The 144,179-nt window shown below is 41.4% G+C and overlaps 5 protein-coding genes and 3 long non-coding RNA genes across 10 annotated transcripts; 5 read left to right on the top strand and 3 right to left on the bottom strand.

Moving 5' to 3' along the window:
* The first annotated feature begins 40,200 nt into the window (after positions 1-40,200).
* LOC143365456 (tRNA (guanine(37)-N(1))-methyltransferase) lies at positions 40,201-42,607 on the top strand. Its single transcript, XM_076805639.1, has 2 exons — positions 40,201-42,334; positions 42,468-42,607. The coding sequence occupies exon 1, from the start codon at positions 40,846-40,848 to the stop codon at positions 42,283-42,285; it is 1,440 nt and encodes a 479-aa protein (XP_076661754.1). The 5' UTR covers positions 40,201-40,845; the 3' UTR covers positions 42,286-42,334; positions 42,468-42,607.
* Positions 42,608-42,675: 68 nt separating this feature from the next.
* On the top strand, positions 42,676-46,359 carry LOC143365457 (FAD synthase). Its single transcript, XM_076805640.1, has 5 exons — positions 42,676-43,209; positions 43,826-44,072; positions 44,464-44,899; positions 44,983-45,124; positions 45,223-46,359. The coding sequence occupies exons 1-5, from the start codon at positions 43,066-43,068 to the stop codon at positions 45,646-45,648; spliced, it is 1,395 nt and encodes a 464-aa protein (XP_076661755.1). The 5' UTR covers positions 42,676-43,065; the 3' UTR covers positions 45,649-46,359.
* A 629-nt stretch (positions 46,360-46,988) lies between these two features.
* Positions 46,989-51,095, top strand: Uvop (ultraviolet-sensitive opsin). The gene is made up of 5 exons (XM_076805641.1): positions 46,989-47,260; positions 47,702-47,917; positions 48,674-49,055; positions 49,569-49,753; positions 50,853-51,095. Exons 1-5 carry the CDS (start codon positions 47,037-47,039, stop codon positions 50,959-50,961), a joined length of 1,116 nt encoding a protein of 371 aa, XP_076661756.1. The 5' UTR covers positions 46,989-47,036; the 3' UTR covers positions 50,962-51,095.
* A 6,345-nt stretch (positions 51,096-57,440) lies between these two features.
* On the bottom strand, positions 57,441-58,617 carry LOC143365460 (uncharacterized). The gene is made up of 2 exons (XR_013084545.1): positions 58,152-58,617; positions 57,441-58,112 (listed from the first exon to the last, which is right to left on the bottom strand). It is a non-coding gene; the product is annotated as an uncharacterized LOC143365460 (long non-coding RNA).
* Positions 58,618-59,646: 1,029 nt separating this feature from the next.
* On the bottom strand, positions 59,647-133,097 carry Shab (Shaker cognate b). 2 transcript variants are annotated; one of them, XM_076805637.1, is made up of 9 exons: positions 131,883-133,097; positions 117,781-118,627; positions 101,979-102,283; positions 84,260-84,343; positions 75,264-75,518; positions 72,713-72,946; positions 65,509-65,719; positions 62,847-63,242; positions 59,647-61,798 (listed from the first exon to the last, which is right to left on the bottom strand). In XM_076805637.1, the coding sequence occupies exons 1-9, from the start codon at positions 132,966-132,968 to the stop codon at positions 61,545-61,547; spliced, it is 3,672 nt and encodes a 1,223-aa protein (XP_076661752.1). In that variant the 5' UTR covers positions 132,969-133,097; the 3' UTR covers positions 59,647-61,544. The 2 variants fall into 2 exon arrangements, with proteins under 2 accessions (XP_076661752.1, XP_076661753.1); XM_076805638.1 differs by lacking the exon at positions 84,260-84,343.
* On the top strand, positions 102,290-106,235 carry LOC143365461 (uncharacterized). 2 transcript variants are annotated; one of them, XR_013084546.1, is made up of 3 exons: positions 102,290-102,464; positions 102,505-102,782; positions 104,483-106,235. It is a non-coding gene; the product is annotated as an uncharacterized LOC143365461 (long non-coding RNA). The 2 variants fall into 2 exon arrangements; XR_013084547.1 differs by lacking the exon at positions 104,483-106,235 and adding an exon at positions 103,973-104,089.
* Positions 108,273-110,472, bottom strand: LOC143365459 (uncharacterized). Its single transcript, XM_076805643.1, has 2 exons — positions 110,210-110,472; positions 108,273-110,117 (listed from the first exon to the last, which is right to left on the bottom strand). Exon 2 carries the CDS (start codon positions 108,630-108,632, stop codon positions 108,297-108,299), a length of 336 nt encoding a protein of 111 aa, XP_076661758.1. The 5' UTR covers positions 108,633-110,117; positions 110,210-110,472; the 3' UTR covers positions 108,273-108,296.
* LOC143365462 (uncharacterized) lies at positions 123,803-130,437 on the top strand. Its single transcript, XR_013084548.1, has 2 exons — positions 123,803-126,688; positions 126,987-130,437. It is a non-coding gene; the product is annotated as an uncharacterized LOC143365462 (long non-coding RNA).
* Positions 133,098-144,179: the final 11,082 nt, after the last annotated feature.

Here is a 144,179-nt window from a genome sequence, read left to right as displayed (position 1 = left end):
GCACACAACAGCCAATGTGTCTGACGCCATGCATCGATCGCGTGGACGACAATAGTCTTCCATTCTAACTTTTCCAATGAAATTACTAATACTCATAGAACATTGTCCAGGTATTTACGACGATTACAAATGGAAGATTAATTCCAGTAATTTTAAGCCTTTTCTTATTTTTTTTTTTTTTTTTTCGTTCTTATTTAGTCAATTATCATTAATTCGAGTAAGTTCAAATCTATTCTTCTTTTTTAAACTAAAGAACCTACATATAAAGACGTGTAGCTTAGTCTAATGTTGAACCATTGTGTGTGTGTGTGTTGAGTGTTTTGCAATATTATTGTATTAATTGATTAAGAATAGACTGCGGATCTTTATGCAAAATAAAAACTTTCTACCTGAATTGCGACAAACTGAAATATTTAATTTCCTGCTTCATATGTTTAATAGGTCGAAAATAATATAATAGTATGTTTAAATCCTTCAAATGCTTTTACCGTCTTAAATTAGACCATAGTTTTCATCATAAATACATAAAATCCGCAGTCTAATTATGAAGTATGCTTTTATTCGTCTAGATATTTTGATGGAAACAATATTTACGTTTAACATTACTGAAGAACCAACTACTGCAACGCATCGTTCCAAATTTGGTTAATTTTGTATCAACAACGTGCAGCGCAAGTGGCACGATGATCATTACAATTTTGTACGACATGGGGATAATAGTGATCGTCAGTGGAAAACCGCAGGGTGTGGCGGTCCCGAAAGAAAACCAGGAAGCTTCTTAAAGAGGGTGGAAGCGATCACCGCGAGATACAATCTAATCCCATTCTCCTCGCGATTAAGGAAACTCAGGACGAGGACTCTTGTCGGATATACACGGGACTGGTACACGGGTATCGGTAACAAATGCGAGGCGATATAAAATAATAAGCCTATTAGTCACGGTTCACGGGGATCCGGCATTGTGGGGTGAACACGGAGCACGTGTGTCCGCCTTGAATCCATCATTGTGCTTGAATATTTATGGCGCTTGTTTCCATGAATCACCGCGAGTGAATCTTCCTCTAAACGATCCACGAACGATCGGATTTTCGAGCCTACAACCATTCCAAAATAAACACAGCCTGCCCGTGCTTCGCCCGACCCCTTGTCCTGTAATGTCGTGTCGGACGCGTTATGAAGATGTCGGACAGAATTTACTGAATTTTTTGTGAAGAATCTACTACGATCTTCTATTCAGTGAATCGACATCAAATTTGGACATACGGTGTAAATAACATGGGCACACGACGGATACAGATTTTTGTTTTTTCGCGAGAAATTATTGACGGTAAAATTCAATGGGTAAGAAAGAAATTATAGAAAAAAAAAGAAATTAAATATAGCTCAATTTTTAGCCGGAGATATTTTCTGGCGCGCGCTACTCTCGATTTCATCCAGAAAACTCATCCGATGGCGTAAAAATGCTTGGATTCCACGGCACGCGCATCGTCAAAAAATTTTTGACCTACTTCTAACGCTTATATTACCAAATGTGTGCATGATCTCGGCAGCTCATGACCGGCGCGCGATAGATTGAACATTCCTCTTTCGAACGAGCCCTTTACCAGCGTCAAAATATTCTCATATAAGGACGAAAAGTTGAGGCGCGTGAAACCATTTTTCGCCAATTTTTGTCGGTAACGTGGTCACTCTACCTTATCGCGAATCTACGGATCAATTAAACAATCACCAATAAGTGTGTTAATATCCTGCGAGTTGAAATAAAAAAGTTTCAGTGCATCAACTGTCCACGATCAATTAATTCGTTTAGTTTTATAACGAATGATACGATTGGGGGTTTATGTATCAGTCAAAATGATGAATATTGAGCTTAAAAATGAGAGATGGCTAAGAAACAATGTGTTCCTTCGGGTCGAACTGCTAGAAGATTTCTCTGAATTTATTCCCGATCTAAGAATAGTCCGAGTTCTGTCTCGTCACCGAGTTATAAATTCGAAAGCAATTAAGGAGCCAGTCCGGTCCTGATTAAAAAAGGAGGTCGAAGGTGTAGCCCGGTTCCGTTTCACGAATTCCATCCCTTCGATTATCGTTCCATTGTTTGTCATTCCGTTACACGCTCGATCCGGGAGGATTTAATCCCAGCGCATTAATAAACGGTTTCCATCCCCCTCCCCCCCCTCTCTCTCTCTCTCTTTCTCGTTCTTTCTCCGGTGATCTCGCGGGGCCAGGTCCGCGTGTGCGTTGTGTGGCTGCGTGCACGAGGAACCTTACGCCGGTCCCACAGTATTCACGCGGGGATTTATGGCGCGTCCACTCATTCATAAAAATATTATTCAAATTTAGAATGTCTAGACGGCGGCGATGAGGGACGAGGTGGAGGGAAGGGGTGGGGAGGGTGGGGAGGGGGTTTGGCCGGAGAGATCCTCGCCACTCCGAGGCCGTGTCTCCAACGGTTCATCGACGATCCTTATCTCGTTCATTGATAACTCCGAGATCCCTCTCGGCCACCGTCCCACTTGTACTTTTTATTCCCCGGGACAGGATCAAGCCCCGAGAGGTGGCCGAAGGTGTGGCGTACGCGGACACTGGAATGCTGTCGATTCGATCCCCGCTCTCCGCCTTCTTTTTCTGCCCCCTTTTCCCTCTCGTTTCACAACCCTTTCACTCGAGATTCCTCCCGACACCGGGCGAAATTTGTTCCACCGCTCGGACAATCGAAATTGAAAATTGCGTGTCCAGCCGAAATGTGAAACAAGCACATACAGGAAGTTGAAAAGTACACGCGCGGCCTTTCATCCCCCCTCCCCTCTTTTCCTTCTCGTTTGGCGACCCTTTTACTCGGGATTCCTCTCGACACCGGGCGAAATTTGTTCCACTCCCCGGAGAATCGAAATTTAACCATACTCATCCAAAATATAAAATAAAAAGTACTGTAAGCTTAAAAGTGCACGCGTAGCCTTCCCTTTCGCCATAAAAGCCATAACCCTTTCACTCGAGATTTCCAATTTTCCAAATTTGTTCCATCACCCAATGAATCTACATAGACAATTGCATATCCTTCCCAAAATTAACTTTCAATTTTTATCGTACTTTTCATTTTAATCGTTTTAATCATTTTCAGGCACAGTCCTTTGTGCCTGCTTTTCCATCTCGTTCACTAATCCTTAGGCACGGAGATTCCTCTGGAAACTCTGGAAGCCTCGGAGAGGTCATAGGTCGCGTTATTGGCGTCCGCATGCTGACGTCAACAAGGTACCCTCCTATTCTCGGCCACGCTATATCTCGCAGTTCGATAATTTATGCATCGGCGTGATGCGCGTGATTATTTCGCGAGATAAGAGCGTGGGACGTGAAAATTATGAACTGCTCCGCCGGTTACAACGAACCCGTCTCGTACGAACGGCGCCAGGAATATATCCGTATTACCCTAACCGCCTTCTCCCTTCGGACGAGTCTGATAAATATTCTTTTCCATCCGAAAATTCTCCGCTAAACGCCGATGAGATCCTCTCGAATTTCACATCCATACTGCATATTTTTCATCCGCTATTAAACAAATATTTCGTAACAATAATTTAGTCCATATAAGTTCACCGTCAGGAATGTTCAATCCCTTGGCTTGTAATCTCGAGTCAGACTCACAGCGAATTTTAACATGAACAAATCTTAAATACTTCAAAGCGAAACAATGTGTTAAAATTATGATTACTTAATTTCCAAAATCCATGGAACGACGAAGGCCTTCGTCGAACAAATAAATCAATAAGTGTCTATCTCTTGGCCAATTCACAACAATTTTTAAGGTAATATTAGGTATACAAATTAATTCGTGGTCCTTGCATCAGTGGTACCTTTATTTTAGATCCAGGTCTTTTATCCACCAAATTGAAGATCTAGTAATTACAAGATGGGGTGGATGCAGAAAAAAATGGTGGAGATTATTTTTGACAGTACAATGTACCTAGCTTGATTGTAGATAACCAACAAATTTAAGAAGAAAGGGCTACGAATAATTTTAACTTTTCTCTGGAAGCTGGATATTTCGGTACATACGAACTTTTCTATTTATCAATATAAAATCGAGTGCATTTACTGGTACCACGCTGAAACTACCAACAATTTATTAAACACGAAGACATTCAGCAATGTAGAAACCGTTTCAAATTACAGTGCAGTAATTTTTATCGGTACCTCAGATGGGGCAGTCGAGTGCAAAGGGTTAATAGCTATTCAAAGAGGAAATATAATTACTCGCTGGAACAAAGAAATTTGAAAAAGCCCCGATCCTTTAACAAATACCGCATCACAATTTCGACCTCTTCGAAATGGATCGTGAATCTAGAGATTCCCGTAAACACCCTGAATCCCATTATTGCCAGTGCGAAGTTGCTTTGCGGGGATAAAATGGCACATTCGGTTCGCCATTGTTGGATCGTTGACGTATTCAAGAGAGAAATACTCGACGTCCGTTCGGGACGGTCGGACCGCGTTTATCGGCGTTTATGGCGACGGTCTTTTAGCAGGTTTGCCAGGGCGGACGTATAAAAAGGCACGAGCTCGGTCTCTCTCTCTCTCTCGGGAAGGGACCATTTTTTCGCTTGGTTTCGAGCGACGGTGTCTCGTCGTGTCGCCCACGCTTACATCTTGATTCGCGGGTCCTCGCGCTGTAAATAATGCGCCTCGCCTCGCTCCTTTTTTCTCGCTGAATTTTATGATCGGCCCGCGTATTATGTGGGGCGAAAATTTAATGGCCTAGGCACCGCGTACCTTCCACGGGAAGTAATGGCTGGCCCCTCGAGACAGAACGACCCGAGAGACGAGTCCGTGCTCGAGCCCGATGGAATTTCGAGAATTCGGAGAAATCGGAACAACGAATTACAAATTAAAAATGTCTTCGCCGGCGAACTCACTACTATTCGAAATTTCTCAATTTTAATTCTTTGTTTTTCGATGTATATCATCGCGATTGAAAAGACTGTATATACTCAACCAAGACTCCGTAGATTCGCGATAAGGTAGAGTGACCACGTTACCGACAAAAACAGGCGAAAAATGGTTTCACGCGCCTCAACTTTTCGTCCTTATGTGAGAATATCTTTCGCTGGGAAAGGGCTCGTTCGAAAGAGGAAGGTTCAATCTAGCGCGCGCTAGTCATGAACTGACGAGATTATGCAGATATTTGGTAATATAAGCGTTAGAAGTAGGCCAAAAATTGACGATGCGTCGGATGACTCATTGGATGAGTTTTCTGGATGAAATCGAGAGTAGCGCGCGGTAGAAAATATCTCCGGCTACAAATTGAGCTATATTTTGTCTTGATTCTCTGCGAAATAAAGCCAAAAACTTGAAGCACGTTTCTGGCGTCAGAATTCATGATATCGATTATACAGAGTAAAAAAGTGACAAGTTCAATCACAGACGTCGCATCAAGACCAAGACGGATCCTAAGTCAGTGGCTGAAGGCTGTGAACGGAAATTATACAGCAGTTAGCGACCTGCTGGCTCACGTGACTACCCTTGGCTCTTAATTTTATGCTGTCTAGTAAACATATGCACGGTAAATATATAAAACAATTTTTTGATCGTAGGCAGTCTACCATGCTCTAATTTTTGCTAGCGGAGATTGTTGCACCTAGCGAGCCTGGTTGACGACGAAATGGTAGCGACATCGAGGGAGAGAGGTCGTGCAGCAAGGGTTGAAATCGAGCCGGCAGGAGCAACGTGACGCGATCAAAGCGAATCGAAATCGTGTTATCGCGAGACGTTTGAATGGAGGAGAAATTCGGCGGAAGAGAGGGAGCCCGGAAAGAAGAATGGGAGGGACGAGACAGGGCCCTGGATGGGATCATGGTGAGCGGGCGTGTGCGATCTCTTCTGTAAAACCCCACGGGTCACTAACTAAACCAATGAGACCGTGCTGGGATTAAATAATTCATGCTGGGAGTGTAATCCGCAAATTTGTTTGGGATTACGAGTGGTCCGCGTTTGCGCCGCGTGCGGTCAAACAATGGCTATCTTTCACCCGGGACTCCGCTCTACTGTCCTTTCCTTCTTTTTAAATCTCTCAATTAAAAAACTCCGTTTGCACAACTTCCACGGCCGGGACTAGCTTTCACTTTCCTCTAACTTCCTCGACGCGCCCTTCGTTATATGAAATTAAACGTAACTTCAAGTTTGCGGAAAGATAAATTGGAGCCTGGCCAGGAAGAGAGTCCTTTAACATGTTGAACGCTGGAATTTGGCGAGACTCGAGGAAGCGGAATGGCGAAATTTGTCTCTGTAATTGCTCTTTCGAGTTTGTTAATCTCGCATATTTTATAGATGTTAGTTTCAGATATTTGTTTTACAAAAGTTGGTTAAGCTGGTGCTTGAAGTGTTAAAAACAGGATGAGATAATACGTAACGTTATGCTAGAGTGTAACTAGAAATCTGTGATTTACGTTCTGTGACAGATGTAATTTTAGTGTGTTCACGGTGTACTTAAATGTACTCAAATATGAATATAATATAGTCAGGAGACTAGTGGTGGGGATAACTCCGCGGCATTTATCACTCAGGTTTTGGCGACATATATAGAGAAATCAATGTATACGAAGATACCGGTTGTACTAGTTTCTGCATCTCACATAAAAACATGAGAAAGAGGATGCAACTCAGTTTCGATAAAAATAAGAAGCGTAAACTGTGCATTTCAATAAAATCTATTTAAGTCCACCAGGAGCTTCAGCAAATTTGAACACAGATGAAGAAAACCAGGCTCCTACAGTCATCCCATACAGTTCTTCTTACCATCGATTGAGTCCTCAAAATCATTCGACATAAAGTCCCACAATCCTTCTCCACACGATCCATCATCGAATACCGGAAACGACCGGTCCACCTAAAAATCACGTGACCAAAAATGGCAAGTTCATAGCAGCTCAACGATCAAGTACCGAAGTCCAGTCACCCAGAAGTGGACCAACAGAGACGCAGCCTTGTTTCCAAACCGTCGAACGACCCTGTAACCCCGAGCAAAGCGAGTTAGGCTGGCGTGGTGTTGTTTCGATCGGCTTGGCTGGCCTCTAGATCGCCGGCACGCGATAGCTACTTATGTTCGCTTATGCGAGCGGGTCCGTCGATTCGACGACGAGCGCCAGAATCGTCGAACGAGGGAGAAAGTAACGGAGAAAGAAAGAGAGTGAGAGGGGGGAACAGGAAAGGGGGTCGGGGGGTGAACGAGGGAATCGAGCACGTGGGGGGTACACCGGACGACATACGGAGAACACCGTGTCCCACATACTCTCTGTGCGTCCTATTGCACAGTGCCCGACACCGGGTGCCCCCATTGGTTCTCCGAGCCGTATAAAGGCGAGATGGGGGGTCCTCCGGGCTCCCTTACTTTATTCCAGGCCGCGCTAGGGGGCGCCGTGGACTCTGGGCGGAAACACGAGTGCTAAACGCGTAATGATCGCTAAACGAAACCTCTCCGACTCCCTAAGCCCACGATCCTCGAGACGTAGAGCCGAGCCTCTGGCCGACGCTGCCGCCGCTTTATAGACTAACCCCTAATTAATCGACTGCCGGGCGAGGGTGGAGCGAGACCGACTCCCATGACTCCCATCGGGGAGGACCGCCATCTTGTCGGCGAGCATTGGAGAACGTTCGCGGCCGCAAAACTGCTCGCGAATCTGATCTCTAGGCGGTGATCCTGTTACGGAAGATGGTCTAGATCCTGAAGAGAATTTTCTAGTACTGCAGGAGTGGTCGTTGAAGTTGGAAATTGAGAAATACTAAGAGTACGAGTGACACAATTCATGTTAGTTTGAAGTGTTTGGAGACCAAGGGGACTGATGTTAGAATACATAGTGGTTGACATAATTCTCTTAGAATAATTCTTCTCGGATTCTAGGAAGACCAGGCAGATTTATAATAATTTCTGCAGATTTCAGAGCAAGTTCTTCAAGTTGTAATGCTAGGAACAGTTCTGTTTGGTCGGGGAGGATTCTCAGTTCTTTCGGAATGCTTCGCGATCTGGGTTAGGCTAGTTAAGTTAGTTAGTCTCGACTAATAAGTACTCGACTCTATTCCTTCCTATAAGAATAATTCTTCTCGGATTCTAGGAAGACTAGGCCGATTTAAAATCATTTCTGCAGATTTCAGAGCAAATTCTTCAAGTTGTAATGATAGGAACAGTTCTGTTTGGTCGCGGAGGATTCCCGGTTCTTTCGGAATGCTTCGCGGTCTGGGTTAGGTTAGTTAAGTTAGTTAGTTCGTCTCGACTAATGAGACTCTTCTCCTCTGGACTAATAAGTACTCTCCGACTCTTTTGCTTCCAGCTGACGCAGTTCAGAGGTCCACAGACATTTTCAACGGACCATCAAAAACCGTTTTGGGATCGGAGGTTGGCGCGGTAGCAGGAACGGGAGGAAAATTCGTTGACATTTGGCTGGCGACAGCGCGGCTGGACCTACTCTGGGTGGCTGGCAGCTAGAGACCAAGAAACGCCAAGAGATTTTCTGTTCGATCGGCTTAGAACAACCAGGTGGCCCCGGCCGGCAGTTGTTTGCGAGCAACGGTGCCCGATTGCAGAGCTCGCAAAAAAGGGGGGAAAAAAGAAGTGAAATAAAAAAAACACAGAGAGAGAGAGAGAGCGAGAGCACGAGAAAGAGAGAGAGAGAGAAAGAGAGCAAGAGAGAACGAAGCGCGGAGAGACGAAATCATCGACTCGGCTGTTAAAATTATAGAGCGAAAACGGGCGTCGCGGTGCCTCCCAGGGCGACAGGGCATTCAATCGCGAGGAACCCCCGCGAGGAACCGCGACAATGGCGCCCGCCACGAGCCCCCCGTCCTCCTCCACGGCCACCGTGTACCCCCTTCGCGGGGGGTCTCTCTGTCTGCTACTGGTCATTTGATTGACGCGGCCTTTCCCTATGGATTTATGCGTTCCGCACGGTTTTTTAGCCGCGGTGCTCAAACCTCCACCAAAACCGTTCATCGAACCACCAACGAATCGAACTCGATTCCATAAATTAATCCCGCAAGCACGATCCTGAAAAACGTTTCAATGCACGCGATCTCTTCCAGCGATCAACGTCAGCTCTTCTGCCACCGCGAGGTAGCGCCTCGAGCACGAGCCAAGTTTTGGTGTGGCGACAGAGTCGACTAAAAATATAATTCAATAAGAAGGGTTAATACTTTTGTACGGAGAATCGATATAGAAGAATAGAGAATAGGTATGTAAGAGAATGTACATTTGAAAAATCAAAGTTGACCTTCAAAAGTCCTTGACGCGTCCATTTACAAAAAAGAAGAAAAGAAAATTAATACCATCAGTATGTGCATCTCTCGAAACCATTTAATTTAAATCAAAACATTTCTCGCTGCGAATAATAATAATAATAACAATAATAATAAGACGTAAATCAAGGTGGTAATATCTGGCGAGACACCCTGTATTCGGACAAGATTCAATCTTCCAGAAAAACTGTTGTTGCTCACCGTTTTTGGTGCTAGTTGGTGAAAGCAGGATTTTGTACGGGAGCAATTGACTGCGCGAATATGTTAAGGTGTAATTCTACGGAAGGTAGTCGAAGGTGGAAATCAGGAATGATAATCATAGAGACGCATGAATTACGGAGCATGTTGAAGAGGCGAACAGAGCTGGGATTCCCGTTTCGGCTGGAGCTCCTGGAACGAGAGCGGGTCTCGATGCCACCCTTTTCCGGATCGCCGACGAAATTACAGGGAACAGAGAGAGGCGCGCTCGAGACGACGACCGGGCAGACGCATTGAACGCAGCGCAACGGCGCGAACCCCCGTAAGCAACCGCGACAATGAACGCCCATTCGCGGGGGGTCCCTTCTGTACGTCGCTGCGATTCACTTGGCGTCGGCACACGCATACGTGCGAAATCCGACTTGGTGTGCCCGCTCGACGCGCGTGCCACCCCGAAAAACGTCGCATGCGATAAACCCAACGGTGTCCGCGATCATGTTCGATCGTTCCCCGATCCGGCGTGCTCGGAGAACCGTTCCAGGCGTTGACGTCGAGATGTCCTGACGCGTGCTCGGTCCCCGTATCCGCCGTGGAATTTATTTATCAACCGTAACGATTTTTCGCGACATTTTTATGCCGCCTGTTCATTTATCTAGGATTCGAAAGCGAATTCGCTAATTTTATAAGATTGCCTATTTTATAATGTGCCTTTGGCCTTGTACTTCTCGCACAATTTTTGTGCGGATTCTCAAACGAGATTTCTCAAACGAAGTTCAGTAACGTTGAGTTTTCTTTGTTGTAGAGTGAAAACAGAATGTGCTTAGGTGAACGCTCTTTTCGATTGTCTATTTTGTAATGTGCCCTTGGCCTTGTACTTCTCGCACAATTTTTGTGCGGATTCTCAAGCGAGATTTCTCAAACGAAGTTCAGTAACATTGAATTTTCTTTGTTATACAATGAAAAGAGAATGTGTTAAGGTGAACGTTCATCTTGTACTTTTGGCACAATTTTTATGCGGATTCTCAAACAAAATTCAGTAACATTGAATTTTCTTCGTTGTAGAGTGAAAAGAGAATGTGTTAAGGTAAACATTTCCATAAGTTAATAAAGTAATGTAATCTAGTAATGTATAGACTAGTAATGCATATATAGACTAGTAAATAAGAAAAAATTGTCGGAGTAATAAGTTCATTTACAGTAGTCCCAGTAGCCTTATCCGAAGCCATTGCTTCTTTCGACTGTATTGCATAAACCTATAAGATGAAGGACAGACTAAAGTCGCTTCTCCTTCAATATCAATCAGTCCTTTTTAATTATTGTTTGAGTTTAAACTATTTAGAGATGAACAAACAGAATACAGTGAATTCTCGATATATGTCAACAACGCGGGATTTGCCAGCGTCGTGCATCGTCCAGGAGACATACGTAGTGGGGATAATTCCGCGTCGTTTATCATCCAAGGCTTGGTGACATATATAGAGAAATCACTGTATACGCATTCAAAACAAAGAAGAAATAAATATGAACAACCTACATTTAAGTCACCAGACAAATGGGAAACGATCATAGAACAAAACGGCGCGTGCGTCACAGATTACATAAGTTTTGCAAAAGGTGATACATGTGTAGCAACAATTTTGTAAAGAAAAGCGAACGGACTTATTCCTGAACCTAATACGTCGGAAAAAAGGAAGGAGCGTTTATTAGGTATCTTGAAGCCGGTGAAACGTCAGGGAGCGCACGCTAGAGAGGAGTCGAACAACGGCAGCTTTCCTCTTGCGATTCGGCTGGCTCGCTCGCGAGCGTGGTCGGCCCACCGCGCCGAGGAAAGCTCAAAAGCGCGTAAACGCTTTATTTCGACGGCTCGCTCTTGTCGAGTGGCACTTCGCTCGAGTTTCCACTCGACTCTGGCTTCGAGTGCGAGGCCAGATGTTTCCGAGTGCCCGGGCACTCTCCTTGACGCGCGCGCGTACAGCACGCGCTGACTCGCGCGTGCAGCCCCGGCGTAAAACGCTTAAACGCCTGGTAAACTGGCGACAACACGGTGCGTGTCGCGAGAAACCCTTCAGAACACGGCCGCCTATCGACACGCGTTTCGCTACCTGGAATTTCTGCGACACACACACTGTCACGCGTATTGTTACCGGCCGCCGATGGAAAACGGAGTTCGTCAAACCCCGGAGGACATGCAATAATCTATATAGTATAATAAACTTTCCGGCATGCAAGCAGTCCGTAAATTATTTGTGATTTGGCACAATTTTTACACCCCAAGAGGAGAACCACCCTTGCCGAACCAACCCTTTATTTCCGTGCCGACAACTTGTGACTTATAAGTAGACTGCGGATCTTTGTGCAAACGAAAAAATGTTTGCATCGATTGCAAAACACGGGAGGGAAATAAAAATTTATTTCTTGTCTTAATTATTTTATTCAGTTGAAACCAACACGCTGATATCCTTAAATCTTTTTAATATGTCCACTACTTTAAATTGTACTTACCCATTTTTGTCATAAATGCATAAAATCCGCAATCTATTTATAACTATAATGCAGACTTTATGATTTTTATTATTTTATAAAAGAACTAGTATCGATATGCTACTTCCGCACTGCTGCGTTATTGAACAAAGAAGGAAAGTCATGAATGGTCCTTGAATCTTTTTAATATGTCCACTGCTTTAAATTGTGGTTACCCATTTTTGTCATAAACGCATAAAATCCGCGGTCTAATTGTAAGATACATTGTGTTCTCCCTTTCACAGAGATTTCTCTTCTCCCCGGCCGATTTTCTCGGACTCCTTTGAGTCCTCGAAATCCCGAATTCGATTATCCACCTCGCCCGCCATTTTCCCGACCGATTCTTCCAGTTTCTCGTATTGACGAGTCACGATAAGGCACCCAGAACACCCATCCCGTTCCCGGGGCAAGCTCACCATTCGTTTTTCTATTGAACCGATCGATGCCCGGGCCGATCGAAAGGGGAATCATCCTGGTGCACGAGCATCTAGCCCCGAATCGATCGTGGCCGGCCCATTTCGGCCCGGCCCGGCCCGGCCCCGGGCCCACAATGACTAAAAGCATCTTCGAGCGAAACTCATCTGCTCCCTCGACGGGCAACAATGACCCGATACAATTGATACGCTCCCTCTCCGGCTCGCGAGTTCTTCCTTTTTCATCGCGAGGCCATCGGGACGGTGTTCCCCCGCTAATGAGGATCACAAACGGCGCCGCCCATTCAACCGTTCGACTATCGATATTCGATTGCAGCACCGTCGGCCCCGGGATTGATTTCACGAAAAAACGTGATCGTTCAATGCCACGTCAATCCTTCCACGACCGCCGAAAATCGAGGAGCAATTCAACTCGAGATTACGTATTGTACCGCCAAGTCCTTCCGACTCTAACTCAACGATTTTGCAACCACCATTTTTTCGTAGGGGAGTCATGATCATTCTAATCGGAGGTTTGAGGCTTTCGCGGCCCGGTAACGTTCTCACTGTGAACACTGATACGGTATCACTGTGTGTCTTCGGTCGCCTGATGAAGCTATAGGTGGGGTATACCTCGCGGTAGTGGGGGTAATTCAGCGACGTTTATCATTCAAGCCTTGGCGACGTACAGTGTGAACATAAGATAGTCAATATGAAATTTTCATTCGAAGAACAATTAGAGGTGCTTCTAATTTATCGAGAAAGTAAGAGAAACGCAATTGTGGCTCGAAATTTGTACGGTGAAAAAGATATCCAAACCGCGTATGCCCTTCACACAAGATTTTGGGAAGATTGCGTGAAAAATTAAAAGAAACTGAAAGTCTCGCTGTTCGTAAGATGAATCGTGAAAAGCTTGTATGTAGTGATGAAGATAATGAAATTAATGTTGTTGCAATGGTACGTCATAATTCTCGTATCAGTGTACGTCAGATTCAGCGCGAATCTGAAGTCAGCAAAAGTAGTGCATCGCGAATTCTCACTCGTCGCAAATATCATCCGTACCGCATTAGCCTTCACCAGAAATTACATGACATGGATTATGTAAATCGTGTTAGATTTAGTGGATTGGCTCAAGAGCAGTTGCAAATCAATCCACTTTTTTTTCTCTTTAATACTATTTACCGATGAGGTTACTTTTACCAGCACTGGGCATGTTAATTTGCATAACACGCATTGTTGGTCAGTACAAAATCCTCACTGGCTACGAGAAATTGATCATCAAAGACGCTGGTCCATTAATGTGTGGTGTGGAATCATAGGGCAACAAATAATTGGGCTTTATTTCATTGACGGCACTTTTACTGGTAAAAGATATGATAGGTTCTTAAAAAATGCATTGCCAAATTTATTAGAAAACGTGCCATTAAGCGTTCGTCAGAGAATGTGGTATCAGCACGATGGATGTCCGACATACTACGCTCGAAGGGTGAGAAGTATACTTAATGAAATATTCCGAAATCGATGGATAGGACGCGGTGGCACTATTTGCTGGCCTGGATTTTGTCTTGTGGGGAACATTGAAAAATATTGTGTATCAAGATGCACCAACAACTCCGGCAGATATGAAGCAACGAATTATCGCAGCATGTGCTACAATAGATGCTCCAACAATAAAACGTGTAAGAGACGCAACAGTTCAAAAACTAAAACGTTGGATCGCTGCAGATGGCCGACATTTCGAATATTCTTCATGAAAACATTTTCTCGTATTGTTTGAAATCACGAAGATATTCAAGTGGACAGTGCTCGTGGGACACACTGTACATAGAGAAATCACTGTAACTAGAAATTGTGTGACTCTTCGTGTTTATTTAGGGCAAAGTACCGCGGATTCCAGTTAATTGGGACATATCGGGATAATTTTCTCTAATTAAACAGTTTGCTGTCCCAATAATGTCGTACCCTAGCTTTCGTTTCCTTTCTTCAGTATCTGTCCCAAATTAGCGGCTATCCCGATTAACCAGCGTCCTAATTAAACGGAATCCACTGTACTAAAAACAGAACCCGAAGAGTTCCGCCTAATCGAGTTCTGCACTTACCAAGAAATATTTTAAGAGACCGTAGCCTAAATAAATAATTTGATTATAATGTCCAACATTTTGTAAGCAACGGGCTTGAGGAGACTCACCAGTCGTTCCCAGATTAAAGAATGATACAACCAAACCGAGGATTAAGAGTTATATACGGCGTGCAACGTGGCAATCTCTTATTTACTGCGTCTTACGTCCACCATTATTGTTGCAGATGAGATACTGCGGCCTAGGCTCGATGATAATTTACTATTTTGCCTCCTTCCTCCCACGTGTGTCTCACCGTGGAGGAAACGCGGTCGGGAGGCAATAAAGAGGACCGTAAATTCTTGGTTATGTTTCGTGGATACGGAGCAAAGGCTCGAATACTTCGAAGACCTATTCGTCATACCTCGAACATTAAATGGAACGATAAAACCCAATCATAATTAAAAAATTTCGACCTGACGTGCACCGTGAAGTCGTAATACTTGGCAATCCACCGAATCATCGATATTCCAAGTCGTTCCTTCAGAGTTTTGTAGGTTAGACACGATCTTAGATTCCTTATTTTATATTTAGACAAGTGGACACGAGCAGCCATACTCGATGGAGGGCAGTAAACATAACCCAATCCTAATTTGGACTCCTTCAAATTCCGGTTTTGAAATATGTGTAAAAATCTATTTTTTAGGGGTACTCGTAATGTTGTCTCTTCTTCAGATTGGATAAACATTTTTATCTGGTCTATGTTCTAATTAAATTTATTGACACGGAGCGCGTTTATTGTGAAATTAATTTGTACCGACTGTCAAATAACATGAGATTTTATGAGGACGGAACAGTGACACTACTTGTGGGCACATCTAATAATTTGTAATTTTTAACTCTTCACACTACGTCAGTATGTATACGTGATAGTTGTAGATGATATTTCAGAGTAGAAAGTTCATACTCCGTTATTAATCCCACAGTTTTCCAATTAAATTTGCCCCTTGGTGTCACAAGCAGACACAACGATAAAAACTTAATGCAATATCAAAATAAATAATCAACTCTGCAAGGTTCTTCTTTGAAAAACTAAAACGAGGTAAAATAAGTGTGAAATAACATTCCTGTCGTCAACGACTCACAAAACGACGCCCAAACCCCACGGTTTCTTCAGAATCACAAAAACCAAAATCAAAATGATACGAGAGACGACCGAACCTCAACATTTGATAAATAATAATCATCCACATCAATCTACATTCCCAAGAAAAATCTCGCCTGTTCGTTTGGTACCTTGACAACGGTACATCGCCTCGTTTCGAATCGGTGGTAGTGCCTAAAAACTCGCGAGTCCCACGAAAAATGATCGAGGATCACAGTGACCGACCTACTTCCCTCGGGGCCCGGGTAGTTTCGAAGAATCCTCCTTAGAGATCACAAAAACCAAAATCAAAATGATACGAGAGACAAACGTACCTCAACATTTGATAAATAACAATCGTCCACATCAATCTACATTCCCAAGAAAAATCTGGCCAGTTCGTTTGGTACCTTGACAACGGTACATCGCCTCGTTTCGAATCGGTGGTAGGGCCCAAAAACTCGAAAGTACCACGAAAAATGATCCAGGATCGCGGGGAACCGGCCCACTTTCGTCGCGGGACCGGTGTTTTTTGGTCGCGTATCAAAGTCACCGACCTGTTACGCAACGGGGTCCGTCACGGGGCCGGATCGGACGTTTCGTCGTCGCGTCGGGCCGCCGTTTCGCCGGGGCCTGTCGGCGGGTCCGCATTAAAGACCCGGGGCCCGCGTCCTCGCCGCGCCAAGTCACGCCTCCCGTGGCGCTTGTTGTCATTGTCGGTACCCGCAATCACGCAATGATCACGCACACGCGAGCAACGAACGAGCGGGTCTCCTTGTCGCCGATCGATCCTTTTCGGGGCCCGCGGGCCCGGCTATCAAAGGGGCCGAAAAGTGGACCGACGGACCCGGCGAAATCGTCGCGACGAATCGGGGCCCCGTCGATGACGCAGCCCCTTCCCAACGGTCCCAATATCCCTCTCTCCCTCTCTCCCTCCCCCCTCTCTCACCACCTCGTTTCTCCTCCATTTCTTTTTCCCTATATCGTTGACAGTTTGGTTCCGCGGCTGGGTGTCCCGTGGGTCGTTAGCCAGCTCTCACAGATTTCGAACGCTTCTCAATCGAATCCCATTATTTGCCTCTGGGAATCGAACACGGTTTTCGGACAGTTCGTCGACAAGCTTCCTTTCGAGCCTTAATTCCCGTCGCTTATTAACCAACGACCCCCACTGCGAACCGTCCCGATAGCTGAGAACCCTGGCTCGTGGAAACCCTGTACCAGGTGGTCCGCACTTTCTAATTGCTTTCCACCTCGCTCTAATTGTCGCTTTGATATTTTCAGCCCGGGATTAGTTCGGCTCCAAGGTGCACCGGCTTCCCACCGAATTTTTCACATAAGTGTAACGATTATTTAACCCTGTTTAACACTAAACTTACCACGGTCACAGTGACCGGTTGTGTATTTTACAATTATTGGAACTATAAAAATTCATTTATGGAAAATAGTAGAATAAATTTGCTTGTCCAAGCATTTATTATATAGAAAATTAGGGATCTTGTTAAATTTAGGATTGCCATTTTTATAAGGAAATATTTACTAGATACTGTTAATGCTTGGTAGGTTTAGTGTTAATTGCTCTGGTCCTCGTTTTACTCTTCTTTTTTCAGTTTACGTTTCAGGGAAGGGTAGGAAAATTGTTCCCAATATACTTCTTCTTTCTAATAGTGTCTCCACTGTGTAATTCTCTTCAAGTACTGCGTAAGCAACACTGCATAGTTGTACAATGATATCCTATTTTTTCAAACCACGAAGTACCAATGCAGGATCTTTCTAACATAAAATCAATTATATTATAGAATCTGCAATATATTATAGATCTGTTATAGAACTCAAATATCAGAAAGAAGCTGAAGAAATTTTATAATTACCCTTTAGTACAGTAACAAAAATTAGTGTGTAGAAAAATTTGCTGGGACCACAATTAACGTTGGGTTACCATTTCAGAGTCATTCTCTTCAACGTAAAAAAGCGTCACGCATCAGTTACTGTTGAGTCCAATTCCTAATTTCTAACAAATGAATTAAAGTTAAACGAATTAAATAAACAGTACTGTCTAAATATTGTGGTCATATTATCGTCGCTTTTACCCTCCTTAGGCAACAAGAAAATGTCAGCCAAGTGGGTTTAAAAAATATAGAAATGAATGTGAATATATTTACGGGCCATTTACTTTTTCTTATTTTTTTTTTTTTTTAGGTGAAATTAAGTTAACTTTTTGAGAAGAGTTTGAGAAAAACGCGAAGGTCCCGCGCTCGCGCGGAATGTATAGACGCGGGATCCAGTTAGCTCATCCTTATAGTGATCCTTGTGGCACGGGTGAAAGAGCACGAGACCGTAAAAGTCGATTGTCGAGTTCCCGCCCAGCGGCGCGCCAGCCAATCAGAAGCCCAGCTGCTCCCAGTCGCTTCCTTTTTTCCTCTTTAACGGTCGTTACACCGAGTAGTTTTCTTGTCTCAACGCCATCTTAGCCGGCCGGACATTATCGTCCGCTCTCATTGATTATCCTTCAGCGCGACCCACCGAACCTTAGCCCCCTCTTTCTTCACGCTTCCGTCCGTTCTTTGAAAAATCAATCAATTCCTGAAAATTTCCGTCCTCGATACGAACAATCTCTCTTTGCATCTTCAATTGTTCTTTGAACCCTCTACTAAATCGACTGGTAACAGTGTCCTCGAAATAGACGATCCACTACGACGATCTATCCTTGGATCCATCTATCCTTCGACCTATCCCTATGGTGGATCTATCCTTGATCTACAAATATGAACCTGTGCCAGATCTAACTAGAAAATTGTCACCGCAGAAAATGCTCTTTCTCACGGCGTTGTCTATTCTTTATACTCCCCATTATAATTTAATTGATAAAAGTTAGAGTCGTCGAAATGAATGGTCCTTCACCGGGATTTTTCATCGACGAATACAAGCTTGCCACACCCACTTCATTAGAGAATATTCGCCAAAAGAAATTCTTTTGTGAAAACGCAGATACGTCGAGTTTATAGCCGGGTAACTATACTCTCGAGCAGCTGCTTTGCCAAGCCTCAATAGAGATTGGTCTAACAGGGTCTTAGGACAATGGAGCAGAAAGAAACGGAGTCGTGCCCGTGCGACAGTGCCGAGTAAATACTTCACCGTGAACGATTGCTCCTTCCTCGAGATCGTATCGGATACTTTATAATATCCGAGGAATGTCGGAGCAACACGAGATATCTTCATGAACCTCGCGGAGGCCACAGGTGGAGACGAGCGAGTTTATGGCTACTGTTTTACACCTGTAGCCTCTTCCCTCTCGTACCTGCGTCCTGGGAAAAGTTGCTGTAACACCTAGCCCCCGAGTCCTTGACACTTCCCAAACTCTTTGTCTCAATGAAACATCTGCAGAAACCCCCTAAATATAAATCTCACAAAAGCAATGCAAGATCAAATGACATCGGTACTGTAATCTGTGATTTTCCAGGTCCTATCGAAATCTTTCAGTTCCAATATTTATTAGAAGCTTATCAAACACCTAATTCCTTACCTAGTTCTACCAGAGCAGAAATGAATTTTTTTCTTCTTTCAACGTTCTTTTAACTCCATTGAATTTTAGAAAACTAAAATTCCATGCACTCGACACACGATGGCAAAAATTCAAGCTGTAACAAAATAATTAAAATCCAACTGCATTGTATTTTACAAATTCCGGAATGCGCTCCACTCGGAGCAATATTGCAAAAATTAATTTTCAAGTCCGAAGGAACTTCCACAATTTCAATGCAGTCCACAAATTTCAAAGCTATGTCCACACTGGAACAACATTGAGCAATTTTTGTGGTTTTATTAGGCAAAGCAAGAAGAAAGCAACACCTTCAGTGTGGACATAGCTTAACCTACCGAGGCTTAGAAGTAACAAATATATGTTGTCTTATAGAATTGACGAAATTGAATTTAATTGGAATTTGTGCGGTTTATAATCATTTAACCATTTTCCACGAGAGGATCTTTATAATACCAGTAATTGTAAAATAAAAAATCTGGAAACGGTCAGGATACAATTTTTGAGCGCAAAACTACTTCTGGCACGAAACGAATACTTTTTACAGTGAATTGCAAGATCGAACTGATCGTAGATAGGCAGCCTGGCCGCTATTAATTCCGCGATCAAGGATCCAGAGCAGCCTCGGCCGGCTGACGCCGGGTGATCAAGCGATCAGTCCGTCACCTAGATCCTCGGCAAAAACCGAGCCTCGGGGCTGTCTTAATTCCGGCCTAATGGGCCCGGTTGATTCCGTTCACGTGCATCGGTCGGTTTCTTCGTTTCCCAACGGCCGCGGCATGGCAGCGTGGCGAGGAGAATCGTTCGATCTCCAACGGTCCCGTCGCCAACGGCTGACGCTGATTGTCGTCGCGATGATTGTCCAACAACGTATGTATGCTCGCGTTCACAACGGAACGCACGTCTTTCCCCCATTGATCCGCGAGAGTTCTTTCTCTTTCCGGGCCCGACGACAAACGAGGCCCGCGTCGCTGTCCCGCGGCGTCTCTCGATCGTGAGAAAAATCTTCCAGTCGTGATCGTGGCCGTCGCCGTCATCGTCGTCGTCGCGGGGACCTATAATTTGCACTTCCGTTCTCATAGGATCGGTTCACAATGGCCCGCTCGTGGACCACTGGCGGCCGACGGCGAGCACATGAGTGAAACAGAGAGAGTGAGAGGGGGTCCGGTGTGGCTTTGCGTGCCCCCCAGCGAACATATTTCTCAGGTGTTCGACTTTTGGGCCCGGGGACGCGCAAAAAGGGGAGTAATTCGATGCCGGGCGCAGGTGCCTCCTCCGTTGTGCTCTCGAGGAACAATCGAGGGAAAGAGCTTTTAAGAGTCGCGGAACGGGGCACCGCGGGCTGCCGACTTCCACGGAAACGTTGCATTGATGAGGAGACGGGGGCCGAGCCTGTGTCGACAAGTCCTTTTTCGCTCGCTTTCTTTCTTTCTTTGATCCACGGGCCGTCTCTTTCGTCAGCTCGGTCCGTGTTTAGCCAAAGAGAACGACGACTCCTTTGCACCTCCGGTCTCAACGACTGTTTTCGGCTCTCCAACGTACTTCTGCTAGCACGTGCTCGCCTCGCTTAGAACGCTCTCGAGGACACTTCCCTTCTACGCGCGCGAGCCCAAACAGAAGAAACACGCCAGCAGGAATGCCCCGCGAAGGCTGACTTTTTGCGAGGACAAGATCGAGCCGATGTCGGAGTGAGTCATTACGAGTCAAGACTCCGCAGATTCGCGATAAGGTAGAGTGACCAAGTTGCCGACAAAAATAGGCGAAAAATGGTTTTACGCGCCTCAACTTTTCTTATATGAGAATATTTTTCGCTGGGAAAGGGCTCGTTTGAAAGAGGCAGATTCAATTTAGCGCGCGCTGGTCATGAGCTGACTAGATTATTCAGATATTTGGTAATATAAGCGTTAGAAGTGGGCCAAAAATTGGCGTGCCGTGGAATCCAAGCATTTTTATGTCATTGGATGAGTTTTCTGGATGAAATCGAGAGTAGCTCGCGCCAGAAAATATCTCCAGCTACAAGTTGAGGTATATTTTTTCTTGATTCTCTGCGAAATAAAGCCAAAAAGTTGCAGCACGTTTCTGGCGTCAGAATTCATGATATCGATAATACAGAGCAAAAAATGTAACAAGTCTAGTCACAGACTTAGGACCCGTCGGATTAAGATCAAGACGGATCTTACGTCAGTGGCTGAAGCCTGTGAAAGGAAATTATGCAGCAGTTACCGACCTGCTTACTCTGCAAATGTCGCGTGACTACGCTCTTAAGACGTTTGTGAATCAGTGCCGAGTATTTTTCAAAGAATTGGCAATTTTGATCCTGAACGGACAAGTTATCTCCGAGTTCTTTTTTAATATTAGAGCAGTCGCTGAAAATCGTGCTAATAGGAAAGGGAATGCGTCAAGGGAGTCATTTTTTGAGGACAATCTATAAATTACAGTGATTTCTGTATATGTGTCGTCAAGACCTGCATGACAAACGTCGCGGAATTATCCCCACTAACGCGGGCAGAAGAGCGCGGCAGCCACGTCAACAAAACAACCTATCAGGTGCCAGAAGTATTTTTCCAAGTCTTCTTCTAAGACAATGTTGCCTTTTCCCAGAATTAGTTCACATAAAAATGTGAATAGTTAATAATTTGTTGTGATATTTATAGTAAGTGTAGGTAAGTTTAATGCATATTGCTGATTATTCGAAGTAACACTAAACCTACCACGGTCAAAATGACCACTTTTCTATTTCACAATTATTGACATCATAAAAACGTTTTCGTAGGGAATTACTGAATTGACTTCTTCATTCAAGCACATACTACAATGAAAATCGTACAAAGTTTAAGTACATTCAATCACTGTTTCTGCCGAGGGCCTCGCGGGGCACCTTCTACAATTTTAAATGAAAATTGATTAAGATTGCGAGGATGCATTAAAGAGAAATTATTCAGTAAATCTAGGTTGTTGCATATGTGAAATGACCGATTCATGACAGTAACTTTAAACAATCATAACTTTTCTCGAAATAAAAATTATTGGTTAGAGTAAGCTAGATCTTTCATTTTAAGTTAGATATCTAATCTTACTTTTAAATAGATTTTATTCCAACGCTAATTGTCACGCCAACTGGTGCGTGAGTTTCGTGTGTTTCGCACTACTCTTAACTATTTTATTCGTACAAACGACCAGAGTTATTAACAATTATTATTTGGCAATGAATTTTACAACCTTACTCTACAATTTAGTTCATTTCAAGCCCGACTCAAATTAATACTACGTGACAAGTATAAGGGTCATGATGAGGTAAGACTAAATCTCTTCGTCCACGGTGAAAACCACGTCAAAACGCTTGTAAAACTGTATAAAACTCATAACGTGTAGGAAAATTAAAACGGTACGCTTACGGGAGCCGAATGATTGTGTGAGAAGCTGTTAACCTAATTAATGCTATTAACCTAATTGCGTCCAATGAATTCTTATTTCTATTTATAAAATGCCGTCTTAAATCGAGAAATCTCTGTAAATTAGAGATCGTCCACGTTCGAAATTAGGGTCCAGGACCCCTAACAACGCGGTCCCCGGCGCAGCCACCGTAAATACCGAAACGATAACATTGTCCCCGGTGTACAAAGCGCGGAACCATCGCGCAACCCCTCCCCATCTCGAGAAGAATTCGACTGGCAAAGCCATTGTCAGCGGTCCGCGTATTCCATCTCCGACGAGACTAGCTTTTTGGACCAGGCCCGGCTATATTAAATTCCACGATATACTTGTCAAGGCGTGGTGTTGGCCCACCGTGCTGAAAACTCTTCGGGGACACCGCTGCCGCACACTATGGGACACCGTAACCCTCCCCTCCCCAACCCTCTTCCTGTTCCCTTCAGCTTCCCCCGTGTACACCTCCCCTCCCCCCGCTACCTTCGCGCTCCTGTTGGCTTACGGGGTGCAAAACACACGACCGTGACGCGTACAGCCTAATAACGTCGTATTACCTTTTGTCGGCGAAGCCGCTTTCAAAGACAGCCAGCATAACGGACCTTCCGGGACGCTTTTTGCGAGCTTATGACAGCGTTTCGCGCTCGCGTATGGTTAATTAAACCGTCCCGCGACGGCATCGATTCGAATTTCCTGACATGATGCTGCGCGAGAAGTCTCTGTTCTTCCTAGAAATCCACCTCCAGCGACTTCGATCTTTACGCACAGTGGATCCAAAAAGTGTTTAAACACATTTCTGATTCTCGAAGAATTGTCGATGCTCAAACCGTGATAACTTTGTAAAAACAAAAGAAACTTCTACTTTCGCAAAGCAGTGTTTATTTTCCCTCGAGTTATTTTTACACGATGTAGCAGGTGGTAAACCGAAGATCCATTTTTCCTCGAAAATGCTGCAAATTCAATCGTTTCTGAAAACTTTCAAAAATTTTTCTCGAGAATGAAACTACCATAGATTTGAAGACTGATGCTTCCTCTTTACAACGACTCTGTAAAAATTGACGTACGATTTTTTTTCACTGTTTTATGGAACACAAACGAGGGACCAGTTCGATCGAGTAAAGCCCTCATGGTGTAGCTTGTACTACTGTGAAATTGGCGGGATACCTCTCATTTAAAGCTTGATAAAACGACTAGAAAACTCGTACGTCAATTTTTACGGTGTCGTCGTAAAGGGGAAGCTTCAATCTTTAAGTCTGTGGTGGTTTCAGTCGCGGAAAAAATTTTTCAATCTTTCCACAGTGGTTTGAATGTACAGCATTGATCAAATAGAAGCTTGTGTTTGGTGTCCAAATACTCCTCGGATCCACTGTACGTTAAACTCACCCTCGACTTTAGAAGCCTTAGGGGCCGCTCTAAAAACTACTGCTTAAATCTCTTCTTCCAGTCTCAATTCCGAGGGTTTGAAAATAATCCTGAAATTTTTTCAGAATTTTTTAAAGTCCCACTGAAAAATACATCCTTACAAAACCACCCTGGTTTACCCGGTTTCGGGTTGCCAAAAGAAGTAAGGGTTACAGAGTAAGGGTTAATTTGCGCATCGGATACTTTGCGTACTCGCTGACCATTGTATCCGCACAAATGTCTGCTTATTACAAGGCTGTGACTCGCAGGGGCGTGCACCGTTCCAGCCCTGAAGAGGCCCGACGAACGGGTTAATTACCTCATAGCACCGTGACGCGTCACAAACCTCGCAAGCCTACAATCGATCTGCGACTTTCGTTTACGAGTCCCAGGAGCCCGTCGCGAAAGAGATCACCACCCTCTCGAGGTCTTCGAGAATCGTGGGTCAGCTCGCGGGCGTGGTCCCCAGCATCGGGGGCCCCGTTTCCCTATGCAACCCACCTGACCCGTTCACTCGAGAGACACCGCGGCAACAATCGATGCAATTTGCTCGTCCACGATACTCGATTGTCCACGAACGGAAGAATTTGTCATCGACCGCCGGTGCGGTGGCCCGGGACGAAGCGCGGGGGCGTGGCCGAGATTCTTCCTCCTTCGGCTGTTTCCACCCGTTTTGCATACGATGAAAAATTGCGAGCTCGCCCGGGGACCCAGCAACAGGTAGCCCAACTGTCGATGCTGCCTCTCCTCAGCCTCGGCTCGCCTCGGCGCCCGGCGGCCTTGCGCGAACCGGTGATTTATGGATCGCGCCGATGCAGATTTCCTTCGGCGAAACTTTGTTTCGATCGTGGCCGCTCTTCCACGCTCTTCCGCAGGACTTCCACCACGATGATGCACCGTTTTCCCCGTGTATCACCGTTTGTCTCTTCATGGCCGATCCTGCGGGAATTCGCTCCTCGCCGCTGCCTTTCTGGGAACGATGATGCTAACAAGTGACCTCCCGAGACCGTCGTTCACCTAACTCGAACAGAAAAAAATGTTAGAGGAAAACATTAGTTGGTTCTGAGGGGTAAATGTTATGATAGGCAAAAACATTTGTTCAAGGTTATATTTTTTGAGATTTCAAAGTCATCGAAGTTGTTTTAAATGGAATGATATGTTTTTATTATTGCTGTACGATAGCCGAGGTAGGACCTGCAATATTATGACCTTCGCGTGATCTTGAGTACGAGAAATTCATAAAAGTAGGACACTTGATGTAAATAGTGAAATTAACGATGACATGATCCCCCTAGGGTTTGAAGAAATGCTCTTGAACCTTGATTAATGACTGTAAACACGCTCTCTGAATTGTTCTCTGCAATTTTTTCTATCATAAAAAACAAGCGAGATATTTTAGATGCTCGAGTTAGGTGAAACACTCTGTATAATTACGACAAAAATGAGAAACATAAAATAGGAGACACGTCGGATGAGTTTAATATGTATTACTGCTACACTATTTACAATCTGTCAAAATTATGAACACTAAACCTACCAAGCATTAACAGTACCTGGTAAATATTGTCTTATAAAAATGGCAACCCTATTAAAAGATTGTCCATAATTTTCATTATAATAAATGCTTGGACAAAGAAATTTATTCCACTATTTTCCATAAATGAATTTTTATAGTTTCAATAATTGTAAAATATGAAACCGGTCATTTTGACCGTTTGGTGTTACGAGAAGAAATCAATTTGTACAACACTCCCTTTTCTCGTAATTGATGCAGACAATTTTTATATCGCACAAAGATCCGCAGTCTAATGATTAGCAACGACGACGAAATCCAAGGTCCAAGGTCTTCAGGTTCCCGGACGAATGATCCAAAATGCATCCGCCTCCCCTGTACCGTCGCACGCTCCATCACGCAAGCTATGAGGATGACCTGCAACGAGGACGTCGCTTCCAGTGCTGATCAGGAGGGTAGAATGCAAGGACGGTGCTCTTCAGGGTCCCTCTCGGACGATCCGAAACAGAAACTATTTGTTGTAGCTAAACTGAAAGGAACGAGTCCAAATACACCCCGCAGGAGCCACGGTCCCTCCCCCGCCCCCGGAATGACCATTCATCCAGGCTCGAAAACCATGCCACCCCCTAAGCACGGGGTACCAGGGCCCGCTTCTCGTCCCGTGGCCCTCTTCGCACCCAGGGCCGAAGCAACCGAGTGGTCGGAACGAGCGCAACAAAACCAAGAACCGGTAAGATATGTGAGTAATAAAAGTGGACAATGGAGGGGCAAATTAATATTAAGGTGAAACCGGGTGCTCGAGGGCGCCGGGACACTACGGAGGGAACACAGCGAACACACGGATCAAGAGGAGCTGCTACGAAGAGGGGGCCACGGGTAGGGACAGCAATTTATCAAGACCAGATAAGAATCTCTACGGTCGCGTGTGCCGAACGGGTAAAAGTATCGTCCAACACGACCGTCTTCGTGATTGCGAATTCCTTGAAGAATCCTCCAATTTCCTGATCCGACGATCGTAAGTATTTTTGAACGATTCGTCTCAAGGTGATACGATCTGTTTCAGGTGGAAACGAGAGGACCATGTTCGAAGGCAAGTTATGAGAGAGTCCGGTGTTTTATTGGGGGATCGGGGAACAGGACAACTGTTTCGCTGGCGATCATGCTGCTCACCAAAAATGCCAGACATACCAGACGCTGCGCCTGGAAAAATAATGGGAGATCCGGAGGGAGGAAACGCTGGATTGAGGGAGTAAGGGGTTGAAAGTCTGCGTTGATTGTACACTCGATTCCCCCCGTTGCTTTGGGAATTCTTTTTTCTCTGATTTGTCAATGGCCCGAGTCCAGAAACCGGACAACTCCTGATTTTGAAAGTTGTTTAACCCTTTGACTGCGAAAGGCGTATATATACACCCTCACAAATTTATCAACATACACGAAAGACGTACATATACGCTCTCTACATTTTTCTTACTGTAACACCTTTCCTGTGTTACCAATTGTTTCAACACGGAATTTATCGTTATATAAAATAACAACTGAATATCGGCAATTGTTTCAATATTGTGTAGTCAATTGTCCTCATATTGTTCAGTTCAAATCTCCGGGTACCGTCTCTGTCAGTACAGTGATTTCTCTATATATGTCGCCAATACCTGGATGATAAATGTCGCGGAATTATCCTTACTACCGCGGGATATACCCCGTGAGGGGCCGCGAAACTCGAGAGTCTCCTGGACGATACATGACGTTGGCAAGACCTGTGTTGTTGACAGATATCGAGTATTCACTGTAGTCAGTTAACCAATCTATTGATGGTTCTCTCCCAGAGTGCAACGCTGTCAAAGTGTTAACACTGAACCTACCAATCACAAAACATATAAAAGTGAAATGTCTTATAGAAGGGAGAAGATTAAATTTACTTAAAGTTTGCACGATTTTCATTATAATATGTACTTAAATGAAGAAGTCAATTCAACAATTTCCTATGAAAACGTTTTTTTAATTTCAATAATTCAATAAAGTGGTCAGACCGTGGTAGGTTTAGTGTTACTTCGAATAATTGTCAATATACATTAAAATATGTGTAAGCTATATTAACCTCCTACACTTACTATAAATATCACAACAGATTATTAACTATTCACATTTTTACGTGAACTAATTCTGGGAAAAGGCAACTTTGTCTTAGAAGAAGACTTGGAAAACTATTTCTGGCACCTGAAAGGTTGTTTTGTTGACGTGGCTGCCACGCTCTTCTGCCCGCATTAGTGGGGATAATTCCGCGACGTTTGTCATGCAGGTCTTGACGACATATATAGAGAAATCACTGTAATTTATAGATTGTCCTCAAAAAATGACTCCCTTGACGCATTTACTTTCCTATTAGCACGATTTTCAGCGACTGCTCTAATATTAAAAAAGAACATGAAGATAGCTTGTCGATTCAGGACCAAAATTGCCAATTCTTTGAAAAATACTCGGCACTGATTCACAAACGTCTTAAGATCGTAGTGACGTGACTTTTGCAGAGTAAGCAGGTCGGTAACTGCTGCAAAATTTCCTTTCACAGGCTTCAGCCACTGACTTAAGATCCGTCTTGGTCTTGATCCGACGGGTCCTAAGTCTGTGACTAGACTTGTCACATTTTTTGCTCTGTATTATCGATATCATGAATTCTGACGCCAGAAACGTGCTTCAAGTTTTTGGCTTTATTTCGCAGAGAATCAAGACAAAATATAGCTCAATTTGTAGCCGGAGATATTTTCTAGCGCGCGCTACTCTCGATTTCATCCAGAAAACTCATCCAATGGCATAAAAATGCTTGGATTCCACGGCACGCGCAAAGTCAATTTTTGGCCTACTTCTAACGCTTATATTACCAAATATCTGCATAATTTCGTCAGCTGATGACCAGCGCGCGCTAGATTGAACCTTCCTCTTTCGAACGAATCCTTTCCCAGCGAAAAATATTCTCATATAGGGACGAAAAGTTGAGGCACGTAAAACCATTTTTCGCCTATTTTTGTCGGTAACGTAGTCACTCTACCTTATCGTGAATTACGGAGTCTTGGCTGAAATTTTCAGCAAATGCTACTTAAATGGCATACAACAGGATTGCACATAATCAATCTTTAGTAAAGCATGATTTCATGTCTAAAAAAAGTTTGAATTTACTATATTTTTGCACCGTGTAAATATGAACGAAACGGTCGCAGTAGAAATCAATTTTTGAAGAGGGCCGAAGAATAACAACGTGCGTCAATGAAGAACGACGTGCAATTCGATGCATCGAGGTTCAGCCATAACTATAAAAAATGCTTGTTCCGTTAACGGAACCCAGTTAGCCCATGGTCAGTTAACGACCGTGACAATCCACGGTGGCCAGCGAATTCCGCGACGAAACCGAAGACGCTTCAGTCGGACCGGAAGCTGGCGTCAGCCGGGGGTCCGGAGCCGTAAAAGTAATTTCTGGAAAGCCAGTAGGAGAGAAAGAGAGAGAGAGAGAGAGAGAGAGAGAGCGGGAGAGAGAAAGAGAGAAAGGGAGATGGGCGAGGGGTTGCGAGAGGTAGAAACGTAGCTAGAGTTCGACCCCCGGTGCTCGCGGTGGGACGCCATCTTATTTATTGTTTTAATTATATCAGAATATATCGTTAGAGGCCGTCACGGCGTGCCACGCAGCCGAATACGTGAGATTTATACGATCGAACCGACCGCCACCCCCGTCCCCGGGACTCTCTCTCTCTCCTTTCAGCTTCCTCTGCCTCCGACCGGCGTCCTCTGTGTTGACGCGCGTAATTTGTTGGTCTGCGCGTTGAATGAATTATAAATTTATTAGCGGCGCAGAATCGCGGGCCCCGTGGTACACTTTCGGGGAACCGGGGTTCGTCCACGGCCCCGGTGACTGCTCGGTTTTTCCTTTTTCTGCGACGCGTTCCATTTTTAATCCCCTACTGCCTCGATACTCGACGTTTCTTCGATTCGACGCGCGAGGAACAGGCTCTCGGCTACATCGATCGTCCCTGCTTCGAAAATATACATTTTGGGACTTATGTGGTCACGCCTCTAATCTTCTTGTATGCGGTTCCAATTCTGCTGCGGTTCTTTATCAATTTATATTTACGCCAAATAATCAACTCTAATGCGGTCCGAAGTGTAATTGTTAAGAATGTATGTATTAAGAGATCTCATTTGAATGAGAAAGACTCGCGCGCTTCTTCGTAATTATGATAAGAGGGGATGCGTTGCGCCTATTGGCTCGAGCGATTCGCGAGGAACCGTCCGCACCTTCAGTCCGGTATGAACACGTGTCCAACGCAGTCGCTTTATCAATGTACTTCTCCTTTTTGATTTTTCATCTGTATTTATCTGCTTTCTTATATTAAACCTTTTTTTGATACTCTGTGCTGCAAAACTCTTCACCAAAAAACCTCAACAGTAATTCAATTACATTATATAGTTTTGCTAACCTGTGTAAAATAGCTGATAAATAATACAGTTGTTGTTATACAATATCACAAAATGGCATTATTGGCGAATGTATAGTGAACCAGTCAGATAAGTGGATGTAAATTATCGGTCCAGTAATTGGTGCAAAAGTTAATATCGAGTCTGGCTCTAATACGAATATTGGGGGTGGACATAAGGCTCTCCGTTCGAGGGTTAAAATCATCTAAGAGGTGTAAATGCAATTAGATGAAAAATTCATATACTGTTTGTGTACACTATTCAGATTTTATGTATTTTCAGCATTGTTGGTCTCCCGAAGTTCAGCACCAAAATAAAATTTCCTTCTTTCGTTATCAACATTTAAGCGTCAAGGTTAAAGGAGTTCAATATTTTTTGTTTCAGCTTCCTTGAAATATTTTTACATCAGTCCACGAAAGTCTATCTTAAATTTAATTCTCAAAAACGTATTATAATTATGTTGAAAAATGCTCCAAAATAGTCGCAGGCTTGAACCAAAGATTAGGTCAATGCAAAAATAATTAATATCAACTACAAAATCCTAAAACCCAGCAGAAACTTAAAAATTATTTTAAGAGGGACAGAATTCTTACGACATAATCTTGAAAAATGTTAATCTCTTCAGCTCATAATCGACAGAACAGTCCGGATCGCAGGGATCTAATTGGAGGTATGATGAACTGCTTTCGTCAGCGGCGTCTTGAGATCAGCATAAGCATCCGGGTAATTTTCCTCTCGAAGATGGGTAGAATGATGACGAAGACGGCGGAATGTCGGAGTAACATAGTTTAGAGAGGGTTCGTAGCCGCGGACAGGGGCGATTCGACGCTCGAGTTTCGGGTTTCCTGATAATTTACGGGTCGGGGGCTCTCACGACCAGTTTCGCGGGCCAGAAGAAGCGTGACCGAGGGCGGGGCGAGGCTTAATTACTGCTTAAACGGGAGTCCACTCCGCCTACTAAAGTATAACCCATCATAATCCTCGAGGGCTCCTTCGCTGCCGACCCATTACCCTCCGAGGTATTATAGTTACGGAGGTTGGCCCCCTGGTAAAGCAGGTTAGCCACTGGTAAATTACACGTTTGTTTTAAGGCTGACCCCTTGCCTCGCACCCGTGCATCGATACGCTCTTAATTTATCGTTCGACCGCATCCACTTTGCGGTAAACGAGCCCCGGGAACCTGACTGTTGCCCTGAAATTATGCCACTTTCGAATTCCTGACGTCGTTGTCCTACCTTCCGCAACTCCGCAACCGTTACGTTGTAATCCTGTCAATCCCTCTGTTACATATAGTTATTTTAATTCAAAGTCCGAAGACAATACCATTTTTTCTTTACATTTTTAATCAACAAATTGTGTTTCATTCATAATATCATATTTGAAAGAAACGTGTCTTGAATGCAGAAGAAAGTAATAATAATAATTTAATAATTTACTTTATTGTAAATTATTAATATTATATAATATTTACTTTATTTAATAATTTAATCATTTTTTTGCCTTTTTAGAAACACTTACATACTATATTATGCTCAAGTTTCCATATCACTGCTAATAACCTTAATTTTAATACATATTCCTTCTATGCTTATTACTAGACTGCGGATCTTTATGCAAAATAAAAGTTTTCTACCTGAATTGCAACAGATTGAAATATAATAAGTTGAAAAAATAATGTAAGAGCATTTTAAAACTTTTCTAATGTTTTTACTGTTTTAAAGTACGCCTTTCCATTTTTGTCATAAATGCATAAAATCCGCAGTCTACTTATTACACAAATTGTTTAATAATAACGTCACTATTGCACACAGTGGAGCAAGATGTTTGCTATGAGAAAATATCTTGATGAACAACTAAAAAAAAAAACATGGTAAATGAACTGTATGTTATGAAGTACGAATAGCGTGAAGAAATCATATAAATTAACTGGGGAAAAAACATGAAATAAATACTGGAACGAATGTTACATTAAAGCCGCAGGTAATCGCCCACAGAGGATTTCAGTCTTCTTATTTTTCCATCGCTGGAACATTTAATCTTATCGAAGGAATTATTGGTGCTCGACGATCGTCTCCTCGATTTTCCCCAAGAATAACGATCGCCTAACGAGACTCCGTGAATTGCAGACGATTCGTTCGTCTAGCCGAGCTCTCCCGGTCCTCGTTTTCACCGTGGAATCGCCGTGATTTCTTCTTCGGGGCAATTTTCCGCTCCGCCATTTCACGGAGAAACGAGGAGACGCCGTTTCGCCTCGTTTGCCTCCATTGTTTTTCCATGACGCGGCCGAACCCACGCTCTTCTCACGGTAATCAGCCGTCTCTTCTCACGTTTGCGAAACATTCCGTGTCCAATCCGGTTACACGTTCCTCGGAACGCTCCGAGGACACCATGGAAAAATTCAGAAAACTTTTCGTACCTTCCGAATCGTTAAAAACGCTTTCGCAACCGTCAGCTTGGTTCTTCGACTAAAAATTCTCCAGTTTCCTCTCTGAATCATTACAATTGTTAACCCTTTTACCTTCCTCCACCATTCTCTGGCTCAAAATACTGTAAATTGTTTCGTTCCCTAGTGTTCGCGTCGCAAAATGCATTTCTCGAAAGTGTTAAATTATGAAGGGGACAGAACTCATTGAGTTGAAACGTAAAACCAAAATTGGACGTGTACTTATTACCCTAGAATCTGTTGCAATTATTTTGAAACTGTTGAAATTATTTTGACGGTTATGAAAATCTGACTTTGATTTCTTCATCTGGAATTTCGTGTAACATTGCAATTGTCAGCCAGAGAATTGGTTCTTCGTAATAAGGAAATTTATTCAATTTCAACTTCAAGTTACAGAGGTACGAATAATCGTCATCGTAGCGTAAAAATGAATAATTTATTGCTCGCCGAAGCACCGTTTCGTCCAGACAATTTCTACCCCTATAAACGAACGACAGCCCTCGAGACGAGTGTTCGGTTTTCGTTTGGAGAAAAAAAAAGAGAAACGAGTTGAATAATTTATGAGCGCAGATAATTCTGTGTTTCCAAAACAGACGTTTCTCTCTCGGCGAATTCATGGGTCCCGTGGATGCGGGCTCCTTCGTCCCCTATATGCGCCTGGCGGATTCACCCTCCCCTCCACCTATTAAACGAAAAGCACGGGGCTGGGATGAAGTGATCGCGCGGCAATTCACTAGTAATCGAGTATATGCCCCCGGCAAACTCGATCATCCCGGATAACAGCCTTATCTCGATGTCGGGAATTAGGTGTATTGTAACGAAACTCGTTACGCCGACCATTGAGGTCGAAACAATTAACCCTGGCGCTGGCGCGCGCGCGCGCGCACGCGGGAGTGCCGCCATTAGATAAAATCGAATTGCGAGCACCATCTCCTGTCGGCCAATTGACGCTTCGAAGGAGGCTCTGTCTTTCTCCAAACTCCGCTTGACGACTCAATCTATTAGACGTACAAATTAACTCGTAGCCCCACGCCCGCGAACTTTTCCTATTATTTATGGACAATCGAAATGATATTCTACTGTCGACAATCATTTGCATCACTCTCTACGAATTTACACCATCTTATAAACGATTCCCAGACTGTGGACTTTATGCATTTGTCAAATACAAAACTTCCGCACTCGTTTCAGATCACTATCATTCTAACATTGTTAGAAATGGTTATTGATTGTGGGAAAAAATTCGAGTAAATTCTTCACGCGTTGATTGATAAGCAGGCGAAGTTTGAAATTCTAATGCTCCGTACCGTTTTCGAAAAAAATGTCTAAAAGTAGAGAACGCAGCGACGCTCGGAGTGTCGTCAAAGGAAGGGGAAGGGTGGGGAGGGGGTGGGGGTCGTCCGACGATAAAAAGCGGGGCTCGCTTTAATTACGAACTTATTACCGCGCGGGCCCCGCGCGTACCGCCGCGGAACAAACAGCGACGGTTTATTAATTTATCGTCGGAAGGAAAGATGCTACTTTTAATTATTCGTTAATTAAAAGTTCGCCGTACCGTGCCGGGTGCCCGAGTATTCCACGGGATTAAACATTGTCCTCCCTGTCCCGCTTGTGGACGTCGTCGCCTCTTTTGTCGGGGGCCGCTCTCTCTCTCTCTCTCTTTCTCTTTGACTGTCTCTTTGTGTGGACACTTCATTTCGCACCGCGCAAAATTTTGTTAATCGGGTTAAGAGGCTCCCGAGGGATAAACCGAATTATATGTCGATGGTTCGGAGCATCTGTGCCGAGGACCGGCCGCGCCGGTGTTTCCGGCGAATTCTGCGACGCCGATCGCCCAAAGGGTTCCTCCGGCTAATCACAAGCTGGTTTCGTGACAATGACGAACAGCGAAGTGTGGAAAACGGATTCCGGAACGATCGGGGGCTCGATGTTTGTTGTGAATAGCTCTTAAAACGAGTCTCGGCTCTGCGACACCCCTAATCACTTCGAAGTGCTATGCGGAAGGTCCTCAGCCCTCGTACATCCCACCGGGACAATTGCACCAGAAGATCTTAGAATAAACTCATTTTTGTTCTGCACTGTCAGCAATTCTTCACCGACAGTGTCACAATTTGTTTAAGAGGCTATCCCTGATTCCGCATTGGGTATATTAAGAGAAAACGAAGCGAACTTTTAGCACAACTCAATACAACTATTAAGTCGAGTAAGAGTTTCAGTCTGAAGCCTAAACAGTAAAGTTAACCAATATTTTATTTATTCACAATAACACAGGATTTATTTCAGAATTTCATTTCTTCAGTTCTGAATAATTCCGGAGGGATTTGTCTCGTTGACAATAAATTTGTCAACGTTTTGCAAAGGTTAGGGTAGAAATAATTCATCAAGGAACGGAAGGATTTATTTCAAAATTCCATTTCTTCACTTCTGAATAATTCCGGAGGGATTTATCTCGTTGACAATGAATTTGTCAACTTTTTGCAAAGGTTAGGGTAGAAATAATTGATCGATGAACGGAAGCTCGATCGCCGGGGGATTAAAATCTGTGTCCAGGCACCGTTCGAGATCACTCTGGAGGATCCCCTAATCGAGGATCCCCGATCGAAAGGGCTGGAGCTTGACTCGCTACTGCATAAAAAGAAAGGTGACACGCTATTTGTATCAAATATTCGTCGAAAATTCATCGGGACGCAAGATTGAAAGGGAAGATACGCACGTGGACGCAGCGAACTGCACCCCGGGTCCGTGGCTGGATGCGCGCGAGACTAAATCCGGATTAGACGGATCACACAGCGGGTGCCTAAACATCGGCATAATCGTTGGATCGTTTCTGCCCTCGGTAGCAGCCTCGTCGATATCCGGACTGCGTCCTCCACCCATTAGATCTTGTAAAAATATTATAATTCGCCGGTGGACTCGAGATCTCGGCCGCGAAGGAGATTCTTAGCAACGATGCCTCCAAAGTACTATAGTAATCTCACCTGTTGAACAGTCCTAATTACTATTCGGCAATTTGTTTCTACGGTGGTGTGGAAAACTGGGTGCCCAGATAACCATTTCTACATTTTCTTTGGAAATTCCTACGAAAATATCGCGGAATTGCAGAAAGTTTGCTATTCTTTATACCCTATTACGTCAAATTCGGATTTTTGGAAAATATAAACCTGCGCAAACCAGTGTAATTACTGAAACTTCGAAATCATTTTCACAATTTTGCTTGCTACACAAGACTCGCTTCCATTTTTATTGCAACTATTGGCGCTCGAAGCCAGTTTAATATTTAGAATGCCTTGAAGTATATTAAATAGTAATTTGGTAACCTGAAAATGGTTACAAATTATAGTATGACCATTTTTAGCGACCGCAAAGTCGCCATTTGAACACAGAAATTTAACATGCGAGCCTTTTAATGCAAAAGTGACATAAGTCGATACTTGTCTGTTTGGTTTAATACAACATCCTAAGGGTTAGTCGCCCTTAAATAAAATGATTGTAATATAATTTTCACTCAATTCCTCATTATTTAATGATTAAATTCCGCGTTCTAATTTACAGGTTAAACGCACGACGGGAACGATTTTCGTCCCGTACGTGTCTCTTCATTTTTATTGTTCTCTACAGTGTGCAGTTTCCTTCGGATTTCTAATCTAAATATTTTCCGCAGATCTAAGTACAGTCCGCAAAGACGCGTTCGCGTTCAATTAGGCCGAGTATGGCGCTGCGAAAAGGGATCGGGAGGATCGTCGAGGGTAGAAAGCTCCCGGCTGACCAATTAGGCGAGATATTTATCCGTGCGCGATAGCGAACCGCCGGGACGACTCAATTACGCGAGTCCTCTATCGTCGACGCGAATATAACTGCAATTTCATTGCATCTAACAGCTGTATTTCTTGCGGCCCGTACCGATAAACAGCTCCCTGTCGCTACCCCGAAGCGACAGGGGGATGAAACCCGGCGACACGTAGAAAATTCTACCGCGCCGTGTAGTACTAACACGATTTAATTAACAATTGTACGGTCTGCCGAAAGAAACGTAACTTAGATCGCACCGTGCGCACTCAACCTTTGAGTTTAAACGGACAACCAGGCTCCCCTGCGTCTTTCTTCATGGTCAAGTCGCCAACCTCGTCATCTGTTTATTTAACCCCTTGAATTAAAGGAAGTTCGATGCGAAAAAGTGTTTATTTATTAATTTACGATTTTTCTAAAGACGTCTTCATCGTTTAAGAAATGTTTCAGGGTTTCCAGAATTTTTTTCTTGCCTGATCATTCCTTCATAGTTGCGACATCCTTTTAAGAGTTTTATTGGTGTTTCAATATTGCATCCTTTGCAATTCCAATCGACAATATAATATATAGGACAATCCAAGAAGACATATTAACCCTTAACACTCGAATGGTGACTGTAAGGCACCACTAAAAATTGCTGTATCCTTATTCAAAATATTTTTAAAATTATTAAATTTGTTTTTACGTAACAAATTACTAAACATTTCAGTATTGTAGGAGTAAATTGCACCATTTTCGTATGTATAACATGAAAAATATATATATAGAAAGGAAATATTCTAGGGCGGAAGAAATGTTTCGTTTCGGGGTTAAAATAGCTTCGAGTGCAAAGGGTTAAATTAAATATTGACGTGTTCATTTAGTATAGCCTGTTTTTACTCTGACTAACAGAGATGGCTGTCGAAGCAGAAGATTTTGTCTCCCTGTTTCATGCAATCTAGTATGCTAAGTGTTTATCCACTTTTGGTTCTATTTGACTACTATTTAAATTGTTTTTGAGTGTCCCCTACGTACATGTTATCATCCAAAAATTCGTTAACTTCTTCCTTCGAACGTAATGTGCCCGATCAAACCGTAAGTGGTTACAGAAAGAATTAATATCGGCAGGGGTTTTTCCCCGCGAAGCTCGTCCCCTTATTATGACATAAATTGCGCGGGTGTTTTCCTCTCTCTCTTTTTTGCGAAAAGCATTTTGAAAAACGGCGACCGACTGTCGACGCGAACTCGTTAAAAGACGCGCGGCTAGGGGGCGGGGTTCGGGGGCGCGAGGAGCGGGGATTATAAATTCAAGTTGAAACTTATAATCGTGTTTGTTTTAATTAGAACCGCAGCGTGCGGCTGGTTCATTTAAGACTCGGAGTTTGCGGGGCCCCTGTTTCACTCGGTTCGTCGCCCCTGCCCCCCAAAAGCCGCAGGCCCACAGCTCCAGGAAGCCTGGGGAAAGAGAGAGAGAGGAGGAGAGAGGAGGAGAGAGAGCCAGCTCGAGCCTCGACTCCCGTTAATTTCACGTGAGGCATTAGTACGTTAATAAACCGTTATTTATTGGCACGCTCCTTAAGAACATTTATTTCTCGGTTCCGACGCATTTTCCGCCGCGCCTTTACTGCACACTAAATCAACCACCGATCTCGCTTCGGGGAAGCGGCCGAGCCCGCACGAATAAATCTGCGTACCTTCTTCTTCTTGTTTCCGCGCGTTTCCTCGCAGAGTTTTTGGATACCGCGCGCGGGTATTTCTTTTTCTCCCCGCAACCATTTCTCGAACGGTGCGAGTCTCTTCTTTTTCTCATCTAGACTTCGATCCTGCTCGATCTTTATCGCTCGGACATCTTGTCCGAGAAATCGGTCGCCGATACAAGGAGTTCATAATTTCGCAGACTTCTGCGCGAGGGTTGTAACGATTTTAAATAACCAGTTAATAAGTGGCAGCTGGCACAAGCAAATTTCCCCTCGAAGCCCCTTATGGTTGGCGGAACATCACCGGTGTAGCCTACTTGAATAATAGCTCTTTGTTAATGCTCCTGAAAGAACGATTGTCTTCCTATTTAACAAAAGCGTGGTGTAAAAATTATCTAACTCTGTCGTTCACGATACTATATTGTTATTTATCTGTGTAAAACAAAGCTGGTTTACCTAGTTTTCCTAACCGTCGGACGCTGCTCAGAAATGGTTGTAAAGATTCTAGATAATACTCTTGTCCAAATTATGCTTTCAGCTCCAAGTCGAAAAATTGACAAGAAATAAAAGATTTTTATCTGGAAGCAGAGAATGGACAACTCAATTAGGTTCAAAGTAAGCCAAAAAAGTAGAGCAAGGGTTTTATAGAGTTGGTTGTCGTACCAGCTGTAATTATACAAGATGGCTTCCTGCGCCACGCAAAGCAGTCAAGTATGTTTAAACCGATCCGCGTCTCTTCACAGCGAAAATGACGTGAGACGTTCATCTAGATCGGGGATTTTACGCGGATAAGTTTCGAATCGCGACAAATCCGATCTCTCGCATCGCTCGTCCTGAGATTTCGGTCCATTATCCTGGCCCACGGAAGACTCCGCGTACGAGTCTGCGATGAAAGGAACCCTTTATGCCACCACCCTAGGCCGTCAGGTCGGATAGGAAGGCAAAACGGTGTGTAATCACAATCACCGTCCCCAGATTACAGTGATACTGTTTTTTCGAAGAATGACACCGGCCCTGCACGAGTCCTGCCCCCTTTTTTACACATTCTGCAGGATTTAAAAGACTCGGAGCGACATTGATACGTTCCGCTTTGGTTATTTCCGGCTGAAATCCGATTGAAATATAAAGAGGAGCCTTGAGATGCTGGATTAGGGGATTGGAAGTCGGTGGAAGAAAACTGCTACAATTATAATAATGTCAGGCGAAACCATTTATACATATTCACTATACTGGGCCATTCAATCTTCAGCTTTGTTCTTTCGCAATTAGTGAAACTATAAATGTCTCCTTGAGAAATAATGCAATAGTATTTATAAATTCATGAAATGTTTTTACTGTTTTGAATTCGACCTACACATTTTTGCCATAAATGCATCAAAACCAGTAGTACCTATACAAATCGCATGACATGTGAATAAATTCGGTTCTGTTATTATTATAAAGAAATATATCTCAGTTATATTTAGGGCTCGGTGATTCTAGAGTTAGTAAAGGGCTGTATTAATACTGAAATAAAAATTACTATTTGTTTACCGGTACTTTTGTTTTATATTCTGATATAAACGTAGGATATTAATCAAAATAGTTATTACTGATTTAATTTAATTTTTATTTTGAATTTTACGGTTCGAATCGGTGTAAATCTTCATTACTTTTTTTAAATTAACTTTAGAGCATAGTGGGACATCTGGTGGTAGTTAAGAAAGGCCCTCAACGAAACTGCAGACAAGGTATAAGGTATACCTACATATACCTTGTCTGTGATAATACCACGGATATTACAGAGTGCAGTTGTACCGTCGGTGCTTAAAGCATTGTGTCGTCGGTAAAGTAGAAAACTAGTAACATTGATTACATATGAATCTACATTATCGACATCTGCTACAATTCCTTAGTGCGTTTTTGAACATTTAAATTATATTATATTTTTCGTAAGACAGTGTTAAAGCATAATTTTAGAAAAATCAATTTCTACTTCAAATTTCATATGATTTCACCTTATTATACTGTTTCGTGTCACACGATATGAGTGTCTTGTATACTTCGAATTTATTGTCTCTGCTTGTTTAACGATTATAAGAATTCCTCTTACCAATGATGCTGTCGAATACCCTCTTGGCTATCTTACCACCTAATCTTTTTAGTAAAAATTGCTAATAGTACCTATCCTCTCTGCCCGTAAGTTTGATTGCGTTATACTGTGGCTTAATGTACTTCCCGCCATATTTCTTTCCCACCGCTCGTGGTGCCATCAGTGGTAAGTTACTCAAACTGGAACGCGATTATTATCGACAGATAAGAAAATACGGCAGGTTTCTGTGAAAAGTATTTCCACAGACAAGGTATACAGACACAGACGGTAACTGTGCTGCAAGCAACATTCTTTTGCATCGGCAAGGCAGTCTATTGGACTAGGAAATCCTAGAAGATGTTGTATCTGTTCTTATATCTTATCTGTGGTAAAATAATCTTCCTTAAAAAGACAAACGCATGTATATAGTTGACCACCTCCACTGACCTCCACGCAGCGTTCGTACCTTATGGAGTTTGTAACATAACCTATACGAATATTGTCATTCTAACGTGGAATTGATAACCTGAATTAAAAACCTCAATAAAAACTAAAGGTAAATAACAGTTATTTTCCTCTAGCATCATTATTAATATTCTTTATGAAGAATATTTCATTCCAATTCATTCTTTCTCATAAATTTACACAATATGAATGTTTTTAATCTAGCTTTATGTACACATATACTGAATAAAAAAATTCAAATTTAATAGGTTTAAAAAATGGATGTCTAAATATATGAAATGCACAGTTGACTAGATAAATATATGTTAATGGGAAAAGTTAAATTCAAGCTTTTGTAAATTCCACATGGAATAGAAAATTATATAGGAAAATTTATAATATATACTATACCAAGAAAATATTTTGATCGAAATGGAATAATTAGGAATTCTTTGTAGGGTCTTATATTATATTCATGGGTATAACAAGACGCTTTAAAACATTAATCAATCAATGTTTTTGGGCACGATATCATTCTTGTGACATTAAAATGACTTCTTTGCTGGTTCCTCCTGAATCAGTGCGAGGAATGACATGTCTGGACCGTGCAGCATTCGCATCTCCTACAGAGTTACCATATCTAAAATTTGGTGATATTAAAATATCAAAATTGAAACCAATTGTGAAAAAATATTTACTCAAACTAAGAAAGTTCAAAGCAATTCAAAATGTAGATGACAAAACTATTGCATATTTGAACCCCAGCTTAGTAAAAAAGTTTGAAGACTTGTCGGAAAATGATAGAGAACAACTTTCAGGATTATATGAAGAATTTGGCAAAACAGAAATAATCATAAACTATGATAATTGGCAGACAAATGATATATTAAAAGCTGTTTTGCCCAAAGGAACTGAAGTTCCAACTTCATACAGCTTGGTAGGCCACATTGTGCACTTAAATTTGCGTGATATGCATTTACCATACAAAACGATTATTGGTCAGGTTTTCCTTGATACTATACCAGTTGCTAGAACAGTAGTAAACAAGATAAATACAATTGATACAACATTTAGACATTTCACAATGGAGATACTTGCTGGTGATAAAGATACTATTACAATAGCGAAAGAAAATGGTTTTGCGTACGAGTTTGACTTTTCTCAAGTATACTGGAATCCTCGTTTATCTACGGAACATTCAAATTTGATAAAAATGATGAAACCTAATGATGTGTTGTATGATGTATTTGCTGGGGTTGGACCATTTGCTGTTCCTGCTGCTCGTAAGGGGATTAAAGTAATTGCAAATGATTTAAATCCTGAATCGTACAAGTGGCTTAAAAAGAATGCTGAAACTAATAAAGTAAAATCTAATATCAAATCTTTTAATATGGATGGTAGAGAATTTTTAAGGACTGTTGTAAAAGAAGATATTTTAAACAGACGAATTAGTAAGAAAGATGGTTCGGAACATATAGTAATGAATTTACCAAGCATCGCTGTTGAATTTTTGGACGTATTTTATGAATGTTTCAATGAAGATGAAATAGTAAAGATGAATTCTCAACCTCCCATAGTACATCTGTATTGCTTTGTAAAGGCAAATAAAGGAGAAGATGCTTGTAAAATTGCACAATTATTAGTGGAAGAAAAACTTGGTTGTACATTGCAAGAGTCTTTAGTTAATTTACACAATGTTAGAAATGTTTCTCCATACAAAGAAATGATCCGTGTCTCGTTTCTATTAAACAAAAGAATTTTGAAAGGCGAGGAGCCAGCAATGAAGAAATTGAAAATGGAAAATATTTCTGAAATATCTGTAAGCGATAATATTACAGAAAACAATGGGAAAGAACAAGGGACCGCAAAAGAATCAAAAGAACAAGAATGTGTTCCAAGTGTCTACAGTTCGTAGCATTAAACTGAAAGCCAAAGCACAGAAGGTGGTGTCTAATTTAAAAAACGTAAGTGAATTCTCACAAACAATTAAATAAAAACTAACGAATAATTATAAATATGAGCTTGGTTCTCATATCAGTATTATCTATTATCTGGATTCAATAAACATAAGATCATTGCAATTCTTTATTTTAATAGTTGGATTTGAAAGGAAACAAAGCCATTAAAAAGAGTAAGGATAGAACAGCACAGATAGATCAACAACTTCAGGAATTACGTAAAGAAATACATAAGTCCGAACCTAAAATGAAGGTAAAGAATACCAAACATGAAGGAAAGAAGAAAATGCCCAATAGGACACCAGTGCAGACAGATGTAACAACATCATTAGTTGAACAAATGCAAATTTAACGAATACTTTCATTTAGATAATCTGTTACCACTGTTACCATTTATTAATGAAAATGTATGGATACTATCAATTTATTTTGTATAACATCATTCATATTTTGTGGAAATCTTCATCGGACAAATCTTGTTACATAAAATAAACGTAATCAATAATGAAAGTGTTTCACAGAGTTTATTCTTATCACCTAATTTTTATCTGAAGCGGTTATCTAAGCATAGTTAAATATTCTACATGTTATATTTACACAATGATAGCTACAGCATCGCTCTTAATGACTATTACTCATTTCAAAGTGAAGAACTCATAAGGTGCTATAGCAAATAAATTTTCTTTCATTATTATTCACATAAATTAATTTTATTTTACATAGGAAAATCGTTCGTCATGGAGGTTCATACTGCAGGCTTGATTGTAATAGGAGATGAAATTTTACGTGGACAAATAGTTGACACGAATACGTCATATCTCGCAAAAAGTCTACGTGCTTCTGGGATTAAACTTCAAAGAGTAACAGTGATACCTGATATTGTGCGTATTAATTTATTATCTTTATAGAAAACAATCAAATTAAGACCGTTTCCAAGTATAGATTTTAAATAAAATACTCAACAATTATATACTGAATTTATTATATATGTAGTTTAGTGTTCGAAAAAATTATTTAAATGTATTTTTACATATATGATTTCTTATATTTTATTTAAAATATCTTTTATATTTGAAATTTCACTACGTGTAATGTAGCCTTTGAGAACAGCGTATTAGCTGAGAGAACATAAGAGTAAGAGATACTGATGATCAAAGTTTCGGTGCTTCCAGTACAGTGCTGCACCAAGCGGAATTTTAATACTAAATCGGTGAATATTTTCTCAGCTGACCGTTGTCCATGACAAAAAGGTGCTTTAAAAAATATCTAATTTCCAAATCTATACTCCTGACAACTTATATGTCGTCTGTGCTAAATGGGTTCTGTCCATGCTAACATTGAACTAATTGGGTTCTAATTTATGCTAACGTTTAGTGGATTATATCATTGGCCGCTTGGTGCAGCACTGTTGCTAGAGCAGCAGTTTGGGGCACCGTAATCCAGGAGTGAACACTCGCATCTGAGTCTCACATCGTCATATCTGGTTTTTGAAATTAGGTAGATGATATTGCAAAGACTGTATGCGATGCTTCCAAAAAGTATTCTGTTGTCTTTACATCTGGCGGTGTCGGACCTACCCATGATGATATAACGTATGAAGCTGTGGCTAAAGGTTTGGAATTGAAACTTGAGCCACACCAAGAATTGGTTGACCTGTATGCAAAAATATTTCTCAACCAGAAAGAATTTCGCCGATTTACCATCGTACCAAGACCCTGTGAACTCGTTTACGTCCAGTCGCAAAGTACGTGAATTACTGATAAAATGTTTAAAAACCCTTGATTTCGGCAAAAAATCATCGGTTTTACATTATTACGTTAATTCCTTGTACTAGGTACAATATAGAGTTAGACTCGTGATGAAAACTTCGAACAGAATCTGCCAAATATGTATGTTGTAAATTTCGTTTCAATTGAAATGAAATTATATTTTATTATAGTCAATATGTAACTATTGGAGAATACGTGGGTGTACAATAAATATAAATTTTCTTTCTTTTCTAGTAAATTATGAACGTTAAAGAAGTTTTAATCATTGTACATAATCGCAAAGTAAATCATAGTGCAAGGGGTTAACTATATTGAAGAAAGAAACTTGAAAACAATTTCATAACTTATAAATTGAATAATTTCTAGAAAAGTATGCAGTTATAAAAGCGAAGAATGTATATGTATTACCTGGATCTCCAAAATATTTTGAACCTGCTGTTGACACAATAGTACCACAATTGAAGAGGGGTACTCCTTTATATCTTGAGTTCATAGATGTTAATTTAAACGAATTGTCTATTGTGAACATTTTGGATGAGCATGCTAATCGTTGGAAAAATAAAGTCAATATTGGTAGTTATCCGCAAACAATACCCGACAATTATACAAGAATCACATTGGAGGGAGAAAAGAAGCTTGTTTTAGAAGTGAAAGGGGAACTTTTGAGTTCTTTGCCAGTACAAAAAATACGAAATCTGGAAAATGGATTTACCGATTACCAAGCAAGAATTGTTTTTGAAGATGCTAATAATGAGCCCCACTTGAAATGCGCCTTAGATATTTTACAAGAATGTTATGATAAGTAAGTTTACTAAGTCACAATTAATTGAATCGATATAGAAGAAAACAAATTTATAAACACTGTCTTTTACTGTATATTTTTAGGTATCGACAAGAAGATACTTTTGTAAGTTTCAATGGTGGGAAAGATTGCACAGTGGTTTTACATTTAGCTGCCACTATTGCAAAATTACGGAATTATTCGCCCTTGTTGTGTTTATACGTAACAGCTGAACCCTTCCCAGAGGTAAAATCAGATTGAAAGTAGTCGAAATTATTTTAAATAATTCTAAATATTTTTTATACAAAAAGAGAGAGTAATAATTTTTTTTCATTTGTTTGTAGGTAGATTCCTTCGTGGAAAAGGCTACACAATACTATAATTTGCAGTTGATAAGAAAAGAACGTCCTATAAAAATGGCATTAAGTTCGCTATTGAAAGAACGAAAAAATTTAAAGGCGAGCCTGATGGGAATGCGGATGGGTGATCCTGGTTCAGAGAACATGAAACCTTTCACACCAACTGATCCAAGTTGGCCGGCTATGGTTCGCGTGAATCCTATTCTGAACTGGACATACGACCAAGTATGGAGTTTCCTATTGAAGTATAATGTGCCATATTGCCCGTTATACGATCAAGGCTATACAAGTTTAGGAACGAAGTCATCTACGGTACCAAATCCGCGATTAAAGGATCCTAATAATCCTTCGTCCTACTTGCCAGCGTATACTTTAATTGACGAGTCTGCCGAGAGGCAAGGCAGAGTATAGTGAAATTTATTTATATGCAATTTATAAAATGATGCACATTTTAATAGTGCTTACTGCTAATTAACTTGTCAATATTTTCTACAAAAATGCAAGAAAACTGTTTCGTATGTTATACGACATAAAATTGTATAATGCACGGCTATAGAGTATTACTGTAACATATTTTGACTAATATGTAAGCACAGAACATTAATGAAGTATTAATAAAATAGCATCATTACATTAATTATTTAGTCTCAACAAAGTCAGAAATAGTACATTGTTGCCGTTAACTGCTTACAAAATGTTCGGCGAATAAAATATTTTGCAACAATAACTTCCGTTTCATTCGAAACAAGAAAAGATTAAATTCACATAAACGTAAAACGTTCTTGCATAATTCCTAATGGAAATTCGTCGATGGTTACGAAATTATTTCTGATTTCTCAATAAATACCTGCAGGTACATTATTGATCTCGTGAAATCAAGTTTGTAAAAGACGACATCGGTACGAATGATGCGTCATCAAGCTCGATACTGATCGTTCTATATATTTTTAAGTATCAAAGTATTTACTGCGTGAATAATTAGAGTGAATTTATTTTTCTGCACAGCACAGTGTGTTCACAAAAGTATTAAAGTAATAAGAGACCGTTGATATTATCTTTGAAATTGCTTCGAAATACTGCTTGTTTTTTCTGCAAAAAATAAAACGCAAATTGTTACCGAAACTGGAAATTTTCTTATTTATTATACCCAAGTAAACGCGATCAGCGGCGTCTAGGGTGCTAAACCGACCGTTTTCACGGGGAATGCATCAACAATTTTCCAATATTTTTTCAACAATTGCTCAATATTTTCGTGGCCTTCGTTTCTCGTCGAATTGAGGTCCCTAGATGTTACGAAACAGCCTAGCAGTTCGTCCCAGTTGCGTCACCCTGGTTAATAAGGGTACAGTCGCGCGGCGAAACAACAGAATGTTCCAATTAAGGGTTGGAAATGGCTATGATACCATAACTCCGGTTCTCGGAGCGGTTACCAGAACCGAAATTCCTCGTAACTGGCAGTTCGCCCGTAACCGATCGGGGTGTTTATGTAACGGTTGCTTTTGGATCGAACCCCAGGTCCGATCCCACGAAATCAAGGGTGTCCCGCGCTCGGCAGAGGTTCCTCCAGTCTTTCCAGCCCCGGAACCTCGACTGATGATCCCCGTGACCGCTTCGCATGACTTTGACGCACGTTCTTGCTGACCAAGAGCAACCAGCGGATGATCCGCGGCTGATCCGCCGTGGGAAGCCAGCTAAATCACGGGGATTAGGGTTTCGTCGTTTTAAGGGGGTAGAACGGTATAAAACAGCCGGCTGATCGGCGGTATCAAGGAGAGGGGCTGGCGGACGGTGTGGCCAACATGTCCAACGACAGTATCCACTGGGAGGCGAGATACGGGCCAGCAGGACCACCCCGGCTGCTCGGATGGAACGTTCCACCGGAGGAAATCATTCACATACCGGAGCATTGGCTGGTCTACCCCGAGCCGAACCCCTCCCTTCACTATTTATTAGCCCTTCTGTACATTCTTTTCACGTTTCTCGCATTGCTTGGAAACGGCTTGGTGATATGGATCTTTTGCGCGTAAGTCTTGTCCGATCTCTGCAGCATTACTTCCTCCCCTATTAGCGCGTCGCGTCCGCGTAAGAACAAACCAGTTCGTCTCTTCCGACGTTAGCCAGTGAACGTGATCAGTTTTTTACTAATCAATTGTGTTCTCCAACTTTCGCGTGACTTGCATTGATTCTTGCCTAGTACTTTAGTGTCCGAAGAGCGCGGGACGCTTGGGGACGGTAAAACATCTTGCGTTGTGAAAGTGAACGGCGCTGTCAATTGCCAAGTAATGTTAAAAGTGATTGTGCGAAATGATGAAACGTAATATTGATTTATTCCTCGGGTACGAATCGCGTGAAATGAGTTTTCCTTGCCTTAGAAAGATTTAAAGAAGATGGTATCTTATACGATATCCGAATAATCGTTTACATAAATATTGATAACTGTTCGTTGTATGCTTCGTGTTTCCAGCGCCAAGTCACTGAGAACACCCTCGAACATGTTCGTGGTGAACCTCGCGGTATGCGACTTCTTCATGATGATCAAGACTCCTATCTTTATATACAATTCCTTTAACACCGGGTTCGCCACGGGCCACTTAGGATGTCAGATCTTCGCGGTCATCGGTTCTCTGACCGGAATCGGTGCAGCCATGACGAACGCGGCAATATCTTACGACAGATACAGGTACGATATTCATATCATTAAAACAATTTAAAAAGTACTACGAAATTTATGAAAAGAACGCTAATCGTACCCTTCTCGCGAGCGACGAGCTTCGACGCCATTTTGTCCGCGACCGAACTTTCTAGGCTGATGACTCTCGCATTTCATTCGCGAACTGTACGCAAAATAAAATGTTCTAGGTGCAATTCAATTGAAAAATTTATTTAGTGATATTAAGCTTCGTCGAACTTTATATTTTATAGCTTTTTTTTTTACATTTCTTACGTGAGAGCAGTAAAATCCGGAGTAGTCTCATTAACGTTACCATTATTAAATTTTTGTTGTGAAAACGATTAGATGATTGCAAAGTTCGTGCTAACTTTGAAAATGAAACACAAGCCGTTGCATTTTAAAATTAACGTCCTTTGAGGACGAGGATTTTTTAAAATACCGCAAATATTTTACTCAGAGAACTAGATTATCAAAGTCTTAAATATTGGGAAAGATTAACACAATGTATGTATTGATCTCTTTTTAAACTTATTAAACTTGCAACTTCACATGTCGACATTCGTCTGCAAAGGGTTAATTATATAGTCACCACCATTTTGTACAACTGTCTCCCAATACTTTACTTTAAGCAACCATACCTCGGCCATGACATACCTGATTGCCTTTAGCAATCGTTCAGGAATTTAATATCTGGTTGACCTTGAAATATCTGGTTCACGCTGAAGTGTTCGTTTAAAAGTAGTTAGGGGTTGCTTTCTTTTTCAGCACCATCGCAAGACCTCTGGACGGCAAGTTGTCGCGCGGCCAGGTGTTGCTTTTCATCATCCTGATCTGGACGTACACTATACCGTGGGCCCTGATGCCCGCGATGGGCGTTTGGGGCCGTTTCGTGCCCGAGGGTTTCCTCACCAGCTGCAGCTTCGACTACCTCACCGACTCGAACGAGATACGGATCTTCGTTGCAACCATATTCACCTTCTCCTACGCGATTCCGATGACGCTTATCATATACTATTACAGCCAGATCGTCAGCCATGTCGTGAACCACGAGAAAGCTCTCCGAGAACAGGCGAAGAAGATGAACGTGGACAGCCTGAGGAGTAACGCGGGCACGAACGCTCAGAGTGCCGAGGTTCGCATAGCCAAGGTATGTACTTTTCAACTAGACTTCATCAACATCTTCATCAACGTCTTCATCAACATCGAGTTTCGCCGATACTAAAGTCTTCAGAATCATGTTTACTCTCGATTAGTTTCATTCTCGCACACCTGTCTAGGACTCTCAGATCCGTACCGCAATTCTATGGAAAAGATCAATTTAAATAAATAAACTTTGTTGTCCACTGGTCAGTTTTTGCAAAAATTAATACCTGTCGCAGCGCCTTAAAACATTAAAATATATCCGGTCATTCGGTCTTGCATCTCATGTAAACTATCAATGAAGAACGGAATTTTTAACATTTTAGTCTTAAGTATGAAATATTTAGAAACGCCCGGCTTGAGGATACAGAAACTCGATTAATTCCGGAAAGGTCAGTCGATCTGTGTCGGTAATTCCAGCTCGATCGTTAGTTTCGTAATTGTTTTCTTGATGAGGAAGGTTTGTTCAGTGTTTCCATGTTGATCGGATATGTTGTTAATATTGTGATCGTGTTCGAAGGCTGCCATCACCATCTGCTTCCTGTACATCTGCTCGTGGACACCGTACGGCGTAATGGCGATGATCGGAGCGTTTGGCAACAAAGCTCTGCTGACACCCGGCGTCACGATGATACCAGCATGTACGTGCAAAGCTGTTGCTTGCTTGGACCCATACGTCTACGCTATCAGTCATCCGAGATACAGGTAAAATTTACCAAACGCTTCGGGACGTTCACTGGCAACAGAAAGTTCCCGATTTCGTCTGCTCTCCTTAAAGACACAGCGAGTTCTCGATATATGTCAACAACACGGGTCTTGCCAGTGTCGTGTATCGTCTAGGAGACATACCCGTTATGTTTACACACCTTTCGAGCTTCGTGGCCCCTCACTACACCCCGCGGTAGTGGGGACAATTTCGCGACGTTTATCATGCAGACCTTGGCGACAAATATAGAGAAATCACTGTGTACAGCTCGACAAAGCAGCATTGTACTGTCAAATGAATTGTGGTGTGTCATAAGTAGACTGTGGATCTTTATGCCACATAAAAATCGTTTGCATTCATTGCAAGGCGTAGAAGCCACGTAGTAATTTATTCCTCTTTCCAATAGTTTTATTAAGTTGTAAGAAATGTATTGACACTCTTAAATTCCTGTAATCTTTTTACTGTTTGAAATAACACCCACCCATTTTTGCTATAAATGCATATAATCCGCAGTCTAGTCATAACGTATTAGAAAATTATTAAATTAACCAATTTATTCATACATTTGCTACAACGAAAGCATCAGGAACTATATGTCTAAAATGTTTTATAAGAAACTGAAAATGCGTCATTTTGACTGCTTGGTAATTCGCAATCGAATTAATTGTGACGACAGAGAGGAAATCAGAGTGCTCACGCTCGGGGTTTTAGTGTCCCCACTATTCCTGCATCGTCTTTTTAGCCTGGAACAGAACCTGCATCACCTTTTTGCCTGTATTAGAACCTGCACCATCTTTTAGGCTGGATCAGAGCCTACATAGAAGAGCCTCTTTTAACATAGAAGTAGCATCCACTCTGGCATTATTTGGAATCCGCTGCTAATGATGCAGGTTCTGGTCCAGGCTAAAAAAATGATACAGGTTCTGGTCCATGCTAAAAATGAGCACTCTCATTTCCTCCCTGGTGACGATTGACCAGAGGAAATTAATTAATTATTCTCGGTCACGTGCTGGATTGTCCTCGTTGAGAGATTATATGAATTGAGATCCTGTGTTCTCCGTAGCACTAGAATAAAGTGGGATCTCTTGCTTGCGGCAGGTTAGAACTGCAAAAACGACTACCGTGGCTCGAACTGCAAGAGAAGCCGATATCAGACGCGCAGAGCACCACCACCGAAACTGTGGCACAGCCTCCGGCCTCAAGTTAAATCTTCACCGGGACATTCGTTTTCGGCAAACGAATGTTTGGTATTGGCACTCGCGCGACTCTATGTTTTCACTCCGTTCAATATACACGATCCTTGTATAGCGAAAGCAACTGCAATAAAGCAATTTCCTGGCACGTCTGCAACCTGCTTTCCTCCCTCGACATCTACGTAGATCGATGTGCGAAGTACAAGAGATAATCTAAAAAAAAAAAAAAGAAAGAACAAGCCGAAAAGTTAGACGATCGTAAATTTTGGAACAGGAAAGATTAATTCTTATCAGATTGTTGCACACGAAACGATTTTTTTACAGTCTTGTTGAATAAGCTTAAAATACAAACAAACTCGTGGATCAAAGTAAGCATCATTCTAAGCAGAAATTAAATTTTTTGGTCGTTCTTCGTTTACAAGATCGTCACCACCATTTTGTAATTTTTTTTACCATCAACCAGTGTGTTTATGAATCTGTAAATATTGACTAAACGTCATATACGTCAGGGGGTGACTCTACATGTAAAAATAAATAAGGAAAAAGGAATAATTGATGTGGAAGTAAACTTTATTTGAAAGTAAAATTGGATATCCAAATAAAACGATGTACAACAAATCTATGGATTATAAAAGTGTTCTTGATCGAAACGCTTTAGAACATTTGCATTCTAAAATCGAACTCGAATTGTTTACCACGGGCATGACGATATAAAAGAAAAAACCATAGACACAAAAATATTGAATTTTAGATCGCAGTTGGGAGGGATGCGTGACGAATGAAGAAACTGTTGTGAGGAACAAAAACTGGCAAATTACAACTTTATTCGCTTATGCACACTACTCGCCTTATAGCTACGATTCTAGGCCTTAGAAATCCGAGAGAATCAACGGAAACGTGTGTGATCGACGAAATTCTGAGATCAGCTAGCGCTTGAAACGTTTTGATATCATGGCAGAAGAACCGTTTCTAAGTGTGACTCGAATCGTGTAATCGAGAATTGACTGTGTGTGTGTGCTTGTGCCTGAAATTAAACGAATACAATTCACCGGGTCATTCCGTACGCATCTCTGTGTTAATTGTGGTGTAAAATGAATAGCTACGGTTAACTATAATCACTTGTGTGCCAATACTCCCTTTCCACAATTATAATTCTCTTAATTTTTGAATTCTTCAAAAAGAGACCGAACCTAAAAAGCACCTAAGTTTTAAGTACCTAAAAAAAATGAAGTCAATATTACATATGGAATGACCTGATGCATCGGGCTAATGCATATGAAACCGCCGTTTGCAAAAGAAAACACGTTCAAATAACATTTTTTTTTTCAAATTTGACTAGAGTACATTTCGTCGAACCGATTTCTTTTCGAACTTCGAAATTAATTTGTACCTTGAAATATTTTTTTGAATGAAGGAAACGTGACTGGCGGTTTCGCATGGACCAATCAAACAGTTTCAAAGGCGTAAATCGATGTCGATGAGCAAGGTGTACTCTCGTGATTGTAGAGACGAGAAGGGGCGATCGATTTGCATATAAATCGCTTTCCGATAACATTATATGCGTTAGAAAATTATTTTGCGCTTTTCAGTATCCTTTTGTGCTTTACCGATCGACACGTTGACTGCCACGGTGGTCACCGGCGTCCAGCACCATTGAATCGCTCGAAGAAACGTTCGATTCGTGGACAGTGACGTTTGCAACCTCGTGAATACACAAAACTGGCGACAGAACAACGATGCAAATAATGCGCGTACAAGTCAACTGGTAAACATTCATATTCTTAACAGTAAAAACAACCGAAACAGGCGTATCCTTATCACAATATCGCGTTGGTGGTGCACGTTTGGGCAGCCAACATGCTAATTGGGCCGTTCTGGTCTCACCTGGTGTAAATCTGGTTTTCGAATTCCACTTTAATTTCCAGAAATTATTTGTCCAGATGTAAAAATTAATTTTCTATGCAGCGTACCTTTAGTTATAAAGCACATGTCAACTTTTGATCTGATCAACACTAGATTTACGGAGCACTAAAAATTTCTATTTCATATTATTTTAGAAGAATAACAAGGATGTATCTATCCAAATTTTTTACCCTTCTCGAATAGAAAAACCCAAGGAAATAAATTTGTTGAATACTTCCTCATGGATGCATCTTGACAATCTCGATAATAGTAAATTAAAAATATTAGAACCCGCCATTTTGACGGGTCCCGTAAACCTAGTGTTAAATAAATTACTTAAATTTAGAAGTGACTTTGAAATTCGCAAAATTTTTTAGTTTAGCTTAGTTTAGTTTAGCACCGGTTGGGAATCGGACGGCCCAATTGTCGGATAATTATCGTCGTTACGCCTGGGACCGGTAACAACGAATCAACAAATCTCGAAACGGTATAGTCGGCGTCGAGAAGAGAAAGGGAACATGTCTTTTTGTTTTCGTGTCGTTTCGCCTCCGCGGACTATATTTTCAGTTTTCCCGAACCGCCGTATCATGCTTACTCATTGGCCGACTCCCGCCACGGTCTACCTACGGTCGTGGCTCGCATTTTTGTACTATGGTCACCGCTAAACTGTGCTAAATGTACAATTACGATAATAAACAATAAATCACGTTCTGTACAATTTCTCTAGGAACTTTCTACTTCCGACTATGTTAATTCACAGAAGACATTGATTTACTCCGGAGCGACTCCAAGCGATTACCGAGATACCGAGATCCAGCTTCTCTGCCAGAGTTGGGCAAATTGATCGGCACGCTCTGCGATCGTAAATCATAATCGGCGCGGTGACGTACTAGGACCTTTCTAAAATTCTGTGGACATTTTCTCAGACATTTTTCCGTGTATAATTCAAGACAGAATGATCCAAATGTTCCGAAGAGGTCAAGGAAACGTGATTCAGCAGCGAAAGTTGGTGTACAGAAATTTTGTTGTATTTTAAACAATTGAATTTTCAACCCTCGGTCGAACGCAGTAAGAAAAGTCAGCTTCAAGTGAAACAGATAAATTAAAAGTAAAACAGAAATCTGTACGTTTGGATGTGAAAATAATTTAGAATTAATTGAAGAATTAATGTAGAATTAATGGTAAATAAATTAGAAAAGTGTTCACTGCATCTATCTCGTGATGAATAATTAACAAGTCGATCGTACCTAGTGGCCATATTCGTTTTGATTATTTCTCTCGCTTCTTTTCACTCGTTTCTTTTGATCATTATGCGGATTATGTTTTGCCCAACTCTGTTTCTTATGATACGTACGAAAAAACTTCGGCTACAATGACCGTGTGGGTTTCCCGCGAATAATAAATACAACGCCGTAACAATTAGAAACAATCAATGTTATTTCGTACGCGAGGACCATTCTGAAAGTTTTCTCGCTGGACGATCAAAATTGGTTTCACCATATAATAACATAGCGGAAATTGTGAAACACTTTTACGAAATCGCACATCAGAAACATACTCTGCCGTTCAACGTTTAATATTAATATCACTCAAATAGATTGATCGAAAGCAAATGGCTGATCATCGTATTAACACATGGGAAGCGTTAGATTGTAATTCTGTAATGGTTTTCATAGACATATTTTCATTTGGTGCGCTGCTTGGTAAATATAATAGAAACTTCAATGCTGTTCACGATATAAAAACAATGGAAGAAACGCAACACTGTTCTCTGGTTATACCATGGAGAGCACTTTCATAGAATTATCTTAAACCGTCGTTCATTTTCCATTAGCCTAATGTAGTGACTAGCATTATTATTGAATGACGTTACTAATGACTTATTTAATAATACTATTGAATATTATTACTTAGATATCTGATAAGAGGATATTGATAACAATATTGATAATATTAGTAACTAATCAGCAGCGTCAATAAATGTCAATGGGTTCTCGCGAACTTAGGTTTCGTTGGGAAGTGATCTACGTTCAATAATTACTTTTCAAAATTTAGATTTTCCATTATTTGTTACGAACACAAAACGTCGTGGTAATAATAACAAAATGATCACATAAAGGGTGTAGCCGGATATGGAGGTCAAAAGTGCCACCATAGCAAATTGAATTTACAATAGGCTATTCGATAGTCTATCCAAAGAAAATACTATGTGCCAATTTTCAACCCTACATGTTGACATGGGGGTAGTAATGGGGTGGCAAAGGAAATTAGGTTTTTCCGCAATTCCTCTTATTTTCTTCAATTAAAAATTCTGAAAAATATCATGCATATTTTAGCCATCAGAATGCACATCAATGAATTTTTTCAGAATTTTTAGCTTCAAAACCAAATTTAAAAAAATAAAAAGAATCTTGAAATACCCATTTCTTGTAGAAGTTATGAGAAACTAAGTTTATGTTTTTTAATTAGCATCTCGTTGTGGTTGTTAACATATAATTTTTTCAGGTTTTTCAAAGTAGAGGCACGTCGTTTTTTATTTTCTGTTTATTTTTTAAAATTCAGTTTCGAAGCTAAAAATTCTGAAAAAATTCATAGATGTGCAATCTAATAGCTAAAATGTGCCTCACTTTTTTCATAATTTTCAATTGAAGAGGGTAAGAGAAATTTCGAAAAAACCTGATTTTCTTCGTCACCCCATTACTACACCCCATGTCGACATACAGGGTTAAAAATTGGCACAGAGTATTTTCTTTGGACAAGCTATCGAACGACCCATTGCAAATTCACTTTGGTTTGGGTACACTTTTGACCCCCTTATCCGGCGACACCCTTTACAAGGTTACTCTATGTACAGCCGCTTTAGCTTATTTCGATTAATACTATGTCGTTACGCTGTAAATTATTCTGTTGCTTTAGAAACGGTAAATCTAAGATATGTACACGTTATTACGTTTATTAATATACTATTCGATAAATTAATATTCCCGTGTAGCTAATCGTAGAAACGAAAATACATTCTCAGACTAATGTCATTGCTTTTGGAACGTTCTCACAAAACTCTCGACGAAATTGAACATTGTGCTCCGACGAACAGTGGGCGAAAACGCGATTTCGGCGCTCGAAAATGGAAAATTTTTTTTGTTTGTAAATAAATGAGTGATTGGGATATTTTAAAAACATTCCAAAGGAAGCAAATCCGAAAAAACATTTTTTTATCCCCCCACCACGACCCACCCGAGTTGGGTTTAGACAATACGAAAGCTTACATCTTCTAGGATTCAAACGATTTTGAAAGAAGTAATTGTTATTAATAACAATAATATTAGAATTTGAACTATAAACATGCACATCTCAGCCGGAACCTAATAGAACCTTGCACCGACTATACTGTGATAAACTATGATTAGTTGACCAAACAATGCAAAAAAATTCATTTGCGACAACTTGCAACAAATCTACCAGAAATTACAGAGTTACTTCAGGAATATTAATGCAGAAGAACAGGTATATTAATTCCACTTATTCTATAATTTGTTGAAAACCTGTGTAATTAATAAACACCGTGTAAATTCAAATTGGTTTTTGTTGCAATTTAAAGCTATAAATGTTACCCTTTTACCTATTAAATTTCATTCAATTGTCTCTAATAGTTTAGAAGTTATTATTTTAGAGCGCCAAAATGGCATTTTCGCCCAGTCTGCGACGTACTAGAAATACATAACACGGCGATCGGGCTGCGAATTTCTGTGCACGCGTCGGTGTCCGCTGATATGCAGCGAAAATTTCGAAATTCGAAGAGGGAACAAAATTTTTCTAAAACCTTATCGTACACTTCTCGCTATACGGAATGTCAGATAATCCCGGAACGCTGTGAACGCGCGAAATCCGCAGCACGACAGCGACGCGATCGTTACAAAAGTAAAGTCGACGCTGGAACGTTCGATTTTCAGAATAGTCCTCCCCGCGGCTCGTATACGATGTCGAAAACAACGTTAAACATGTTAAAAAATACTCGAGGCGTGAACATCCGACCACCAGCATAACAATGATCCCCGAACAGCCGCAACCGCGCGGAGAATAAGGTATCAACTCATTTTTCTTTCTTTCCCTCCTCTTCGTATGCTTTAGACTTTTTTTGTTCGTTAAACCCGGCGACTGTACAGTTATTCGATTCCCTAGGTCTACCATAACGATGAATAGAAATGCCGTTTAGAGATATGTATTTCACTGATGACTCGTCGAAAAATATCGGAGAGACCCGTTAGCCGTGAACTTAGACGATCGATCTGCGGCGAGGCTCGAAAGGGGAAACGAAAAAGCGTTCGTTCTTCTCGCACAAAATCATGCGAAAAATCTGTCTCCTCGACAGAGGAGAAGGGGCCCCGCGACTCTTCGGGAACGGGGGAAAAGAAACCGAGGGGAATTTAGTTGAGCACGCGACAAGATCTGTATCCGTCCTAAATGACGCGCGTTAACACTAGAACCACCGAGCAGTCAACCACCTCTTCAACATCTTCTAAACGTTCTACGAGAACGCGTTTCTTTTCCGAGAGACCTGCGACACGCGCGAATAAATCGATTTATTTGCTAGTTTTTCTTTTGTTTTGTTTTTTTTTTTTTATTTGTTTGTTATGTGTCTTGTTCCGCGATGGTGTTGTCGTCTGCAACCCTTGTAGAAGTAGGCGTGCATACGTTGAACGTCGATATTTCCAGTGTTAAAATTCACCTTCTCGCGAGATCGTGTCGGCGAAGAGCAACGAGCCGACAAATTTCTCCTGTCGTTTTTCTCGTCGTTAAAACAGCGGTGTAAAATCTCCTCATGTGGAAAACATGATCGTTGCCTGCGGTTAGAATATAACAAGGGGTTCGCGCGCTCGCGATCACCGCATTGTCTCTGCGCGAAGCTTGCACAGGATTTTTTCTCGGTTGCGGAACGCAGACTGCAAACTCCACGCATTTGTACAACGTACGAACTTTCGAATAATGCAGCTTTTATTTTCATTAACATTTCATTCGGCAAGTTTCTAACAGTCTTTTTTGAACCACGGATCAACAGTTGTGAATTTGGAGATAAATTGTTCAAGAGCGGCAGCGATTTCGTTCATGGTTCGACAAATTTTTCGAATTAATAACAGGCGGACAAATTCGTTCGTGACCCCCACGATTAATCAAATATAACTTTATTATTCTAAACTGCGGATCTTTATGCAAAATAAAAAATTTTTGCATTGATTGCAAGACACAGAAGCGAGACAAAAATTGTCTTCCTCTTTTAATTACTTTATTAAGCTGAAACCAATACGCTGATGTCCTTAAATCTTTTTAGTACGCCCACTGCATTAAATTTACCTTACCCATTTTACAAATTCAAATCTTGTATCCGCCATGTTGGGTTTCATTAATCACTTGTGAGATGAAGCAAATATATAGAAAGTGGCAGAGATTATTTTTTTAAAATATTTTTCTTGTTTGTACGTAATCAATAAATTCACTACGAATGATATTAGATGTACAAATACATTGTAATGTATATATGTATAAAATATTAGGTGTACAAATACGTTATAATTTAACAACTTCTCAAATCATTGTTGAAAAGAAAGTTATTGAGATTCATTTACTTCCGGTAGATAAATTGTTAAGCAATTAATTTTGTTTCAGTGTCCAATAAATCCACGAATATAGTTTACTAAAAATTTATGTGAACTGTATCTGAACTAAAAATGCATTTATGTTATAAATACGTAAACGTTGCCATTGCATAGATTGTTTATGGATTAAATTTTCGAAAATAGAAAGTGGAGATCGGCTGTTTCGATAAACGTTCATTTTTGTCAGGAATGCATGAATTTTGCAGTTTGCTTGTTATGAACAACCGGCACGAACTGTGTGTTCGTGCGTGCGACCGGACTTCCGGTTCTAGAAGAGCAGTCGCGCTACAATATAACTTCCGCTCCGAACTGCGTTTTGCGTGGAGAAACGTGACCAGGTGGATACAACTCTCTGGAATTGATGGCTGGTGTTAATTAAATGAAATTCGAGATAATGTTACGTTAATCGCAACGTGGAAGAAACTCTGTTAATCCGGGAAGAAACGGATGAGTATTAAATGGAACCGGTAGAATATTCAACTGGAATTATTTTTCAGCTAACTTGCAAGGAACATTCCTCAAAAGTTGTCGATCATGATCGGACATGCGTGTCAAAAAATATTTAACATGTATTTTTTTTATAGCTGCTGGTTCTCATACTCGCGAAAACAATTTATAAAGTTGGGAATGGGAAGATTTACTATGTTAATAACCAACGAAAAAAAGTGTTACATACAAAAAAAGTTGCTTAAAAACGATTATTATAAAATAATTTTCCTATCTCTGACTTGGCGGTTTATTTTCAACCCGATTAACAAAATACGTGTTGAATATTTCAATGCCCCTTGTTGGTACAAAGGATGTTTCAAAGGTATCGGTGCAAATGAAATTACAAAATAGATATTAGCAAAACGATTGTTCGCCAGATATTCAATTTTCAATATTCCAAGTGTCCTCCCGTCAACGTTAATATTTGCTATTCTCGAAATAATTCGAAACAAATCGTCCGCTCGATAGATTCCATATTCTACATATGTACATAGAAAAATCATTACAAAACCATGAGTTGCGCATGCTTCTCTAATTTCACGAATTTATTACACGCCTTTGAAACACCCGACACGGTTAAAGTACAACTACAGTTTAATCGCTACCTTGTGTACTCGCTGATGAGTAAAGACTGAGCAGAGAAATGATTAATGTAACAAGGAATACCGCGAGCTATATATACAATGTAAAAAATGATTCTTGCCGCGCGGACCGTACGAAACCCAGTGTCTACCGGCAAGAATTGATTAGAGTAGCGTCCACGAGTCCGAGTTTAATGAAACTTTGCAAGTTCGTAACGGGGAAGAGACCAAAGGGGCTTAGAAGCGATATCGCGTCAACGAAATAGAACGAATCGTTACACTTATTTTAAAAATATATATTTACAATCCTTCCGTTTGAAAATTATAAATCGTGAGATCTACTTACTGAGATCTACGCTAGGACAGAGATCGATTCCTCTAGTCGAAGGGGCCGTATGCTATTTGTTTGACACGTAAGGAAGCGTACTCTACTTGTCCGGCCAAGAAGAGGCTATTCTACTCGCGATATCCACGTCGAATGTTAGGCTACTGTCTGACCCGAACCTACCCTAATCCTCTTATCTATTGGAAAACACTTCGAACTGTTCTAATCGGTGATACGTCGGTCCATTTAACTCCGATCTCGCATGATCGTCCGATCAGAGACTACCATCATCTCCTGCTTCGTCTGACAGGTACGCCCCTACTCTACTCGTCTGCCTGTTACGTCCCTACACTACTGATCCGACAGGCACGCTCCTAATCTACTTGCCTGTCTACGAACGGTATAGTTCTACTCGTCTTGCCGCGTACAATCGTAATCTACTTGTCTGTCCTAAGCGTCTGATCCTACGTTTCCGTCTAAGGGGAAGCCTTTAACACCTCCTTGTGACTATCGTCGAGTCTATTCCGCATGTCTGTCTAGTAACGTCTCTAATCCACTCATCTAAAAGGAGTTAACTCGTATCGCGTTGCTGTCCGTGGCCTACATGATTTATCAAAGAGCTGTATACGTGTACGTATAACGTTATAATACCGGGGCAAGTAAAAACGTTTCAACAGCTGTCTCGCGGTGCGGAGGCGAGACTCTGTCGATTTCGGTGTCGTATAAATCTCCAAAGTTTCATTAAAAGGCTCTACGTGATGACCGACGTGATGGGGGGGGGGCGAAAATAACACGAAGACTGGTGCTTCGGGAACGGCAGTTATCGTCGAGTTGCGGCCACCGTCTACGCGCTTCACGCTCTTCCAAGCCACGTTTCCGCTTCGATTGCGGGGCCAGCCGAGCAGGTCTGACCCATCTAACGCATCCCTATTACAACGATACCATCTAATTGTAATTGTAAGACACTCAGCAAATAAACGAACACTCGCGTCATCGTCGGGGCGGGGGAGGAACCGGCTCCGAACGCGTCCGTGTTCCCTCGCGAGCGACGAAAATTGGTTTCTGACTAACGCGGTTTTGCTTTTTTGGTTTACTCTTTTTTTTTTGTTTTGTTTTGTTTTCGTTTTCTCGCGCGACACGCAAAGCAGCCCCGGGCCTCGGCGAACAGCCAGGCGAACGGAGGACGATGCAAACGGACATCGGTCGGCGGTTTCTGTTTCTGCGCGGGCGTGCGTGCGAAAATCTTCTCGTCGAGGGAAAAGCGTATTGCCTACAGTGCTGCTTGCGCTTACCGTTTACTCTTATCGTTACTACCGATTATTCGTGTCGTTCTCGCGCCGTTCGTTCCTCGATCCCATCGGATCCTCGCAGACGATCCGGACACCGACGTCTTCATCCTCGCCTTCTTCTTGCTCCGCGAAGATCGGTAAGCCGCGCGGTCCCAGCCCGTGTCTCCTCTTCCGGGTTCTCTCGAGTATTTACACAACGGAGGTCGACTCGGCCGTTTTCTGGACGTTCTTTCTCCTCCGGCACGGCGCAGATCCCGAGGAAGTGAACGGTGTCTCGAACAACGACATGTTCATAAACAGCGACTCGATCTCCTGCTGGTACAGCGACGGGAGAAGGATGTCGCGCAGAGACAGACTGCGCTACGACGAGAAACGATGCTCCTGGGGCAGACAGTTCGCGTCGGAGCCTTTGTTGTAACCGTGATTGTTCGACTTCGACCGTCGCTTCTCGTCGCCGCCGGACTTCTTCACTTTGTACTGGCGCAACGAGCGTATCAGCATCGTCTGGCTGTCCTTCGAGGAGTCCTCCTTATCCTGGCTCCGCGTCTTCGGCTTCTTCTGCTCGTCCTTGTTCTTGTTCTCCGTCAGCGTCTCGTCCTGCGTGTGCTTCTCTTCTGAAATCCGAAAAACGTTCACGGTCAAACGATCGGTCTTTAGCAAATCTGGGGTACCTGTCCCAATTACTTGTGCCATCGAGCTAACCTGTTAATTTATCAATTATTTGCTTTTAATTTGACCTATTCAGAAAACATTTTTCGAGCTGTGCGTTTGAGCAGCCCCTCCCCCATCCCGTAACCTCTTAAGCACTGTACGCCACTATAGTGACTTCAAAACGTCAGTTTGAACGGTCGACCCACTGTAGTGGCTTTTGCGCCATCCGTCACTTTTGCAGAGACAGCAGGTAGGTAACTGCTGTACAATTTCCGTTAACAGCCTTCAGACACTAACTTAAGATCCGTCTTGGTTCTTGATCCGACGGGTCCTAAGTCTGTGACTAAACTTGCCACATTTTTTGCTCTGTATTATTTTTGGGTTTATTTCGCAGAGAATCAAGACAAAATATAGCTCAATTTGTAGTTGGAGATATTATAAAAATGCTTGGATTCCGCGGCACGCAGATCGTCAATTTTTGGCCTACTTCTAACGCTTATATTACCAAATATCTGCATAATCTCGTCAGCTCGTGACCAGCGTGCGCTAGATTGAACCTTCCTCTTTCGAACGAGCCCTTTTCCAGCGAAAAATATCCTCATATAAGGACGAAAAGTTGAGGCACCTAAAACCATTTTTCGCCTATTTTTGTCGGTAACGTAGTAACTCTACCTTATCGCGAATCTACGGAGTCTTGGCTCGTACGCCACTATAGTGGTTTTCGTGGAGAGCGTCAGTTTGAACGGTAACGCCACTATAGTGGCTTTTCTGCCTTCAGTAGCCAGGCGCGCCGTACCTGGGAGACAGATTTGCGGACGAGCGCGCCGTGCTTAAGAGGTTAATATTCCTGGGGTTGCACAGCCGAACTAGTCGATAGTTCGTAGCGTATTTAAATTAAAGTTCAAAGTTAAAATTAGGATATTTATTCATAGATTTATTCAATAACTTATATTTTCCATTCTGTTGTATTACGATCGAGTGTCGCCGGCGTATAAAAAGGGAAACGAGTACCTTCGAGGACGTCATCGAATATCGACCTGGTGATCTTGGACACGTAGCTCTTCTCCTCGGTAGGGTCCGCCGCCTCGTCCTCCCTCTCGAGGTTGTTGTTTGTGCGGAAGATCGACTCGAGGACCTGTCTGGAGAGCAACGGCGAAACAGGTTGCTTGGTCTTCGTCGTGTCCGTGCCGCTGCCGGTCTCGTTGTCGCACATGCTGATCGTGGAGGCGTTGTCGGTGATCAGTTTCTCGGTGTCCGAGTCGCAGCCGGTGTTGTAGTAATTGTTGCTGCTCTCGGACTTCTTCAGGATCGACTTCGAGATCGCCCGGTGTCTGTCGATAAAAGGCACTCCCTCGCCGTCGATCGAGTCCGCGGACAGGGAGAGCTTGCTCTCGGTGGTGCCCGTTCCTGAAATTACCATTCGATTCACCTGCCGTGTATACGTATGTATACACCCCGTGCTCACCGGGTTACCCTGAATACCGACTGACCCAGAAATACCACCGGAATCGATAGGGAGGGTGGAATCGACGACCGGACGTGGCCCGAATCATCTCGCAACCACCGAACCAGTTACGGGAGGGTGGCAAGCGCGCGGGGGGTGGAATCGAAACGATGACCGATACCCGCGAGAGGTATCGCCGGGAAAATGGGAAAACGATTACGTCAATCTTCGGGGAAGGTAATTGACCCTTTTAATCGCCGCGTAAAAATGCGATTCCTTCGTGGTAGACGTTCGATTAAATACGCGGGCTCTTTCCGATCCGATGGTACTGTCAGACAGGGGATGATTTTATAGGAAGAAGTAATTATGGCGATGTTAATCCCATTATCTACTGGCGATTATTCCGTAATTTTTTTTAAGTTTGTGCTAAGGATTTTTTTATGTATCCTTCAATAGAAATTTCAGTCGTGAGCCAACGAGTTGTTTCTTTGAGAGAACTAGGTTAAAAAAACATTTTCAAGCTGCCTTTTGGTACATCACAATTTTTGAAAATCAGCCACTTTTCAAGGTCAGATTTCTTTCACATTTTGGAAAGTCAGCCACTTCCCTTTACAGGGCAGTATGCGTTTAACTTATTCATTGGGAACGTCTTCACTCGTGCGTAGGTACATAATCAAACCAATCTTCAAATTTTAATCTGAATTCGGTAAATACTGTTTTTGACCGCTTCCCTCACGATCTCTAATTAGTTTTTTTTTCTTTGTAATGATAGCCACTGCAGTTTTTCTCCCTGCACATCAGCCACGTTCTCTTAAATTTGACAAGAAACTCTAAAGAGTATTCCAAAAATGTTATACTTGAAAGGTGAGATTCCTCAGGTCATTTGAAGTAGTTCTTCCCTTTACCAAAATCTTCTCCGTGGCTTTGTTCAGGAGTTATTAACGAAAAACACGGACCAATCACCGCGCGGTTACAGCAAACGGGGTGCGGCTCGGCGACGGGCCCCGCTGAGTGTAGCGTTGGCATTGGCCGAGCCGGACTCCGTCCGCAGCAGCCGCGCTCTGATTGGTCCGTGTTTTTCGTTAATAACTCCTGAACAGAGCCACGGAGAAGATTTTCGTAAAGGAAAGAATTACTTCAAATGTCATCAGAAATCTCTCCCTTCAAGGAAGTACAACATTTTCAGGACACCTTATATATTATATTAAACCCGAGTGGGTTCAACTATGTTCCGTCTTGCGTTACCTATATTCATGACTGCATAAGTAAAAAGGACGACAAGACGGATCGTGTGTGACGACTTTGATACTTTCTTCTAATTGTTCTTCGAACGTTTTGTCCTACACGTTACTGTAGGAATAAAGCCGTCTGACTGGGTACGCAGATATTTATTGGCAATATAAAATATAATTCACAACCCGTTGACACTGCTATTTGTTTATTTTATTTTCACACACGACTTTTTTACACCAAACACACCTAGGCAGTCACAATCACGACTCTAATCCTAAACTTTACTGACTCGACTATGATTATTTCGACAAAACCCGACTATACGACTCTCACCCTGTATTTCTATCGTTACTCTGCCCCCGATGCCCGTGTGCCCTGCTTTTATAGCGTTCGTCTTATTTGTTTATCTCGCGTCCCCGCCGCTCTCCCTTCATCCATCCACACACACACACACATCCATCCATCCATCTCACATTACTTGGCACGCGAAGCTATAGAAGAGAAATACTTTCGTGGGAAATGATTAAAAACAGTGATTTCTCTATATTTTTCGCCAAAGCCTGGACGATAAACGTCGTCCACGCGTATACTCCCTACTATTCTGTTAATAAAACCTTTTTGTTATATTATATCCGAGCGCGTTACTACAAAAATTGCTTTGTAAATTTTGATGCACGAAGTTGACTGCTTCAGCATTCCACAAACTGGATATTGAAAACAGTGGCTCCGCCCATTCATTCAACAGGACATTAACACTAAACCTACCAAGCACAAAACATATACAGTGATTTCTCTATAAATGTCGCTAACGCCTGGATGATAAACTTCGCGGAATTATCCCCACTACCGCAGGATATACCCCGTGAGGGGCCACGCCGAGGAGTGTAAACATAATACGGCTTGGGTATGTCTACGATACACGACGCTATAAGACCCGTGTCGTTGACATATATCGAGAATGCACTGTACACCGGGGATAGATAGGATGAGTGTTACCTGTGTACTGTTTGGGTCCGCTGGCAGACCCGAAAAGGTGCTGATTCAGTATCCTCGTAGCCGAGACCAGGCTGCTGTTGGTCGCCGGGAACGGTCTGCCCCCTCTCAGGCCCGCGTAATAATTGTTGTTCTCCAGATGGTCCTCTTTCGCGGTGTTACGCGCCGCTATGTTTTCCTGGTCGTTGATAAACTGTGCGCGAAGTCTCACGCTCTGCAATCAGCCGCGTCGAATAACTAATACGCGACACGCACACGCGCGCCAGCCGGCTGTTTTCGTTAGCACACGCAGTTATACACAGATCCGAGGCCGACCCTTTCTCGAAAAGGGCGGGATATGCTCGTTCGATGGAGGGTGATCGACTGAGAAGCAACGATTAGGGGCTGTGAGTGGTTAATGAGGGACGCTCTACGAGTCCTTTCTGATCCTTCTCGGGGATCAGGCCGAGGAGCACGATGGGACCAAGTCTCTTTGCATCACTGTTTTGCGGAAAGAATCCCACTTTCGGTCGACGATGGTGGTTATGTCATCAAACGTTTGAGCATTTTCAGGTTCGTCGGGTGTCACGTGTTCTTAACCAGGCGGGATTTGAATCGTTCGTTTCGTTCTTTGTACTATCTATGGTAGCTCTTAGGTACGTAAGTTATCACGGATTTTCTGTGAGCCTGCTCTTGGAAGATAAATAAAACGGTGTAGATGTTATTTAAAGCTGTACGATCAGCTGTGTTCGCCATTTTGTTTCCTCGACCGAGTACTATCTTCACAACAAAGCAATGGAGTAATGTTCTTGCCCGGAGGGATGAATAAAAAAATTTAATAAAACGCGCAAAATAGTCGGCGTATGAAACTATTTTCATAGACTATTTTCAGAATTAAAGATTCCGCCATTTCCTGTGTCGACGATTCAGTGATTTCTCTGTATATGTCGCCAACACCTGGATGATAAACGTCGCGGAATTATCCCCACTACCGAGAGGCCTCGGACACCAAGGAGTGTAAACATAATACGACTCGGGTATGTGTCCTAGACGATACATGACGCTGGCAAGACCCGTGTCGTTGACATATATCGAGAACTCACTGTACATACTCGATAGAACACTGAATGAGCGATAGAACATTTATCGCCGAAGCAAAATGGAGAACACCGTTCCTTCCGGTTTCGCGTTGCAAATTGGAATAACATCGATCATATGATTTTCCTGCTTGCCTCTCGGAGCTTTTCGAAAACGAGGGGTCGTTTTACAGGATTTTGTACCGTCCATTTACTTGAAGGTTTAAACGTTCAGTCTATTCCTCGCGATCCTCTCCCGTTGAGGATAAGCCTTAAAGCGTGCAGTCACTGTCGTGAATTTGTGAAAGTTCGGAATGCTGTCACCGTTCTCCCCGATCGGATAGAATTGAAGTACTGCGGTCTGTTGCGAAAATGATGAGGCTCTATTTACGAAAGCTTCTCCGAAACTTATTTTTAGCAATCAAGGTGATATGCCTGAAACTAGTTCCCCTGAGACGCGACACATTTCGATGGAGAAATTTCGTTGGCACTGGGCTCGACGTCATCGTCCCTTGGGACATTTACTCTGGCTCGGTTACGGTTTATAAAAAAAAAAGCGGAAACAGCGATTGGAAAAATATTTCACTTAAAAAGTGATCTGTCTCGCTAGTTGAGGATCGCTGTCTGAATAAACACAAAATTCTAGATCAATTAGCGATCACCTTGATTCCTACTATAATAACACAATTAATCACGGATCACAGATGGCATGTAATAATTTTTTTTTTAATCGTTTAACCGCCAAATTGAAGTTTAACCGAGACTGCAGATTTCATAAGAACGCTATGCAAAGACTTTTGGCTTAGCTATCCTCGAAATGTCTTCGGTGAGCAATTAATTATCTAACTAAAGGGCTCAGGGGGTAAAGGTGTTGCGTTAGGAACGGGAACTTCCGAGCAAATCTAGTTTAAAGTTATTTCCAATCTCTGATTGGAAGGACTCAAAGCGTCACCACACGTCGGCTCATACGAACGTTCAGAAAAGCATCTTTCCAGGACGGTTTCGGGTGTGTTCGTGTAAAGAAGACGAACGAGAAAAAAAGAGAAAGAGAGCGTGGACGAAGATGGAAGCGTGATGGGGTGCGAGACAAGCGGAGGCATCGTCGATGAACGTGATCGTGTGAAGCTGTAGCTGTTCTGGTGGCAGGAAAAAGTCAACGATACCGGAAATGAATCGTTCGCCGAGCGAAGCATCAGGCGAGTCGGTTTTTCTAGCTGCCACTCGCCCCACGGGGCCTTTTAATCGGGACTAAGGGCGCCCCTGGGGTGTGTGATCTCGGTCGGGCTATTTCGACAGCCCTGTCCTCTCCCTTTCTCTCCCTTTCTCTCTCTTTCTCTCTCTCTCTCTCTCTAGTCTGTGTGGGATTTTGTCTTTTTGTTTTGTCGGTTTTCGGACGGAGCGCGCGAGAGCAATGTTCTGTGTGTCTGTGCTGTGCTTGGACCCCCTTCTCTCTGGCGAGCAGCAGGCCGTACGATTCGGTAACGCACGATTCGCCCTCGGCGATTCGTTCAACTGTGCTCCGTTTGTGATCCTGACGGTTCGTGAAACTGAAAAAAGCAGTGATGACACGCCGGTCAGAGCTCGTGCGGTTCGGGCAGCCTCGCTATCGGACAAGGACACGCTAAACTCTAGGGCCTAAGTTTCTCGAAAGAAGAGACTCGGGACCCGCCCCGCGGAAACTGGGAGCACGTGACGTCACGTGCCGAGAATTGCCCCACCAACGTACCAATAGTGGGGGCACCCAGTGACGTCACGATCCGCACTGGAGGATCGTGATTGGATCCCCACTCTCCGCACGCATCGCGACGTCGCTGTCTCGGCTGGACTAAACTATAGCTTCGTCACGTCACTCGAGCTCTTACTATAGCATTTCTTCCGTTAGTTACCCGAGAAATCCCTCGATCCGATTGGTGACACTGATAGTCGCAATCAGACTGAGGATTGTATTCAATACTAAAATGAGAAGGTAGAAAGATTAAGTGAATTTAGGAATATTGATGTATGGTCTTCAACTTATCAAAATGATTAACCCATTTGCATCATTAGCTTATATATACGCTCAACTTTGTTGGTCACTATCATTATTCGTTAGCTACAAAATAGAAATGGAGGGTGTTGTTGGAGATGAAAGTAGTAATTCTGATTTTTTCTTGTAATGCTGAAATATCAAGTTCTTTTAGTTGTAGTCCTTTTTGTACATAATAAATTGTATATAATAAAAAAAAAAGTTTGGTGATAAAGGCCTTCTTTTCATATTTCCTTATGATGCAAATGGGTTAAGGAGGAACAAAATTACTGCTTAGCTCCCGTTTTCTACAATTAACCGAATTTTTAAATAATTAATGCTCCTCATCGTTAAAAAGGAGACACAAAATGTTGTGGCTAAAAATAAAGTTTGACTCAAAAATATTGATATTTTTTTGCCACTGTAGAACATTTTTGAAGGGGTCCGTTAATAAATAAGTTATACCGTGTCTCTAACTTTTGTTCTAGGAGATAGACCTCTACCGAGTGGGTAGTTATATAAAAGCAACATTAATGTTGACATATTGTAAGTTTAAACTCGATTGCATCAGTCAATTTTACATTATGCCATAGTAACTACACAGCCTTGTAAAACAGTCCGCTATACTATAGTAGCTCGTGTGTTTCGAGCCTGGAATGATTATTATGACAATCATTCTAACTTTTGCAGTGCGTTAGGTCTCTTCTTTCGAAAAAATAGCTCTAACTATTGGAGCATTGTTTCGCAAGGAGAATCAGGGTCCTCTCGGGCCCATAATAAATTATCTACTTGGTGTAGTCAAATGCTAAAATTAAAGTTGCTAAGACTTTCCTATACAATAAATGTATTTTTTCATGAAACTTCAATTTTCCTTTTATTATAAGTAAATATTTTTATCTCTAATTATACATCTCAATTGAAGATAAACGCAGATCAAAATCATTTACACTCGCAAGAAGGATTGTAATTTTGTTAAAATCATTTGTAGTTGATACTTTATGGTTCAAAAGGAATTTTCGCCTGTTATTGAACGAGCAATTTATACCGCATTATATAAATTATATTGTAGCATTTCAATACGATATTTTATGCAAATTTTGTGTGATAATACGTAGATATAGGTCCAAAAGGACGCTGTATTCGCCAAGGAAGTTTTCAAGGGGCCAGGGGTGCGACGGGGAGGGTCGGGGGCTGCTGGGAATGAGATCAAGTGTGTACACCGAGTGGCATCGATTCTTTTTGTGAGCAAACGCGAACGCCGTCGGAGAGAAATCGAAAGAGTTATGAATTATAGAATAGAAATCGCGAGAAACGGAACAGTTGACTCGTCCTATTCGTCTCGCAGACGTAGCCATGGTCCATTAGTTGTTTATTATGAAATTTACCATCTCGTATGCGTGCACGAGCGTACCTTTGTCACGGAAACTCAACCACCTGTTTATTTTTCTTTCTTATTGCTTCAACAACGGGTTGCAACGGAGGGAAATGTTAAAAAGCTTTATAGCTGTCTGAAGCACTCTTTAATATTTCCTCTACTTTTATGTTATTATGTCTTCACACATTCTCACTATTGTATGGCAACTTTGTAAACGCAACAAAAAGTTTTTACTGTTACGAAGTTTTTCTTTCCTGTATATTTCTCTCTTTGTTTGACAAATGAGTGTAGGGACCCAATTATTGCGGGGGTATCAATTACTGTGCCTGATATGATATTAAGAAAATATTATAATAATAAAAATATTAAAATAAAAAAAATAGGAATATTAAAAAAATATTAAAATATTATAATATTATAGTATTATAGTAGTTAAAAAATATTATACAGAACATTTAAAAAATTGAATACCTCTTTTTTAATATTCAGTATGCTTTGAAAATAAGTATAATTGATATAGTCACAGTAAGTGGTAACCCCTCAGTAATTGGGTCCCTTACCGTAGAGACTATTTCACAATTGATTTAACGAACTTGATCCCATTCCTAGAGTCTTGCGCGTCGATCGAGCCACAAAAATTAAGAAACATATAAGATCAGCCGATGAACTGACAAAGTTATTATTACTATTACTCTTATACTTACTTTTCTATTTTATAACGTGCGCTCAAATTGTATTCTATCCATTCTTAATTAAAAATCAATTACAGTATATTTTCCATCAATTTCATCATTGCATTGGCTGATATTTACTAATGCAAAAAAATGCAACAAGCTCTACATACAAGCGAGAAATCACGTTCTTGAAGTTTGGAGACGCGAAACGTAGTGTGGTCTAATTACTTTATATTTATAAACTGATTATTGTACCGATTATTGTATTGTATAGTAAAAAGAAGTGCAATTATTTTACATTGTCTTCTTCTACAAGTAAACTGATGATCTGCATGTTTGAATTTTGCATATAAGAAAACATCTGTTAAATATTTACACAGTTTATCGTTATTACTCTCAAACATCAAAATCGAAATATTCCAAGGGCTGTTCCTGGTTCGACGATCGAGAAATGAAGCAAGTTTCAGGAACACTATGAAACAAAAGTGACATACGTATCAACTAATAAAAAGTTTGTAGCGTTGTCCATTCTATGCTCGAGGGACATGCAAATATTGGCTTTCTATTTGCCATAAACGAATGAAATCCAGCGAGGACGTACGAAAGAATATTGCGCTACGAAATTTGCGGGTCCTACTGACCTGAAAACTTATCGACGAACAGAACGAAAATGTTTCGTGCGTGCTATCGCGCCGTGTAGGACTATGAAACATAATGATGAATACATTCTCTGCGCGAATAAATAACTGTCTGAACGAACGAAAAGAGAAAAAAGAAAACAGGAGTCGTGCGTTGGAGTTCTAAAATTCGATTACTCGCGGAAGCTTGTTTCGTGTTCTTGACGAATCGAAGTCGATTGAAGTTCGTTTTTATTGTTACCGTACCGAAAAACCTTACGCTCGCCTCGTCGCCTGAGCTTAGGATCGGGTGGCACGAATAGTGGCACGAGAAGTGTTAACAATAAACGCAATATTCGTCATGCACAGTAGCCTGTCGAGTCAAAAAGTTCATAAATATATAATACAGATCCGTGTACACAGAAGGAATCTCGAAATCCTCCGGCTAAATTATGGCAAGGTATCTTCTATGCGACGGTAGAAAATTCCATACAGGGTCCAGTGTTCGTGCGAAAAATCTTGTAGATAGCAAAATATTACAAACAATTTTAATTTACAATTTTTATAATAAAGCTAAATTGTTGATTTTTAAAGACGTTCTTTTTTAGACATTCTGTATACAATTTCCTCGGGACTTTATCTCACAGAACACGGCTGCCATAACTTAACCAGACGCTTTGGAGACACCCTGCAGAATCGTTCGCACCAATTTCCCCGTTCGATACAATTCGCCCTCCGGCAGGAGGTCAATTATAATTGAAACCACCGACAGTCTCGGTCGAAATCAAATCAAATCTATATGTCGATGATACCTGCATCGGTGATTTCAATCGTTCGTCTTGCGAAGCAGAGCAGACAATTTTGGAGATAATGCCACTTTACTGACGTACCAATAAAAGGCCGTTTCGAAAACCAACTTTTAATATTTTGCTGTGAGAAAAACTGGAGAATAGAGTTAACAGCTAATATCACTGTAAAATCCGGAATTTTTCAGATTGATTATCCTTAAAAAAAATTCCCTAAAATGGCAGGGTTTTAGTCAAGATGGTAGCCCTTTGATCCTCTAGATTCCAGGACCTGGGGCCTTCAAAGAAGCCTAGGACCTAGAACCATCTATTCTGCTTGGCAGGACAAGATCCTTCGTCCCTCACACTGAAAGCAGCGTGATATCCTTCGGCGGATAGAACCAGTGTCGCCAGATGAGGGGAGGGAGCACGAATCGAGGGGAAGTTACCCCCTCTCTGCCAGTACCGGAGTACGCGGGACAGAGACGGAAAGCGTCACGTGACCGCAGGCTTCCGCGGGCCCCGGAAGCGTAGGGACTAGTGCGGTAGAGGGGGAAGTTAGAGTGGGGGGACAAGTCTTGATCCGGCGACACTGGATAGAACAGCGATTCCAAATCGAAACGTTGGTACACGCGTGCACAGGTGGACATGGCTCGCATCGACACCGAGGTAGCTAACCAACCGGCGGCCACTCACCTGTTGAATACGAATTTTCCTGTGCTTAGGCACCGTGTCGTTCAGCGTGACCTTGCCGGGCTCGTTCGTGGGACGAATGTCTTTCAAGGACTCGACGCTGGGCGACGCGTCGGACGCGTTCCGAGCCATCTCGCCGGAAACCGACTTCTTCACCCTGTTTCCGCACTTCTCGGCGGCCTCGAGCGGGTTCACGTACAGATTATTGGTGTCCGCCGCCTCCTCGGTCAGATCGCCCTGGGAACCGATATAATTACGTTATCGGCGATCAGCGTCGATTGCCTCTTAATGGCCCGGATGTGCCCCCACGAGATTCAATCGCATTACGGGTTTTAATCCCTTAGCCCCCGCCGTCGCCGCGGCGGGACGCAATTGAAAATCGTTCCCGTCGATTGTGCCACCGCCGTTTACTCGCGGGCCATCGACAAAGTAAATCCGGCTCGTTCGGTCCGCCATGATTCTCCGTTTAACCCCTTGCACTACGATTTATCTTACGGTTTCAGTGACTAGAAATTTTTTGGAATCCTCAATTTCTTAAAAAAAAGGAGAAAATTCATATCTACTGTATGCCTGTATGTTTTTCAATAGCTGTACATTAACGACGCCAAAATAGAATTTTATCTGAGTTTAAAGGAAATCAATAACATACGTATTTATTAGACTCTGTTCAGAATCTTCATCACGAGCATGACTCGATATTGTAGGGCAAGGGGTTATGAGCCAAGGGTAGCCACATGACTTTTGCAGAGTCAGCAGGTCGATAACTGCTGTATAATTTCCGTTCACAGCCTTCAGACACTGACTTAAGATCCGTCCTACGTCTGTGACTAAACTTGTCACATTTTTTGCTCTGTATTATTATTATTATCGATATTATGAATTCTGACGCCCGAAACGTGCTTCGAGTTTTTGGCTTTATTTCGCAGAGAGTCAAGACAAAATATAGCTCAATTTGTAGTTGCAGATATTTTCTAGCGCGCGTTACTCTCGATTTCGTCCAGAAAACTCATCCAATGGTGTAAAAATGCTTGGATGCTACGGCATGCACATCGTCAATTTTTGGCCTACTTCTAACGCTTATATTACCAAATATCTGCATAATCTCGTCAGCTCGTGACCAGCGCGCGCTAGATTGAACCTTTCTCTTTCGAACGAGCCCTTTCCCAGCGAAAAATATTCTCATATAAGGACGAAAAGTTGAGGCACGTAAAACCACTTTTCGCCTATTTTTATCGGTAACGTAGTAACTCTACCTTATCGCGAATCTACGGAATCTTCTTCGTGTCACGGCAGTGACAAGTGATTTTTAAGAATTTTTTTGAGAATGACTATTAAAATAAATAAATAAAATAAAATAAATTAAATAAATTGTGGTTGTTCGCTCTACTACAATTCTCCATTTGGCTGTGTACAAAGATGAACAACGTAACTCGATCACCTTGAACATCTTACTTGCTCTTGATAATGAGTGCAAATGTTAAAGAAACATATTTGGTTCGAAGAGACAAATATTGATCGAATAAATGCGCGTATTGATTTTTGACCAAAGAAATCGTGGTAGTTAACTCTGCTGTAATTTTCCAATTACCTGTATGTATAGGGTGAACTACACGAACAGCGTGAATATTTCAGTTGCTCTTGACGATAGGGCAAAATATTCAAGAGAAATATTCAGAGAAAACATTAAGTGCTTGATGTAAAGAAACGAATATAACGATGAACAGAATATTTTCAATGGGAGTACATACTTTCACAATCTTGCCACAATAAGAACCAATCCGACGATCTACGACACCGTAACCTTGAATTTGACTTTGCATACTAGTAAAATAAACACGAACAACCTCGAAATCTCGGAAAACATTGTTTCGCGACAGATGACTGTAACAGAGCGAGGTGAAACTTGAAACTGTTTACATTTTCAAGAAAGCAACAAATTGTATTCAGACTAGAAGGTCTCGTCTCGTTTCAGAGATCGTTATTCTCATTTGATAGGAAAATCGACAGTTAACATTAGGTTTACGGGGCACGTCTATTCGACATTACTTTATACAAATAACAAAAATGTATCTATTCAAATTTTTAGCCATTTCTTTTACAATATACAGTGAATTTTCGATATATGTCAACAACACGGGTCTTTTCAGTATCTAGGAGACATACCCGAGCCGTGTTATGTTTATACTCCTCGGCGTCCGAGGCTTCTCGAGCTCGCGAGCCCTCATGGGATATACTGCGCGGTAGTGGGGATAATTCCGCGACGTTTATCACCCAGGCCTTAGCGACATATATAAAGAAATCACTGTATACCCAAAGAAATAAATTTTTGTAATAATTCGTGCATTTTTACAATTTCGATAATTAAGAATTCTAGAACCCGTCATTTTGGCGGGTCCCGTAGACCTAGTGTTAGTCAAGATTCTCAAATTTCTCAGAAAAGGGGCGGGCTCGAAAGGATCGATTACCGAACACGGGTAGGCGTGTATCGGGCGGTGAAAGTTAATCGGTGGGTTCGAGGAGGATGCCAATTTCCTAGGGATATCAATTTCAATACCTGAGACGGATGCGTCTGACAGCTGGCATACGTATCGGAGCTGTCCACGCTTCCTTGCTCGTTGTAAGCTCTCCCGTAGCCGGTGATCTCCAACGGTTGAGCCGGTGACGTCTTCGTCTCGGTGAAGATCGTATGCAGGGGCGGCTCCATCAACATCCCGGACCGCATTGACCTCATCTCCTGGCAGATCGGAGTACGAAAGTCGCTGGTCGCCAGCGGCATTATATTTTCCGCGTCACTGAATTCTTTGTATTCCTAGAAACACCGAGCATGGTGAAAAGTCTCGGCTCGTCGAGGACGGCTCGCTGCACAAAGCGCCCCGCCATCAACGCGGCTCTCAGCCTAAAAGTCGCCGGGAAAACGCGACGAGCCTCGTCGCACGGTACAATGTCCTTTTCACCTCGATTTTGTCATTGAATTTCTCATTTTCCTCTCCTTAACGAAGGCCGCGCATTGAATTCGTGTGGAAAAGGATTTTTTCAAATGTAAATTCGGGGCACAGTTGAAAAGCCATGTTTTTAAACATGCAAATTCGCGGCAGAGTTGAAAAGGGATTTTTCTGAAAATGTAAATTCGTGGCAGAGTTGAGAAGGAATCTTTTTTAATGGAAAGAGAAAGATAAAGTAATTGTCTTAGAAGAAAGACATATTCTTGGTTCGTGCGACGAATGTTACAGCCCAACTTGCAGAATTATAAATTACAAAAAGAGAATGCAGTTAATTCTTTTCCAATATAGGAATATTTCTCATAAAAAATAAAAAAAAAAAATAGTGGGAATTTTCTTAGTTGATAAGCAACATGAATTGACATTGTTCCTGGTATTACTACTTTATCTCGCGAATTACGACCGCACACTACGCGACAGTCTGCATAAAAAGATCGTTTAAAAAGAAATTTTAAATTTCGTTTAATCAAGTCCTCTGTAGCTTAATTAAAAAATATAACTTCCGGCTTGTTGGTTCAGAAGAACGGTTGTCCCCGCTGAACTGTTCTTTAATTAGGTCAGCGTCGAGCGGTTGAGCAGTTGTTCAGTGTTGTTTTTTGGAGAACGTATTTCAAAGAGATATTTTTAGAAAAAAAGTTCTTCCTTTTCAAGCGGACAACGAATTCAATGTCGTCCTGTGTACTTCGCCGTAACAAAATTATTAAGCGAACATTGACGTTCGCAAGCTGTTAACATTTACCGACGACGAAACTCGCGCATCGCTAATCGGAAAATTAATCGAGAAAATAGATTTCTGTTCGGGTGCTAGACGCTAAGAGGGGGAGGGGGACAAACAAAATTATTGTGTGCTCTCTAAATACTCGGATCTATTTGATGTGGCCGTTCTACGTTCGTATTGTTATACTCGCCTGATGTGTCCAAAAACGTATTTGCACGGTCATTAGAGCAGATTAGATAGTAGAAGACGGTATATACGGGGTGTTCCATCAAACGGGGGACACGCCTGAACGGTGAACGAGGACAGGAGAAAACTCTGAGAAAAGTTTGACATCGTTTGACCTCTACGTGACGAATTTTTTATCCCCGTACGAGATCAGCCATTGATACGCAACGGATTCATCGTGTTTCCGACAAATAGTTATGCTTTATGTTTATTTTAAATGTACAAGAACCTTAGGTAATTCTGAGAAACAATTATATTTACTCGAAATTTACAAGAATCTAACCCAGACCTCGGCCATTAATATAACTGTGTTCATTATAATTAATTAAACGTCATTTTTTTTTAAACTTGCTAAAACCTAACCCAGCTGTCAGCCACTGATGCACAACGTGTTCTTGACCAATAATTGTACTATACATTTACATGAAACTTACAAGAATAGAAAGAATTGTAGGAATTTTAGAATAACATTATACTTCAATTTCTCTTTTAACATAATTTTAGTGAGCAGTGTGCAAAACAATTTTGAAATGGTTTCAACGATGAACATTTATGTGTACTTTACCGGCGAAGTCAGAGGAGATGCGAACAGTAATAAAATCCCATAATACGAAGTAGACGATGCTACACGAGCAGCGTAGTACGGACCTGTATGCGTGAACATAAACACGATTCTCGACGTATATAGGGTCACATTGTAGTTGGCAGAGGTTTCAATGACATTCTATTGGGCGAGGAGAGTCCGCCGAAAGCAAGTTTGACCGTCACGACAGCAACATTGATCGGCATCAACTTCGAGATGCACGTACACACACGCGGCGAGTCGCATGCATCGCCAACAATGTGTAACGGGTAAGAAGTGTATAAATACCGTGACCTCGTGGTCAGAAAAGTGGAGCCACTGGCAGGACATTGTTGTCTCGCGAATTCTAGCTAGTTGAAATAACAACGGAGAAGCCATTGTCAGATGAATCATCAGAAATATGTTATTTTAACTGGCCCAGGTATCTGTTGCGAAAGTTGTTGCCCGAAATAATGGAGGCATCGTCGCGCACTAAAATAAAAAGGGATGTTTGCAAACACTGCTCACTGTGAGAAAACCTTTCGATGTCATAAGTTGCGCTGACAAGCAAAAAAAGTGGTAGAATCCTTGAGAGGAAGATGTCAAATAGGGTACACGAAGAACTCCTTTTTCATCGTTTGTTGCGTCCTCTGTCTAGGAACGAATTGGGTGTCACGCGTTACGGAACACCCTGTATAGTAACGTGGGCCTGCAATAAGATGCGAAAACATAAGGAAAGTCCGCTACTTGTTATAAAGGTCGTTCTCAAGCTAGCCAGAACCTACCGTAGATGCAGAAATCACGCGCTATATACATGTGTACATACAGAGAATCAATTGCAAAGTATTTTTTGGTTGAAATGCTTGTCTATCGTGCTTGTTACTCGAGTCCCTTTGTTCGCTAAACGAACGCATGCTGATAGGACGAAAAGTGGAAGAAAGAAGCGTTGTACTGCGAAATCCATTACAGGACACTGGAACGACAATGGCTGCGAGGGCTTTATTGGCCGATCACGAGCAGACGCGTCGACCGTTTGATTCGCGCCGTTCCGATAAAAAAAAATAGGGTCGAGTTGGCGTCGATTGAACTCGGACCGTTTGCGAACAAAACTCGTGAATTACTTGTTATAGATTTTGGAATTGCGATTGGGCGACGATCGAGTGCAAGAAAGATCCTTGACCGTCCCAAGCACCATTTTCATCATTGCAAACGAGGACAGTTTATATTTTTACTTCGTTGTAGTTAAAAAATATCGTTTCTCGAGAACGATTAATCAATTTTGTTTTGCTACAGTGCAGAAGTTCGAGGAAAAATTATTTCTCTGATTCGTTGTTCTACAGGCATATCAATGAACAAACTAATGGTATGTAAAATATATCAAACGATTCACGAGTAATTTCGCCGATTTTATAAGGTTTTCCTTCTCGGCCGCCATCTTGTTTCGCTCGCGATCGTGTAATGGACTCGAACGATCCAAGATCGTCGTTCAAGGAAAGCGTACATTCCGTGGTTCGAATTTTCTGTCGCGAAATGAGAGCGATAAATCGATTCTCGATGTTCGACGCGAAACGAAATACATAAAACTGAGAGAAAAAAAAAGAAAATAAGAAGAATTTACCGTAAGAGGTTCGTCAATTCGACGCTAGAACGCTGTACGCTCTGGAAATTGGAAAGTGACGATTGTATGCGTGTAACAATATCCTTCGTCGACGAAATTCGAGCATTGCCTTTTATTCGGCGACTCGTTTCGCGCGGTAACGACGCTCTGCCGCAAGCCGATTTTGTTGGCTCTCGAAAAATTTCAATTTATTAGGCTGCCGCGGTGTTTCTGTCGAGCGGCAAATCTGGGACACTTTTGAATATTTTAAATCGCCAATTAGACCTGTCCTCCAATCTTTTTTCCAAATTTTTATTCATCGCATTCATCCCAGTTGGCAAATCTGAATATTTCTGAACTGCGGAGCCCGGAAAGAGGCGCCAGCGAACAATGGCAGTTGAAGGCAAAAGAGAATGAGCAAGACGCCGATAGTTTACGGAAAAAGGTCAATTAAAATTTTTGGAATGTCGATTAAATTTCTCTGTCTATAATATTTCGTTGTGGTGTTACTTAAATCATCGGAAAATCCGATTTAATTTTAAAATATATGTCGAGGTACCATTTTGCCATTTATGGGACTTCACTTTAAATCGCAAGACTTTATACAACAGGTTAAGAGGTACTATTTTTTTAACTGAGGACAATGAAGCTGCTCTCGCAAAAGACTTTATATGAATTGTTATTTAAATGAACCACAACGAAGCTGCTCCCTTTTCGGAACAGAACGGACGGTCGAGGGTGACTCTAATTCCGTTCATTTCATTTAATTACTCTGCTTCTCGATCGTCGAGGCTCAGAAAATGGCGTTCGCCGCGTTTTTTCAAACCGACGTCGTTTCACGTGCTCTTTGGCGGACGGAACGTACACAGCAGCCTAATAAACCTCGTCACAGGGACTTTGCTTATCCGAATGAGAACTGGGTCGTCGAGATTTAATGGCTCCACAGCGAGAGCAAGTGTCGCAGCTGCGGATTCGCATTCATCATCATCACAGCTGTCGCATTTGCATCGCCGAAATTAATCTCCTCCCGCGTGTTCTAGATCCCGTCTCGAAAAGATCGAGCAAAGTCCCGTCGAGCGCGGTCGCATCGGCTCGTTCAATTCGAGCCTGAATTAACGGTTAAGTCGACGTGGTCCTGGGCATTAATCGATTAGATCGTTAATCGATTAGATCGCATGTCGCACAGCGGTCGGACGAATCGTGCCGCGCTCCCGTACGGGAACAACCGGGGCACGAATCATTCGACGCAACGGTGCGCCGGTGTGTTAGGGGATCGTTCGATCATGCTGTTGATAGGATGAATGAGAGTGTACCGTGCGTGTGTCTCTTGCTCTACGCAGCCAACCAACCAAGGAAAACGTTAAGGATTAGTATGAAAACTAAGATCGTTCTTTAACCTGTTTTTCCGGTGACCTTTCGGTGTTCCACCGATTTGCACGTTCGCGTTACTTTTTCTTTCACATTTCCTCCGCCGCTAATGAGTCTCGCGTTTCACCGAGCTCGCCGTTATAGAATTCGCGTTCATTAGGGCCGAGATCTCGTTAGGCCTCGCTTCCATTCGCTGCGAATCGCGACAATTTCGGTGTTCACGGCCGAAAAGCCACGCGGCGAACAGGTTAACGCATTCGTCGTGTAAATAATTACTGTCTAGAAATAATCTTCCGAGCTTTCTGCATGAGAATGTTCGATAGAGAAAGAGAGAGAGAGAGAGAGAGAGAGAGAGAGTGGAGAAGAGGAGAAAGAGTCTAAGTTCATGTTCGCAGGCAACGGAAGCGGTGTCAGTCTCTTGTCATGCCATACCACTAGTTGGAAAATCGTTTCTGGTGAATTCTCGTTGACACCTAGACTGTCTAATTTTCTCGCTAAACAACTAATTGTACGCAGTGAATGGGTGCGTGTGTTCTCGGTGTGCGGAGCAACGGGGCGAGTCTAGGACTTTCGAACACCGGCCACAAAATTACAACGCACGTCACAGAACTGTGCGCCTTTCTAAAAAAATTAAAAAAATTAAAAAAATATTTATTCCAATTGCAACGGGACCAGTTGGCACATTTTTTATTCCTTATTACATTTTGAGAATATCTAAGCAGTGGCTGCATAAAGTATTTATATCTCAAATAAAATGGCATTTATTTCATTGGTCCTCGGAAGCCGAATTTTCCAAGTTTCGAATCACTCGTATAACAACATATCACTTTCTTAGTATTTTAGAGTTAACGCGAAAATAAATTTCGTTTCGTTTTCGTCGGAAAATGTGCTAAAGAGGGCGAAAACTTGGTTCGCACGAGATTATTTCCACAGCGTGAGCTATGTGACGAAAGGGAACGCTGGCAATGAATTTAGCCGAACCGCTCGAGGGCGAAACGTGTTCCGCTCGGAGCGGCGTGTTTCGTGCAAAGACATTCGTCTCGGCTGTTAGCAGGTTGCAAGCAAATTGCCCGAACACGACCCGTTCGTTTGGACGTGTAGGAGTGGTTCACGGCACCGGTGTAGCATGCGAGCATGGCGTTCGTTGTTAAAATTGAAAGCAGGAAATTGTCCGTCGGCCGGTGTGCCATCGATTTCAATCGTGATACGTAGCGGGCATTTGCGAATTATTCGAAGGTAACCGGATAGGCCCGAATCGGGATAATGGCGTGCTCGAACGCGCCGAAACCAATGGCGAGACCGATTGTGCTCGCGTCGCGGCGACTTTGACGTTGACCTTGCCGCCGATTGTTTACCCCCGATGATGCAGAAGCGAATTCGCAGATGCCTACCACTTGTTGGCGACGGTAAGTGTATCCAGTTTGTAGCATGCTGTTTTATCTTTACATACAACGAATCAAATTCACGTTCCTCAGGAAATGTCTAACTAAAATTGTCCTAACACTTCGTATTCTTTAGTTTCTCAAACGGTTTCTGAACCCCTTACTTTATAATTTAATTCGAAAACTTCGGACTCGAACATACTGAATCATATTGCCTGACGCACAATGGCACGTTTAACCTACTTACACATTAATTACACACTAACCACTATAGTGGTCTCCGTGGAAAGCATCAGTTTGAACGGTACAAGCCACTATAGTGGCTTTTGTGCCCTCCGTGGCCAGGTGCGCCGTCCCTCGGAGACAGAGTCGCGGACGATCGCGCCATACTGAAGAGGTTAAGTAGGCATCGATGGAAAATAAAATAATTTGCTTCAAAATCGATGTACAATGACTAGATTGCTACACTGAAAGTTGAAAATAATTAACTTCGGCGTACGGAACCAATAATGTCCCTGACACGTTAACCGTTCGAATCAAAGATACAAAATCAGAGAAAATAAAGAAAGAGAATAATGCCATGTAAATGGCTTGTAATGAAGCTATAGTAAAAAGTCAAATTCTCAATGACCAGCATCTTCCGACAATAGCCACCGAACGACTGTGATTAGTCAAGTTCAAGGAAAGAGGAGCAGCGAGATCGTCCGGAAGATTGTGATTATCAAAGGGTACCGAACGAACATGCTAACGAACTGGATAGGCTTCCTCGTCGGGCAAAACTATGGCAGTCTGCTTAGGATTAAGAGACAGGGTCAGAGCCGGAGGCGTCGTGTGCGTTCGTGTCTAAATGACGCGAGCTAACGATGCCTGCGCCTCCGCCGAGAAAATGGCCAGCTCGCACGCAATTCGAATTAGTCGAGCCGCGGGGCTCGTTCGCGTTTAAGGCCGAGTCGGTACCTGGCGGAGGAGCATAATCGAGCGCGGGTAAACGAACGCGGAGGAAGAACGCGTGACATTACTATAATGGATACGAACGAATGCAGGTGAACGCGATCCATCATCCGCGCGACGCCTCGAGTCGAGGTCGAATGCTTCGCTCCAATAAATTATTTCTGGACCATTTAGCGCAATTGTACTTTTTCCCATGTCTTTTCTATCTGGTCTTCGCAATTTCTTCCACCGGAAATGCACGACATCCGCAGTCTCAGTAATGACAAAGATAAAGAAAACAGTTCTAAAATTATTGTGTCTTGGCAATCTGTAAATTCAAACTGATTTTGTACTCTGGAGAAGCTCAAAATAAAATTAAATGTAAATGTAAATTATGTTACGCATATGTTCTTCAGGGTACGGTATCGTTTTTTACAGTCACCATTTCAAACTGTATAAACTTTTGCAAAACGATCACGGTTCAGTCTAAATTAGGTATAAATTGAATACAAAATCTACCACAACAGCAACGCAGACTGCGGATCTTTACATAAATATAAATTGTGCTTGAGTCTAAATTAGGTATAAATAAAAAATGTACCACAATAGCAACGCAGACTGCGGATCTTTACATAAATATAAATTGTGGATGAGTCTAAATTAGGTATAAATAAAAAATGTACCACAATAGCAGTGCAGACTGCGGATCTTTACATAAATATAAATTGTGGATGAGTCTAAATTAGGTATAAATAAAAAATGTACCACAATAGCAGTGCAGACTGCGGATCTTTGCATAAATATAAATTGTGGTTAAGTCTAAATTAGGTATAAATAAAAAATGTACCACAATAGCAGTGCAGACTGCGGATCTCTGCATAAATATAAATTGTCACAGATTCGCATAGAACGAAGCCAAGAATTGAAGACGTTCTTCAAGAAGGAGACCTCGTTGAACATTCTCAACAGCGACAAATTATAATTCTAAAGTGAATTCGTGCAGAAGGGCCGCAGTTCAGCAATAATATTCTCCGGCTTCGTTCATGCTGTCTGTAGACAGAAAGCATTCGGCCCGGATGTAGCCTAACTGTTCCGCGTTCGTTCGCGTTTGTTCGTGCTCGTTGGCCAGGTGAGAGACCCGCTTGAAGCTCTGAATGGGCCGGTGTTCGTGTCAATGAGAAAGTTCTGTGCTTCTGGGGGGTTGAAACGGTGGAAAAGTTTGTTGCTGGGGGTGGGGGATGAGAGTGAGAGAGAAAGAGTGAGCGAAAGAACGAGAGAGTGAGTGAGAAAGAGAGAGAGAGAGAGAGAGAGAGAGAGAGAGAGAGGGGGGGGTTATCGGATCGGGGGTGGCAGTGCATACACCCAGTGGACTATACATGAAAACCGTGCATCGGCCGTAAGAAACACGGAAACAGTGGCGGATACAGAGACAACGTATAAAAAAGCCAGGGGACGAGTACAGCGACGGTGGAATTTCCCGTCGTTCGCGCGTCAATTCCGTCGATCGATCTCGATCGGACTGCTGAAGACAGTTTGTGCGAAGCGATAGAGGAAGATCGTCGAGCTTCGCGAGAGAATAAAACAGAACTGTATATACATGTACAAATCATATATATATATATGTATATAATATATGTACGCAGAGATAATCTAATGGAGAAAAAAGGTAAAGTATAGTCGTTCGATCGGTAAATTCCCAATAAATTCTCTGGACAGCCCATTGGTGTATGTAGTGCCGCCTAAGGAAGAACGTTAGTGATCGTAAATACCTTCGTAGTACAAAAGCAACACTCGAATTCGCTAGGTAATTCATCATTTTTCTCGAATTTTCTGCTGTCTTTTTTCTCTTCATCCTACAATGTCACACACACAATGTCCCATTTTACTTGGCGTCAACACACGGCACGCGGTCGGAAGCGGTCGGATCATTTCGCGATCATTTCTCTCCACGATGCTCTCCTTTCAAAAAGGTTCACAGACGCGAACGCGGGTCGGTCGCGTTCGAATTGTTCAGCTCGGAGAGATTTCGCGAGCTCCGGCGAGACAATAGCGTACAGGGACAATATCGTGAAAGCGACAACGAAATCATTCGAACGCTTCTCGAGCGAGCGAACATGTAATTAATCCTTTGAAGCACGCGATCACAAGAGTACACGATCCGATTCCGGTTTCTCTATCCGATCCGAGAGCTGCGTCTCGAGCAAAAGTTTTTCCCCGATGGCGATTCCGTTCGATTAGAATTCTCGTGGGAAACGTGTCGCACCTTTCGCACGGTGCTTCAAAGGCTTAAACGAGGCAACGTATGATCACGTGGAGCCAGAGAGATAGCGAGAGATAAAGAGAGTGAGAGAGAGAGAGAGAAACACACACAGAGAGAGAGAGAGAGAGAGAGAGAGAGAGAGAGAGAGAGAGAGAGACAGAAGGTTCTCGTGTCGAAAAAGGGTGAGAAGGAAAACGTGTCGCGATAGTGTTCATTTGTGTACGTGAATTACTTCATAAAATCGTGGTATTCCTGATACTCTAATTACTATTCCGATAGTCGGTGGTCTTGATACGGATTCAATATCGCAGCTGTTTTTTTCCTTTGTATTAAAATCATATAGATTTGTAAATCGTAAAGAACTTAATAGATTTATATTCTTTGGATGAATTAGAAATTTTGCTAGAAATCGTGGATTCGGTCGTCGCATTGTGATTTTGTTTAATTTTCCTTACCACTACTTATGAACTGTCTAGTGTGTGTACGACAGAACGTGAACTGTGACAAAACGTGTTCGTTTGTTGGTAAACCGTGTGACAGTGAACGCGGTCAAGTGAAGGTCATCTCGGGATGTGTAAAAAGAGTGGAAGAAGGATCGCACAATGTGTTGGAGCGGTGAGATCGGTGAAATGGCCGCTTATACGAATTTGTGTTCGACAATGCACTTAAAAAAATGTTCAAAACTTGTACTTAACAATGAATATTAACCCATTTGCATCACTAGCGTATACATACGCTCAATTTTCCTGGTCACTATCACTGCAGCGTATATATACGCACAATTTATTTTTTCTTATAATGCTGAAATATGTAGCCATTTTTGTACTTAAATATAATAAAAAAAAAATTTTGTGATAAAGGCCTCCTTTTCATATTTCCTTATGATGCAAATGGGTTAATTGCAAGTATGCTTTAATCCTTCTGGAAACATACTACGATGATATTTTCATTGAAAAGCGAATTAGAAAACCAAGTGGAATAAAAAAGATCTGAGTTTATTAAAAAAAAAAACATCCTGAATGTTCATTCATCATTGGCACGAACGTTTAATTTAATCCGAGTGAAAATACGTTGGCTAATAGAATCGGTGTATTTTAAGACGTGAAATGTAAGAAACATTAATAACTAATTTTAGCTTTCTTGTATAAGTTTACGGTGATTTATTTACTGTTAGACTGTGATTTATCGAACACACATTCGTACGAGCATTTTCACATGACAGCCCAACACACTGTCCCATTATTGTGCCAAACTGTTTAGACACCCTGTGTAGCATAATCGTGTGTGGTCGGACGTCACAATTGCTTTTCGTTACTTACACGAATCAAAAGTACGAACAGAAGTTACCGGAATCTGCTGTCCTGTCTATGTCCCCGCAAATAAACTCTTTCGGATCGATGACGTTCGTATAGATCGCTCGCATAGATCTCGTTCGCGACACGTTAATTACTTCGCAGCTGAAACAGCTACTTAACGAAACTCCTTGAAAAAATAAAACGTGAAAGGTACTCGTTTTGGTGGTTGTTGTTGTTGTTTTTTTTTTCGTTGGGTGGAACAGTGTTTTCAGAAATCTCGAAATCGCGTCCAAGTATCATAATTGTCAATTTTAAAAAATTGCTTCTTCTGGTGAGGTGAGAAAAATAAAAAAAAATACAAATTCTTTAACGTTGGACTGTGAAAATCTATGAGTTGTTAGTTTGTAAAACATTTCAGATGTAATGTTGTAGTTAAAAAAAAAATAAAAAGTTATAAAAATAAAATTTCCTGTTGAATACAAGTACCTATTAAATAAATTCGGTTGTTAGTGTGATATAAATATGTTCTTGAAGTTTAAGCATTTAGTTATGATTTCTTATAAATTCAAGGAGCCACACCCTTGCTTTCCTTGCAGACTGTCTGATAAGAAAAGCGGTTTCATAAAAAGATAGTTTAATGAAAAGAAATATCGAATAAAACACGTTTCCTTATTTGTTTCATTTCCTGAAGCAGAACTATCCAACTCAGTGGAACAAAGAAGTGTGGAACGGGCCAAATGTGGCCCGTGAGCCGCGGGTCGGACAGGCCTGTCCTAAAGCAACAAAATAAAATAATTAAAAATTCTAGATAAATTCTAATGTTCGGATTTAGATCGACGGATCAATTTTGAGATTTCATCGAACAGAGAGCACGATTGAATCACAAACCTTTGAATTGAATTCGAAATGGACTTTTTATTCGATTACAAGAAGAACGTTTCGTTTCTAGTGTAAAGAATGGACGTTGAATCGTGTCGTATTACAATCTCAAATACGATCGAGAAGGATAAAAATTCCAACTGCCCGACTGTCCGGCAAGAATGATCTACGCTCGATCCTTCCGGCCGGATTGGACGTGTGGGTACAGTATAATGAGTATGTACAGGCAGTGTTTCGAAGAACCAATGTCAACCGTCATCGTGACCGTAATTAATTAATCTATCGAGAGAGATCGAATGATTACATGAGAACCGCTGAGAAAAACGTTACACGATACTGTTTCTTTTTTTTTTTCTTCTTCTTCTCCTTCTTCTTTTTCTTCTTCTTCTTCTTTTTCGAGAAACTGTTGAACTCTGGTTACAATTGTCCGTTCGAGTATTAAATTGAGCAGCGAAATACGATATCCCGCGCGCGACAAACGCAAATGTTTACCAACGTAAACAAACGCTCGTCGACACGTCCCGATATATATACGTATGTATGTACACTTAATAATTAGTACACGCTATTAGCATGTCGTGGAAAGATTTCGTGTGTTATGTCTCCTCTAGAACAATCTAATTATATCTCGAATAAGTATACACGGTGCGCTCTCGAGTTCATTGGTGCAGCATTGAAGCGGATAACGTTAACGTATATACGCGACAGCATAATCCGGTAGCAGGCATTTGTACGAAATCAGTATGTGAAATTTCGCTACAGAAATACGGCGCAGTGTTCTATTCCCTTTATAATCGTCACTCGATTTTCCTGACGATAGAACTTCGTTATACTCGTTAATCGGGTTTCTATTAACGCTCTCGCAAACATGATTAAACGTTGAGCGTCTATTGGTTTTAGGAAAGAGGTGATATTTCAGTGATATTACGCAACTCTGCCTTTGTTATATATGCGCTCAAAATTATGCACTCGAGAACGTATAGATGCTATTTACGTAATCGTTCCACAGGTCTCTGTTATTTTAAAATGGGCTCCTAAGTATGTTTGAAGTAATTAAAATCTATAAGATTGATATGGCGAATGTTTAAATAATTATTTACAAACAATGAAAATATTATCGACCGCCAAAAACAATCTCCATCACTTTAATTTTAATTCACCACTTATCTTTTAATTTTTATTTTAATCAATATGGCGGGTAAAAGATTTGAATTTAAAAGAAAGTTATAATTGATTAATTGTGGGGACTGTAAATTAATTTTGTACATCTAATGTATTTTATTATGGACAAATAAATATTCTTGGCAAATAGATAATAGAAATTCGTCCTAGAATTATACGAGAAAACTCGTCCTGAATTATAGGGAGCAGTTGGCTTTGAAATCGCTTGATTGGCTGTTAATTGATCCCTTTCCAATGAAAGGAGACAGAGAGGGGTCATGATAAATGAATAAAAGAGAATGGACAACAGAGCGTGACTATAGGGAGGTGTATACTGCATCGGAAACGAGCATAGTAATTTTCACTACGTCTGAGAGGCACGATCTGTCTCGCTCAGTCTTTCATTTTGCTGTCAATCATGGTAGCATCGGCAGCTGTCTGTCACTGACAGAAACGGTTGAGGCAACGAGGCTTCCCTGGAGTGTAAAATTATTTTTATAGAAAAAAAAATAGAAAATTTACTTATTATATCTTTTACAAAGAAAAAGTATTTAAAAATATTCAAAAATATTTTTTATACGAAATAAAACATACAAATAATCCATGAGCATCAACGAAAGATAAAAACATAATTTATTAGAAAATATAAGAAAGAAAGACGTACAGAGAAAAAATGTCGATGGGACATGCGTTAACATCGTTGCGACGCTATGGAGGGAAAAATATGTAATTATTATTCTGCGGATGTTTGTGGACAAAATGCAGAAATTGTCTGCCTTGAATTTAATCATTTGATAATAAAATGACTCTTCTAATATATCTATTGTCTCATGTTTGACTCGTTTGTTACATGTGCATAAAACATGCAGGGTAATAGTTATTAATCGTGGCAAAAGATAGTGATTTCTCAGGTCACTATACGTCTCGAGAGTACACGTTCTCGAGAAAAGATCGATACCATCGTTTCGATCGTAGGACACAAGGTTATCCGCTTCAAGGCCGCGCCAGGAATTTTAGGCCACCCTGTATATATATATGAATCGGCGTGCATAATTTCTAACGAGAGCGTCCTAATCTCACGAAAATGGTCTAAACGCGAACGGGTGAGCCTTAAGCTAAATCGATGCTATAGTGTTCGATGCATAGTCGCCAGAATTAAGACTAGTATCCCCACTCTAATTTCCCCTTCTACCTTCTACTTATTCCCCCACCCTTCGTTCTGTCGTGCGTGTGTCACTATGTCACGTGCCTAACCCGGTACTGGCAGAGAGGGGGTAGCTTTTTCCCCTCAATTCGTGCGCTGCCTCCCCTCATCTGGCGACTATGGTTTAACGCGTTGCCGGTGCAGTTTCGTAAAAGATGCTGAAGAATGTTCTCTTCGTTCTGTTCGTAGTACGTTCCAGCTCGTCTCGCCGAACAGGACGGTATAGCAATCGAGCAAACTGTGGCACAGTGGGGACTTATGCGTAACGTGCACGGAAATCAAACGCTCTTGCTGTGTATTTTTTTTTCATTCTTGATCAAGTTTTTGGAACGTACACTACCGTCCGTACGTGTTTGGACTGTTTTTGTTTTCTATCAAATGCGAAAGAAATGTTTGTTGTCACAGTTCCAAAGATACTCTTATTTTTCCCTTACGCGGCAATGCAAATTTTTTCTTGTACAAATGAAGCATTTTTAACTATACGTATTTCTACTCTTTCTGATCAGTGTCTGTAACGAACACTTCTTTCAATGACAATAGAACTGGGTATGGCTTATAATGGATCAGTAAGTACGGATAGGATTATGAAAAATGTTAGATTATGAAAATTATTAAAAATGTAAAGCTTCGATTTTGATTAAATTCCATCAGGTACCCAAATATTTAAGGACAGTAGCATACGTTTGGAACAGTGCTGTCGATTCATGATATCGTTTACGGTGGGATTAAAAAGGTGATGGATGAACATGATCAAATAAACATGTTTCAAACAGATAGAAAATTATGCATTACACGAATTAAAAAAAAATTACCAATCGTAAAAATGTGTTAAAGGAGAGCTGGAATTTTTTTATGAAAACGTTGCATAAAATTTGTACAGTATATTACAATTGAAGGAAGTACAAATATTTCCATTTGAAAAAAATACGTTCAATTAAACGTGGAACATCGTTTAGTATTTAATTTAATTTTTAATGCACTGTAGTTTGTTCAAATATTCAGAAAGAAATAGTGAAACTGATGGACAAAGGAAACCCATAGAAATGAGAAAATTAACATGAATAGAATGAAGAAATCGACACATGTGTAAGAAATGAGCTCCCACATGTATAGCAATCATGTTAGACAGCACTGATCTAAGTCTACAGAGCAGTAGCGACTACAGCAGGGATATACGTATATATACTAATGTATCAGTAACTATTATCGAACAGTTTTGTCTTTATAAGTACATATATATGTTAATTAGAAAATATTTAATTCTATTATTGATTTATAACTTCCCTCTTATTACTTATTTCATAGTTGTAAATTTCTTTCGATCTTTACGAGTTGGCATGCATACTAAAGTAGTCACTATTGCTCGGCAAACCTGCAGGATACTTCGAAGTTAAACGATTGAAGGTCTGTCAGTCCTTCGAACCATGGCGTAACAAAAATCTTGCATGGACGTAGACCAGAAAACGCTCTATCAAAAAAAAATTCTATTATTCTAAGAAAAATATCTTCAAATCGTTTTGAACGCAACAACGATTATTAGACTGCGGATTTTATGCATTTATGGCAAAAATGGGTAAGCACCATTTAAAGTAGTGGACATATTAAAATGATTTAGGGATATCAGCGTATTGGTTTCGACTTAATAAAATAATTGAAAGAAGGAATGCGTCTTGCAATCGATGCAAACATTTTTTATTTTGCAGAAAGATCCGCAGTCTAATAATTGCTTATTACTACTGATAGCTCAGAGAATTATCATCGATCTATACTATCCGTTATAAATGTTCCAACAAAGCTTTCTCGGGTCTACGTTTGTATAACACGTTCTCTGTTCAGTTTTACAATCAGTCACTGGCAGAGATTCGTCATTTAACTTTGGACCACCCTGCTCGCAATCATTCGAACGTAATCGCAGGAAGGTAAGCGATCGAGCAACGAAGCAACCTACTCATCGCTCTTTCTCTACAGCTCGCATTTCGGATGCACCGCCGGGTATGCAGCGTGATCAATTAGTATACTACTCTTGCGAAAAGTCAAAATTCTCCGATCAAGAAATGAAGTTTTATTAGGATTCGGGCGGGCAACTCACCTGTGCCGGAGCCGGAGCGCTCTTTGCTGCTCCGGGGCCAAGCCGCGAGCAACCTTGAGAGCAAAAGCGCTTCAAATGACAAAACGAAATTGATTTTGTTATGGTGGCGAGCCTACAAATCGGGAAAATCCTTGAACAAAAATCAACGTTTTCGCTCACAGCATCTCCGATCTCGATGCATCGAAATATTTGATTTCTTAACAAAATGAACATGCTAACAAAATGCTAGGTAAATGAGTCTTTCACCTTGCTTGGAATTTCAATAATTTGGTTCGTGAAAATTTTATTCAAATTGAATTGCAACTAAACTTGGATGTTTCATTAGTAGACTGCGGATTTTATGCGCTTATAATAAAAATGAGGAGACCGAATGCAAAACAGTGAAAACATTTGGAGAAATTAAACATTTTCTTACGCAGACAATTTTTAGTTTGCATAAAAATCCGCAATCTATTTGTTAGCTTGTCGTCGTTCTACCAAATTATTAGAATAATACTGGCATGTAAGAAACTTCATTTTCAAAATTTCCTTAAGTAATTTTGTAAATAATAGGAATACCCTCTGTATATGCAATTATAAATTGTGAATTACTTTGAACAGCCACTAAATTATTACGAATTTATGACAATGTACGAATTTGAAAGTATGTTTTATCATTCGCAGACTCGCCACTATCGATTGACAATAGTTAATACTTGTCCGTCGTTGCCCCGGGGGGGGGGGGGCGTGGCGAACATTGCTCCCTGGGGGCGTGGTTAGCGTTGCACCCTGGGGCAACGAGTTGCCCGCGCCTGATCTAAGTAAGATATGTATATCAGCCGAACATAACTGGCAGAAAACGCATCCACGAAAGAATAGAACGGAAAGCGGCATGGCACGATATGGAAAATCGAATAACGAACCGAAATACGAGCGCATAAAGAACGTAAGAGTAATTATGGTGATAACGTATCTTTCGGAGTGTAGCCAAGCGATCCACGTTTTTCTCGGCTCGAGCACGGCAAGGTCCGACGTTGAAGTATGTGGTACTTGGTGGAAGGAATATAGTGAGCTCTAGTAAGTTCATAGTAAACGATTATTTGTTAAATAAGTTTGCAAAGTTATCGTCTTCGCAAGTTATTTCGATATTTCGCAAGTTAGTAATACTAATTACTAATTGACACAGCCGATGCAATTCCCTAAAGCTCTCCTGTTCAAAGGGGATCGCGACGAACTGTCGCAAGGAATGTTATCGAGCGTGGAAAGTTCGAACGGTTCTCGTCGTACTTCAAATCATCCGACGACGAAGAAATATTGGATTGTCCGGAAAGTTCGTGCCGTTTTTCTGTAGGTGGCATTAGAATAGGTCTGAATATGTCAGAATGATTGAAAACAAACGGTACGTGTACATAGTCTAAAAGGTGATATTTCAGGCATTTTTAGAAAAAAGTTTGATTAGGATACATTAATTTTCGTTAGTTTTATCCGCTCTTAAATATGGAAGGAAACAGAGTGAATTATAGGCATTTGATGCTTTTTTCTTCCAAAAGCTGTTGGAGCCATTCACCTTATTATCCAGACATTACACCCTCAGATTTTCATCTCTTTAGGTCAATACAAAATTCCCATAATGACAAAAACTTTAACTCTTTGGTCGACATAAAAAATCATATTTAAAAGTTTCTCGCCGAAAAACGCAAGTTGCGTGAAAGATGGAGAAAGATTATGGGACAAAATGGCACTTAGAATAATTCGATAAATGTGTATCGAAATTTAAATGTACTGCGTTTGAGTTTCCCTTAAAAATCGGCACGAACTTTCCGGACAATGGAATACTTTAGCATTGATCGTTCTCACTATATTTCATCCAGCAAGCGAGTCCGCGGTATCACATCCCGGCTAATCGTCCATCACGTGTTCGTCTGTCACTGTTCTACGCACTTTCGTCGTTCTCACTCTGTCGTTGCCTTTCCCGTGGCTGCCCATCGCTATCGAAATCATGGAATGGCTTCTCTATCGTGTCGGACGTTGCCAGGAAAGACGGGCGAAACTTTCCTCGCGATTCTCTTCACGGTAGATTTTTTGTTTCGTATAACATCATTTTTTTTTTGGTCATTTTCGCTTTTTTTCTCTACTCTCTTTTTCTTATTCAAAATGGACGTTTTGTTTTCTTTCTTAGCAACGAGCATGCACCACTTCCGGGCGTCGCTTCCGGAGAACGTCAAACCCTCGCCCCGTTTCAAGGACGTTTTTCATGGAGTCCGCTTTTTGTTTTTGTTTTTTTTTTTTTTGGTATTTTGAATCGGGTGAGTTTCTGTTTTTTTTTTGTTTTCGGTTTTCTTTCTACGGAAACAGCGACAGAGCACGAGACTCGGCAAGGTCCGACAGTAGCAGGTTAATTCGTGTGTGTGTGAGAGAGAGAGAGAGAGACGAATGTTTCGGCGGCTTTGTTCAACGATGGCGGTTCAATGCGCGCTGTCGGACATTGCCTGTAACATACCGACATGAAATCCGTCAGATCATTACCGCCAATGTGAAATAGGGCGACCATACTCGTCGACATTTCCGCGTTTTCCAACGATTTTTCTATAATTTTTTAATTTCCTCTAATTCTCTAATTCTCGATTTTTAACACGCTCGTTACCGTCGTCGCAAATACGTCACGTCCACAATCTCAAAATGTACTTTACACAGTTTACAGATAATTCAGTTAATTCTATACACTTTGTTGTTTCAAGCATCTTTCCCTTCTCCAAGGTCCACAGTCTATTAATAAACAAGTTGTGTCGAATTTAATGGAACATTTTAATCAGGAAGGTAAGTAGCGAACGTGTTAATTACTAATTGAATTATTTTTTGAAAAGGATAACAGCTCCTATGACAGCATAAGCATTTTCTAGTTAGCATTTTTAGTCAAATAACATTAAATATGAGCATTTATCTGAACAATCCACGAAAACATGTGTCTGAACAATAAATTCTCGTGGTTATTGACACCCATACCTATCGTATAGGAAGTTATTGTTTTTTAGATGCACTCTCGAGATAAGAATGAATTTTAGTTTGTGTTTGTGGAGATTTTCGATTTTTGCCTTTCATATGGTCACCCTATGCGAAGGAATGAGTCTGTACGTATTATTGAGTGGTGAAATGCGAAGCGTTGTAGCCTGCAATAATTCCTCGCTTTCTACTTTCATTTATTGCGTTACGCCACGGTGAAAGTTCGGAATACAGTGGTTTCTCTATATATGTCGCCAAGGTCTGGATGATAAACGTCGCGGAATTATCCCCACTACCGCGGGGTATACCCCCTGAGGGGCTTCGAACGCCGAAGAGTATAAACATAACACGGGTCGGGTATGTCACCTGGACGATACAAGACGCTGGCAAGACCCGTGTTGTTGACATATATCGAGAATTCACTGTAATTGACCCAGTTTTACGTCATCATTTCGAATATGTTCGTGGTTGCTAATTCATTTAACTCTGTAACGATCACGTAGATGGGTAACATTATTGCAGCCAACGAAATGCAAAATTCACATCGACGAATTGTTGTTGCAAGGAATTCGTCGAGCATAAGTAATGCGAATTTCCTTTCATACTTTTCGAACGTAAAATAAAAGGGCAATATTCGTAACCATTAGTATGTTATATATTTTTTGCCCCATTTTCTATAATTATCAACTCTTTGAGGACGAACGGCGACAATTTCACGACATCAGGATTCTACTCTCGAAGTTGCGAACACATAATTTTATTATACTCATTATGTTCATTATTTTATATTCACTTTTATAATCTAGTTCCCCGAGGGAAATGTTCTTCCGAATTTCGAAAAATCCTCGTCCACATACAGTTGGAACAAAGTAATGTTTGCGACTCACCTTCCAAAAGATACAAAAGGAAATTCGCATTGTTCGTGGGACGACCTAATATGCGAAGTAGTTTAACAATATGTTAACAAGATGTCGCGCACGAGTCGTAATCGAATTAACCCCTTCCCGTATTTTAACGAGTCTGGCCCGTGATGAAGATTTTGGTACAAACGTAAACATCACGAGTAGGACTCGTGGCGTGAAAATCTGCCAAACGTAAACATCACGAGTCACAGGTATTTACATTCCGGCTCGTATTGTGACTGTTCTCGAGCCTCACTCGGGTCTGTTTGGGCCCGGATTTCGTCGAGGTAAATAGCACGGGGAGGGGTTAAGAGGGCCGGCAGGCATTTGGCCTTGACTGTCACGCTATGTTATGCTATGCCTTCTTTTCTAGACATTTTACGTCTTAAACAAGTAAGTAATCAATTAAAAATGCATACCACCGTGTTTGTACATGTCTTTGCTATGTCTGTATAGAGCCCATTTTTCGATACGAACACTAAATCTCGCGAAATTAAGAGAATCTCTCAGCGGCAGCCATCTTGTGACGTCATACTTGCTTCAGAATTCGAATTTTCTGCCGAATATTACAAATTACTCCACGATGAGGTAGAGATTCGCAATTTGGGCTCTATACAGACATAAATTGGACTTTTAGGAAACACAATTGACCACTTCTAAACTGGTCATTGCAATATTGAAGCGATAGTTTGAAAAGGTTTTGACCCATGCATACGTATATGAATTTCAAACCCTGCCGGCCCCCTTAAGCGGTCCGCGAGGATTCCCGATCGTCGGTGGAGTTTTCTGTGCCTGGTGTGTCACTGACAGGAAAACGGAAAAAAAAAAACAAAACAGATAGACGGTACACGTTCTCACAAGTCTTTCAGAAGCGGGCATTCCAGGACCGCAGTAACGTGCGAAGGGAGAGAGACATTGTCGTTGTTCTTGTCAAACCGGACGAGACGACGCATTCGCCGACGAAAAAGCATTTGGACGACACGCTGCCTCAACACTCAACACTTTTCTATAGTTCACTGGATTTGTGGGGAACAGAGAAACAGAGATGTCGCCGCATTTCAGACTCTGATTAGTCGAAACGGGCTCGATGGGTCGGGAGAGAGACTCGACCAATAAAAGTATGCGACTGTTGAGAAGGTACAAGGCTAGTTGACTTCAGTTGCCCGTCAATTATCTAGTAAAAAATTGTGGTTCAAAAGGTTTTCAAATATCTTAAAACTTTATCGAAATATTTTACGGAGATCGCAGACACCTAACAAAATGTTCAACATGAATTCCAGCAAATTATAATGCTGAGTTAAGTAAATTATAACGTATCATTGTATAATGTTAAATGGAGTCCATCTTCAGCAATCACTGCATCTTATATCTGACGTCAATGGTGTCTAATATTTAACTAAATTATATTTAAAATCATGATTTGTCCTTATACAATAAATATTGTAATTTTTTTTTAATGAAATTGATTCAATTTTAATTAAAATGTAGTATGCAATGCAGTATCATATACTGTATGATATAAAATGATTTTCTCACAATCGGTAACATTTATTAACATTTTTTTATGCAGCGATGGATGTTCGAAAAATATTTCGACAAAGATCTAAGATTCGAAAGATTTTCTAATGTAATAATGAAATGACTTTCTGAGGTAATGGATCATGCTAGAAGTAATGCAATGTCCCCTGACATTTTGAATAAAGTGAAATATAAAAACATAATCGCATCTAGTATTCTATGTATTCTCCCTGATTTTCTATAATAATTTCTTTATACAAAAGACCAATATTTGCGATTTATCTTTCTGTATATCACCTTTCAAAAATACGAAAGAAAACTCGCATTACTCGTCGTCCAATAATTTCGATTGGGGACAACCTGATAATTTACGTGCAACTTGAAGTCGTTGAGTGAAATACCTGATCCTGAAGAGATCGAACAGCAAGTAAAGAGAGTAAGTCTACGATGGGAGTTAGTCAACACGTTCGGTAGCACGTGGATCACTGATCCAAGTTTTCCCAAGGTAGATTGATCGAAATAAATCAAAGAAGAATTTTCGTCCATGAAGCGCAACATTTTACAATGTTTAATACGTTGCCGGAAGGGAATTCGCGTTCTCGTGCCACAGAACGTGTTAATGTTGTTCTGTCGGGCTCCGCGGATCGTTCGCACGTGGACGAGAAACTGAATCGCGTGTATAGCGATCGATAACGATCATGTGGATCAAGGATGGGCATTTTTGTCTCGATCGAGACAAGACCGTCCCCACCATAGCGCCCACTATCCCCCTTCCAGTAAGCGCCGTTACCGTGGGCCAACGAGGACGCGAGAAAAAGAGGTTGGTGGGGGAAGCAGGCGTTTGAGGGGCCCCTACCGTCTGCCCATCGCTGACGTAGATGCTCGATTGAACGCGGCTGAGACTCGTTTAAAAGAAAAGAAACTCGCGACCAAGTGAACACGAGGTCGAAACGTTGCGCAAACATTTATTCGTGCGCATCTGTACCCTATAGCGCTCGCCTCTTTCGACAATTCTTGGGAAAAGTTAACTAGACACGCGTAACCTATTTCCTACAACAAGACAGCCATAAAAATTGTTGGATTGTTCCTTCTCAATGATTTATATTCTATTCATTATTGAACTGTTGCGCATAGTAGCATAGCTTAGCACTGTTAGGTACAGATGCACTAGTACCAAAGAGAATTTCGTGTTGCACTGGAGAAACCATTCCGGTTGATCTGTATGCATTTGTACGGAGCAAGGTGTGCATCGTCTCTTGCAGAAATTCGTCGAAAGCATACTTAACCAGACAATATAATCGTTCCCGAAATCGTTTACGTTCAAACTGTTAATCAATTCTCCTTTTAAAACCTTGCGTATTATTTTCAATTTGACATCTTGGTTAGTATAAAAATTAATGATCAAACTGCAGATGTCCCTAATTTAAGGAAATTGAAAATAAATCAGATAATATCATGAATCCAGAAGTTTATAATTTAGTTTAATTCTATTAATTAGATTAGATTATCTTTAAAACACCCATTTCTGAGATCGTCTTTTCTTATAATTTTCATTTTCATCGACGACTGACGCAAGGAAAGCATAAAAAGTAAACACTAAGTATAATAAAACGTATTTTTTTAACTATAATAATAATTGACAATACTTTTTCGTATTCCACCCAGCTCCGTGTATTTCTGCACAGATCGTATAACCTCGGTACTTCGTTATATCGAGTAAATATTTTCACAGTGAAATCGATAGAAAGAAATGGGAATGGAACCAAAGAGATTGCCGCAAGAAAGAGCGGAAACGGTCGCGAGATTTCGAAGCGAAAAAAAAAAGAAAGAAACAAAGAAGTACGGTCCTGAGAAATATTTACTGATTCCGCGCTTGTGCCAGATCGAAGATTCTGGGACGCTGGCAACCATCTGGCTGATCCGGAGAAAAATCGCGAACAACACCACGAGATACCACTCGATCGATCATTAGTATACCGACAAAAACAAGCAGGCACACACGGACAAGAAGTTGCACGCCGATCAAATCTATTCTTGCTTCCACAATTGCCAGGACCCGTGATTTATTCCACTTTTTCACTCGAACCCGAGAACTTTTGCAATTGAAACGCCATCTTGGACGACGAAGGAGTCCGCGGTTCGCAGAATAGTTCCCAAAATGTCGATTTCAAAGTTCCTTATTCCCCGTTCTCATCTAAATTCACTTTCGGTCTCTATATTCCTAAAAATTACCCTGCGAACATTAACTTGATACTTTTATTTTCAATTTTATTCCATTTTGCTCGATCACAGGTCCGCCATTTTGAAATCGTTCGCGCCGTTCGGAATCGATTAAACTTTCAACGAAAACAAATTTGAACGGGAATTAAAAGTCGAACAGAACGAAAACCGCAGCTGCGATATAATTTTCGTATCGTTGCGAATTCGTTGGAATTTTGGTGACTATAAAGAGATGTAAAGATATGTTCGACGTGCTTTCCTTCTGTATAACAAATGGACTGCGGATTTTAGGCGTTTGTATTGTCTGGGAAGCAAAATCTATTTACGAGAAATATTGACAATGATGAAATTTCTATTTTCTATTTTCAACGCGAGGAAATTTCCAGGGAAGGAAACTGGAGTTTTGCATAAAGATCCGCAGCCCAACGACAACCAAAAGGGATCAGAAAGAAACGTAACACTGTACACACTAGGCGTGCTTGGGTACATCGTGTCATTCTGCATGATTCGAGTCATCATCACAAGTTGACTCCCACAACGACACGCCGGTGTAGAAACAAAACCGAGGCTATTCGACATCAACACGTTCACATCGACACCATACAGAGACGATGGCATTGGATGCACAGACGGTCCATCAAATACAAAGCACTGTTATCAATTCGACAGAAAAATATAGAACGCTCGGAGTTACAAATAAATCAAATAAATATTGATCGAACAAATACGCCGGCTCACAAATCTGTTCACAGAAAGCTATTCGGTTCCAGCACACAGTTTTATTCCATTGTTATTTATTACTGGAAGAAATGACCGATCTATCTCTTTCCAGAGAAAGTATGTCAAATTAAAATCAATGTAAAACAACAGTCAGTCAGAACAAGGATAAAAATAAAAAAATTAGAAGAGTTCATAAAGTTGATTATCGTTTGACGAATATGTGAACAGATAGGTGAGTCACAGTGGATAATTTTGAAAACAATTTTGAAAGAATTATTCTGTGAATACTGTGGTCACAGGCATGGCAAAGTTTAATTTTTAAGTAGTAGTGCAACTGAGAAGGAGTAATTGTAAACGAACAAATAAATAAAAAATGTAAAACACAAATTCTTTTTCTGGTTGATCTGTTAAGATAAAGACTGAAATTTTTTGGAAAGATGAAAATACATTTTCGACATATTTATTGCACCCCTCTCGAGTTGAACTACCGGTTCAGTGACACCTTATTAAAAGAATAAAATATATACAATAAATAATATAACAAAAATGAAAAAATAGGGTAACCGCTAGACTGCGAGTATTCGTGCAAATCTAATTGTTTGCAGACAATTTTATATACATATAGAGGGCTGAATAAGGATTGATCGATTCTATTAACTGTTATGGATAAATGAGATGATAGGGGAATTGGAATGAGCGAGAGTTGATACGAATATCTGCAGTCCAGTGATCGAAAGTTTCGAATGCGGGACACGTTTCCGTCAGGCCTGACCACAGTCAGGCGTTACTACTAGTTTGCATCCAATGCGACCGCAATAGTGTTCTGGTGGTATTGCCTCTAATAGCCACGTGCGGATACCAAAAAGGGCCGTGTCGTCTCTTAGGAAGACGCGTTGGCCCTAAAATCGTGCAACGATTTCTATAGAATGTCTTTATGTGGCGGGATGGGTCAAACAACCGCGAAGCAGGTGATCCTTCCCTGAACACTGGCGGTGATTCTTTTCCCACAAAATTTAGATAAAGTTCATCAAAACTGCAAAATGCAATCAAAAATATGACACAAACGGCCGTTATACGATTCCCTATAGAAAAACGAATGAAAAATGTAGAGAAAAATTTTTCCATCCGAAACTTAGTCTTCGAGGAAGTCGCATTTGAAAATTCATGGAGCGTGCGCAGACATGTTAACCAATTCTCATTCAAATCCATCACACGCGTGTCGGATCAATTTTCCAACACGAATCCGTGTTCTTGGAAAACAAGTTTTGGGTGAAAAGATCCTGTTCTATACATTTCGTTCATTTTTACGGGAGGAATTGCTTCGCGCATAATTGTAACAAACTTTTGACTGCACTCTGTCTACAAACAATTTTTAATTCATAGGAATGAATAGAAATGACTTAGAGATACATAAGGATATTTCTCTCAAACTATAAATATTTTAGTTTCACTGTAAGATTCCTATACTTATTAATATCTTTAAGGCGAAAAAATTTATTTCTTGAACCGTCAACCCTTCAAACCCTGAATTACGTCAAATTTAATTTTGTATTGCTGATATATTTTATAACTACCGAATTGTACTTCATGAAAATGGTACTTTGACTATGGTACACGTACATAATCGAATCTACAAATCCAAAACTGAAAAGCTAAAATTGATCAGAGCGATTACTTTTTTAATCCTTCTGCATACTACCATCGAAATTATTTTTATTTAATTTAAAAAGGGTAACAATATACTAAACAGATGACCAACTTCATATTTGACAATTACTATGAAAATGCTAATTAATGGAACAAACGTCCTTACTCAAACACCGGTTACAACAAAAACCACAGAAAATCCAAATAATCCCAAAGTTACCATTTCCGTAGGGCAGAATTTACCAATTGCTTCCATGAACAAAGTACCATCAACAGACAAAGACCAACCAAAAGCCACGTCGCCTGCTACTGCATTATCTGAACCAATCCCGCCACACTTCCCGTCCACTTAAGGGTGTTCTCATGACAAATCGAATGGTACCATTATCATTCGCTGACCGGGATAGGTGGTCACCCAGCAAAACGTACACAAACTTCGCAGCTCGAAAGGTGCCGATAACAGAGAGGGGGGGGGTTCGGTGGGGTGAAGAGATAACAACGAGAGGTTGTCGAGGAAGAGGATGTTCGAGTGTACCGGGTGGTGTTATCACCGGAGACAATACAATACAGATGGAAACAAAGTGTTGGTAGATAGATCTGACGGCGAGACTTACGCTAGGTGTGGTATTGCCTTGGTTGACGACGTGCTGGGCCGGCACCTCGTCTTGGAAGTAGTCGTCGTTCTGGGTGCCGGGCACGCTCTGCGCGAAGTCCAGTAGACGGCGATTAGGGCTGTCCGGGGTGTTCGGCGGCAGCTCGTTAGGCAGATTCGGGAAGCAGGATGAGGCGCTGCGACGATGCCGCGAGACACTGTAATGCTCATAGTTACGATAACAGCCGGGCCCGGTTTGCGCTGGGGCCCGGCCGCACACGGACTCCCCCTCGGTGCTGTTACCATCCACCCCTGACATATTGTGACCTGGAAACAGTTTGCCCGTCCGGTTCTCACTTTTAGAATCGCCTGGCACCGTCAACCGTGACGCAAGGGATTCACGATGACTCGCTTCGAAGTTCCGCGCTCGATGTGTCGAACGGTGTAACTCCAATGGAGACGGAGAGAAATAGAGACAGATAGATAGACAAAGAGATAGACAGAGGAGGTAGATAGATAGAGAGATAGAGAGATAGATAGATAGATAGATAGATAGATAGATAGACAGACGCATGCAGCGATGGTTCGATGAGCGGTAGTATTGGTGACAGGGTGGCGAGAGTACGAGTAATGGGAATAGTGCCTCGGTCTGGTCCGGCGTGGTAGGCTGGTCGTTAGGGGGATGAGGAGAGAGCGGGACCATCGAGGAGACTACCAACTGGTGTCTCTCCGTGGGAGAGCATCCCCATCGCTGGCGCTGACTTTCTAAAAAGCGTTTTGACTTCGACTGCGGTGCTCGATGGGATCAGCTATCTCTGATTTAAGGGTACGCTCCACACAGTAGACCCATTATTACCAATTCATAGCAAGACTAAAGAGCTAGCGAATTTATCTCTGTACAACCTGGACCAACATTCGTGGTATCAATCAAGGGTTGGAACGAAAGTTCAAAGCGTTCTTAAATTAAAATTCAAAGATAAAATTAAGATATTTATTCATAGGTTTATTCAATGACATGATAAGTTACCTCACAAATGGCAAAGAGTAATAGAACAGAATGGAAAATATGTTATTGAATAAATCTATGAATAAATATTTTAATTTCATCTGTGAATTTTAATTTCAAAACGCTAGGAACTTCCGTTCCAACCCAATAGAATAATGCTACATCTCGAAATAGAAAATCCAGAATAACGAATTCGCAGTGGTGACTTCGTTTTCGTCAGATATAATTGAGAATCAATCCGGTACACGTGCACCTAACCTTTCACTATAGACCACTTTTAGCCAGTTAGCTGTTGCGACCTCTTTGAAAAATGTGTACCTAAAGTGCGTCACAAAAATTAAATGACGACGGGTATGCTCGTCAAACACAGAGTATGTGTGGCTGTTATAATGTGGAATTAAGTAATATGGAATATATCTTGATGTTTACAATACATCTTGATGATTGAAGTTTACGAACACCTATATTTTAGTTTTCACTAAACTTGCAATTTAAGCTGCAAATTGTAACCACTTTTCACGCATGACGAGTATACTCGTCATAGCACAAAATGTTGCCATTTCTTCGTGACGAGTATACTCGTCGAAAACAGCTAACTGGTTAAAACATTGATTATGAGAAGTGGGGGTTTATATTTTGCAGTGGTTTTTCTAGTTATTATTTTGCAGTGATTTTTCTACTTACTATTTTACAGTCTGGTTTAATTGTTAAACAAAGTTGAAGATTGACAGCAAACTGTGACAGCAAACCTCACATGGTATCACGGCATAGTAATAGTGTGCATAGTGAAATTTATAATGCTAATCAGCAGTTAAGTGCACATTTCAGATTGATTTTTAATTGCACTTCTCTCGAAGACGTCATGCAATTTTGTTATTCTTAATTTTCTGTTGAGCTGCATCATCCCAACCTTATTTATGCCACCAATTTTGTCCCTGATTGTACAGAACATGATTCAACATTGTATACTAATTTGTACTGCATATTGTATTTAATGCTGCTTATTACAGATGACGGTGACTGTGGAAAGACAATGTCGAAAATTAGAATTGTCTAACATTGAAAAACAAAACGGGATTCTTAAAATGTACAAGAATGTTCAAGGGGCCATCTAAATGCATGTTTTATTAATTTGTTTGTAGTTTGTAGAAAAATTGTGACCTTAAATGATCCTATGAACAATCTTCTACACTTCGAACATCCTTTCGTTTTTTAATTTTGGACAATGAGAAGTTATTCCTTTTCGCAGTCTTTTTATCAACAACTGAGTCAACGCTATCTACAATAGGCACCGTTGAACACAACATTCGATAAAAATTATTTTACAATATTGAATCACGCTCGAGTAAATAGAAAAAAAGGATGTTAGCTCTACGTCATTTAATTTTCCTGTAACAAATTTCTAAAAATGATCTACTGTTTGATTCGGTGAGTGGCTTTTATCGAATGGAGCACATGCAAGACCCAGAAGTGAGGCAATTTGAGAACAAATCTCCTCTAGTTTTTTTTTTTTGTTTTAGTGCGAGAAAATAGTGGAGCAGTGATTTTCATTGATTGATCACGGTGCGTGATAAGCATTGACTAATCGACTGGGTCAAGTTTCTGCAGCGGACTAGCGAAACTACGATTTCTCTTATCCAGGCGTAATACTACAGCTCTTAGGATGATCCGGATTTATCGTGACTGATCTACAGCCCCTTTCTGAGGCCAATGATCAATATTCTGGGAGACAATTATTCGGGCAATTATTATCTAAAATTCTTGAATCAAGAAACTGGTACGTGATTAGATCGTGTTCCGTGTAAATTGTGTATTTTATATGTTTCCCTTCAAAATACCATTTAAATGCAAATTGTCCCGAATAATGCACGCGGTTTAACGCGAGAGAGTTACCAAACCCAACACGGTAGATGAAATTATGTCTAAGAATGAAGGGAATTAAGCGTGACTTTAGCCGTTAGCATTTTATGAGCTATTAAACAGTGGCCTCTAAAATGGAGAACTAGCGCTGCGCGAGTATTCCAATCTGCCAAGTGCATGTTAGAGAGTCAGCTGCTTTCTGGGAAGCTTTCTTTATCAGATTCGGATGGAATTTTCAAGTGTCAAGGCATAGATTTGTCCGCGGACAAACTGTATCGAGTTTCTCTCTTGCAAGCTCTTTCGATTTCGGAAAAATGGAAAAACAAACTTTCTCGAAGCAAAGCAAAAATTTGCTACAGTAATCGCTTACTATAGCCGTCCTGCAGTTCGACAATCAATAAACGATAACCTTACCAAGCACAGTCAAGATTTCCAGTTGCAATTAATGAGAAATAGCATTGTAGCAAAATTGTAAATGAGATTTTAGTAATTGTTATACATACATCTATCGATTCTATAAATAAACACATAATTTGATGTAAAACCTTAATTTCGATATATAATTTCGATTAATAAGTTTTCTCTTCCATTTTGTGAAACATAAAAGTCCATTGTAAAGGGAACCCCAATTCAATTTGTACGCGTCTATGCAATAACGAGAAAAAATTTCAACGAAATCTGAGACGCCAGTTGAGCAAGGTCTCCTCGTGAAACGCAAATTATAAATTCTAATTAACTGGTCTACCGAGCGTTCGCAAACGAAAGAGCACCAGCTTAAGGTCTGGTTAGGAACTGCGAGTCTAAGCAAACGGCCTAAATGCTTTTCCAGAAGAATGATTAATTAAACTGCGGATCTTACACATGTACGGTTGCTCCGCGGATGTGATCGTGAATGTTTATGCCGATTCAAACAGGTTTTACACGGCTGGATCAAAGGCGAATTGAATTCAATCGAAAAGATAAAATGGGTAGAAGATTCTTAAAAATTGTGTTTGATTATGCTTCGGACGTTTCATACGTAAATGCATAAAATCCGCAGTCTTCTCGACACACAATGCGCTGGTACAATGAGCGATAAATTAGAAATTCGATGCTGCCGCGACATTTGCATATGCCCGCTCGAACAAACAATAAAAAAAAAAATAAAACATTCTCACGCGTCGATCGTTAATTTTCTAAACGCGAGAAGGATGCTGTGGAAGCAGACAATACCAATTCCATACAATATTCATACTAAACCGGTGCTCTAATTAAGAATCAAATCGAGAACAGACACATAAACGCGAGGCGCGCTCGGAATGAAAAGATACCCGGCAAACAATGGACTACAGATTTTATGCATTTGTAGCAACAACGAACACGCAAAACATCGACCAGAAACTGTAGATCTTTCTCAAACTTAAATAAATCCTTTCGTAGTTGGATCTTTCTGTAAAATGATCTACCGAACTTTGAATTTGCATAAACATTTACAGTTCAGATCGTCGAGAAAGAAACGTTCGAATCGAAGAGAATTCATTGCAGCAAGATAACACCTAAATTTTATTATCACTCTCTCTTTATTATAATCATTCTCGTGTCTCTTTATCATGATCACTCATGATTTTCTTTATCATGATTATCATGATCACAACTGTTTGAGCACAGTTTACAGAATATTCACGGAAAATATTTCGTTTTATCTTGCAAGTGGAAATCGAGTTTGCGGAAAGTTTTTCCAAATTAATTGACTCTGATAAATATAGAATTTTTCTCCCCTGGAGTATTTTTTTTTTCTCGCGGAGCTAATTACACGCGAAGGCATTTCCTCGCCGCAATTAATTCGCTTTTGACCTCCGACGTTCGTTTCTCAGCGATCAAAAAGCCGTTCCGAACCCGCCTCGCTAATCGAACACGAATTTTCGGAATTCGTCAAGGCTGTCGTGCACCACGCCGGACTTCGGCGTCCATTTTGTCGAGTTCGCACGCGTGTCGATAAGTTTATCAGCCGTGACGCAGGAGATTTTCGAATTTCAGCGAATAGGAATCGATTGTGCTGAGTGTGCTGGGTGTTAACGCATTAACGGCCGCCATTTTCGTTCGCCGGATCGGTGGCCTATCGCCAGCAAGTTTCGCGGAAGCTAGTAAAACCGTCCTTTAACAATGCAACAAAGTCATAAAATTGTCTGTTCCATAAATTTGTCTACGCCCGGCTTTGAGGAGATCGAGCGTGCCCCAGTTTTCGGATAAATACGCAAAACTTTTCGTATATGCACTTACTCCGCGAAATTCACAGCGTGTCCGCACAAGGATGCAGAAATCACGATTTATCGACTCCGGCAATGGTTCACTGTCGAAACTTTTTGACCCGGATAATTTTTGAAATCTTGCAAACAGCCTGTATTTATTTTGCTCTTGCTTTCTGTTGTCTGAGGATTTTTCTGAAATTATTTTAAAGAAGAAGTTAGTAGAAACGAAGTTTTCTTAATAGAAATCGATTTTCGGTGGAATATTTGTTTATACTTCCTCAAATAAATTTGCGAATGGTTATGCATTTTTGTTTTTATCCTTCCCCGTTGCTTTTTGTTGTGATTAATCTCTCGAAATAATTTTCCGTGGAGAAATCATTTTCGGGGAGGTCACGCACACGTGACGGCGGCCGTTAACGCGTCAAGACTGTTACATGCTCGACCGACGAAATTTGAATGAAAGCGAGGACGAATGAAAGTCAGTCCGGCGTGGTAGGCTGCTGCTGCTTTTCTCTCAGGCTCTACTAACTGTCAGTACGTAGCAGTAAGCGAGCGTATACTGATCGCATGAACTGGTTACCATCCACGTCGGACATACATCTGTGCTTGCAAGACAATAAAGCGTAGGTCACATGTTTCTTGGAACGTTACCCCAAAGTTTTCAAACCTCGACAACGCACTTCAATATTTCATACACTTACGTTCTACTATGAAAATATATCTTTCATTATTCCCACTGAGAGTCTATTAATGTGAAAGCATATATTCTTCAAATTCGAAATTAAACTGTAAGTAGAATAAAAAGAAATCTTATTTGAAAACTTTGATTAAATTTTTCCACCGAAAGAAAAAACATAAAGCTGCTGTGTCTTTTATTTCTTTAAACTCTAAGTGCGTGTATGATCTCAATGGTTTCAGCATTAGTAAATACAGTGTTTACTCGATTTTTTTCCAAAACATGGGTCTAGCCAGGGACATAGATCGGTCAGGAGATACTATTCCTTGATCCACGCGGCCTTCTTCTCGAGCTCCTTGGCCCGTCACGGACATACCCCGTGGCAGGGATAGTTCTAGGACTTTTATCGGCTAGGCATTTGGGACATATATAGAGTAAACACTGTATATAGATCGTCAACAGCGGAATCTAACGAGAATGGATTTATGATGATTCTAGTGACTGTTAATTCCATATTTTCGAAAATGTGACGTACGCAATGTTGTTTGACGGTTGGAGACATACGTATATTTATACAGGGTGTTCAAAAAGTGATGAAGTTCTTTGAAGGCTCATAGATTTCTCCGAGAAGAGTAGAAAATGCTTAACAGTCTCGCAACGGAGCTGAGTTGACCCGAGTTTGACTTGCCTCGAACAAAAATATTGAAGCATGTCATTTTGTGTATTTATAGATTGTACTGCATAGAAAAACGTCCAAAATAATTGCCGCGAAAGTATTACACGACGGAAATAAGAAGACAGCACTGCAGATATTTGGACTACGGTCAGCCTAACTGAGCTCCGTTCTGCTTTGCTGTCCAACGGTTGACCCTCGAAAAGACAGACGTTCTCGACCACTAGATCCATTCTGACTCATCAACTTTTCTAGATGTATTTGCCAACGCACTTCTCGGAGACGTAACGCAAACAACTGGCAACTCGAGACTACTTCCCGGTCGAATTATCAAAAAACACGAGTTTCCCGTGATTCTCCAGAAAAAGAACTGGACGAGGATGTACGACGAGGAAAGTCGTGATGCTTTACCGTGAAACAAATTTTTCAATTTAAAAGAATTTTCTATTTAATAGCCTTTCTAGTTATAATGCACGAAATATGCAAAATTAGGTATTTCCTTCGATCTGGCCGGGAAGTACACTCGAGCAAAGTACTCTGATGGAAATGGAAATTGGAGGATGATGCTTCTGGAAACCTGCGTCAAAATGGACCCAGGTACCATCGTACGAGGATCAATCAACGTACATTACTGGCCGTAAGTTTGGAATCACTCTGCGAGTTAATGGAAGTGGAGGTGTGCTTGTTGAGTCAATAAACGTAACGCCTACGGGCGGCGACTAAGTAGCCTTTTAAAATTGGTAATTAATGGCTACGAATTTCTCAATTGAAATGACGACGATCGCAATCGCTGTGCAGAATCGTAATCGAATTGTTTCTTTGATTATAAAATGTAGGGCTGATCGAAATTGAACGCTTCAACCATTTCATTTTTGTCACTTATTAATGTAACTTATTATTTTAATTTTCATCGCTTGTACTTCGGTGTACGACAGATATTTATGGCGAAAATTTGTAGCCCGTAATCTTGGCTAAAGTAAACTGTGTACGAACTACTTCGTTAATTGCGTAAACATATCAATGTAAGAGTAGTGCAATAAATATTTCCAGTACTATACGTCGACCAAGCATTTCATAGACTTCTCAGTGAGAAAGCAGATATAAACCCGCAAAGTTTACGAGCAGAGTTATCCAAGTGTTACGAGACGACCTTTTAATAAGTTTTTGGAAGATTGGCAGTCAACGAACCGAGCACGTTCGTATAGGTCACGCCGAACTGAGTCGCGGCAGTTAATAATTTACGAAACAGGAATATTCCTGGCTCCGTCGTAACAAAATTTACGACGGAACTTTTAATTGGGAATCCAATGAACCGACTATACTTCTTTATCAACGTTCTAACTCGTTTGGTAACGTCAGCTGATTTTCTTTAAATGATACCATCAACTTTTCCTGACATTTACCACAATACTTTTTCTCAGCGTTCAGATCCAAAAAAAAAGATAAAAAATTCAATACAACAGTCAAAATCTTAACAAAAAGTTCGCGCAGCACTTGAGCAACGTGTTATATCCTTTTCTTAACCCCTCGCCTTGCAATGTTCATGTACTACATTTCATAAATAATGGCTGTTATTGATTTTCATTCAAGCCCAAAATAAAGTAGTACAGGCAGGACCAAAAAGTATTCTCGTTCTTTTAATATTCTTCGTAAAAGTTTAAACGAACAATACGCGGTTTAATTAATTTTAACTAGTCTCGGCGAGTTAACTCGTCTTCCTCGATTAATTTTTTAGCCACTATACCTGAACTTTCGGTTTATATTAAACCACCCTTCTGGGATGATACTTGTAGTTTTATATCTGTTACACAAGTGACTTTAATCAACTTTCATTGCTCTTCTTATTCACAAACTTGATAAAAAATACTGACCAATTATACTCACAGACAGGAGTTTTTTTAAATAGTGTCACTTTAGCAGTGGGATCGTAAAATATAGTCAAAAATCTGTAACTTCGCTGGTTTTGCGAAATCGGTTAATGTACAAAAGAGATTAATAGGTGTTGTAAGTTACAAAAAACTTTGAATTCAGAATGTCCGATTTGTCATTTTTAGTCATTTGCCATAGGCGTATCCTACATCTACGGATCGATGAAGATCCGTAAAAAAGATTTGCCGCAAAATTGTCCTTGACCTTGAATTTCAGGGTCAAATTTCTTTTTATTTCATTGTATTTTACTCTTCATAACAATAAACAAAGATTTGACCGTGAAATTTAAACTCAAGGACAATTTTGCGGCAACTTTTTTTTACAGATCTTCATCGATTCGAAGATGAGCCCATGGCAGCCAAGACCGAACATTTCTTTACAGCCTGTACATAATACCCTCAGATCTACAAAAGACATCGTGTAAATTTTCATTACAGGCACAGATAAAAAAGTTCCAAATTATGAGCATTACTTTTTTCTCCGCAATTCCGACCAGTAGCAGTTTAAGCAAGATATTATTAACACATTACCTAGTAAACTAATCCGCCCAACAAAAAAATCCTTATAATAAACCCTTCTATTTCCTTCCTCTAATACTTCTCAAAAAAATCGCAATTCGTTTGGTCCAGTTTTCAAAAAGTTATTCATCTTCAAAAGATGTACGAATACTTGGTACACCCGCCAAGACTCCGTAATTCACGATAAGGTAGAGTGACCACGTTACCGACAAAAATAGGCGAAAAATGGTTTTACGTGCCTCAACTTTTCGTCCTTATATGAGAATATTTTTCGCTGGGAAAGGGCTCATTCGAAAGAGCAAGGTTCAATCTAGCGCGCGCTGGTCGTGAGCTGACGAGATTATGCTGATATTTGGTAATGTAAGCGTTAGAAGTAGGCTAAAAATTGACGATGCGCGTGCCGTAGAATCGAAGCATTTTTCTGCCATTGGATGAGTTTTCCGGATGAAATCGAGAGCAGCGCTCCCTAGAAAATATCTCCAGCTACAAATTGAGCTATATTTTGTCTTGATTCTCCGCGAAATAAAGCGAAAAACTTGAAGCACGTTTCTGGCGTCAGAATTCATGATATCGATAATACAGAGCAAAAAATGTGACAAATTTAGTCACAGACTTGAGATCCGTCGGATCAAGATCAAGACGGATCTTAAGTCAGTGGCTGAAGGCTGTGAACGTAAATTATACAGCAGTTACCGACCTGCTGACTCTGCAAAAGTCACGTGACTACCCTTGGCCCTTGAATCGTCGGTTAAATCTAAACCGTCTAACAAACCAGGAAAAAAAAGAACAAGACAAAATCCCCGGAGCTCTCGAAGGAGCGCACAAAATTCCCGTTTGGGGGTTGAAGTAGCTCTCTGATGATGGTAATTCTGGAGGAGATGGCAAGGCGAGGGGTTGAACACCCCGCGTATCGTGATCCGCGCCGTAGCGATTGGGGTGGAAATTAGTTTTCTTGGGTGGAACCTTGGCACAGAACGGGGTGTTGTTTAATCCCGGCCTAAGTGTGCCGGTTAGGTTCCACGCACGGATCGTTAGTCCCGATAGTTCGAGGAGTGTGCTCGGTCTGTCCGGCGTGGTAGGTCGTTCCGTTTGTTCGTTTATTCGTTCGTTCGTTCGTTCGTCCGTTCGTCCGTTCGTTCTTGTTCGTTCGTTTGGCGGAACTGAGGAAGCAGCGGGAGAAAACGAGGCACCGCAACGACGCCACGAGGGACCGTAATGCTCATAGCTAGGATAACAGCCTGACCTGGTCTGGGCAGGGCTGCGTCCGTACACGGATTCCCCCTCCTTGCTGTTACCATCCACGCCGGACATATCGTGACCTGAAAACAGGCTCGGTATCCATTGTGTTTTTTCGCTTCTTCCTTCATGTTTTTCTTTCTTTCTTTCTCTTTCACTTTATATCCTTTTGCTTTTTCCTCTTAGTTTCTACTTTTTCTTTTCTTTTCTTTTCTTTCTTTTTCATCGTCATCCGTTACACGCCACCAATTCATCAACCTTGACGCAGGATTCAGCGGGATTACGATTAAGAAGAACGAACGGATCCAGATCACACGAACACTGGACACATATACGGATGGTGTACTGCCAGCGATGAGCGTGATCAACCGGGATTGCGTTTAATGGTGAAGCACACAGAGTGGCGGGTCTGTGGGAAAGCTCCGTTTCGTTTTGCTTTTGTTTCTCTGTTTAGAAATCGATTTCTCCGATAAAATAATCTGTATCGTTCAGAGTTGAAACAAATGGCTCGACTGTATGATTTTTAGACAGAGTATCCCGAAAATTTTGTACTTCCTTGAAAGGTATTCCTGAGATCATACGGAGTAACTTTCTCCTTTGCGAAAATGTTCTCCGCGGCTTTGTTTAGAAGTTATTAACGGAAAACACGGACCAATCAGAGCGCGGCTATGGAAGAGGGATCCCGGCTCGGCGACTGAGCGTGGCGTTGGCATTGGCTCAGGCCGAAGCCGCCTCCTGTATCCGCGCTCTGATTGGTCTATGCTTTTCGCTGATAACTCCTTAACAAAGCCGCGGAGAACATTTTCGCAAAGGGAAAAGTTACGTCAAATGACCTCAGGAATTACCCATTTCAAAGAATTGCAACATTTTCGGGACACCCTGTATGTTCTATATGGCCCGATATCCTCGAGATTGAAGAAGAGTCTCGACTGTCTCGTTTCCATAATCGTATCGTTTAGGATCGATATCCTTCAGGATGAGAAGACTATACACATCAAAATACTATACAAAATGGGGGGAGGCGGTGATCCTAGTACAACCGGGCGAGTCTAAATAAAAAGAATAAGAACAAAATTTGGTACAGTATTTATTCTACTGCTATTAGAGAGAAATCGGCCGACGCATGACCAACCAATTCTACTTCCCGCATAGTATACTAAAACATGCGAACCCGATTGGTCTTTAAACTCGATTTTTTGGGAACGTTTCAAAAATGTTTTTCTGACTGGGTTTTAAGATTCAGGGTCGATGTCCTCGGGGCTGAAAGAGACGTGTCTCGACCGTTGACATGATCGTGAGACTGGATTTTACTTTGATATTTTTGGAGGAGCTCGTTCAATCTACAGGTGCTTTGCGGAGGAAGCTTTTGCAACGGTGCTTATCAGGAGCTATCACAGATACGGAACAGTTGCATCGCGAGCTTACCTAACAGCGAGCGAGCAATCCCCATCGAGAGCTTCGAAAGAGTACGCGGAGAATGAAAATAGGTCCGCAGTTGACTATGCAATGGCTGTGTAAAAAATCCAATATCTCTGGCGGTCTTTTAGATTGCTCGGAGAAATAGTTGCGAGTTAAAGTTAAGTGAAAATTGGGTACGTGAGATGTTTCGGAAGTTTGTGTACCGTGGAGAACTATAAAAACTCGCGACACTTCGAACGAAACAAACGGGAAATTGAATAACTAATAGAAACCTCGAGCGCGCGATGAGTTGACGAAATACTGGACGGTAGTAAAATTATTTTTCTAGTAATTTGAAAAGAATTGATTAGAAGTAACGAGAATTTTATGAGAGATTTATGAGAAATTTATTTAACTTTGAGTTTTTGTATTTTCTATTTACTTCTCGGCAGAGATTGGAACAATTTTGTGCATCAATGGTTGTAGTAATAATTATCGATCGCATTTCTTACTTGATCGTTTAGACCGCTGTCCGACGATTAATTCCTCTTCATTGACAGAGTGCACTTGCAACACTGTATACTACGCGAGTAACCAGTTGGCGAGCTGCCAACGGTTTGTGTAACGCTTTCAAAACGAATACGGCAACTGCTTGTGAATGTCAAAGATGGCTCGTGAAATTTCGATCTAACGAGCTGTGTCTCGAAAATACACGCCCACGCGTTCGAGGCTTCCAATAATAACTGGAATTATGAAATAACCGCCTATCACGCGGACCTGGCGCTCCTGAATTATCAACAGTTCTTTGAGGAAACGTTAAAATAACAAACGACCCCCGAACTTGTTGGTGCTCTATAAAGCAACAGCACGCGTTACCTCTACAAGCTTTTTTGTATTTGTAGTCTTTCTCCTATCGCCCGCCATTTTTAAAGAGGAAAATAGGAAATCCATTTGCTTAATCGTTAACTCATTATTTGCGCATGAGTATCCGTGTTATTTCGTGAATTCGCATTTTGTCGGAATGTTTATCGTTGCGAAAATTCATTCTTCTTCGGGAAGAAGAAATACATCGCCGAGCAATGATTTTCATGAATGAAAAAGCGAGTAGCAAAAATGACAGAACTTTCCCACATACCCGGTGAGACGGCAAGTTAAAGAGTGATGTTAACAACTCGGTTGCGCAACGATCGTTTCAATGCTGTTTCTCACTGGGACTCGTGTGTGTACATATGAATATGTGCAGTTGCAGTTGCAGTTGCATTAATGAGAAAGTCGATTAGAGAGAGTGAGACGGTGTTTGTGTGCGTGGCCCCACGTACTACCTTGCCCCTGCGCCAGAACTGATAAATTTATCACTCTTGCGTCAGGGTTGATAAATTGTTAACCTTCGTCACGACGAAAATTAATAACATTTCTTTTCTCTTTCCGTTCCAGAAATTGCTCAGACACAGGTGTTAGTCAATTTATGAATGGAAACACATGATTAGAAAATGTCGGTGAACGATGGACGGAACCTCGCTCGTCCCTGGAATTCCAATTGCGATAAGTATCAATCTAGTATCACGCTAATTGGATCATTGTTTACACGGAAACTAGCGGAGATATCGATCAAATTCTTCAATTTGCTCCTATTAACGGAGACCCTGAGATTTATATTCGATTCTTGCAAGCTTGCGATACTATCGATATTTATACGTGACGTTAAACAGCAAAAATATTAAGGTGTTTCCTTAATATTCATTTGCAGGTTACATTTCGTACACTCTAAAGGATGCTCTTTAGAGTTAAACTGAAATTTGTTTCCGAGTTAAACAATTCACTTTATGTGGAACACTATGCGGAAGCAAGAATTCCAGTGGAAGAAGGAAATTCCTGTATAATGAAGACCGTAACGTGCAGTATGCGACACAGAATCTGACTCATTCCGCTCTCCGACCCAGCACGTTTATACCAAATAATGAAACTATCGAAGTACGAACAAAAATATTTAAAAACAAACTAATTTTAAATGCGTTTCAGCTACTCGTCTAGAAGCTTGTGCTGAGAAAGAGAAATGGAAGGAGTCGCTGAAAACCGATCCCGTGTCACGCACCGCGTATACAGAGTGTCCCAAATCACCCGACCATCGGGAATATTTTTAATTATCGTGATCGATAAAATATTCCGCGCACAACCCTATTTTCTTAGACCTCGAGATCTTCGATGTCGAACCACCGCAGGTTCAAATGTTTTATAGATACTTTATCGATCGTGAAATTTCGTTCCTGATGGTATTAATTTTTCTTCATTAAACGTCTCTCCGGAGCATAATTGAATGGTCGATGTTGATTGGCGCACTCTGCATAGGATGAAGAAGAAACACTAAATCTAAAAATCTTAAAGAAGTTCAAGGTATACACGGTACTCGCGTAATTACTGGCCGGCTTTCTTTCCGTAAATGGTGGGAAAAAATCGAGAAAGAATTTTTAATCATTTTTGAAAAAGTAAACCGGGTTTTATAAGATGTTTTCAGAAATATTTGTTTGTTTTCAGATTTTATCAACTTGGAAAAAATCTTGGTAGAAGCTCTCTTATATACCACTGAGAAACTGTAACATTTAAAAAATAATCGTGCTATAGAAATAATTACGTAAAAAATATTTTGAAGACGTGACTCTTAGCTGGACCTGGGAGTCTTGCGCGACTTTAAATTAGAGAAGCAAATGTCTCAAAATTTAACAAACAATGTTGTTTTAACGTCTCGAAGTGGAGGTATTCAATGATATTTCAGAACGTTGAATATTGAAGAAAAAAGTTAGTCTAACGATTCGATTACTTCCATATACAGTTTTCCCTCCGTAGCGTCAGGTATAAGCGACGCCTCCAGCGTTACGTTTTCCCCCCGCTACTGAGTGGCGCGCCAACCGCGAATCAGCGACGAGGTAGCAGCGAATCCCCGGCCAGCGAGGGCGGAGTCGAGGTTCCCCCACTGCTGAACGCGTCGCGCGACGCTACGGAGCAATGTTACCAGACGATGCGTATTCCCCGCTAAATGCTTCCCCCTGTACCACTATACGTGGCTCGATTCTCCTCTAAGGACTCTCTGCACGAGGACGTGACGTCACATTATTCAATATAGTGGAGAGGTGAGAAACCTTCCCCTCCCGCTTTACCAATTCCCCCACCAAGGAAATTAGCCCCCACTCTGAAAGCCTCCCCTCACCATTTCCTCACCAAAGAAATTAGTTACTCTATGCACCTTTCTTTGACAGCTACAGTGAGGAGTAAAACTGAATCCACACTTGAATCAGCATAACTTTTTTAAAATTAGATCAAATGACTTGAGTGTTTTTGAGAAGTTAGAAGGATGAGTTTATTAGACGAGGTGTAAAAAATTAAAAAAACAAATTTGAATTGGTCGGAATCGCGAAAGAAACAATAAAAGTTCATTTTACACCTCTTTATCTGAGCCAGTGTTAAAAATTTTAAAAATGTGTTTTTTTCGCTCGGGTAAATTATATCCATGCTGAAAATTTCACCGACATTGGTTAATTCGTTTACGAGTTATAAACGATTAAAAGTGAGAAAAATTGCCATTTTTTACGATGTTCGGCTTATAATCCCACTTTTAATCGTTTATAACTCGTAAACGAATGATCCAAAATTTGTGGAACTTTTGAGTGAATAAAACACACGTTTTAAATTTTCAATACAGGCTCAGATAAAAAAGTTGGAAAAATCAATTTATTTCTTTCGCGATTCCGACTAATTCAAATTTTTTCTCAAAAATTGTTTCCGCCTCGTCTAATAAACCATCCTTCTAACTTCTCAATAACATTCAAGTCATTTGATCTAATTTGAAAAAAGTTATGTTGTTTCGAACAGTGTGGACTCAGTTTTGCTCTCCAGTGTAAGTGGGAGGGATCAGCAGACAGAAGAAGCGCGATCGAAAAGATCGATGTGGAGGGGATCGCTCCCCTACATCGCTGCAGAGCTAGGTAGTGGGGGCATGGGCCGCTAGTTTGTCGCTTCCGGTGTAGAGAGTCGCTAGAGGGGGAAGCGGGAAGACATTTTTCAGTTAACTCTGCTACGGTGAAAAAGGAGTACGGACCGTTTACGAGAAGAAGGTCCAGCGGTGAATTACGCGAGCATCCTGTAGATGACGGAACGATGGCGTAAAAGACAGACCCGATTGATTGTTAAAGTGTAAGCTCGAGTCGCAGCCGTGTATTCCCGAATGACAAGACAAGATGGGGGTCTGACACGCGGGAATGTAAACGACCGGGGTTGTTATCATCCTGCCTTGTGGTCCGTCGCTTACCAGTGTCGACGATGACGTCGATGAGGTCCATGCTCTTCGCGAAGGCGTCCCTCAGATTGATGTGATGGAAGGACACGATGCTGCCCTCCCGTTTGGCCCTCTCGAGCGCCTCCCGCCTCTTGAGGGCCTTCTCCCGTCTCATCTGGTTCTTGTAGAACTCGGCGAAGTTGTTTACGATAATGGGAATGGGCAACGCGATTACCAGGACACCACATATACAACACACACTGCCGATCACCTTGCCGAGCGGGGTCGTGGGGTAGATGTCGCCGTATCCGACGGTAGTCATCGTGATGCCCGCCCACCAGAACGTCTCTGGAATGCTTACGAATTTGGTCCCGGGCTCCTCCTTCTCGGCGAAATAGGCGAGGCTCGAGAATATGAGGACGCCCATCGCCAGGAAGAGCATCAGCAGGCCCAGCTCCTTGTACGAGTTACGTAGCGTGAAGCCGAGGCTCTGCAGCCCGGTCGAGTGGCGGGCCAGTTTCAGAATCCTCAGGATCCGCATTATACGAAAGATTTGCACTACCCTGCGCACGTCCTGGAACTGGTCGGTCGCGTTCTTGTTCGTCTCGACCAGGAACAGAGATACGTAGTACGGCAGTATCGCCAGCAGATCGATCACGTTTAGACCGCCCTTGAAGAACTTCCACTTGTCCGGCGAGGCACTGAACCTAAGCGCGTACTCGAGGGTGAACCATGTGATGCACACGGCCTCCACGATGGCGAAATGCGGATTGTCTTGAAAGTTCCCCTTCTCATCATTCACTTGCATACTAGGAATGGTGTTGAGAGTTAGTGCGATCGTCGAAAGCACAATAAAGAGTATTGATATCACAGCTATCACCTGGAAAAGCGACGGGTCAACCGGTCAAACGGAGTCATCGCTCGTTTGCGGAACCGCCTGAAACGGCGGTTCGTCTTACGATTCTCTCTCTCTCTCTCTCTCTCTCTCTCTCTCTCTCTCTCTCTCTCTCTCACTCTCTCATTCTCCCTCTCTCTCTCTCCCTCTCTTTCGCTCTCCGTCTAACGATCTCTGTCACGAAATCGTCGCGTCACCCTAGTCCTCGCGCTGTTACGCTATTTCGCGTAGCAATCAATCATCACCGGGGGTCTGAAACTGGCGCGTGGGCGGAAAAGCGAATTGCTTCGACGGCCGTACTACTGAGAACAGAAGGACGATCGATAACGGATCCCGATGCGGAGACGAAGAACATCCTCCAACGATGAATTTTGTATTCCCCCTGTATCGACGACGACACACAGTTCTCCGAAAGACAACCGAGTCCTGCGAGGATAGCCCGCGCTCGTTCCTGACCTTCAACCTGGACGACTCTCTCCAACAACAAGAAAAAAGCCTCGAGCACGAGTCCCTGTTCGAACGAAAACAACTATCATTCGGCTCACGCTGGCCTAAGCAACAACGGCTACCACAACAGAGTAAATAACCAGAAGCTCTCACTTGCACGGAAGCGTTCAAAACACTATAATAATATTGAAACAAAAACGTTATACACCAAAATACAACAAATACTTCACCGACAAAACCAGTAGTAGAAGCGTACGGTAGTCATTATTACTGTTTTTTTTTTTTTTTGTTTTTACAGAGTACGGAAACAATGTAAACAGGAAGCAAGCAACAACTCTGCGTACGTAAAGAAGCTTGTGACAGCTCGAACGGCAACGACGGTGGAGAACAATGCGATTGTCGAGGGGCCTTCTGAGACACGGGACGGGTCCCGACGGTGTCCAACGATGGGCCTTTCTCGGGCCTCGGGTCGACGAGACAAACGCGACCAACGAAACACATAACCTCCCAGCGACGTGAACACCTTTCGTAACGACGTCGAAAAAGAAAAATGAAAACTAAGGAAAGCGTGGAGCAGATATTGCGGACTGCTATAACGTTCTAGAGCACTTTCCGCGAGACTGAAAGCCCGTGACGAACTCAGAGTCGCTGAAAACTGCCATAGAATCGTATAGGACGCACAGAGATTCGCACCAAGGGGTATCTTCGTCGTTTGATGGCAGTCTGCCCGACGTCGCTCGACTCATTTACAAGTTTGTATACCTGGCGGAAGAAACGCGTACAGCGACCCGGCTCGGGATGCGATCTAGGGATCATGTTGTTTGCCGAACGTGGGCTCGGTCAGTGTCTCTCATCGGGCCGTCGAACCGGCTGTAAACCCGTTGGAGTACCGAGACTTGCGCCTGTACCTCCGCCGCGTTGTCGAAGCGAATCAAACAATTCAAATTCTTCTAACATCGTGGGTCCAACATTTTTATATTTTGTTCAGATTGAAGCCTAGAGTCTGCGTAAGAAATTATCTTGTTAAAAAATTACGAGATTCTAAAGGAAGACGTTAAACAAATGCATGTACGAATTTTTTTTACTTGTTTCTTGATTCAGTGCTATTGTTGTCGTCTAGGTGTTAGAAGGGAACTGTAGGAAAATCGAAGAGTTCAGAAGGTGGGGCTTCATAAATATTGAATTTAGAGGTACTTTGCAATATATGGTTTTCTTCCATTTATAATCAATTTAATAATCTGGAATATGTCTTGTGTGAAAATTGTTTCTATTTATAACTTTCTTTCTATTTAAACGTTCAAATAATTAGTGTATATCAACAAGCTCTTCATATCTCGAATTTAAGCTCCCACTAAAACAATTTACTGAATCGGTGCTACTAATATATTTAAAGGTATTGAAACAAAATTCCTATCGTGTCCAATTACTTGCAGCAACACATTTACTATTATTTTAAACCTTTAGTACAACTAGTTTGACTAACATTATATTCTCTGCGTTCAAAAATCAGCTTAAGGGATTTAAAAAATGTTGACACGGAGAGTTCGTTCCCCAAAATCCTGAAAGAAGCCCGAGGGATTGAAAAGATGCCATTGCAGAGAATTTGTTCCTCAAAGTGTCCAAAGAAAAGCCGCAAAAAGGAAGTTCATTCCGACTAGAGGAATTGGGGTCCCTAGGATTCTACAATGGTCGCCGTGTTTCTTCCGCCAAGTACACATTGTTCGGCAAGCGTATTAACACATACTGTTACGTCCCTTCAAAACCCCGCTCCCTTTTTATCCACCCTCGAGCAAACCTACGACGCCCAACAGCTCGTAGACCCTGTACCCTGGCAGGCTGGTTGCAATCGCTACAAAGCGAAATCAATTCGTCGCTTTCGAGATAGTTAGCAAAAAACCTTTCTTTAACAGAAAGAAACAGGCGCTCGCATCGCGTGGTTGGAGTGCGGGTATTATAATTATAACGGAGACCGTAGACTCGGAAGCCAAACGGCGGCAGCGTCGGTGGCGGCCATCTTGGAGATCGATTTTCCGAGACGTTCGATTAATTAGCTTCCCACTGATTTCCGTGGAGATTCGATAGCTCGGCTTCCGAGTGCGTCGGGTCCCGATTGCGACTTTACAAGCGATAGGTGGAGAAGGTAACAGGTAGACAAAATGGCGGCCGTCACGCCCGCAGTCTTCATGCAACGAACTGCTGGTGCGCTCTGCCGCGAGTATACTACCGGTGGTTTCTTTGTCAGTGGAGAATGTGGCTGTACATGATCTAGACTGTCCCACCAATTATCGTCCGAATGACAACATCACATCGAGTGACCAACATAGATTTACAAAAATTGTTCGATGCCGAAGAAACGCATGCGTGCATCTGCAGGCCAAGATACAGTGCAGGTGATGAACTTAATTTTCTTTTGAATTTTCAGAGTCTTTGAAGATGAAGATCGTGTTATTAACACTGTTCCTGGAATCGAACAATTTTTTATTTTAGCTCGGTACTCGGCATGGTGTAGACGCTCATGGTTGCGAGCAGTTGGTGGAACACCCTAATAGGTAAAATTGTAAACTGGTATCGGTTACTTGCGTCGGCGCAAGCTTGTGCAGGACGGGGTTTCTCGTTGCAGAAAGCAGTGTAATGCGGCGTTTCAGTGGGAGCAATTAGTTCTGTCAGGTGGAGGAAAAAAAGGAGGTCCTGTCTCGGGGTGGATCAGAAGGATAGTGGCTATAGTAAATTGCGGGGTAAGCGAAGTCTGGGAGAGATTAGGGGGAATCAGCGGGTGAAGCCATCTTTGCGCACTCTCATAGTCGGATAGAGATTGTACCATACGAAATTATTCACACGCTTCGCTTATTCTCGCAATAGTGTGCCTGATTCGTTCAACAGCGGCAGAAATCGACAATACTGGGGACAGAAGTTACAGGGTTATTTGATTTTAATTCATCACTAGAATTAATTCAGTGCGGAAAAGCGAATTCTTTATGATCAATACTCGTGTAGATTTCCATTTTGTTCGAGACAGTGCAAACTTTGATGGCCGCGAAGTTCATACGACGTTGTCTTAAATCATTTCTAATTTTGTATCGAGGACGCGATACAGCGTAGTATAACAGTGGTCAAGTAAAAATTGATAAAGTTATTACGACATTCTGGTGAATTATTCGATATTCGCAACTTAATGCGGCTTGAATGAAATTCCGACGTTGCCATCGTTCATTTTCCACTTCCCACTTACGGTTTCCTGTTTCCTAAACACACTACGGAGAAAATAGTGTGTAGGAAATAGATGACAGGATTATTAATAGCACTGACTCACTGAGGAGACATTTGAGTGATGATTAAAAGCTACTTTTACTAAATAGTCGCCGACGATCGTTACACGCGTACGTATTAATCATCGAATTAGTAAATGGAGTGCTAAAACGTGTATAGCAATCTTTAAAACGACAATTAACGCGCTTTTTTCTTATGATAAAGTAAAAATAACAATGTATTTATTTTTAATTGCTGTAAGTTGCTAGTCCCGAACACCTTTGAAATTGTATTCATTTGTTCTTGTTCATATAAACATTGCTCCCAGTATTGTTGTTCTGGCTCACGTTCATAATTTTGTGAAAAGGCGTTTCGTCAAATCGACCAGAGCAGTGAAACGTGCGTTTTTTTTGGAAGCGAAGCTGATATCGAAACTACTCAATTATACAGATCCCTTTTTTTAAAGTGGTACGACAAATCCTCTGTTATCGATCGTGAGTATTTCTCTTGTCTTTGTACGAGTTTTTTTTTTTTGTTATGTGTATATTGTTATGTGGAGCAGCAATATGACGAGGAACAAAAGGTGTCGCGCTTCGCTCGGATAACAGAGGCTCCGTCGTATCTTAGAAAGGACTCGGCCAATTACGAACTTGAGGAAATTCATGAAACGTAGCAAACTACTGCACAGTCCGGATTAGTGCATCGAATTGGAACCGGCTTGGATAATGGAGGACCGGGGAGCTTGTTCGTGTCATAAAACGCGTACCATGAAACGGTAATTTACGCGAGTTCCGAAGTCTCGAATGAGAATTGATTTTTAAAAATAAAAACAAACTGAAAGTTTCACCGATTTGCTTCGAAACTTTTGCTCGACTGTACCTTACGCAATTATAATTGCAAATTTGTTTTAAAGCTGATAGAAATAAAAATATTTTTCTTTGAATAGCAGAGAAAGAACAGAAACGAAGAGAGAAGTTATGGGGGTTTGCACTAATCCGGGGTAAAAGGCGCTACTTTGAATTCGACTGCATTTTTTTCCACGAAAAGTTTAGAAACACTTGTGGTTGAAGAAATGATTGCAAACGACGTTAAATAATTTTATACAATTTTGAGAGGAACGTGTTGGATGACGTAACATTGGAATCTTGTAATTCTAAACTTTTGGCTGACAGAATGTAAGTAAACAATTACGTTAACACGCTCCCTACCGGCGTCACAAAATGCTAAGTCTCATGAGAAACCGCCGTCACACATGCGTGACACACTTAATTATGCAATTTACATTAACAATTCGGAAAACTCTGCGTATGTACATTGTTGATCAAAAGCAGACGTCACGTAACAATACCGGCTTAGTTTTTACAGCTTGTAGTAATGTAAACGTGCTGAGAATTTTATTGTTATTAAAGACATCTAGTCAAACCCTACAATTCATTGTAAATAAAAAAAAAATACTAATGTACTAGTGTATTACTTATTTACACATCTAATATTATTTTCTTTTTAATACTTTTTACATAGGAATCTGTCAATGACAAACGGTTTCTGCACAAAATGGTGGAACGTGTTAAAGCAATCGGTGAGAATTTCAGTGAACGGAATTATTGACACCGGAAAAGTACTCGTGTGGTTTCGAACGGAACGGCCATAAATTTTCGTGAGTATGCCGTCGTGAAATATTGTATAAGGTTAGATTTGATTTCTGTCTCGCCAGAAAACGCGAGCCTAATAAAATAATTAGCTGGCAATTAAACTGGAGCGTGGCGCGATGGTATCGCCGTTGCATGCGGAAAACGACCTTCGAGTTTACGCGTTAACTATTACGTGCCCTTTTAATGCCGTGACGGGAAACCCTTGTGAATCTTGAAAAATTAGCCCACATGATGTAAGGCAGAACTGCGGGGGGTGAATTCGAATTAACGATACCCACACCAAAACAAGTTGAAATGCAACCATTTTTAACCTTCAATTCTCCATTTAAAAATAGGTTCAGAACTTTGTAATTAATGTAACAAATGAACATTGAAGGACGCAACGTAATTAACTTGTTCTACATTAATCGATTCGGTTCAGTAATGTACTCGACTTTTTTAAAGAAGATTAATTAACGTTGACTTTCTTCATCCAAAATTATTCGATGACGTAACTTTGACTAGTTCGTCTTAATTGATTCGCTTCTGTAATTTATTTAAATATAGAGACTTGACTTTAACATTATTTAATGACACTGTATTAAATTTCCAAAATTTATTGGGAATGGTTCTCCGCTAAAAATCTATTTTTCTAGCGAATAAACAATGCGGAATAAGAATAAATAAACAGAAACAATGATGATTTCAACTCACTCGAGGGTGTAGCATCGGTCATTCGTTGTTTGCGCCACAAATCTCAACTCGCCGTGCTTCTTACTCGAAATTTCAATGAAGCTACCGAGTTATTTATAAGTCTTCCGAAATAGCTACATTAAAATCGTCCACCATGTTCGTCGTTGCATTTTTCGTTTGTTAATTAACAAAAACCGAAATTGCTTATGCCTCCACAGACGATAAAATGTCAACACAATTTCATACAGTTTCGTTTAGCTTTCGGTAAACTGATTTTATTAAATGAAATAAATTTCTCTCGAGATTTTCATTTCTCGTGAAATCGCATATGAGAAAGTTTAATTCGTTTCGATGAACTTTCGACGAACTCTCTCTCTCTCTCTCTCTCTCTCTCTCTGATTTAATTATTTTTATTATTCTAGTATTTCGTTCCGTGCGAAATATATTTCTGAATTTCTGCGACACATAAAACGTACGAATGACTGTTAAGTTATAGTTTCTTCGTCGACGTTCACCGCTTTCCCAGTATCGTTCGGTTATCCGTATCGTCTAATTGAGTTACGAGTCGCTACACACATAGTCAGTCGCGCAAAGCTATACACACTCGACACGAGGTGATTCACCTAAAACAACAAGCACATAATCGTACTTTGGCAACTTCCTGCAGTGAAAGTTTTAACAAGCATAACTCGCCGGCTATTCACCTTCGAGTGCATCCACCTTACCTACCTTTTTCTGTTTAACTTTTCATCCGCTTCCGGTATCGATTCACAAGTCTAATAGCAACAACAATAATAATATCTGCGTTACGCGCGCTCCCCTTTCAATAATAACCGGCAAAGGAAAAGCGTAAAGAATTCACGAACAACAATGGTGGACGATTATCAATGTCCGTGTGTTATCGACTTGCGCGTCAATCGAAAAATTATTTTCCGAATTGTTCAGAAGTTCGTTTGTTTTGGCCCTTTTATGACGCACGCGATGATTCGCACTATTTCAATGTAAATGGGTCAATAGAATTCGACGAAAGCAAATCGATTCGATCGAGTATAAAGCAACTCGCGAAGTTCTGACACGAATAAATTCTTATGGCACGCAGAGTGACCCCGAACCGCTGCCAGGAAATTCATGATCGTGCCTGATGACTTCAATCGGGAAAGAATTTTACAAAGGTACAGTTCAAAATTAATTTAAGGGTCTAAAACTGTAAATCTAATTCTAATAGTCTTTGAACTGTGGTGGTCTTAAGAACTAAGCAACGTGGCTGATATTAGTAACGATAATCAGTCTTCAGAATTTTATTTACTAGAATTCGTCAAGACTAATACTTCAATACTAATTTATATTGAAGCTCACACTTGCTAATACTTCAATACTAATTTATCTTGAAGTCCGTACTTACTAATACTTTAGTACTAATTTATCTTGAATATCATACGTGCTAATATTTCGACGTTATTTCGAGGTCACTCTGTGCGCAGATTTAATTTAAAAAAGTTCTAAATTTCAAAATACAGTGAAATTTTCCCATACTCAATTGTTTTGTGCTTTTTTAGGAATAGATTGCGGATGATTATAAAGTAACATTTTCGGAAACTGATTTTAACAGCTGCAGACTATACCAATCTTCGTTCAATGAACTTTCAGGAGGACTACAGGACAAATTTTGATTGGCAACTAATTAAAAAACCGCGTTCCGATTCTCTCGCCGATAACTGTACCATCCGCTCTCCGAAGTAGCCGCAGTTATTGACCGACTGAGCTTACGCGGTTTAAATATAGTGGAAAATCAATAGTTTCTGTAATATTGACGCATTAAGGAGAAACCCTTGGACGTATACTTGGAGGTAGCGATCTATCGAGGTGGTGAGCCCAATGAGGCCATAAACAGAGGTCCAGTCAGTCAACGAAAGCTATGATACCTGTCCCAGCTCTAGCAACGAATCTCTCGAAATTAGTTCCTCTAGACTAGATCCAAATATTTTTAAAATGCTCGAGTATATTTTTAAAATGTTTTAGCATGAACTTGGTGCGAGAGATGTAGTATATAAAAGCGATTAGGAATTAAGTTACCATTGCGTCAGCCGTTGTGTCAGTGGAAAAATATCAAAATATAATTTAATATCTATATAACTTCATGATCACATTAGAAGAATTTAAGAGGGCTTTTGTATACTGTTCGATTTATTAAAACTATTAAACGAAGAAACACATTTACATTTCACTTCTTCTTCCTACAATTGACTCGAAACACTTTTACTTCGCATAAATTGTCTATCGTCTATCGTTTTTCGCCACGCGCTATATGTCTTCCTCTAAGTAATGAGAATTTTCTTTCATATTCTGGATATACAAAAACATAAACACAACCAGTACACGTCCATCTACATACTGCACAACGTAGATCTTGCATCTGGTTGTGATTACATTTTTGTACAACCAATTCCAAAGATATGAAAACAAATTCCTTATAGGATGACCTATCATCGATCCACTGAGGTGTCAGAAACCGTAGCAGAAGATTCTGATCCAAAATGGACGCCCGGCTCGATACTGCACGCAACCAGTGTCGCCAGATCGAGACTCGTCCCCCCACTCTAATTTCCCCTTTTACCGCGCTATTCCCCCTCGCTTCTGTCGCTACCGGGTCACGTGACGCGTTCCGTCTCTGTCGCGCGTACTCCAGTAGTGGCAGAGAGGGGGTAACTTTTCCCCCTCAATTCGCGTTCCCTCCCCTCATCTGGCGACACTGCACAGAAGAGTTTCAAAGATGTACTTTCGTGCATTGTTCGCATCAATTAATCGATCAAGTTCTTCTGCGCGCTTTCAGAGTGTCCTAAGTCGACTCTACGCCTTTAAAACAACATGGCTGACGGAAACGATCGTTGAAACAATACAGAGGAACTTGAATCCTAAAACTGATGCTGGATTTGAAGGATTCTAGCTGGGTCAGGTCCGCAATGGAGCACCTGCTGACGGCTCCGGCGAGTTCGCCACCCCGTTAGGTCGTTAGCGACAAGTACACGCTCGAAGGAGGTCTTCAGGGTGCTCTTCTACTGAACTATGGAACTTGCGGCGTCCGTTGAAGCGTTCAGCATGCTGCGGCCGAGACCGATCGCGCGGATCAAGCGATAACTACTGTTTAAAGAGACCGATCTGGAGTCCCGTTCTCCGCGGACTAGCGAAAAGACATTGTCGCAAAGAGAGAAGATTGTGAACAAGGAAGTAGACGGTTGGGGGTTATGAGGTGGGGGGTTGAAAGAGATCTTTGGCTAGCTCGTGGTAAGAGAGAGATTGGTGAACGTGGCGTACGTACATTCTCTTTGTTTTTTTTTTCTTTTCTTTTTTTTTTTATTGGCTGTTTTGTTGAGAAAGGGTGAGGGGTTCGGTGGGGACACAGGTGCTGCTTTCTTTACCCCGCATCATGTTTCATTCACAGAGCAACAGTGTGTGCAATGTGTATTGTCTGTGGTGTGTAAGTATATTGTTTATGAAACTGCGCCGCCTGAGTGCCTTAATCACTGTTAAAGTTACAACGAGCAACCGAGGATCAGCCGAGGAGAGCCGGTCACGAATTCGACGTGTCCGGCCGAAAAGAAATATCATTCTCTAAGAGAACAGAGAGTACTATCGTCTATAACGCTATAGTTGTCTACGGTTAGCGCCACGTGCATCTCTCAGGCTACGGATCGGCTCTATGTTTCGGCTATATTTCTTTTCGAACAAACGTCGGATTCGTTTGCTCTTCAGTATGTACCCGTTTCTTTTTTCGTTTTACTGATTGTTCGCATATGATTTTCGAAAGAAAATTGGTTTGAATCTTCTTTTATGGTTTCGTTCGATTTCGTTTATTATTTTTTTTTTTGTTTTTCTTTTTTGCTCTCGTCGTTCGTTTACTCTATAGAACTCGGTCGGTTAGTCGCGAGGCTTTTCATGCGTATATTACGCGCACACACACATCGAATTGAATTCGCTGGTAGCGAAGTTACTATGACATCTCACAGGGAGCGGTGTCGAGAAAGAATCTTCGTGATACCTGGTAATCGCGTATTATGCACTCCCATTATCATCGACGGCCGAATCACGGCCCCGGCGGGGTGATTTTCTTTTATTTTTGTTTTTTCGTTGTTGTTTTTTTTTTGTTTTTCCGTTTTTCTTTCATTCCGTTTTCTTTTGCCATTCTTTTTTCTTTCCGGCGTGAGACGCACGGTCTGTTATCAAGGGCTAACAACTAAGAAGGAGGATTAGGCGAGAAATGAGATTAGTATACGGGTCGGTTAACACCACCTAGAAATAAAATACACATTACAGACATCGACACAACCGGGCGATTATCGTAGCGATCGCAGCGAGCCACGATTCATGGCGGCTGCTACAATATTGTTTTTATAATCTTGTTGCTGTTTTTTTTTTATGCTTGTAGTAGTTTCTCTTTTTTTTTTAATTCGACGTACGTTCAGTTTCTATTTTACAATTCACGGTCGGAGCATCGGACATCTCTCTTTCTCTCTTTCTCTACGATATTCTGTACATACACACATAGGTACATATAGCTCATATTTACATACATATACATGTATACGTACATGTACATATTTACATGGTACTCTTCTAGCGAGTAGAGCTCGATCAATGGAACGAACCAAATGCATCGGTACTATGTAACAAAATGAGGGTTTCTCTAATTAGAGTCTGGTTAATGAGTAATCGATCAACTATGCTTGGTTCACGTGATTTCGATCTGGCTTTGACGCGAGATAATTGGCCGCGCTCTGGCTTCGCCGCGGAAATCGTGGCGGGTTTTTTTCCCCGTGGAAATTCGTCGAGAACGCAACGAGACGCATTCAGTGAGAAAATTACGGAAATTAATTTCATCGAAGCCAATTTAATTTCAGTAAAAAATTTCTAAACGGGAAAAATAGGTACAGTGATTTTTCTGTATATATACGTCGCCAAGGCCTGGATGATAAACGTCGCGGAATAATCCCCACTACCGCGGGGTATACCGCGGGGTATACTCCGCCGAGGAGTGTAAACATAACCGATCATTTACCGATCTTATTTTAATTTCTTATTTCACGAAATAAATTCGTCTAGATAGAATCGTCTTTGGAAATTATGTGATTATATTCAGTTTTCTTCTATCAAGCCCAACAGCGAACAATTTTCAATACCAATTTCTTCGGAGATAGAAAAGAAAGATTTTGTTGTGTGTCTCGATCGAATTTACCACGATTTTCTCCCGTTCCTCTCTTTTCAACAAATATTGACCACAAACACGCATAATGTGCTGTTAAACACTACGTAAAAACATGTACTGATTATTTCTTGTTATTGTTCACACATCTTTTCACGCAAATCCGGCGCCGAAAAGCGGGAAAACGACGAAAAGCCAGGATCCAAACCCGATCAGACGACTTTCTATCCGAGTGAACGATCTACAGTGAAAATTAATGTCAAAAGATCGCATACGTCGCAAACGTTCTCACTACTTGTCTTTCTCTATGTTAATACGTGAGCTACGTCGAACCAATGTTTTCTACTATCAACTTTGTTAATACCTTTCGTCAAACCGAGGCTCCAGTACGAACTGTAAACGTGGAGACATCGTAAAGTAGATTAGTGGACAGATTCACCAGGATTCTCGCGCGATAAGTGAACGCGAGAACAGTTATCGGTCAGTCGTTCGTCGAGAACGATTCTCGGTAAAGAAAAGAGAGTTCTCGAAACATTCGAAACTAAAAAAAGGAAAGAATCCAAAATAAAAAGAATACAGAAGTCCTTCCGTAACAGAACGAAATCGAAAATTGTTTCACCGATCGCGAGATGAGTGAACTGAAAACGAAACGCAAGGAGCTTAATTATGCAAGAGATCCCCCCTATTTTCGTCGAAACTCGCGTGCAATGTAGTAAATAATTCGTAAATATTCGATGCCTATTCTTTCGGCGCCAGGTTATTTACGTTTGGGGTATAAAAATAGTGTCAAAAGTTGACTGTAATATATTTTCTAATGTTTTTTCGTTTCGAGCAAATCCACTTTTAAAAAGCCTGTTTTCATGGATGAAGTCAGCGATCCCGACTCTAAAAGCTTTTTTTCCCAACTTGAGAGCTATTTTCAACCCTGCATGACTGATGAGTAGGCTGCGGATTTTATGCATTTACGAGCACATTGAGCAGGTGAAAATTCAAGTAGCAGAAAGATCAAAAGAATTTAACGATTTTTCCGGAAAAATTGAAGCTTCTATTTGGTTTCTATTTCTCACTGTAGAAGATTTTTATTTTGTATAAAGATCCGCAGTTTACCGGTGAGTTTCACAAAAATCGTATCAAACCTTTTAAAAAATCCCTTAGGAACTGCTAACAACATTTTTGTTTAAAGAAAGATAATTTTATGGAAATTTCGTGGTCACGCAAAATTAAAACAACTCACTCAATAACACGAGTTCTGTGACATTCTGACAACTCGTAAATCTTAATCAAATTTGATTTACTTAATAACCAGTCAAAGTGTTTCGGACGTGCCACTGGATCCTGGCACTCAGAGTGTCAACAAATGCCAATTCCTTTGTTTGGTTTGCCGCAATTGTCTTTTATTTACTATTACATTTATTTCGTATTATTAGGAACTGTCATCAGTATTTTACCAAAGAGATACGGTAGTTTCCTGAGCATTTGTTCTAAATTGCACGCAAGTTTCGAGGAAATCGATGGGGGGTGACTCGCAGAAGCCGCCGGAATCGACGACCGGTAAAAAATCGTTTGGTTTCGCCGATAGGATTCGAGAACGCGACGATCGAACGGGAAAAGAAAGCGAGAAACGAAAGAAAAGGGTATCGTCGATCGGCGTCGAGCCTGTTACCGAGGAAACTAGGTCTTAACGATGAGGCATCGAAAGAATTTGAGACACGCGATCAACAAGGTCGACCCTCGATGCCGGTACGAGGGTCCGTCAATGCCAACTGACACGCTGCGTTGTTGCGACAACCCGTGTTTTTGGCTCAAGTTCAAATTCCGCTGTCCCGGAGTCCGATCTCAGAATACTATTCCAATTTTTCTCCCACCGGTTTAGCCGCGAGATCGCGGAAGCGAGAGGCCGGGCGCGCGCGCGGTCTCCACAAAAGAGACATCGCTAAAAAACGAAAAAGGAGAGCCAAGGAAAGACACCGGGGGGGGGGGCTTGTGGTGGATGGGTCGCGCGATGATCATTGACGACGCAACTCACCCTGGCGGCGATCGAGGTGGTCGGTTTCTCGAGCAGGTCCCAGAGCCATTTCTGGTATTCGGCGCACTTCCCTTCGCCGAACTCCTCCTCCTCCCTCTGTCGCAGGGACTCGGCCTCCTTGCGCATCTCCTCGTGCACGTGCTCCTTCCTCTGATGGTACTTGTGCTGGCAACAGCTCTCCAGGTAGAGCTCGTCGACGCCCCAGTACTCGAGGTCGTCGCTGAACGCCAGCACGCACATTTCGTCGACGAGATGTAGCTTGCCGGTCCGGTAGAAGTTGAGGATCGAGCTGAACGACTTCGGGTGACGGTCGAAGAAGTACTCGTTGTCGATCAGCGAGTAGTCGTCGCAGAGCTCGGTGATCGCCTCGTGGGTATTGCAGTCCTTGAGACGGCCGAGCCGGGTGTGCGGGAGCCGTTCCAGGGTGCGCCAGAGAACCTCGTGCTTCACACCGCCAACGTTGATCGAGACCCGACGGTTCAGGGCCTTCGATCTCATGATCATGAACGGCTCGGGCGGCAGGGACGTCATCGACCTCGAGAACGCACGCTGCTGTTGCATCTGCAATGGCAGGGGCGGCGGCGGTGGTGGCGGCGGCGGCAACGGCGGTGGCAAAGGCGGCGGCAATGGCGGCGGCGGCAGATTCACCGGCCCGACCGAACCGACGGATCCCACGGTCGTCGAGAACGGGGCATAACGGACCTCCTTGTTCGCTCCTCCACCGCCTCCTACTCCACCTCCCCCTCCACCCACGCCGGGTTTGCCGCCGCCGACTACGGCGATACCTCCGCCTCCGGTCATGCTAACACCCAGTCCGATCACACCTCCGCCGGGCCCTATGGTCCCCGAGCCGACACCGACTCCGAGGGATCCACCTCCAGCACCGGTGCAACTTGGGACAGGTGCACCGGCCCACTGCAGCGTCGTCGGGCCGCCACCCTCGAACACGAAGCCCTGGTCGGTGCCGATGTATGGCACCATGCACGTGGACGACGACGATAGCACCGGGCCCGTGACCACGGCGCTCCCATTACGTTCCCCGTCCGCCAGCGTTGTGTCCTCTTCGAGACGCCTTTTGTTTAGCATCAAACGCACCAGGCCAAGATGATAATAGCACCGCGCTGTTGGCTGCTCCAACCGATCTCTCGGTCTTTGGACCGCGAGGCTTCTCGTTGACGATTCCCTGATTCACGGCAACTTCTTCTTCTTCTTCTTCTTCGTTTCCGGCGTCGTCTTCTGCTTCTTCTTCCTTTGCTTCTTCTTCTTCCTCTGCTTCTTCTTCTCCTTCTTCTTCTTCTTCTTCTTCTTCCTCCTCCTCCTCGTCCTCGTTACCCTTTTTGCGCTTCATCCGTGCCTACGTCTGTCCTCTCGCGTTGGCCCGGCTTAACCGCGCCATAATCTGAAACACAGCCGCACCCGAACCGTTAGAATTAGCTTTGCTAATTGAAAATATTCGATCTCAATTGTGAATACGATTATTGAACACATCATTCGGGCGTATATTTTCGCGTCGACTGCCACGGTGGTCTTTTTGAATTGTTTGAATTGTTTTGAATTTTGAATGCTTCGTACAGGCTTGGTTGTTTCATTCGTGTAGTCTGGCCTGCTCAACAATGGCTCGCGGAACGGATGTGGCTGCTTCTCCTCTTCGCCCGCTCTGCGAGTCGGTCTCCACCATGTCCACTCCGACTCTTCCTTCGGCATGTACATGTACATGAATACGTAGTATTAGTGAATAACCTGCCGGTATAGTGGTCGTGGACCTCGTGCCGAAGGAAAAGACGGAGTGGTGGGGGGGACTGACACCGAGCAGGCGAAGAGGAGAAGTTTTGCATTGTTGAGCAGGCCTGAGTACATGATAAGAGACCCAATTACTGTGCCTACATTAATGACCCTTATTTTTAAAGCATAATGAATATTAAAAAAGAGATATATAACACGTATATTAACTGGTTGTAACCTACCAAGCATAGAACATGTAAGTGAAACGTCTTATAGGAGGGAGAAGATTGTATTTATTTAAACTTTGTCCGATGACTATTGTAATATGTGCTTAAATGAATAAGCCAATTCAGTAATTTCCTATGAAAACGTTTTTATAATGTCAATAATTGTGTAATAGAAAACTGGTAATTTTGACCGTGGTAGGTTTAGTGTTAAGGAAACAAATTTAATTACTATTTTCTAATATTCATTATGCTTTAAAAATAAGTATAATTAATATAGGCACAGTAATTCGGTCCCTAACCCTAAGCGATCAGAGTTATTAGTAATTATTATTAGCTACTTGATAATGCAGTTTACTCTTTACACTATAATTTAGTTTATTTCAGAACGAATAAATTGTGAAAAAAAATAAGCGCACAAAATTCGCACGGCATTCAGCGTGTTAAGTATAAAAACTAGTACTGTACACATTACAGGTGACCCCAAAAATTTCGGGTACCCGACCGGGTCGAAAATTGTTTTAATTGGATCGGGATCAATGAATATGTTAATGTAAGTGCATAAAAGTGGACAGCATTTTTTTGATAAAATATCAATAAAGACATATTTGTAGCAAATATTTGATCGTATAATCTCGGTGATTATTAAATATTGTTGGCACATGTGCAGTTTAGTACCTACACTCGCCAGAAAATGACCAGTCACACACTTTCCTCGTACGTGTTAGTAACGCTTGCGATATTTTAAAGCATGCAATAATTCACGAAGCGTCCGATGTTAACAAATTTGGAGCCGCTAATAAATTCAAGTTTTTTTCCCCCTTCCGCGAAAATAAGGATTCTAGAGCAGCTGTTTGAATATTCATTAGGAAACAATAGACGCTTCTTCGCGAGAAGCGTGCTAGGTTCAACCTATAGGTGGATTATGCGGCTATAAATATACGGCAAAAAAGATCCATCTCCATTGTTTCCTCTAAGAATCAGAATTCTAGCTTCTGGTGCTAGTATTTATTACACCGCTGACCTCATAAAATGTTCACGGGAAAACTTGAAATACTTTAGACGGGCTCCGTCTGTACATTGATAAATAATTTTCACAAGCTATGGTGGTGAATTTATAGTATTATCGTTTTCAGAAAATATCTTCGAACAAATCAATTTTTTAACTTTCCGATTATTCAGTGCCAGTTTCCTCATTGTTCAAATGCATCCTCTTGTTGTGTGAAAAATAAACTCAATTAATTAAAAAAACAAACAGTTGAATATTACACAGTGCAATTTTTATCGTATTTTTTAAAATTTTGTATATTTTACGATCATTCAAATACTTTTATACTTTTACCATCTGCCACGCGTTTACATACATAAACATTCGAATACAGAACAAATGAAAGATCGAATTTCTCAAATTAATTAAACGAAAGACATTTGCCATAAAGTGCTAATTTTCGGATTGGTAGAACGTTGCGATCATTCATCACGTTTCAAAATATATTGGTTCCTGGTGACTTGTGCATTTGCGTTTACGAGCCTAACTTTTAACTATCCTGTGCCGCGAGTATCGTTTCAATGGACGCTTGCGCAAAGACTGTAAAAAGTAACACGCATGTCAACAAACTCTCCTCTCTCTCTCTCTCTCTCTCTCTTTCTCTCTCTCTATCTTCCTCTGTATACTAGGAAAATAAATTAACCGGATAATTAATCTTGTCATTATCGACACTTCGCAAAATGTCATTTTAAGGTAATGCAACTTTTTAACCGACTAATATGTCTAACTCTTGAAACACCAATTGTAACTAGGACTTCGGATTTTACGCATTTATGTCAAAAAAGATCAAAAGAAGAATAGTAAAAAATATTCCAACAATCTAAGAGTATTGTTCCATTACTTCCAACTTAACAAAATAATTAAGGAAAGAGCAAACTGTGTATGCTGTTCCAGCATGCTGTAACGAATGCAGAAAATTTTGATTTTGCATATAAATCTAATTACAACATATTGGACCATTTATAACGGTTTATCCGTTTACTTGAAGGCAGAAGTTTGAAGAATCTAAAAACGCATATATGCGTCACCCGGTGCGAACGTGTTAACGGGTCATTGCAAATAGATTACTGTCTCGGAATCATTTGACCTATATACATCTGAGAGAGGCGTGCCGAACTTCCCCCGAGGACCCAAAATTCGTTAAGTACACGGTATTGGCAGCTCTCCCCCGATTTCTTTCGCGGGAACCCGTTGACTTATTTCCTCGGGAAAACTTGGAGACCGACGGTATCGCGTTCGAATGTCATCCACATATTTACTGCACCCTATGTTCGATTCCATCGGTAAAATTCGGGTCGAGGTCACCCCGGACGAGTTGGTGGTGTGTTGCAACCCCGTTTAAAACGAATGATCGTAGATCAGATGAACCAGGCGGGGGGGGGGGGCTAGTTGCTCAAAAGAAAGGGAAAGAAAGAGGAGCTGTGTGCGTGTCGCTTCTAATGAGGCCGGGGATCTCAAATCTGATATCATCGCACCTATTTTCGTGCGTACGGCGGGCGGGCAGAGACTCTTCCTTTATTACCGAGGCGCGCATTCGCGGGAACGACCACCTCCCTCGGGAGAACGGAGACGGCGAACCGAGGATAGAGGACGGAGAGACGGTCGGCGAAAAGTTCGGAAACGAGAGGGCTGAAAAGTGTTTTTGCCGGGAACATTACGTGTACGACCGGCTATATTTGTACGCGAGGTCAATACTCCCCGACCCAGATACCACGCGAAAAACACCTGTCCTGACCGATAGTCCTGATTGAATCGCACGTGGTTTCGTGCTCGAGGGCTCGAGAGATCAGTATGCAACGGGAGCGATTGCCGTGGCCGAATGCGCCGGGTCTGGGTTAGGTTATTAGCCGTGTTCGATAAGAAAACCCTGGCAAGACCCTTTTGCACTTTCACGCGACCCTTCGGTTTTTTAGGACGCTCCGCCACAGGTCTCGCAGGGTGTCACGTGATCCTACCTTTGGCATACGAAGTGTTTGGGTATTAGAACGTACGTACGTCCGTAGAGCCGGCCAAAAAGGAGAAAGGTCGCTAAGATGGCGCTTTTAGGACCCGGCCAAGTGCATCAGGTGATCCGAAGTTCTGAGCCATTCGACTGTCAGAGCGCCCGTAAAATCTCCGTAAAATTCAAGTTATGCGTCCAATGAAATACGAGCCTTCGAGCGCACGTTTATCATTTATATTTATCTGTGGTTACTCCTTTAACGCTCCGGCGACCGTGTCAGTCTAAACTGCACCAGGACTGCGAATTTACTGCAGGCTTGAGAGTCAGCCTGTACAGCGACGCAAAGATACAGGAAAACTGAAAGTATTTTATGTTTATTTTATTTAACAGGCCGAGTTTACCGAGACTTTCGTTGGTTCGTGTAACAATATGGTAAGTATTTTGACTCCCCTTGATCGCAATTAGATTTACTATATCGAACACGTTATCACTGAAATTGTGCGATCGCATTTTCTAAATAAGGAACTCGAAACTAGAAAAATATCGAACGAGTAAGAGGAATGCATTCTATGCAGTTGTAATGCGCACACACGTCAACGCAAAAATAAATCTGACCTTTATATCAGGCTCACTAACATTTTTCTGCTATTTTTAAGACATTCAGTGCCAAAAGAAGTTTTCCGTTTATTTTAACCGAGGCACAGTGTCGCGAATGGCCATTCTAGGTGGAAAAAAATCATAGATCGCTTCATGCTTCTTCAAACCGATTGAAATTTTCTGTTAGGTTATGAAATGAGATTCAACATATGTAGAACCCTTAAAAATAATATTTATATTGAAAAATATTACATAAATTATAGAAACAAATATAAAAATAAATAAAAAATAGAATATTAAATAACTACAACAATAATATCTAAATATAACAATATAAAAATAATTATTCGCTAATATCGCTGTCGCTGTCAACTAAGTTACTTATGGTATTGACGGAAGTTTTTGTTAAAAATAGATCTAACACACCTTTCGGTAGCGAATTTGTATTTTTTTGCGGTATCACCCTATAATAATTTATGATGGGATCAGAAGTAATTAACAGCATTGCTATTAAGTCGTAGTTTGTAGATACACGCGAATTCTTCCTTCTTATGTCTTTGTTGCGAGCTTCTTGAGCCTCTTCAGACATCATGCCAATTGGCAATAGGCATGATTTACTTATTTCTTCACTATGAAATAATAATTTGTGCACTGTAACGGGCATGTAAAACCAAGGATATAAATTTAAATATAAATCTTTTGTTTCGCAAACAAATTCCTCGAAATTTAGAAAATTAATGTTGTGATCTGAAGAAAGAGCAGATAAGATATAAAAAAATCGTTCAAGAAGTTCCTTATTAATGCTTGTTACTTTCGAAGTTTTTGTAAAGTTTTTGAAGAAACTTCTAGCCGTGTTACTATCATTTGTGAAGCTACTTCCTCCTGCTTCCCTAGAATGCCCATTCGGTCCACCGTACGGTGTTACAAAGATTTAAAAAAATGGTGACAGGCAAGTTAGCAGATTTTTGCAGCTGATATTTGTCAGAATCCCTTCTATATAGTTTCAACTTAATGCAATAAAAATTTCAAGATGGGATCTTTTGAGACTTTCTAGTTCTGCTCTATTAAAGTCAAGTAACCGGCATAGAAAACAGGTACTTAAAAAATCTCTAAAAACTATCGTAAAGGACTTTATCAACGAACTTTGTGAACATCAATGTAAATATTTACTTATGTTAATATAGAATATCGTGCATAGAAGCTTAAAGATTCATATTTATTGCTCTGACATCATTTTCTTTAGAACAAATATAAACGTACGATTTCGCCGTATTACTGTTCGGAGTTTTCGCGTATTGATTTCGATACTTATATCGGTATTAGGCTCAGTAAACATTTCGAAAGAAGAATATATGAATGTTCTATCTATTTTCTGACATGACTTTTTTCCACCTAAAATGGCCGTTCGCGACACTATGCGAGGGTGGGCATGCGATTTGCAGTGAGTCGTGCTCGGTTTTGTGCGTTGTTTATGCAACAAATTCGTTGTGTAGTTTTCATTTCCTGGTTCCTTCTTCCGTGGAATCAATGTTTCACCGATTGCACCGCAATTCAGCGAACCGCCGTATGTATTGTTGTGTACGAAAGGGAAAGAAACGACAGTGGCACGGCACACTTGACTCATTGGGGCTGACCCAGTTTCCCGCGTTAGGCGAACTACTTCCTCCCTACAAGTTCAAAGATCACTATTCCCAAAATGGAATTTTCGCGACGACGGGCTGCCATTGAGCCGATAATTGAAAAGTATTCGATCGAAATCGAAAAGTCGACGTGAGAAATAGATTTTTTTTTAAATGCATTCGGGTACTGTTCATTTCGAGATTCAATTCTGAACACCTGCATTTGATAAATGAAGAATGTAAGTGGAGAAATTGTATGTTGAAGTTAATGTTCCTGTAATGATAGTTTTTAAAAGTTTATGATTTTAAGAGTTCTTGGCAAGTATGGTATTTCCATGGCAATAACCATTTCAGTCGCGTATCAGGACGCCACTCTCGGTAACATAACCTAGAAATATCTTGTGGGGTTACTGTTTAAAAAGATATTTTTAAGACTCTTTTCGATATAATACAGATACTGAGAATCTTATTAAATTTCATTAATAATTTCTGATTTTCTCTTTCAGAGTGATTGAAATTATAAAAATGCTCTTGCAAGAAATTTTTAATGAACTTCTCTGCTGAAGTACATAAAAAATTGTACAAAATCTGAACAAATACAATTTTACTATCAGACTGAGGATTTTATGTATTTTTGGCAAAAATGAGTAGAACACAAAATAGTAGAAACATCAAATGAATTTAATATCACTGATACATTATTTAGAACCTATTAAAATTACTAAGGGAAGAAATCAATTTTTGTGTAACTCCTAATTGATGCAGACAATTTTTATTTTTCATAAAGTCCAGTTATTATTATAAATATGTACCTGTTGCGATTAGTGCTTAATATTGTAACTCGGACTTGTTATCGTAATACTAGAAAGAAGTATTGATAAATTCTGAATGTTGTGGTAGAAAAAAATTTTCGATCGAATGTTCAGTAGCAACAAAGTATATTGTTATGTTCTACCAGTATCACCAGCACACTGTGGCTTAACTGGTATGAAGTTATTTTAGTCATGATATACATATGCGATTGCTTTCAATATAGCCTTGAACCGCGGTTCTGAAAATAATACCCTGAATCGACTAAATGTACCCCAAATGGTGGGGAGCTATCAGTCAAAATAAGGGAGGAGGAGCATCGTCCTTGTGATTAAAATCACCCTAAAGTATCGACCAGCGGAATTACACAGTTTTATCCTCCGTATAGTCAGTCGTTCTAATAAATGAGACGTTTTCAATAAAATAATTTAGCAGTACGCGTGGTTTGAAAATGATCTGAAATAAATATTACAAATACATAAGCATAAATATTGTATTAACATAAATATAATCTCTAAGAAATTGACATGGAAAAAAAAATTTTCAGCAGTTTCTTTTTTAAAAAATAAATCTATTTAGCAGAGACGATGAAATTTCAAATTTGTTTTACTTTGTCGAAGCACAAGCTATTTGTTATAAGCTAGTGATGAAAAACGCGATTGTTGTTCAAGAAATTGCATTCTCCAATCGGGATAAAAGACGTGAACAACAATAGTCGCATCGTGAATCGAGAATTGTAGGAAATTGAGAAGTACCAATTATTATTATCACCGAGTAAGCGACAATAGAAAAGAGTTCTCGTCTTTCATTACCTACACTTCCCAATACAGATTACATCAGGATGTTTACTCATTTTCGCATGCCGTATAAAATTTACGTGAACAACGACTGCCTGTTAAGCTCATTGTATCTCAACACTCAGTGAATGAACTTAATTCAGAAGTCAACATCAAATTCTAGGCCCCCAGGCAGTGCGCAAGGCGTCAATAGTGCCAAACAAATTTAATTACTATTTAACACGTTTCACGCTAATTAACACTGAACCTAGCACGGACGAACGACTGGTATTTTATATCTTCTAGTTATTGAAATTGTCAAAATTCGTTTATGGAAAATAATGGAATAAATTTCAATAAATGTAGCGTTGCCAATTCTATAAGGCAACATTTACCAGATAAACTTTTAATGGTTGGTTCAGTGTTAAGCGTCTCGTTCTGCTTTCCAACTATTAGCGGAGCATAGTAAAGGATGCAGAACGAATAGTGCGGAAGGGATCGCTGCACGGGTTACGAAATGACTTGTTCTTTCGACACTTCCGGTCGGCGTTTCTTCCGATCTAAGTATACTCGTACATACCGATAGCAAAGTGAACGCACGCGGTAGCCCATCTGGATAGCACCCTATCGGCGAATAAACGAGAACTCGCTCCCACGAAGAGGACGACGAGCGAGACGGGAAGAGGATCGATCTCATTCCGGCCGCAGTGACCCAGCCAGTCAGCGTGTCGCAAATACAGTTCGGTCACATGTCATCTCCACGAAGCAGATGAACGGGGAGGACCGCAACGAACGCGACTTTCCACGAGCTTTTCGACACCCGCACCTCTGGAGGACCGTGCTCGCGTACGGCTCAGTATCTACTATGCGCAGATCGATCCGCGTGGGCGGAAGCAACTGCGCGAAACGAAACGTTCCGATCTTCCAGTGACCGTTTGGGTTTCCCGAGGAACGCTCCAGATGAACACGAACGACCCCTTGCGCTGTCATTCACTCGCTGCCAATTCGAAATTCTTCGGACATTTCTACGCGATCATAACGTCCACACTTTACCCCATTCGTATGTACGATTCACGTAATAGACGTTCCATCCTTAACCTCTTAAACACTGCACGCTCGTCCGCAACTTTGTCTCCCAGGTACGGCGCGTTTGTCCGCAACTCTGCCTCCCAGGGACGGCGCGCCTGGCCGCGGAAGGCACAAGAGCCACTATAGTGGCGTTACCGTTCGAACTGATGCTTTCCACGGAAGCCACTATAGTGGCGTACAGGGCTTAAGAGGTCAAATACGAAACATGAAGGGGAACGTGACAGCGGATTTTATGGATTTGTAGAATTGCGGGGGTGAAAGGCAAACTTGTAAGAAAATAAACAAAAATTGGAGATCGGTTATTTTTCATCCAGGGTAAGGGACCCAATTACTGTGCCTATATTAGTTATACTTACTTTTAAAGCAGTATATAAATATATATATATAAATAATAGATAAATATATATATATAAATAATAGATAAATATATATATAAATAATATATAAATATATATATATCTTTTTGAATATTCATTATGCTTTTAAAACAAGTATAATTAATACAGGCACAGTAATTGGTACCCCCACAGCATATAATTGGATCCCTTACCCTATTCAGATCGTTAAGGGAGGAAACAATAATCTAGTTTAAGGGACTCAATTACTGTGGGGGTACCAATTACTGTGCCTAATGTTAAAAAAGAGATATTAAATTTTTTTCATTAAAATCAGTATCTCAATCAGTATCAGTATCAGTATCTCTCAAATCAGTATCCCTTTTTGAATATTCATTATGCTTTTAAAACAAGCATAAGTTTCTATAGAAAAATGTACCCTAACCGCGCGGATCTACCATCATACAGGGTGACCAGGCTCCAAAGGCTTACACTCGAAAACCTCAACAGTCGAAACCTTATGATACCGCACCGTAGAATCCCCCCCCCCCCCCAACCTCTAAGTAGAAACATATAGTTTCGTTGCTAAAAAAATGAATTACTATGAAACGCTTCATTCCTCTATAATTCCTGACAACCACAGCTCGTTATTGCATATTTGGCATAGAAGATTTACGGCAAACTAACCTTGTAATTTCAGTAGAACACGTTCCCAAAATTGAAAAATCAAATGGTCACAGTTTCGACCTCTCAGCGCCTCTATAATCTGGCCAAACTTTGGATCAAACAAATGAAACGTCTATGTTTATAACTATTCGTGTCGCGCACTTTGCGACGCAAGTGACACAACTCGAGGAAACATGTTTTCTGAATAACGAATTGATTTTCTAGCCCGGACATAGAATTGTGTCATCGCGGAGCGCGCGGGAGTCAACGTATTAGAGGTCATTCACAGCAAGGTGTGTACACATTACGCGAACAATCTCTAGATAAGGATTGAGATCGTGAACTCAGCCGAGCGTAACGCTGGATAACGCAGAGAATTTCAAAGCAACGTGCTTATTGGCAACAATTTTAAAACTAATACTGACCATAATGCCAGATTCTGTGCATGGAAGAATACTAAAGTAAATGTCCGAAGTCGAACACAGGAAGTATAAGAAAATAAGTTTGGCCAATGAGGGCGATGCCCCCGCGCATGGGGCGAGATGGTGTGCAATTATTTACACACGACACAGAGCTAAGCGATGCCTGTGTCCTCGTCATCAATTCCGGCAAGTGTACGTGGAACCAATCTTGACATTCTAAACACCGGAGCTGTTCTCCTGTGGACTCTGGGGGCAAATGGCTACAGAAAACACATTCGGCGTTGGCGGCACCTTTCAAGGATTCTCTGATCTGTTAGGGTTGTCCGGAAAGTTCGTACCGATTTTTAAGGGAAACTCAAACGCGGTACGTTTAAATTTCGATATACATTTATTGGATTATTATAAGTGCCATTTCGTTCCATAATCTTTCTCCATCTTTCACGCAACTTGCGTTTTTCGGCGAAGAACTTTTAAATATGATTTTTTATGTCGACCAAAGAGTTAAAGTTTTTGTCATTATGGGAATTGTGTATAATTTAAGAACGTATAAAACCAACAAAAATGAATCTATCCTAATCAAACTTTTTTCTAAAAATACCTGAAACATCGCCTTTTTAGACTATGTACACATACCTTTTGTTTTCAATCATTCCGACATATTCAGACCTATCCTAATGCCAACTACAGAAAAACGGCACGAACTTTCGGGACAACCCAATTATAAGAGACGGTTTTCTTTTGTTTCCTCCTTCTTCGCGCGAGGTACGAATATACGATCATGCCTCTACTTTACCCCGTTAGCACAATCCCTGTAATGAAAATTCTATCTTTACATCCACAAAATAAAGGGAAACGTGATTACGATCGAGGCAAACAAAAATGGCCACCGTACGCGCGAAGAATTGCAAGCCAACTGAAATTGTTCACGCGTTATAGTTCCGAGAAAGGTGACAATATTACCGTGAAATGTACCCTAATCCCGCGACTCTTGACCTTGTTTCCCTACAACATACAGGGTGTCCCAAAAGAATGTGTAAAGACTTTAAC

This window comes from Halictus rubicundus, chromosome 2 (genome assembly GCF_050948215.1).
Source record: "Halictus rubicundus isolate RS-2024b chromosome 2, iyHalRubi1_principal, whole genome shotgun sequence".
In the NCBI taxonomy this organism is placed as follows: Eukaryota; Metazoa; Arthropoda; class Insecta; order Hymenoptera; family Halictidae; genus Halictus; species Halictus rubicundus.
This window is presented reverse-complemented; position numbering and strand designations above follow the sequence as displayed.

Bases quoted from the DNA above. Each gene is read 5' to 3' on its own strand.
- LOC143365456 (XM_076805639.1), top strand. From the start codon at position 40,846: ATGGGTATAACAAGACGCTTTAAAACATTAATCAATCAATGTTTTTGG.
- LOC143365457 (XM_076805640.1), top strand. From the start codon at position 43,066: ATGGAGGTTCATACTGCAGGCTTGATTGTAATAGGAGATGAAATTTTA. The intron at 44,073-44,463 runs GTACGTGAATTA...AATAATTTCTAG, and splicing joins CGTTTACGTCCAGTCGCAAA to AAAAGTATGCAGTTATAAAA. The intron at 45,125-45,222 runs GTAAAATCAGAT...ATTTGTTTGTAG, and splicing joins CAGCTGAACCCTTCCCAGAG to GTAGATTCCTTCGTGGAAAA.
- Uvop (XM_076805641.1), top strand. From the start codon at position 47,037: ATGTCCAACGACAGTATCCACTGGGAGGCGAGATACGGGCCAGCAGGA. The intron at 47,261-47,701 runs GTAAGTCTTGTC...TCGTGTTTCCAG, and splicing joins GTGATATGGATCTTTTGCGC to CGCCAAGTCACTGAGAACAC. The intron at 49,754-50,852 runs GTAAAATTTACC...TGCTTGCGGCAG, and splicing joins ATCAGTCATCCGAGATACAG to GTTAGAACTGCAAAAACGAC.
- LOC143365459 (XM_076805643.1), bottom strand. From the start codon at position 108,632: ATGGATCTAGTGGTCGAGAACGTCTGTCTTTTCGAGGGTCAACCGTTG.
- Shab (XM_076805637.1), bottom strand. From the start codon at position 132,968: ATGCTAAACAAAAGGCGTCTCGAAGAGGACACAACGCTGGCGGACGGG. The intron at 102,284-117,780 runs GTAAGCGACGGA...AACTGTTTCCAG, and splicing joins CGACGTCATCGTCGACACTG to GTCACAATATGTCAGGGGTG. The intron at 63,243-65,508 runs GTAACACTCATC...TGGTAATTTCAG, and splicing joins CGGACCCAAACAGTACACAG to GAACGGGCACCACCGAGAGC.